We start from the raw sequence: 144,179 nt of genomic DNA, 5'->3' as shown, positions 1-144,179 counted from the left end.
CCTCCTTCTCCACAAGTTTGATAAGCAATCTCTCGAGCCAAGAGTTTATCAAGGACATACAAAGGTAGGACATGAGGGGAAGCAGAACTTCCAAATACCTTGACATAAGTAAACAATTCCTCCCTGAACCATCTCGCGACGGGGAGTATGTCTACCTCTGCTTCAGGAGAGCATCTTGGAGCATCTTTATCATACAACATTCTGTACAAGGGCAACATGATTCCATGAAAAATTTGGTAGAAGTGTGGAGTGAACTTAGAGTCCCACAATTCTTTATGATAGACATGGATGGATAAGGGGTCTCGAGTTGTCCACTTCCAACCCATAATAGGAAACTTAGAAACATAACATATCGCATCCATTACATACGCAGATAGGTAAAAAGGGGGATAAATTCTTTAGCAATAGTTCTTTTGGACCGGTAATTTACAATGGTCATGACTAGGTTATCAAACAATATTTTAGCCCAATCTACAATAGTGGCATTCGTGGCGGCATCCAATAACGGTATCCATTCAAATGAAAATTTGTTAATATCTGGCATTCCAAATAGTCTACAGAGCATGGCAGCAGCAAAGCAATATGGGGAGGTGAGAGAACCAGTACTGTACATACCGTGTTTATCTTTCTTCAGCGGTTCATCCCTCCTCGACCAGTATTTGGTGGTTTCTACCAGATCTTGATTTTCTTTTGAAAATTTCTCCATAAACTGCTTGTTATAAGTTGCTCGTGGCTCCAGTAAATGATACATGAGATTTAAATCCTATGCAGTGAATGAGCCAATAAGTCCTTGACCCTGAGTTTTAAACTGTCTATTTCTGATATCAACGCTGTCTAGTATCCACTTAACCATGTCCGTGTATGGGAGAATTTTGGGTCTGGCTAGTATCTGGTGTAAGAATGAGCAAGCTAGCTCTATGATGGATGCCTCAGAAGAACTATTTGAGCCCACAGTAGCAGTAAATTCCATTACTCTGGGATTCTTCTCTTCAAGCAAATTATACATGCCTTCCCACGTAGCAATTCCTGTGTCTTTGTTACAGGCCGTGTCTGTATACAAGGGCGCCATTTCTTTCTCTTCAGAGCTCGGAGCTTTGCTTTTCTTTCCCATAATATCCTGCGTATTGCTTTGTATCGTTTTATTTTCTCCATTCCTGCAATTTACAAGTGAAGTGAAAATAATGGTAAGGTAGGGTGATGGGAAAGTTTTAAATGCCGAAGACACATCAAATATACCACCTTACGTGAGATGATTTTTCGATAAGTACAAAATCATATTCCATTAATAACTAGCAACTAACTCATTTATTAGCATTAAAGCGCATAACTAGGTGTCAGCTTATGGAAAATACTTTTTTGAATAACGAGCCCGAAAGATCTGCGATGAAGTGATTTTGCGATTTGCTTTGCAATATCGTAGATCGCAATATTGTGGAATCACAACGTCGGAGAATCGTAACATCGCAGAGTTGATCGCTCGTGACATCGCATTATCGCATTGTCGCTGTATCGTGAAATTGCAATATTGCAATATCGCAGATCGTAGGAACGTGATATATGGCAATCTTTGTTATTCTATTTTCTGCGAAATGAGATTTGCGATCGACGTTATCGCATATCAGCAAATTAAAGTGTTTTAAATGTAAGTTGTGCTTGATGTATGTGATGCAATATTTTATTATCGTGTATCACGATCTCACAATTTTGGAATTCGGCTTTGTAAGGTGATATCTCGTCATCCTTTTGCGATGCGATATTTCCTAAGGAAAGATTAAAGCTTACCTTATCATAAAACTTAGATTTTTTAGATTTTACAAGGGAGTTTCCTAAGCTTATGTTGGTAAGCTTTTATTCAAAAAGGAAATTTAAGCAGTAATTGATTTTTAAATTTTTTTAACTAAGGGTCCCCACTTATTTAGTATTAGGAATAACACTTAATAAGAAGGGGGGTTGTTGGTGGCCACAACAAGACCCCAACCAGAAATGGTTTGACTTAACCTACCTAGCTACAAATGACGCTATTGCATACATCATCAAGCACTGGCCAACAGAGTGGCATTCCACATCCGCTGTGGCTGCCAGGGCTACCAAGTCCCCGAGAAAAAGAAAAGGAAGTGGTCAGATAGAAGGTTCAGTTGTTGGCTAAGAAGGGGAAGAAAGAGGTTGAGGAGAAGGCTTGAGTAGAAGCAGAGCGTGCTGCAAAGGAATAGGCATAGCAGGAAGAGCGTGGATCCAACAGAATTCGTAAGTCTCCTTCACCCTAAATGGAGGAAGAAGAGCGGTCAGAGCACGTGGTGAAGATCAGGAAGAGAGCACTCCCTTCTGAGTGAAGCGGTACAAAGAGCAGGAGAAGGAAGGACCACACAAGAAGACAAAATCCACTAAGTCATCTCTAGATCTAATTACCTTGATGGAGGGCGACCTGGATGATATTGGAGATAAGGTGCAAGATATAATAGTAGAACCGTAGTAGCAGTTTGAGCATCAACAAAATCAGGCATTGAGCACCATCTAGGAGGGTCTGCGTGAGCTGCAGATCCAAATGACTAGACTCCAGTCAGGTGCAGGAAAGAGTAGCACTCCATCAACTAGTTTGGTGCCAAAGACCACTCAGGTAGTGGAGATGGTTCGATCAATGGATCTCCATGCAGTTGCACATCCTAATGGAGCTTTGAGCGTGGAGGCAGCTGCTAACAACACTATTATCGGTAATTTGAAAAACATGGGCCTCAACTTGTCGTGCTCCCCAGTGAGTTCCTTCACACACTACAAGCAGGTGTGATCATAGAGATTAAGGTCGGGAGTAGTGTGATGAGCATGATTAACGAGTACAATGTCAACAACGAATAGATTTTCATGGAGAAAATAGTAGCATTAGAAGCATGGTTGAAATTTCAGGCACAAAATGAACAAATTGCATTTGTGGTAGCTGAGGCATGCACAATAGTCCCTGAACTACATATCTCGAAGGAAGTATCGTGGATGCGAAGATCAGGAAGTTGGTTGCAGGTCTGCACAACGTGAAGATGGAAGTGACCAAGGTTCATTTTGAATAGAACCTGAAGATTACAGAGTTAGAATTGAAGTCACAACCTTCAACTCCACCAGAGGTCAGAGAACAACATGAAGGCGCTGTGAAGGATGGAGTTGCGGCAGTGGATGCCATCGTGGTGGATTGCACCGCATGTTTTGAGCAAACCATGGAGGCCATCATGGCTTTGTAGGAATATCCTAATGGGCAGAGGTTAAACATAGAAGCCTGTGAATTGGAGCAACGATATGATGAAGCTAGAGTGATGACACACACCGTCGATATAGCAAAGTGATTGGACAAGCTACATGAGGCAAAACAATTGCTCGAACAGGTGGAGGCAGTGCAAAGGAAAGAGGTAGTCCTCAAGGCAATATTGGGGCCTTAGCTGGACGAGGCCCATGTTATCTCCACCAACATTGAGGAGAAGTTGGTCGACCTATAGAGAATGAAGCAGAAGATTAGGGAAGACAGTGCAGGACTAGCAACAAAGTAGCTAGTGGAGCAGATCAAACAGGCAGCCACGTAGAGCGTGGATGAGGTAGCAGTCGCACAAGTAGAGTTGGGAGGTCTCTGCAGTAAGATCTTTGCGCCAATAGAGTGACTTGGGGGCAAGTCACGATATTTTTGTTGGGGACCTGTTGGGGCAGGGTTCCCTAGGGTCAATTTTGGGGCAAAAGCCAAGTTTTGGGGGAAAAGGCCCAAGTTTTATTGTAAAAAGTGTAAAGTCTCCACAAGTTGTGGTCACAGAGCATGTAGATGGTAAAGTTTCATAAAGGGTTTTACCCTTCTTTTATGTAAGCTGTGTTGGCTTGTATAGATATACCCATGGTCTGTGGACCATGGGATTGTATAAAAAAAGGAGAGTCTTAGAGATTCTAAGAAAATAACGAAGGATGAAGATGAATGTAATGGGTTAGTAGAAGAAAGAGCGAAAAATTCTTAGAGTAGAAGAGAGGCTTTGCAGCTGTGTGTGCAGAGGCCTAGAGTAGAGTCCACAGTTGAGTGCGCAGACCACCTCAACTGAGTGTGCGGGGAGGTCTTGAGTCTACAAGTAGAACTGAATTATTAATAAAGAGATTATTCTAGAAATTCTTGTGTTTATCTATTTCCTTTTGTTATGAATGAATGCACAATTATGTTATGATGAATGATGGGTTTATGAATTAATACTATATTGGTGCTTGATTTTACATGATTTATCTTGTTATATGGACACACGTAATAATAACTGTTTACGCAAAGCATATCTTGTTGCATGTTAAATTTATTGAACACTTAAGATGATTTGGGTAAATACAGGATTAAGGGTAACCACAAAGATGCGTAAGCAGTGGATTCACATGCTTAGGGTCCGCGAAAGATAGTCGTGAACACTCACGGAGGTATAGAATCTGATTAAGGGAAGTTATATCGATAAGCCTTAAGGGCTTATTGATCTATGCGAAGGTAGGTTTGGGGCATAAAATGACATTACACTAATATTTGGGTACAGAAACTTAGTCCAGCTTCCCCCCATACTGCTTCGGGTGAGACTTCAGTCTATGCTCTGCGATTTGATCCTAAAAGGGCCAATAGTGTAGCGATTTGTTTCGAAAAAATAACTTTGAACCTGGGTCAGGACCCACTAAGCCAACATAGGGTAGGATAGGATCTAAATTTTTTTATTCGAGGTAAATGGTTGCAACAAATTCTAGAAGCTTGTGGAAGAGGAAGCTTTCGAAATTTCTCTCTTTTTCTCGAATTTCTAGAACCAACACAAGTGAAAATGGGAGCAACCTGTAGGTGATCAACACAGGCCACAATGGAGCAACCTGTAGATGAACACTGTCCAACAAGAGGCGAGGGTACATTGGTCATAAAACTAGCTCAGATGATTCATTTTTAGGCATAAAATTTGGTAAATGAAAGAGGCATGCTTAGGACTTTGTGCAAGATGATGACAAAGGGGAATAGGATGTTGATTGATCCCATTAAGAGGCCTATTAATTGGGTTAGACAAAATGGCCTATAACACGTAGAATTATAGCTCTCTGTATGGATCTTGTCTCATGCAAAATAGGTCTAACTCTTCCAGAAGTATTGTTCAGTTCATTCATTGTCATGGCTTCTTCACTTAGCTTATGTTAAAGATATAGCCCATACCATTCTCTTCACCGGTAACACACCTACCAAGCCAAGTCATACTAAGTTGTTTCGATTGGATAGAAGGAGTATATAAATTCACAAGTAAAATAAAATGTCAAAGTCTTAGTTTTCATCTCTAGCGTTTCTCTGTTGCCAGGAGGCCTAGAAAGTACCCTGACAGAGTCACTTCAGGAACATAGACATTGCTCTGTTGCCAACGAGTCTAGATAGTACCCTAGCATAGTTTCTTGTTTCACCTCTTTGCACAAGAATCCTTTCTCTTCTTTCACCCTTTATTTCATTTTTCATTTTCTTCTTTTTTATTTGTTCAAAGAACTTTTCATAGGCACTTATTTATTTTATGGGATGGAAGAGGGATCCAGACTTATTAAGAGCATAAGACATTGGCCTTTCAGAAAATTATATTTATATACACCTCTTACATACTTGTTAAGGTTTTCCTCCTATCTTTACTGTACTTGACTTATTTTATCATCTGGATCCCTTCATCTACTAGAATTAGCCAAGATATTTACTTATGTGATGTTAGCAAAATTGCATTCAAAAGAGCATGAAAAACCATATGTACATACTATAAGGAATATGAAAACATAATGAAGATCATCAAATCAAGGACATAAACAAATTGATAATGGATTTCCCCCAGTGTGGGTTACGTCTTAGGGCCCTGGTGTCAAAAGTGGGGAGGCTGCTTCATTAAATGTTGCAAATGATGATGATGTACATGACATAGTCTTTGTCATTACAAAGATGAATACCCTCAACTAGAGTGGCATGTCTCTCCACAATATGTTCTTAGGAACTCTCACTCATATGGGAAATTTCCCTCAACAAGGGTGTCATGTCTCTCCATGAGACGTTCTCCCTATAAGATCTCTCACTCAAATGGGCATCCCTTCAACATGACAAGCTAATAAATTCTCATGATATGTGGCATACAAGTATCCCTCAACATAATGGTAATTAGGGAACTCAGCAACAAAAACACCATCTTAGCAAATTAGAAGAAAAAAATGACACAATTGCATCATATACCTCCACTTTTGGATATGGCCTAAAAATGCAAAGCTCAACTATTGAAATAGACACCACCTCTAAATTTGTGGCACAAAATCATCTCAAACGACTATAAAATTTTCCCCTTTCTGACACCGTCAAATTTTGGACCCTCGGGAATCTTGAAGATTACCCTAAAGATTCCTTCTTGAAGTTGACCGAACAACCCACTACTCGAATGAAAATTCTGAGCACACCACTGTGGTCCCTACAAAATTGTGTGAAAAATGACTATAAAGTTGGCTTTTTTCTATCTCGGTCAAAATCTACCTCTAAGGGAATATTTTAGATTCCACAAGATTCTCCAAAGATTCCTTGTTGCTGCACACCTAAATTTCAGCTACTCAGATGGGCAAACAGACTGCACAATTGGACTCTTGGAAAGAAAATGTGTAAAAAGGACTATCAGCTTGTCAAATTCTAACACTGGCACCTCTGGCCCTCTAAGGGAATCTTTTCAGCATCAAATAATATTCCCTACAAAGATGTCATCTCAAAAAATGTGTCAGCATGGTTCCACCTCTTTGGTGCACTCATGGTTGCGTCTGGCCTTGGCTCAATGCTCATCTGTTTGGTCGACTAATTTAAGTGGCTTATATGTAGTTTTTGTGGGAGAAATAAACAACATAGGGTTGTTAGCCCAATAGTTAAATATGGCAAGTTCATTGGGGATGAACAGGTTTCAAACTTCGTTCACCCAAATTTGGTGTATTTGTTTTGAAAAACCCGCTTTGATAATTAATGCTAGTGGGCAGTTACAACTTACCCCTGACGGTTACATGTAATGTTGGAGGTGTTTAATATAGTTTGTGGTTTGGTGTTTTGTTGTCATATTTTTGTTGGCAGTTAACATTGTCATTGACAGTTGCGGGGTCGCCCTTCGCGGGTTGGCCCACGTGGGTCGGGTCGGCGTGACTCTCACCATATCCACATTACAATACAACTAATATATGATATATAACACAATGTTGACCGGTGGGGTGGGAAGTTCCGGTGGGCCAAAGTTACCTCTTTTTAATTATTTTTTGTTTTATTTAACAACATGGCCATTTTTAATTTTGTTGAAAACAAGGGTCATTGGAATTTTTAACTATTTGACAAATTTACTGATTCCGGTGGCCAAATTCCATGCGTTGGGTCTCTGCCAATTTGTTTCCTCCTCAATCCTGCCACTTGGCCAAGTTTGACCAAAACTTTAACTAGCTATAACTTGACCATATGAACATGGATTTGAGTGATGTTTGCACTGTTGAATTAGGGCAACAAGAACTATTATCTGGACCTAGTTTTCTTTCAATCTAACAAATTTTATTTTTGTGCTATTCTAAAGCTACTTCTGAATTTGAGTGTGTATGAAGCCACCTAGTCCAGTTGACAAGGATTAATTGAAAATAGAAGGCCAATAAGAGTAGGTGGTACTAGTTAAAAGTGAAAGCATCATGATTTCATTGTGACTTTATCCGAAAAGGAATGTATTTTCCATTAGAGTATCATCAACTAAATCAAATGCAAGATTCATATAAAGAGATGGAATAGACAGATAACCAGGCATTGATAGCAGTACAACTTCCTCTTACACCTCATCCTTCTTGTCTGAGAAGCAAAACATGGTCTTGTGTGGAAGCTATCCTATGATTGAAAGAAAACAAATATAAGAAAAGTGGAGCGGAAGGTAAATGAAAGCAAATCCAAGAAAACAAATAAGAAAAGAAAAGAACTACTCTTACTCCTAACCTAATAGTGAATAGGCCAGACTGATGTGAAACGATACATCCATTGTGGCCACCGATGCATTGGTTGGCATATGTTAGCGAGGGAACTCATGTCAAGAAAAATATATAAGCATAAAAACAAACAAAAAAGATAGAAAAATGAAAACCAAAAAGTTTGAAGTTTGGAAGTGCACGTAGAAAAGTAAGAACAAAACGTGCATGAAAGACATTATGTGGGTGCATTGTGGTGTTTGGACACACTATGACCTAAAGACATGCAAGAACAAACTTTCAAACTACAGAAGTGAACGAACATAAAGAAAGAATAATTTTTTTGTTTTGCAACAGTGCTCACCATGTATGACCCCTCCAATGACTGAGTGATAGGACCATGTGATACAGATGGAGGATGTGAAAATCGTAGAACATAATGATTTTCATTGTGTGTGACAGAGTGATGAGGAGCCTTAAAAGATTCAACACTATTCTGATTGGAAGTGGAACTGACCCCAAGACCACGAGACTACGAGAACCTCACATAACCATCAGCTCGGCTTGAGGTGCCTCAAAAGCTTAGGGCAATTCCAATTCACCAGAAGATGGATCATTGAAGACCAATGGCATAGAAAGATCATCAATGGGAAAATCAGAATCATAATCAAATGAATTAATGAAATGATCACAAAAACCACGATCATAAGGTTCAAGATTATAAATAGATGCATCCTCATTTTCATGCCCCTACGTCAGTGATGTCTTCCAACCACACATAGGTAGGGTGCGTAACTGCCGAACTCTTTTCTTTCCCACTACTCAAGTACATAGACTATCCTATTCAACACTTATTCAAATTTCTCAAGTGTTCATAATGCAACAAAAATAATATTACTTAAATTACCTTGTTCAATTATCTTCTTTCATATGCAGTGGAAAAATATCAACATAAACAGAAGTGTACGCACATTTACATGGGAGGGAAAACTCCCTAACAAGTTTTCCCAATAATATATAAATCTGTGAATTCTCCTTAAAAATACAATGTTTTACAATGGTCGTGCAACCTTCCAATTCGGCCTACACACTTCACCAATTTTTGTAGTAGTTGTGCACAACCTACCCATACATTGTTGCATAATACTCAAATTACAGTGGCCCTGTCCGCATAGTTTATCTGTATTGTAGTGTTCCCACTCGTCATGTTTGTTGTAGCATCCTCCACCTGTTGCACCAGTCTGCCACACTACAGAATAACTCTCTTGCATGGCGGTCGCACTACCCTGTAACCCCAATTTTCATTCATACAAACTGTCATTCAATTGTCCACCTGCTGTTACCATCAGTGTGAGCACGTGGCCTGCTGCACTGCCTGTGGTCCATGCCCTGACCGAGCCCAACTCACCCTTGATCCTATCCTAAATGCTTCTATATCAAATTCCTGACTTGACCTATGTCTCTTTTACCCGACTCGGCCTACGGTCGTATACCTTCTCCAACTCCTAAACTCTATCTCCTTCGCATTGTTTTGTACCTTATTGGATGGTTCGATGCATGTCCCAAGTAAATGGCACCCATCGTATATATAAACACACTCTACCATCTCCATGAACCAACGTGTCGTTTGGTCAACCCATGGGTCAGCCCACTAATATGCAGTCAACCTATCCTCCCTCTCACACACGTCCATTCATAATTTTTATAATCGAGCCAACCTTCCATCTGCATGCACCTCTTTTCCAACAAACCTAAATCTGCAAAGTTTCCCACCCGATGACTCGTTTACCCAAGCGCCTAACCCATCAGTCCACCTGAATGCTATTCCCAATATACATCAATTGCTCCTCCACTATGTGCACTCACTCATCAGTCACATTTAACTTGTTGTTATACAAGTGTGTACCTTTAACAAAGGGTGGGGTCACACTTAAATGAACGTCTTCCACCCAAGTTGCCTTTAACCAAATGCCTCCACCCGAGTCACCTTTAAATGAATGCGGGTGCCCATCACACATCATGGGCACACCCATACTATGAATTTTGTTTTTTTTCTCTCTTGGGTGTTCCCAACTCAAAGTCCTGACATCCTCCCCACACTAAAAAAAAATTCCATCCTCGATAACACCCATCATCTCGGAAAACTCCATCACCAAGACCAAAATTTCATGAAGTGTCACCAACATCTAACGTCTATGCTGCCAAAATCCTTGTTGCCATCACAAAAACCTCCACCAAGGCTCATTAATCCATGTATGGGTAATTCTCCTCAATACATGGTTATCAACCATATCTGTTGCAATCCCCTCATGTTTTCCCATCTATGGAAGGTTGATCCATCCAACTCAGCTACATGTTATCACTGCAACATATATCGTGTCAACCCACCATGTATTGTCATCATGTGAATATCTTCCATGATACTCCATCTTAGAACAACACATCTTGGTAAAACCTCGACATATCTTTGACATAGCTCGGTGCACTGCATGCCCCCATGGCCCAAACTAGTCAGGTGACCAATCCCATTGTCACGTCCAATCCATGAGAATTATCCTCCTCATGCCACCGTTGGTAATTTCTCTATTATCCTATCACATCATCAACTCGATCAAGAATCTATCCCATATCTATCTAATTCTAAGTAAGCCATATCTAGGTCCATGAAGTAGTCTTCATCCCATTTTCAATATTTTGTCTATCAACGCTATCATCCATGTGTTTCCCCTAGTCATGTACCAAACAACCACATCTATCCAAGCATCATCTCTGCATGAGTGAGAATCCCTTTCTCAAAAGGCCCCTTTTTCATGGTGGTGCAATCACCTCTCTCCACCAAGGTACTACACCCACCCATCTCGAAAGGTCTAGTGCATGACAAGGGTCAGGAAGTTTCCTCCCAGACTCTCATCCACCCATGTGTCAGATTGATGTTGTGTCCTCAAGTAATCGTGCACATCAAAAACCTCCTCTTTTGTACATCCAAGCTTTTCAAGTCTTTCCTTTACGAATTGAAAGTCATATGTGCCCATAGCATACCTACAATAGTCCACAGTATCATCTATATCTACACATTAATACTTCTCTCCATATTTTGTCTTAGAATAACCACTCAAACTTCCTCTCTCATTAGCAACATCATGGTGAAGTCTAACAATAAAAGATACACCTGTCATTTTTGTGATGAGTGGAACTGCCTTTCCACTTCCATCATTTTTTCCTTTATGGCTTGTGCAACAAAGTTGATCATCCTATTCTCCTTTGTTACTTGAGTCACACATCCAAGTCCCCTTTTCTCCACATACTCATGCTTCACATTCGTTTCCTTCTCATAAAAAGTCATTGAAGAAATCCTTGGTTGATATCCCAAGCGACTCTTCCTCATCATCAGCACGATCATGGTTTTCCCTCAAGTTGTGATAAAGAGTATGTCATGGTACACCATAGCATGATCATCCATCTCAATCACCCTCAAATCCAACTTCCCATACGATGGACCCACTCTTACTTGTGTGTTCCTCAAAACACTAGTCACGACCTTCATATTTGAGTTAATAGATTTGAAAGCACTCGACTCCCTTTCCGTTCCAGCCTTCAACTTCAAATATGTTGCTACCTTCTTTCTAAGGAAACTATGTGTAGCTCCCATATCGATCAATGAAACAAACTTCTTCCCACATGAGGTCACTTGCACAAAACTCAACCTCAAGGTATCTCCATCCTCCATAGGCTTCATCTTGTGTCCTATCTCAGCAACCTTCTTCAACAATTCCACCTCATAGTTGTCTTTCAACTTATGCCTTGACCTAACTATCCTCTTAAGGTATGCAACTCCCCCTTTCGGTTCACTCGATCAATTCAAACTTGGTCTAACTTGAGTTCCATCAAGCTTCTCCTTATTCGCATGTTTCTTAATTTCACCTACTTGGCATACATCGATCTCATCCACCCGAAGTGCTCCCACATATTTCAAATCATCCTTCATTGCATGATATTAAGCTCTAAGTTTTTCAATTTACTCAATCTCAGCTTCCTCTATAACAATGGGTTTATGATCAAGAAAGTACCTCTTGGTCTCTTCCTCAAGCTCCTTGACTTTATTCTACAACTTGTCACTTTTATCCCTTAAGTGAAATCGTTCATCCATGAGTTCCTGCTATCTATGGTTTCCCTTTTGTATCTTTTAGTCAAGTTCCTCAAGTTCAATAGAGCTTCCATGAATATTTTTCAAGGCCTTTTGCACATCCACTATTCCATCCCCAATGTGCCCCAAGAGTTCTCACTCTTGTAGAAGGGCTTCATAGTATTGTTTCCTCTTGTCCTTCCAATAATAAGTCATGTCTTCAAGCTTTTAATATCTCTTACATCTACCATCTTCCTTCATTTATCTTGTCCCAAGCTTGCTTCTTTGCCCCTTCTCAACTTCCTAATGTTGCACTGTGACCAACTAAACAATGCTTCAACTTCAATACCAACTACAACCATGGTTATGTATTCATGCTTCAACTTAAAATCAGCTTGACTCACCATGGACTAAGCTCTGATACCACCTATCACTCCCCTACGCCAATCCTATCATCCAACCACACATAGGCAGGGTTCGACACCACCGAACTCTTTCATTTCCCACTACTCAAGTACATAGACTATTCTTACTCAACACTTAGTCAAATTTCTCAAGTGTTCATAATGCAGCAGAAATGACATTACTTCAATTATCTTGTTCAACTACCTTCTTTCATATAAAATGGAATAAAATTTGTCATCAACAAAAGTGTAAGCACATTTACATGGGAGGAGAAACTCCCTAATAAGTCTGCCCAGTAATATATAAATCTACAAATTCTTTTTACAAATACAATGTTTTACAATGACCATGTAGCTTTTCGATTTAGCCTACACACTTCACCAATTTCGTGCATTAGTTGTGCAAATCCTTCCATACACCATTGCATAATACTCAAATTACAACAACCATACTCAAACAGTTTACTCTGATCGCAGTCTTCCCACTCGTCGTTGTTACAGGGAAAAGTGTCTATATAGAACTGCTCTATCCCACTAAGGTGTGACAGCTGCCTTAGAAACAAACAGAGAAAAGCTACTTTCGTTTTTCCTTTATGAATTATAGATAGAGAGGAACAAAAAGACCAACCTCTGTCTTGCGCTAATCTCCTGATTTGATTCCCCTCTTCTTTGATAGTCTTTAGCTGCCTGCTCCCTTGCACGCCCAACTTCACAAAGTACCTGTAAGATCACAGAAGCATAGCACTATACAAAGACATGGATCTATAATCATAAACAACCTAGGATCAGATGTAAATTGACCATACAAATGTAGCAAGCATCAATGACACAAGAGCATGGAGGAAAACTTGAATAACTTTTATTGATAAACAAGAAAGAGCCAAGAGGAGTTACAACCAGTTGTTCTGACCCAACATCAACCTCCCAGCTAAAAAGCCCCTCTTCACCTCAAACAAAGCTTAGATCACCCAACAATCTGATGTTTGTCTCATGAAACCAACAACAATTCCTTACAATATGCAAACTTCCAGCCTCTGGATCTCTGGGATGAGGGATCCATATATAGATATCTGTAATGGAGATGAGTCAGCTCATGATTTGATTAGTGTCTTCCCTCTGATAGTTCTTGCTTCCACTTGGAGATTGATGATCTCTTACTCATCCTTGGTCGAATTCAGTGAGGCAAGTGTCACAGGAGAAGATTTTGGAAGCTTCCATTGCCTCTCCACCTCGCAGAATGACACTGTCATTTGTCATTTCTCGCCCATCGCACCCCATAGAAGGGATTTTTGAAATGCAACGCACCCACATAGTGTATTTAGGTGAGATGCAACGCACTTGGCCAGTGGAGCAGCTTAAATGATCCTGTTTTGACCACTTTTGAGCAGTTTTTCATAGAGAACTTCTGGGAGAAGCTGTAATCTGTTGACCTTGTTCCTTTAGGGGTTAGAACAACACTTTTAGGGACTTAGGAGCCCTTGATTTATGGAAATTTCATGCTTGGGGTTGTAGGGCCCAAAAATGTCTATAACAGTTGCCCCCTAAAGCATGAGGTTGTTAATCTTTTGATGTCAGATGAAATGCTTTATTATGAGGATCCAAAGTTGTTTCAAGCTGGGAGGAGACCTGTAATAAAATACAATACAATACATTATCTTCATAACATTTTCATGATCTAGCTGAGGCGGGCATTCCCATGCTCAGCTTTATAAATTCATTTTCGTGTACATAGGATAGACAATCGTCTGAGTGTAGACTGATGATTCTGATAGAGCCATCATCCTTTTGATTGGATAATTATCTGTGCGGCAATGATGTACATTTGATGTCTTTATTTCCCTGAATATATATCGCAGCCCGGATGGATGAAACTAGATCCGGGGTCTTCAATCTCGTTCGATCTTCACTCGAAGTACAAGTCGATCCATGTGAGAAATGTTCTGAAGTCGAACATGGAAAGACATCGCTTGATTACCAGCCAATGATGTAACTATTAACAAGCGCGAGAGGAATCACCGATAATGATAATTACCCTCAAAGTACTACAGTACAATTCACGTGGTGTGAATAAAGGACTTGGCGTCGAACACCACGCAAAATCTTTTGGTCGAAGGCCATTAATGTAAACCTGTCGCCGGAAGTGAGAAACTTGCCATTGAGGCATGCAAGCTTCAAAGTATTGAATGGGGTGTTCCTAGATAAACTTCTTGGATAATGAGCTGATGTCGACAAGAAGTGATCCATCACAGGAGGGCCTTAATGAATCCCACATCAATGACACAGAACGGGGCAAATGATTTTAATGGAGGTGAAAACAATCTGGTGATATAAGGTTCAGGGTGGCGGTCATGAAAGAATGGAGTATAAATGTATGGTAGTGGGTGAGACACAGGTGAATTCTCTGAATGACTTCTCTTGAAGATATCGGTGACACTGATGTGATGGATTGGTAGCATTAATCCCAAATGTGGATGGTATGATGGGACCATGGTGATGTGACCGGTGAATGAAACAACCCAACCCGACTCAGACATAGAGTGGAAGTGTCATGTTCAAGAGTGACTTGCTACCAACAAAGTTTCTTCAAGTTTTCTTTCCAATTTTCCCCAGTCATTGCTGACCAGTACCTATTTATTTTTGTCAAGCTTGAGGAGGATAACATATGCTTGTTCTATAATTTTCCCTTCGGGAAAACCCATCGCTATGTTTTAACGAGCCTAGCGATAACGAAACTCGTTCTCGTCTATAGACAAGTTTGTCGCTATTACACTTTTAACGAGTTTAACGACAAAGATAACTCGGTCCTTTTCAATTTTAGAGAGTCTGAAAAAGAACGTAAAGGTAACTCCAAAATTCCTTTTTTGTCATCTAATCCCTTAAGTCCGAAAAAGTATAAAACAATACAGAAGGGATGAATTTTCGATACTTTTAACGAGCCGAACAAAACAAGCACTCGATCTTTTTGTGTAATAATCTCTCAGGTCCAAAAAGATTAAAATCTAGAGGAGAGATAGCACTTCCGGTCCCTTTAACGAGCTGGAGAGGCCAATGGCTCGGCAATCTTTTCATATTTTACGAGTTAGTTGAAAAGAGCTTAAAGGAGACTCGTCTTTTGAGGAACGAGTGATAAAATGGGTAGCAACTGATTCCAGGTAAGGTTTGGAATTTTCCAATCACGGTAGTGTTACAAGGATGGTTAGTGAGATCACTCTTCGCAGCTGTTCCTCAAAATGGGTAAAAAATCAAATGGAGGTGAATGATCGGCCAATGCAAAAGTGGAGGTGATGGTGCAAACACGACCAAGGCTTTAATGGCTGAAGTACTACATTCACGATGGTTATTTACCGGTGAATAATTCATTTTCTAATGAGCTTAAATGCGGGGGGAAACATTTGCTCATGCCTTATGTTTATTTTTTAACGAGCTTGAACTATGTGCTAAAAATGCTCGATTGAATGGTCCCTTTTTTTACTTTACCATAAATAGCTTTTTTCTTTCAAAGATTGTACTGTATTTTCAAATGCTTCATCAAACTAGTCAGAAATGAACAATATATGCTTGAAAACAAGTTAGAACACTAATATTTTACTTTGAACTACGTAAAAAGTAATGAAAAAGTGTTTTTATCTCTCATTTTACCATTTCATTTGAACTTTGGTTTATTGGAGCCTTGGAGGTGTTTTCCCCCTTTGATTTTCACCAGCTGATTTCGGGAGATTCTGTGGACGATTCGCGGCGCCGTTTGGACCAGGTAGGAGCTAAACCTGAGCTCTTTCATTTCATGTTTTCCATTTTACATTCTGAGCTTGATTCCTGGTTTTTCTGAGCCTCTGGGGTTTGAAAAACTCGTTCTGCCTTCAGCGCACCCTCTGTGTATCGAAAGGTGCGTTGGATGTTGGCTTCTAAGGCAGTTGTCACACCTTAGTGGGATAGAGCAGTTCTATATAGACACTTTTCCCTGTAACAGTCATGTCCATTGTAGTGTCCTCCAACTGTCTCACTAGTATATCATGTTGTACAACGTTCACACTATTCGACAACTGTAATTTTCATTCGTGTAAACTATCATTCAACTATCCGCTTGCTCTGCTCGTCAGCACAGGCACATAGCATGCTGCAGTGCCTGCATTCCGTGGCCAACCCCAGCTCGACTCGCCCTCGGCCTTGTCCTAAATGAGTTTTTATAAAATTCTTGACCCGAACCATGTCTCTTTTACCCGACTCGGCCTATGGTTGTATACCTTCTCCAACTCCTAAAATCTATCTCCTTCACACTGTTTTGTGCCTTAATGGATGGTTCGATGGATTTTCCAAGTGAATGGCACTTGTCGCATATATATACACTCTCCTTCATCTCCACGAACTGACATGTCGTTTGGTCAACCCATGGGTCGGCCCACCAATATGCATCTAACATGTCCGCCCTTCGACACATGTCTGTTCATAATTTTTATAACCGAGCCAACTTTTCATCTGCACACGCCTCTCACTCTGCTAACCCAACTCGCCCACCCAATGACTCATTCACCCAGGTGCCCAACCTGTCGATCCACTCGAATGCCCTGCTCACTATACATCGGTCACTCCTCCACTACGTGCGCTTGCCCACCCATCACCTTTAACTAGACACTATATAAGTGTGTGCCTTTAACCGAAAATGGGGTCACACTTAACCGAATGTCTTCCACCTCAATCGCCTTTAACTGAACACCTCCACCTAAGTCACCTTTAACCGAAAATGGGCAATCATCACACATCATGGGTGCGCCCGTACTATGACTTCTCTTTTTTACCTCTTTTGGGCATTCCCAACTCGAAGTCCTGGCACCCATGATCTGACAAATCGTAAAGAAGGGATGATGGAAAACAAGAAATTTTACCCTCTATGTTTTTAGAAAGATAATATGAGAGGTTGGAAAGATCTGGAAAACCATATTTGTCCTCTCCACATTTGGATAAGAAATTGAAATTCCACATGTTCTGAGAATGATCAGAAACTAATTCTTCACAATATTTAACAGGGATGACAGGATCGTGGAATATGCCAAGATAATGAGGGAGAGATGCGGAAGGAGAAGAATCGTCCTTCATCATTAATTCTTGTTCAACTATGGGCTCCCACACAAAATCATTGTAAAAGATATTGCAAGTTGGTTGCTAAACACTAATTCTATCCAAAAATTGATTCTCATGAACATCAAAACAAGGATTCAAAAATAGATTGACACAAAAACTCAATCTAGAGGATTAAAGGAACCAAAGGATTGAGGATCAGGAGATAACACTTCATCATAACCATTAGATTCACAGTCCATACCTGTGCTAAAATTCTGATTATGTGGGGTAGGAGAAGCTGGTGATAGATCAGTGGATGAATTCTCAAATTCTCCCACCTCAACTTGCAGAATTAGAGTTGTTTTATGAGACTGGGATGGTGGTTCACTTGGAAAAGAAGCCTCATCCATCACAGATTTAGAAGCTCTAATACCAAGGTATGTTGGGAGAGGTTCGAAAGATTCAAGCTCGTACGTATTTTTTGAAATGTGAAGAAGATATAGGAATATTTCAAATAAGAAAGACCATTCAACGTCATATTATGGAAATTCAAATAAAAAATGAATAAAATGATTGTAAAAATCTTGAACAAATTCATCAAATGCTTTTCACAAATTCAGAATTTTCTTACATAGAGTTTTACGATCATACATATCACAAGCACGAAACATCTCTTTGACAAGGTGTTAGAAATAGTGTATGGATTCATTAGGAAATGTGTTACACCATTCCCATACGCATCCTTTGAATGTGAGAATGAACAACCTACAACCAACATCCTTACAGTGGATATTGTGCTTTGTGAAGAAATAAAGAAAATGGGAAGTGTGATCAAATAGGGTTGTTTCACCCTCGCCATTGAATTTCAAATTTGACAAGTCATCAATAATTCTCACTTGCACGTTCATATTTGTGTGTCTAGAAAAACATGTTGGGGTTATGATTTGGGGAGAAGTCATTAAATGAGTGTAGAAATTCAAAACAAACTTCAAGGGATCAACATGTCATCTGGCCCTCCTTCTAGCACCATACATGTCGATGTTGTTGGACTCACCAACATTCAGGGGAACTCCCTGATATGAAGTCCCAACTGGACCTCACACCATTTGGAGTAGGAGTCCCAATAGTGGGGTGTTAATAATTTTCCTTGGTTGCAAAAATGTGCAGAGTGAAGTACAGTAAATTTGGTGAGAGCAAGTGTGTGACTCTGTGGAAAGTCAAGTGTGATGCATGAAGGTTCCAACACACGAAGGGAAAAGAAGTTTGCCCCTTGGAATCCTCTTACAGTATGCATCTTACAAGGAACACATGATCATAATGACATCACGAGCTAACATGTAGAATAGACCACCTGTTAATGTGACGAATTAAGACAGCAACACACATTCAACAAGATTAATAAAAATGCAAATGAAATAGTTCATAAGCATAACCATAAGTTAAATAACATACATTGAAAATACAACAAGAATAGTCCTACTATATTCACAACATATGCATGAAAGTGTGTCGACTCTGAGTTTTAGTATAAGTGAAAGTTCAATCCATACATACACCATTGATGGACCACTATCCCCAATAGTGGAAAATTAAATTCAAGAACACCTACTCCTCCAAAGAAGTATAATCACTCTATGCTACAGAGAAGCGAAGGCTCTTCACAATACTCCCAATCTCCTTCAAAGCCTAAGCATATCCAAAAGCTTGGCTCCCAAAATCCCTTTACATGAGTTATGAGGATATATTTATTACAAAGGGAGTGACTCTTCACATTCCCCTTTATGACTCTTGGAATCCCCTCATGACTCTTCAACTTCTTTACAAAATGAATCATTAAATTACATCATGACTCTTCACATTCCAATATTGAGACTTGGAATTTCACTTTACAAATAATTACAATAATATTACATTTTACACCCATACCCATATAAGACAAAGTAGGGTAGAGACAAATTGATAGCCTAACAAATACTATGATGCTTGAGTTAGGGGAAACTCTAGCTAAACAACTTCCATTTGATGCTTCTTAGTCACATATTGGTGCCAAGATTGATACTGTGCAATGACATCCCAAAACTACATGATGGTGTCTGGCTGGAAGCGGACTCTAGCCTCCATAGCATCTGAGTACAATGACTTGGAGCCAGTTTTAACTTCTTTCTCAAGCAGGAGCAAAATTATTCTAATCTAAACAGGACCACCAATGCAATTCTGCATGTTTTTTTTATTAATCTTCAAATCCTCCTTGGTGGTAATATGTCTCAGTTGCACCAAGTACTCTTCAATATCCTGCCTGACATGGTGTCTGTGTTTGGATTTGGTGAGAGAGCCAACTGATGGGATCCTGTGTGTTTTCACCATGAAATCCAAATTGTTGTATAACCATACATATGATGTGTTATCAAGAAAACTAGTGTCTATACAGAGCTGCTAGTCCCACTAATGCTGGTAGCTACCTTAGAAACAAACACACTAAAAACTACTTTCGTTTTCCTTTATGAGAAATAGATGAGAGAAGAATAAGGAGACCAACCTCTGTCTTGCGCTTGGTTCCTTGCTCGTTTCCTCTGTCTTCTGATAGGTCTTTGCCACTCGCTTCCTTGTCTACCCAGCTTCAAAGAGTACCTGTAGAATCAAAGCAGCATAACACTATCCAAGAACATAGATCTATTATCATAAACAATACAGGACCAGATGTATATTGACCACACAAATTCATAAATCATCAATATTACAAGAATGTGGAGGAAAACTTGAATAGCTTTATTGATAATCAAGAAAGAGCGAAGAGGATTACAACCAATTGTTCTGACCCAACATCATCCTCTCAGCAAGAAAGCCCTTCTTCACCTCATGAAAAGCTTAGATCACCCAACACTATGATATTGCACCAAGAAACCAACAACACTTCCTTACAAGATACAAAATTCCAGCCTCTGGATCTCTGGGATGAGGGATCCATATATAGATGTCTGTAAGGGAGGTGAGTCAGCTTTTGAGATTTGATTAGTGTCTTCTCTCTGATAGTTCTTGATTCCACTTGGAGATTGATGATCTCTTACTCATCCCTGGTCGAATGCAGAGAGGCAAGTGTCACAGGAGAAGTTTCTGGAAGATTCCATGCTCCTCCACCTTGCGGATTGACCCTGCCATTTGTCCCTTCTCACCCATTGCACCCCATAGAAGGGCTTTTCAACATGCATCGCACCTACTGTGTGTATTCAGGTGGGATGCAACGCACTTTGACTATGGAGTAGGTGAAATGGTCCAGTTTTGACCAGTTCTAAGTAGTTTTTCATGGAGAACTTCTGGGAGATGCTGTAATCAATTGACCTTGTTCTTTTAGGGGTTGGAAGAACACCTTTAGGGACTTATGAGCCCTTAGTTTATGGACATTTATGATTGGGGTTTCAGTGCCCAAAAATGTCTATAACAGTTGCCCCCTAAAGCATGAGGTTGTTAATCTTTTGATGTCGGGTGAAATGCTTTATTATGAGGATCCGAAGTTTTTTCGAGCTGGAAGGCGACCTGTAATAAGATACAATACAATACATTATCTTCATAATATTTTCATGATCTAGCTGAGGCGGGCATTCCCATGCTCAACTTTATAAATTCATTTTCATGTACATAGGACAGACAATCGTCTGAGTCTAGATTGATGATTCTGGTAGAGCCATCATCCCTTAGATTGGATGATTATCTGTGCAGCAATGATGTACATTTGATGTTTTTATTTTCCTGAATATATATCACAGCCCGGATGGATGAAACTAGATCCGGGGTCTTCAATCTTGCTCGATCTTCACACAAAGTACAAGTCGATCCACGTGAGAGATGTTCTGGAGTCGAACATGGAAAGACATCACCTGATTACCAGCCAATGATGTAAGTTGTTAATAGGCGCGAGAGGAATCATGATAATGATGATGAACCTCAAGGTACTGCAGTACAATTCATGTGGTGTGAATAAGGGACCTGACGTCGAACACCACGCAAAATCTTTCGGTCGAAGGCCATTGATGTAAACATGTCGCCGAAAGTGAGAAACTTTCCATTGAGGCATGCAAGCTTCAAAGTATTGAAAGGGTTATTCCTAGATCGACTTCTTGGATAATGAGCTGATGTCGAAAAGAAGCGATCCGTCATAGGAGGGCCTTAGTGAATCCCACATCAATGACACGGAACGGAGAAAATTATTTTAATGGAGGTGAAAACGATCTGGTGATATAAGGTTCAGGGTGGCGGTCATGAAAGAATGGAGTGAAAATGTATTATAGTGGGTGAGACACAGGTGAATTCTCTGAGCGACTTCTCTTGAACATATCGGCGACACTGACATGATGGATTGGTAGCATTAACCCCAAAAGTGGATGGTGTGATGGAACCATGGTGATGTGACCAGTGAATGGAACAACCCAACCCAACTCGGATGCGGAGTGAAAGTGTCATCTTCAAGAGTGACTTGCGACCAACAAAGTTTCTTCAAGTTTTCTTCCCAATTTTTCCCCAGTCATTGCTGACCATTACCTCCTTATTTTTGTCAAGCTTGAGGAGGATAACATATGCTTGTTCTATAATTTGACCTTCGGGCAAACCCATTGCTATGTTTTAACGAGCCTAGCGATAGTGAAACTCGTTCTTGTCTGTTATGGAGAAGTTTGTCGCTATTAGGTTTTAACGAGTTTAAAGACAAAGATAACTCGGTCCTTTTCAATTTTAGAGAGTCTAAAAAGGGATGTAAAGGAAACTCCAAAAATCCTTTTTTCGTCATCTAATCTCTTAAGTCCGAAAAAGTATAAAATAATATAAAAGGGATGAATTTTCGGTAATTTTAACGAGCCGAAAAAAACAAGCACTCGATCTTTTTGTGTAATAATCCCTCAGGTCCAAAAAGATTAAACCTAAAGGAGGGATAACACTTCCGGTCACTTTAACGAGCTGGAGAGGCCAATGGCTCGACAATCTTTTCATATTTTACGAGTCAATTGAAAAGAGCTTAAAGGAGACTCGTTTTTTAGGAACGAGTGATAGATTCGGGTAGCAGCTGATTTCGGGCAAGGCTTGGAATTTTCCAATCACGACAGTGTCACAAGGATGGCTAGCAAGATCACTCTTCGTAGCTGTTCCTCAAAAGGGGTAAACAATCAAGTGGAGGTGAATGATCGGCTAATACAGAGTGGAGGTGATGATGAGAACACGACCAAGGCTTCAACGGCTGAAGTAATACATTCACGATGGTTATTTACCGGAAATTGGTTCATTTTTTAATGAGCTTAAATGCTGGGGGAAACACTTGCTCATTGCTTATGTTTATTTTTTAACGAGCTTGAATTCTGCGTTAAAACTGCTCAATCTTCCAATCGTATAATAAGGACGTCTCATATATAAAAATGGCATTATTTCAAAGCTTTGCCCTACATCCTTTCTTTATGCAAGTTAGAAAACGACCAACCCTATGAGTTTAAAGGGTTAGAGGACCTATAAATTTAAAAATAAATGAATTGTCGCTCTTCGCTTGCACGCAAAACAGTTTGCATGCCCCCAAGTATAGCGAAGTAGAGTTTCCAGGTTACCCCTCAATTTGCAGACAAAACATTTGTTTTATCAGGAAAAGCCTACCTTTTCAGGTTACCCCTCAATTTGCAGACAAAACATTTGTTTTATCGGGAAAGGCCTACCTTAACAGAGGTATCTTATTCCAGTCTAATCCCATCTTCCAAAATGGATGGGTGTGTCAGGCCAGTCATATACTCTCCACTGAAACCTACCCTATACCCAAGGTTTTCCTGTCAAAACAGGCCAGGGTGCATGCCCCCTGGGTTTCAGTCATATCCTCCGAATCACTCGCGCTCATCAGGAGGACTGACTAGGGATTGATGATACATTCCTTGCGTGAAAAGACCATTCAGGGTTGGTATATGACTATTTTCTATGTGTGAACCGGGAAATGAAAGCTGGTCTATGAGCTTGACCACTCTTCCTTCGTGCGGAAAACACATTACTCTAAAGAGTGAGGAGACAATGGCTCCCATGCAATAAATATAGTCTCATCCAAGGATTAGATTATAATCCAGGGATCCTTGGACTACCATTACGTTCATGTGAACGGTTTTCCTTCTCAATGTTATCGACACATCGGGAAGGATCCCTAACGGTCGACTGGTTCCTTTGTCAAAGCCTGTTAGATTTCTCATCTCAGGCAAAAGCGATGGCAAACCAAGCGCTTTCCAAGCAGTTGAGGAAAGGATACTCACAAAAGCCCCTTCATCTATGATGGTATCAGCCATGACCATTCTATATATTTGAGCAATGATTCGGAATGGTACACTAGCGGGTAAACGGGGTCTGCCTAGTAGATTCCAGTCAAAGGAAACAACCAGGTTGCTTGGAGGTGGGACCGAATAGACGATCGGATATGATTCTGACAAACTTCCTTCCTGCAGTAAAGGAACGGGTAGACTACCCCCATGTTCATCGAAGTCTGTGCTTACGAAGAGAATTTGGACAGTGTCATCCTTGTTCTCTTCTGTGACTGTATCATCTGAAGATGGACCTTCTGAAGGCAAGACCGGGTCAACTGCCACCTTGACCTTTTGAATTTCGTCTGGTATGGATTCAAATGGTTTATCTTCAATGATAGACGCTTCGGCCAACCACAAGGGTGTTGTGGGGAAAAGTATCCGATGCGGATGACACTAACCCTTTCTAAAGGTGACAGACTTTAGCAACAACTGAATGACAAAGTTTTCATGTTCATCTTTATGAAAGCACAGAGAGAATAGAAAGAGGATCAACCAACCTGGTGTCTTGCGCTTAGTCGATCCTTGTCCTTCTCGCTTTGTATCCCGTTCCCAGCTCTTTACTCTCCAAGCCGATCCAGCTACACACAGAATCTGCACAACAAAAGGGAGCAAACTACGAGATACAAGCAATCATAATTGAAGCATGGATTAGGTTGCATCAAATATACATGTAAACACAAAAGCATCTATGTAAAACAAGTATATAGAAGAACATGCAAACTTTATTGATAGAAAGTAACAGGGTTCCAGAGGAAGTTACAACCAATGATGTTGGCCCCAATCCAGCAGCACCTCCTCGGCAGCAAGAACTCTCTTCTTCACCTCTAGTAAAACAATCACCCAATAATCCTGGCAGTATACCAACAGCACCTCCTTGCTTATACAAAATTCCAGCCTCCTTAGACCTCATAGAAGAGCTCTATATATAGGAGAGAAGAAGAGAGGATGAGTCAGCTTGAGGCTGGCATAGAGCTGACTAGTGTCCTCTCCCTCTTCAGTTAATCTTCAGTTCTTGAGTCCACTTGGAGATCCTTGGTTACACATGGTGATCAAGTACCTCTTACTCATCACAAGGCGAATCTGATGAACCAAGTGTCAGTTTGGAAGCTTCCTGGCAATTGACACCTTGCAGGAGGACTGTGCCACTTGGCCAATCTCGCCCAGCGTAGGTAGCCTTCATTGTTTTTGACTTCCAGCGCAGGTACAGAGTGGGACAGTTGCAATACAGCGCAGAAGCTCAGTTAAGCAGCTGACATGATCCAAAATAAGCCTGTTCTGAAGTGTTTTCAGGTGGAGAACTGATTGGAAGTGCTGTTGATTGATGACCTTGTTCTTTTAGGGGTAAGAACAACATGTTTAGGGACTGAGGATCCCTGTAATTATCGACATTTCCTGCTCCTTGACGCGAGGCACAAAAATGTCTATAACAAAGGGTGTGTCAGCCGGATTTTCAACTAGTGAGGGACTCGGCAAGAGTTTCTTGTATCCAGGAGGAAGCCGTAACGGTGAAACCGAACGGTCGTCCAAAACTCTTTTAGCTTCGTTTAAGAAGGGACAACGGTGGACGGCATGATCGCCTTCACACAATTTACAAGGAAATTTATATTTTCCTTTCTGTCTAGGGGCTTCACTTTCACTAGTTGACGGTGTATGCTCAACATGATCGTCAGAGGTTGATGACACCGGATTATGCAAACAAGGAAACCAGTCCCTTAAGATCCGAGGGATGTAAGGACAATCTCGATGATAGTGGTCTCCTTTGCAAATGACACATGGTGATTTAGGCCTGGTCGGTGCAGTGTGTGGATTTTCGCTAGACGATGCTTGGTTGCCCTTTTTCGCCTTTGGCTCCTTCTTCTTCTTCTCTTTCTTCTTCTTTTCCTTCTTCTTCTCAGTTACTTGATTTTGGGCTTTACCAGCTTCATCAAGTGAAGAGGGAGGAGGAGAGGAAGAATTGGATGAAGTAGAGGGTTGGGGGGTAACTCTGGTATCGTTTAGTTGCTAACTCGACTGTTCAGGAATCACGACATTCTGAACGACAGAAGTTGAGAAGAGCCATACGGGCAAGCCGATTGTCAATCCCGGAAGAGACAATGTGGCCATATGGGGTGCACTAACATCTCCCTAAGAGGAGAAGGGACTAGGATTTCCTCAAAGGGGAACTCCTTGGTTGGTGGACTCCATTTTTCTCAACCTAAGACCAATGTAGGAAAGGTGATGTTTATTCCATTTAAAATAATTTTTAGACACTTTGACACAACTTGCTTTTTCAGTTTTAAAGAGTTGAGAAAAAACAAAAGATGACTCTAGTCGCCTTCGATTTTAAATGAGACTGAAGTGAAAAGTGCTTAGATGGACCTTTTCCATTAAGGAGTCTGAAAAGGAATGAAAGGGACTGCTCTGGAAATCTAGACAGAGGGGTTACCAAACCAATCACAAAACTGCAGAATACTTTTTATGGTATGGCAGTCAATCTTCCCGAATGCTGTGTTAAGTGCATTGCGATCGATAGGGCGGCAGACACGGCTTCCTATGGATAAAGAATAAAGCCTATTGTGGTCTCCCAAAATATACTCGATGGTACGTGGGAGCACAAGTTCGTACTGGCACTTATCGTCTCAAAGTGGAGGAATCACCCAACCAACAGTGAAAACAACAGTTACCAGGCTTTAAGATGCCAGAATACGTCTCTAGACTAAACTTCTAAATGTTGTGCGTTAGGTTCCAAAGCATTTTTAGATTCATTAAATTTATTTTATGGTTGATCTTGCTTAAGAAATTTTCCTTTCAAGTTAACCGCATGATGTAGATGTACAATTCCTAAAATGCAATCTAAGATGATAAACAGTCATTTAATCTTCTTTTTGCAATGAAAATCCTAGCTACTAAGGAAAGAGAGATGGCATTCTTTCAACAAAGAGCAGAAAGCACACACTATATGCACTGTCCTAAATCAAACCAACAAAGAGTCTAAATGCAAATGCACATGCATGTATTTGTTTTCAGCCTTCTTAATGTGTGAATGATAAAAAGAAAGCTAAGCGCAAATCTGAATTATTTTTCAAAGCGACAATTACTAATCAAGTTTCTTTTCAAAACAAAATGAGGACAATGACGACACTTTGTTATTTTGAATTGAAAACTTGCTTTCGACACTTGAAAAACTACTAATTCAAATCAAATACAAGAGTAACAATGTAATTGACTATCAAGAACAATCAGATTCTCTTCTATGACCGAAAACGACACTTGCGACACTTTCAAATCAAGAAACGACAGTACAATTACGCTACTTCTTTGTAAAGGAGAACTGAAAATGACTCAAAAATACATAAAAACATTTACAGTTCTTTGCACAATGGAGGCGGAATAACAACAAGGAAAGGGGTTTCAACAGAGGTGTACTGACTACAGGCAGTAAAACTCCTGAATAGAGATGAAAAGAGTGAACACGGAAACCAAAATTTAGGAACAAGGCCTTGTCTGATCAACGCACCTGTAACACAGTGAAACTGAAATGCAACGCACCTACTACACTCGGGAAGTGCAATGCATTTGAAGTTCACAGAACAAATAGTGCGCTGGACCAGGGACGAGACTTTGATTGGATTCCGGGTCACAGTTTGCAATTCAGTTCAGGGATTTAGGCCGAGAAAGTGGTAATCAGTAAGTCAATCACATGGGTAGATCTAAGGAGGTTACTAGAGCCACCACGAAGGCAATTAGAGAGCTTGTAAATCAATCGTTTAATTCATAAACAAAACCCGGAGATAGACTGAAGCAACATTGATCTACTTTGCACTTACATAGCAAATGCAGTTCGAAGGCTAGTTGGCTTGACTTCAGGCTCCGTCTGTAAGTTTATAAAGTAAAAAAATGTAGATGAACAAACAATCTATTCGTTCCCCAGTGGAGTCACCATTTTGTTATCGGGAAAACTAGTGTCTATACAGAGCTGCTAGTCCCACTAAGGCTGGTAGCTACCTTAGAAACAAATACACTAAAAACTACTTTCGTTTTCCTTTATGAGAAATAGATGAGAGAAGAATAAGGAGACCAACCTCTGTCTTGTGCTTGGTTCCTTGCTCGTTTCCTCTCTCTTCTGATAGGTCTTTTCCACTCGCTTCCTTGTCTACCCAGCTTCAAAGAGTACCTGTAGAATCAAAGCAGCATAACACTATCCAAGAACATAGATCTATTATCATAAACAATACAGGACCAGATGTATATTGACCACACAAATGCATAAATCATCAATCATACAAGAATGTGGAGGAAAACTTGAATATATTTATTGATAATCAAGAAAGAGTGAAGAGGATTACAACCAATTGTTCTGACCCAGCATCATCCTCTCAGCAAGAAGGCCCTTCTTCACCTCATGAAAAGCTTAGATCACCCAACACTATGATATTGCACCAAGAAACCAACAACACTTCCTTACAAGATACAAAATTCCAGCCTCTGGATCTCTGGGATGAGGGATCCATATATAGATGTCTGCAAGGGAGGTGAGTCAGCTTTTGAGATTTGATTAGTGTCTTCTCTCTGATAATTCTTTATTCCACTTGGAGATTGATGATCTCTTACTCATCCCTGGTCGAATGTAGAGAGGCAAGTGTCACGGGAGAAGTTTCTGGAAGATTCCATGCTCCTCCACCTTGCGGATTGACCCTGCCATTTGTCCCTTCTCTCCCATCGCACCCCATAGAAGGGCTTTTCAACATGCATCGCACCTACTGTGTGTATTCAGGTGGGATGCAATGCACTTTGACTATGGAGCAGGTGAAATGGTCCAGTTTTGACCAGTTCTGAGTAGTTTTTCATGGAGAACTTCTGGGAGATGCTGTAATCAGTTGACCTTGTTCTTTTAGGGGTTGGAACAAAACTTTTAGGGACTTAGGAGCCCTTAGTTTATGGACATTTATGATTGGGGTTGCAGTGGCCAAAAATGTCTATAACATGAGGCCTGAATACTTCCAATGAAAGAGGCAGGTTTCTTTTGTTTTGAATCAATATTCAAACTATTTCTTTCTATAGCTCTTCTTGTGCCTTCATTTTATTTGGAAAGTTAAGTGGTACCCCTTTGTACCACATTGTCCATTCCTGCACGACGATAATGGTAGCTTGTACATTTGTAAGAGTTTTGAAAAATTCTCAGCTCTGCTACTACAAAATATACAAGTGAACAACTGCCTTATTTATGGTTATGAGGTCCCACATTTTATCTCCAAGTGTTGATACTTCACCAAGTATTGCTGCTCTCATTCCCTCCAAGTAGACCTATGTGAAGACTGTGTTATGTGTTGTTGCGTGGAGTTTTTCTATCTCTTGCCTAGTAGCCCGTAAGTCTTGTGCCAATTTCTTATTCTCATCTGTCAAAGACTGAGTGTTTGATCTTGCTGCACCTACAAATGCCAAGTTGGCTTTGGAAATGGCATTTGGATTCTTGTTGGTGTCTACCACTATCACCCTCTCTCTAGTGAATGCAGGTGATGCATGACCATCTAGAAAATTATTTCTCTATTCTTGTACAATTCTCTTTTGGAATTCATCATAAGACAGATTATACAAGTCAATTATCAGATCATCATTAAGAGGAACAACATCCCCTTCTTCACTCGGAGCTAACTGTTAATCAAGGTTGTATTGATGTCAATATGGAATTGGTAGAGATGGAAAATATTCTTGAGATGCCTGGTTCTAGATGATGATTTCATGACTCTTGTTTGACAAGGATGCCATCAATTAATATGTCAAGACACTCATGAAGAAGTCTTAAGAAGTGCCAAGAGCCAAATCCCAATCATGTGCATTATTTTATGATCTAGACCTTAACCCTTGATGACATATGGAGGACTACACTTGATGATGGCACTTGATAAGGTCTTAATAACATGGTTAGAAGCCTAGATGACATGGAAGATCTCATTTTATGGTTGGAAGACTATTTTGGAGTTTTCTTAATGACTCTACACTATAACATATCACTGCACCATTATGTGATGACATGGATGATACACTCATTATTGGACACTATCATGATGACGTGGATGTCCTACTTGATCCTATGATGATAAAGAAGCTAAACAATGGAGAAGACAAACAATGGAGAAGTCAAACAAAGAGAATTCATACTATCCTAATTAACTTCTGCACTAAACAATTTGAGGACAATTTCAAAGAAAAATAAAATTTAAGATCTTGGAGGCAACCTTTCAACGTGGGTCCTAGATCATTTGGAAGAGGAATTTTTCCTCTTTCAAATGAGCCCTTATTTATCCTGACACTCCTAATATTTTGTGAGATATCGAATTTTCAAGTTAAAAGATATTATTCTGATATTGAGCCAACTTACACTTCGACATTTTGTCAGCCTACCTCCAGAAAGTCATGTCCATTTAGTTCAATGTAAAACTCAGATAAAAAGAAGATTTGAAACATTCATTTGATGAAGAATTTCAATGAAGGTATCTTAGAAGATAAGGAAAAGGTATAGGAGGTCGAGGAAAAGAAGAATACAGGACTAAGGAAGAGATTAAGGTCAAGAAGCATTTCTGGAATATTTTTGGGATAATTTACCTCTACAAAAGCCACTTGATTCACCATAGACAGCTATGAATTAGGCTACAAGTGGCCTAATTTAACACCGACCTACTGGAATATTTTGGGCCATCTAAACTAATTCTCAGACTAAGCCAGGTAACCTCAGAATAAGCATGCCTTCAGACCTATAATATGGAACTGCACAAACTTTCAAACAAGTAATAAAGAGCCATCATACCTACAAACCTATGATAAAAGAAGTATTGAAATCGTTTGCTGGAGTTAAAGGTTGGAATGAGGGTTTAAGGTCTTCATTTAGTTGATTTGGATAAGCTACAGGAGCTCACCACAATCAGCTCATCTACTATGGTGCTCAGTCACCTTCAAAACTTTGGATCAGAGGCTCAGTTTTGTCACAGATTTTGAAGGGTCAGACCCTATACCTCACACAACAACGAGATCATCTTTAGACTTTTTTTGCAGTGTTAGACAAGTTTAGTTGGCATAGAACTGGGACTTATACTACCTTTACCAGTGATGGAAGGTTTGGAGGTCTGAGATATATTGGGATACTATCTTTAAGAAGAAAATTATTTGTAAAGCTTAATTGAAGGCACATTTTCATCTTGGTTGAGTTTTCTTGGAAACTCTTTGAAGTCATTTCTTTGGACCAGGAATATTTGAAGAAGTGTGTGTTGACTTGAGGAAGCAAATCTTGGAACACCACTGAGGCCTTTGAGAATAGTTTTGAGATAGTTATTAAATAAATTTTTGAAGAATCCCTTGAAAATATTTTGAAGAAGAGCTTGAAAATATTTTGAAGAGGCTTATAGCAGGTAAAAAACTAGGGTTGCTTATTGACGGCACATTGAAGTTCTATGGAGGTCATTGGAGACTATGATATAATCATGAGGTGATATTGGAGTTCTTGTTTGGGTCTCATGGAAGATAGTGGTGACACCTTCATGATAAGACAAGGTTATCATTGATGAAGTGATGTGAAGACTAAGTGAAGGCATTGCTGAATATTGAGAGGGCTCGGTGAAGAAGAAATTGCGAGCTATGAAGTACAACTAAATATACCATTATGAAGAAAAGCAAGGGTCAGAGCCCAAGAGGTTGGAGCCTTGAAAAAGACAAGGTTGGTGCCTTGGAGGATAGGGTTGGAGCCTAATATGGTGGGTTAGTTGGTCAGTCAAAAAGTACCTCGAGTCAATTATTTTATGTTTAGAAGAAGGTCAAAATCATTAAATTTTCTCACTGTTATGTTTTGACCTATCATTGCTCAAAGGAGTCATCTTTAGTCGGGTTATTTCTTTGGACGGTCATTGGGAAAGAGTGTCTAATGTTTGTTAATATTTTATTGTTGACTCCGGTATTAGGTGATGATAGGTGGGGTAACATGGTCTGAGTGTCAGCTACTAAAGAAAGGATCTCAAAAAGACCCTAATTATTAATGCTTAACCTACACCTTTCCTAAACATTTTATAAATCCTTCCACCTATCTCATTTTTCCCGCATTTCATTCCTTCCCCTCATTCCCTAATGCTACCTTAATATTATTGTTTTACTTTAGGCCTAAAACTTTTATCATCATTATCATCTAAACCACATGTCCCTAGGCCTAAAATATTCCATTCCCTAAACTTCATTACCCACTTTGATTCATTATCATCCTATCTGCCCTAACACACTTTGATTATCAAAGCTACCATAACCAAACATTCTGCCACCTTATAACATTTGAACAACAACTTCCAAGCATGTGAAGTTTGATAAGAAATGTGGGTTGCACATTCATCTTGCTTACATCAGTACCAATATTTCAAATCATTATACAGACCACCAATTTTCTATGTGATTGCTCACAGGTGGTATGTAGAGGATGAAATGAGTGTTTTCTTTCCAAAGCAAGGGTTGCAACATAGTTCAAAATCCGTAAAGAGGCTCAGGGGTTGAAGGTGGGTTTACAAGTTGTAGACCATTTTAGCACAGTGCAGTATTCTTCTTGTACAACGAAATATGTCATCTCAATCTAGTTCTCAGCATAGAGACTGAAACGAAGAAATTGTAGAGGTAGGAAGACAACCATCCTTCCTATGAATTCTTATTCATAATTCTCTTGGTCACATTGTTTAAGAATTTGTCTATCACTGTTAGAAAACGTGTGTTGTGCACACCCTGTCTTGTTATAAAACAATTTCTTACTTGTAAGAGCATTGTTTGACTGCTTAAAGCCTAAATTCTAAATGATGAAAGCTTCCTCAAGATTTGATTTTGAATAAATTTAATGTTTGGAGCCTCTTGTTTGTATTTCATCGCATAATATGTGATGTCACCACCTTAGTGTTACAACTGCCTAAGCGGATTTTTTTATTTTTATTTTTTATTTTTTATTTTTATTTATTTATTTATTTTTTGTTTCTGTCATATGACCCTGCTCTCATTCCTTAGGTTCTGCACATGTATTCACAACTCCAAAGTTAAAATCCATTAGCGAGGTCTAAATATAGGATCACCCCTGCTGCCAGCAGAGAAGGAGGTGACCTCATTTGCTTTGAACCTAGTACTTTGAGTCTGCTCAATTCATCCCCTACCATTAGAGTGGCTTTTGAGAACACAGGATGCATTCCTTTCTTCCAAAAGATTCAGAAAGTAGATCATGATGTCAAACTAGCTAGTATTTTCTCTAAATTTTCAAGACAATAGAGTAAAGCTAGGTGACCTAGAGATCATATTGTCTGAAAAGTTCACAACTGATTCAACCAATCTCCCAACAATAGGGGAGAAATGGTTCAAGGGGCATGAGTTATATATTTTTTCCTACAAGCAATTTGTAAAACCAGACTATATTGACAAGTTTGATTCCACCTTCCCTAGAACTTATCTCCAAGAGAAGTATGTAGACCTTCTAAAGGTAATAAAAAGGTATTTCACTTGTGAATGTAGGTTCAATAGAATATATCAATATCATCTCAGGTTGCTATGGAATTTCATCGAAAGAAAATGCATGAACCTACCTTACTTCTTGCTTAAGAGTCTAGAAAGAATGGCCACAAAAGTATAGATTCAATAGGATAACCATGCTTCAAGTCTATTTCATTTCTCTTTGATCAAAATATTGTTTAAGTATGACGTTGAAAGAAAGAAAATGACTTGGTCTATTTTTCTTGCTAGTATTGACCTCTTGCCACAAACTGGATCCAAGCAAAAACATCCAATGAAGGATAACACTCATCCAGTTATGAAAATGAAAACTGTAAAGAAGGTAGGTGGTAATCCAAGCAAGAAATTTCCAACAAGCTGAGGAAGAAATCTAAGTTGCAAGGAATAGAGGATGACAGGGAAGACAAAGAATAGAGGAACATAAAACATCAGCTAAAGAAGGTAGACTTAAGGTCAAAATTGAAAAAACAGTCCAAGATAAATTTGTGATAAGACCTAGAACAAAGTCTAGAGTTAAGAAAACCCAGGAAGAGACAGCGCCTCAGGAAGTTGTAGAAATATCTAAAGATAAGTAGATAGATGCATAGGTAGATGAAAAAGTGGATGAGGTCAAGGGACCATAAATGGTACAATCAGATTTTGAGGAAGAGATAGCACCATTAGAAACAGATGTTGTACAATACAAGGAAGAAGATCCTAAAATAATAAAGATGAGAGATTCACTATTTAAAAATCAGATGAGGGTAACATTTCTAGAGAAGTAGAATAGAGACATAAAACATGCCATTAAACCAGCAGAGGATAAAATAGAGTTACCCTCAACAAGTGCCAAAGGGAAGAAGAAACATGTTACCTTTGCTGAACAAGCCAGAAATGTGATAGTGAGGTCTGATTAGCCAGTAATCAGGGTGTTGAAATCAAATTTCAAATATGTGCAACAAATGAAAAAAATAGCTAAAGCCTCTGGTACACCCCCATTCAATAAATGGAAAGAACGAGAGGTGTCTAGAGGAGTTAGAAGAGAGCAAAGATGAGGTCAATCAATTTAGGTAAAAGAACAAGTATAAGAATTCTTTTCAACACATTTTATAAAACTGTGACCATGAGGTCAAAGAGGCATCTAAAGCTCTTGACAGGAGTAAGAATTTTGTCAAGTGGTCACAACCAGTGAGGATACAGTGCAGAAATTTGTATGTAAGGAATTTAGTCCTGAATGCATAACTGAGAACTATGAGACAGGATTTAGAGGAGGCACATAAATTGTTGAAGAGGTATCAGGGGCTGTTGTCATATCTCCACTCTTGAAAATGCCTAAGTTTGGTCCTAAATTCAAAACATAACTTGCTCTATCACTAGCTATGAAGCAACAAGACCTCATCACTCCAAATCCTAAATCCAAGACTCCTAGCAACAAGGTTTCTAGCAGCAAATTACCAAACAAGACGAAAAGAAAATGATCAATTTTTCCTTTTAATTCTCAAATTTTGTTTAGTTTCCTGGTATATTAATGTTTTAAGGTTGATATGATCAACATAATAGTGTCGTAACAATTTTTAGAAATAATGAAGAATATTTAGGAAATAGTTGCATTAATTTTGCTACGCAGGCGCTGCACACTCTCTATGCAACCCATGGTCTGACTATTGCACGTACACAATATGATGGCTAGGTGTCAAGTTTTGAAGATGCTGGCATGGCATACATATGGTTTCCATCTCACCCCTCTAGCTACTTTCCACGTGTGATTTCTAGAAGAATGAAGATTTGGGCATTGTGCACCTGCTACACGGGCTTTTCAACAGACACAAAACTAGATTTTAGACTTTTTCTATTTCAACCAATATTTTCAATTCGAAGACTTTTTTAAAGATGATTTGTATTTAATTAAGTTGTTTTTTCTTTCAAGAAGACAAAATTATGCTTTATACTTTATGTTTGGATGAAAATCATGGAAAAAACAACAGTTTATTATTTTCCTAGTTTTGAATCGATCTTTGAAGGGTCAAAGATACAGTGAACTTGAAAGGATTTTCCTCCATGTTTTTACTATATATTTAGATCAATGTAGACAAAAATGGTTGTTTCTAGTCGAGTGATGTGTTAGTACTAAATTTTCATAGATTTCATGTTTGCGTGATCAATCAATGATACATGTTGCTTATGTATTGAGGGTCATTGATCTTACTATCCAAGGATTCTTACAATATGGTGCATGGGTTTTGTTTTTTTACTATTAGTTGCTTTATTTATTCTTTTTGTTATGAGTATTTGATCTCATTTGATTCAGAATTCAATGTATCTTCTCTTTTTCAGTTTCCTTCACATTTCAAACTCAAATGAAATGTTATATGCTCGTACATGTTATCTTCCATGTTGAGTTTTTCTTTAGCTGAGGAAGAATTTTTTTGTATCAGTTTACCTTATCTCTACTACAACCAACCTTTTTATCCCAAAGTCATGCTTACAAGCCCTTAAAATAGTTATCGATTTGTTTGCATAAGTAAAAGAAATTAAAGGCTAAACTGATCAGGAATTACCACCGATCAGGTCATTCACACTTTGACCAAATATTTTCAAAATCCCTTAGTCAGAACTAGTCTCTGTTTTAAATTTGTGCTTCAAGTCTTTACATTTAAGAGTGAGGGAGCCCCCTCTACCTAGAAAAGACTAGTTTCTAGCCCAAAGTGGTTTTTGGTTACCTTTTTAGCCCTTTCCTCAGCCTAAAGGTTTTTTACGGAGTGATAACATATTGGCGTCGTTGTCGAGGATTCAAAATATAAAATTATCCTGGGAAGTTTCATGTCAAAAATGTACATCATAGGCTAAGTTGTAAATATTATTTTGATTGTTAGAAAATGTTTTTTGCATGCATCCTTGTTTGAGAAGATCTAGCTTCTAGGAGGTTCACAAGGAAGAACCCTAACCCAAACCCTCTTGTATTGGTTTCTGATCCTAAAAAGCTTCTCAAGAATGAGAGAGTGGTTCTGGTAGGTTAAGCTAGCTATCATCCTATTAAGAAATCTGCTTCTTCACCCCAAGTTTCTTCTAAAATATTATTTTCTAGGACTAGGTCTTGTTCTAGTATCCCTGAAATTATAGCAGTTTCAAATAATTTGAGTTCTTGTGTATCATCCTAAAGAAATGAGTTTAGTTAGAATATCATCCAACAGTTCAGTAAACTCAGAGTCTAATTCAAAAAATTCAAAAAACTACTGAAAACACAGTCCTCTCTCAGAGCAATATCCATTTTTCATCTATTGCCACTATTGGCTCTGTTTTGACTCCAGTTGAACAACCTTCATCCTCAGTTTCAACTTTCATTCATCCAGTTCTTCCATCTTCTACTGTTGTTGTTACACCATCGGTTAGTCACCAAAACTACTCAAATAGTAGCTATGGAAGCAAGGTATGCTACTTTGGTGTTTCATGCTCAATTTCATGATTTACCTCTCAATTATGGGTAGAGGCTTCCGAAATATGATGGCACAAGAGAAATTACTGCTAAGTAGCATGTAGACAAGGTCAGTGATTTTGTGGACTTGGAGGAAGTAGATTTTTCTACAAGGTTCAACAAGCTGTAAAATTGAATTCCTATAGAGATTAAGCCTCTTCCTGTGTTGGCCTTATTGCATTATCTAGATGCTTTTGACCCTAAAATGGCTTATCATCTCACAGAAAGAAATTCGGCAACATTGGCGGACATGAAAATAATGCAGTCAATGTGGAGGCTAATCTATTAGCAAAAAATTCCAAGTTGAAGTTCGAGAAAAGAGTCATCATTAAGGAGGATCCTGCAACTTACTTAGATGCTAAATTCAAAACATCGGTTAAGACAATGGAGAAGATGAAGGAGAAGATATCCCTAGATAACCAGACAACAATTTGGGAGACCTGGATTGGTCCACAAATCAGAAATCCTAGTTTCCCAAGTCAACCACAATTGCCTAATAAACCATGGGAGAAGAAAGGCCCAAAACAATCACAGCAGCAAATAAGACCACCGTTCCAACAAAATTTTTCTTAACATCAAATGAGGAAGATGAGAAAACTCCCGAAGATCGGATTTTATTTTTTGGTGATGGGCAGTAGGAGGCGTATTTGACCAAGGAGGATCAAGAATATGAATAGTTTGAAAATTTTGAAGCAGAAGAGGAAGAACTATTGTTGTCCTAATCCCAAAAGGATGCATTGATGATTGAATCAGAGTATAGAAAGGGTTTTCAAAATGCTATAATGCAAGTGAAGCAACAATATAATATGAGAAATAGGATTGTGGGAGGTAATGCAACAAAGAAGGATACACCAATTAGCAGAGCAGCAAGAAAATAAGTCCCTACCAGTGTTGTTAAAAATATCCTCCCAAGTACAAGTGCTAAGAAAAAAGACATTCCTAGTACAAAGTGCTCAAATGAAGGAGCCTCTTGTTACTATTTTGCAGTGGAAAGACATCATGCCCAAAGATAAAGAAGTTGCAGAAAAGAAAGATGTTGTTCAGAAGGAGATAGAAAAGGTAAAAATTCTATTCAATCTTGACGCTGAAGCTGCTAAGTTGAAGATTTATATCCCTCTTGTTGAATTAGTGAGAAATGATCAATATAGATCTCATATTTTAAAGGCACTTAAAGTACATAAAACCTCTAATACAATAAATATAGCAGATGATCATCCAGCTATCATATTTGGGCCGAAAATTGAGGATAAAGCGTAGGATGGTGATGTTCCTCCCTTTTGTGTTAGTTTGAATATACATGAACAAATCCTAAAAAATGTTATGTTGGACTCTGTGGCATCACATAATTTGATGCCTAAGGTGATCATGGAGAGATTTGGATTAGACATTACACGACCATATAAGGACCTACTGTTACAAGGAAAAGTGTCTATTTAGAACTGCTCTATCCCACTAAGGTGTGACAGCTGCCTTAGAAACAAATAGAAAAAACTACTTTTGTATTTCCTTTATGAACTATAGATAGAGAGGAATAGAAAGAACCAACCTGTGTCTTGCGCTAATCCTTTGATCCAATCCCTCTCTTCTTTGATAGCCTCCAGTTACCTGCTCCCTTACTTGCCCAACTTCACAAAGTACCTGTAAGATCACAGAAGAAGAACATTATACAAAGACATGGATCTATATTCATAAACAACTTAGGATCAGATTTAAGTTAACCATACAAATGTAACAAGCATCAATGATACAAAAGCATGGAGGAAAACTCAAATAACTTTTATTGATAAACAAGAAAAGATCCAAGAGGAGTTACAACCAGTGGTTCCTGACCCAACATCAACCTCCCAGCAAAGAAGCCCCTCTTCACCTCAAACAAAGCATAGATCACCCAACAATCTGATGTTTGTCTCAAAAAACCAACAGCAATTCCTTACAATATGCAAAATTCCAGCCCCCCGGATCTCTGGGATGAGGGATCCATATATAGATATCTGTAAGGAGGATGAGTCAGCTTGTGATTTGATTAGTTTCTTCTCTCTGTTAGTTCTTGCTTCCACTTGGAGACTGAAGACCTCTTACTCATCCTTGGTCGAATTCAGTGAGGCAAGTGTCACAGGAGAAGATTCTGGAAGCTTCCATTGTCTCTCCACCTCGCGGAATGACACTGCCATTTGTCATTTCTCGCCCATCGCACCCCACAGAAGGGACTTTTGAAATGCAACGCACCCTCACAGTGTATTTAGGTGCAATGCAACGCACCTAGCCAGTGGAGCAGCTGAAATGATCCTGTTTTGACCTATTCTGAGCAGTTTTTGGTGGAGAACTTCTAGGAGAAGCTGTAATCTATTGACCTTGTTCCTTTAGAGGTTAGAACAACACTTTTAGGGACTTAGGAGCCCTTGGTTTATGGAAATTTCATGCTTAGAGTTGTAGGGCACAAAAATGTCTATAACAGTTGCCCCCTAAAGTATGAGGCCGTTAACCTTTTGGTGTTGGGTAAAATGCTTTATTATGAGGATCCGAAGTTCTTTCAATGCTGGGAGGAGACCTGTAATAAGATACAATACAATACATTATCTTCATACTATTTTCATGATCTAGATGAGGCGGGCATTCCCATGCTCAGCTTTATAAATTCATTTTCATGTACATAGGACAGACAATCATCTGAGTGTAGATTGATGATTCTGGTAGAGCCATCATCCTTTTGAGTGGATGATTATCTGTGCAGCAATGATGTACATTTAATGTATTTATTTCCCTGAATATATATCGCAGCCCGGATGGATGAAACTAGATCCGGGGTCTTCAATCTCGTCTGATCTTCACTCGAAGTACAAGTCGATCCATGTGAGAAATGTTTTGAAGTCGAACATGGAAAGACATCGCTTGATTACCAGTCAATAATGTAAACTGTTAACAAGCGCGAGAGGAATCACCGATAATGATAATGATCCTCAAGGTACTGCAGTACAATTCACATGGTGTGAATAAAGGACTTGGCGTCGAACACCACGCAAAATATTTCGGTCGAAGGCCATTGATGTAAACCTGTCGCCGGAATTGAGAAACTTGCCATTGAGGCATGCAAGATTCAAAGTACTGAATGGGGTGTTCCTAGATCAACTTCTTGGATAATGAGCTGATGTCGACAAGAAGTGATCCGTCACAGGAGGGCCTTAATGAATCCCACATCAATGACACAGAACGGAGAAAATGATTTTAATGGAGGTGAAAACGATCTGGCGATATAAGGTTCAGGGTGGCAGTCATGAAAGAATGGAGTATAATGTATGGTAGTGGGTGAGACACACGTGAATTCTCTGAATGACTTCTCTTGAACATATCGGCGACACTACTGTGATGGATTGGTAGCATTAACCCCAAATGTGGATGGTATGGCGTGACCATGGTGATGTGACTGGTGAGTGAAACAACCCAACCCGACTCGGACACGGAGTGGAAGTGTCATGTTCAAGAGCGACTTGCTACCAACAAAATTTCTTTGAGTTTTCTTCCCAATTTTTCCCCAGTCATTGCTGACCAGTACCCCTTTATTTTTGTCAAGCTTGAGGAGCATAACATATGCTTGTTCTATAATTTTCCCTTCGGGCAAACCCATCACTATGTTTTAACGAGCCTAGCGATAGTGAAACTCGTTCTCGTCTATAGACAAGTTTGTCGCTATTAATCTTTTTAACGAGTTTAACGACAAAGATAACTCGGTCCTTTTCAATTTTAGAGAGTCTGAAAAGGAACGTAAAGTAAACTCCAAAATTCCTTTTTCGTCATCTAATCCCTTAAGTCCGAAAAAGTATAAAACACTACAGAAGGGATGAATTTTCGATACTTTTAACGAGCCGAACAAAACAGGCGCTCGATATTTTTGTGTAATAATCCCTCAGGTCCAAAAAGATTAAAATATAGAGGAGGGATAGCACTTTTTGTCCCTTTAATGAGTTGGAAAGGCCAAGGACTCGACAATCTTTTCATATTTTACGAGTCAATTGAAAAGAGCTTAAAGGAGACTTGTCTTTTGAGGAACGAGTGATAAAACGGGTAGCAGCTGATTCCAGGCAAGGTTTGGAATTTTCCAATCAAGGCAGTGTCACAAGGATGGCTAGTGAAATCACTCTTCGCAGATGTTCCTCAAAATGGGTAAACAATCAAATGGAGGTGAATGATCGGCCAATGAAAAAGTGGAGGTGATGGTGCAAACACGACCAAGGCTTTAATGGCTGAAGTACTACATTCACGATGGTTATTTACCGGGGAATAGTTCATTTTTTAATGAGCTTAAACGCGGGTGGAAACATTTGCTCATGTCTTATGTTTATTTTTTAACGAGCTTGAACTATGTGCTAAAACTGCTCGATTGAATGGTCCCTTTTTGATTTTACCATAAATAGCTTAGTTCTTTCAAAGATTGTACTGTATTTTCAACTTCTTCATCAAACTAGTCAGAAATGAACAATATATGCTTGAAAACGAGTTAGAACACTAATATTTTACTTTGAACTACGTAAAAAGTAATGAAAAAGTGTTTTTACCTCTCATTTTACCATTTCATTTGAACTTTGGTTTGTTGGAGCTTTGGAGGTGCTTTTCCCCCTTGATTTTCATCAGCTGATTTCGGGAGACTCTGTGGACGATTCTCGGCGCCGTCTGGACCAGGTAGGAGTTAAACCTGAGCTCTTTCATTTCATGGTTTCCATTTTGCATTCTGAGCTCGATTCCTAGTTTTTCTGAGCCCCTGGGGTTTGAAAAACTCGTTCTGCCTTCAGCGCACCCTCTGTGTATCTAAAGGTGCGTTGAATGTTGGCCATTGTGAAGGCCATCTGACATGCAACGCACCCAGAGTACTGCTGCAGGTGCGATGGGCGCAAAGAAGGAATTCTGTGCACAATTTTTGATGGAAATTTTACCTGTTTCTTGCCAAAATCAGGATCTAACTCTTCTCTTGTTTGTTTTCCAAAGATCTTTGGAGCAAGATGACCATTACATGGCGAGAACATGAGCATGAAGAAGAGGACATGCTTGCCCTACATGATCCAGTTACAGTAAACGCACTGCGGAACTGTGGCTTGCTGAAGTTTTTCCGCATTTCTAGAATGAGACAACAGATCAACTTACTGCAGTATTTGCTCGATGCTTGGGATCCTACCAACCAGGTTTTCTAGATCAGGGGAAAATCTATCCCCTTGACTGTAGTAGACATCTATTTCTTGAACGGCTTGTCGAGGCGGGGTGCCCCCATCTCTTTATCAGGTTCTGCCCGAGGAGGTGACTCAGTGAGAGATTATGTTCGCCGGTACTGCAGAGAAGGATCTCAGCCGAGTAAAGAAGGCAAGATCATCATCCGTGATGTTACTGACAGGTCCCTCAGGACTATTCTATTTACTTTTGGTAGGATGGCTGGTGGTGCGGCTCTTCATGTAGCCAACCGATCTTATATGCAGTATGCCTTGGAATGCCTCCAACCGAAGGTATTCAACTGGTGTGATGCAGTACTTCTTGTGATGAAAGAACAGTTGACCAAGATAAAGAGCAGGAGGTTGAAGAACTTTGGGTATGGTTCTATTTTGACCGCCTTTGCCTTGGAGAAGATACTACTGATGCAGCCGCAGTACATTGCACTCGATTTACCTTCTCCTACTGAACCACGTATGCAGAGATGGGTTGACCACATGTCTAGGCATGCTGGCCAGTCTCAGATTTCATTTTCTGATACCTTCTTCAAGTGGTTTGATCGTCAAGAGATGGTTTATTCCGAGTATCCATATGCTGGCATGGACTTCCGGGGTGATCCAGATTTGGTACTGCCGGATGGTGAACAGTGGGCCGCCATTGGTAAAATCTCTGACCATATTCCTGTTTATTGTTTTTGCTTATAATGTCCTTGTGCTTTACTCTATCAAGACTTTAATCAAACTCATGTGTACATGCAGATGTTGGTCCTGTTCGTCCAGCAGTTCGCCCGAGAGTACCAGCTGCTGCCCCAGCAAGAGAGACCGTTGGAAGGGCTATCCTTCGTGACCTCGATGTGGTTGAGACTCTCGCAGCATTACAGGAGCAGGTTGAGGGCCTCACTCTTGGTATTCCAGATGTGAGGACTGAAGAGCTACCCTTGAGGCTACAGCGGCATACTACTGGTGTGCCAAGATGATGGACTCGTCTCTTGCACATGATTGCACAGGCTATGACTTGCTATCACGAGCATCATTAGACTAGGGTGCCCCCTAGCATTTTGAGTTTTTTGGTCATTTGACCAATTTTGTCTTGGTTACACAACATTATGTGTAAACCATAAACAGTTATATATATTTTTGATTTTCGGAGTTTTATTTTGGTTAAGTTACATGATCCAAATGCAAACATTGATGGTATGTTTCTTTTTATAAATGTTGAAAATGTCTATCTAACACATAATTTGCTAATGAGTCAGTTAATGTGTTTAAGTTTCTGGAAATATGTTGATATTGAATAGAATCAAATTGTCTTTCCAAAATCTTAACCCTTAGGGATATGCGATAAATAGCTGGATTTCGGACAGAATAGATACCAGTCAGTTGTAGTATTACGAGTTGTGAGTCTAGCCAGACAATTAGTCGGTGTATACCATGTGTGATGGCATCAAAGAGAATTTCTATCAACGCGCTATATTCAGCGATGTTATTTGTTGATCGACCAATACATACCCCTCTGAAACTTACTAACTCGCCGCTTGGATCAAAAATAACCCAGGCTGCGGAAGATAGGTCCCGCGAACTATGACTCGCTCTGTCGGCATATCCAACACATGACTCCAATAGGTTTGACATCTGCAACAAATGTAAAAAGTGGGTTACTTGACCAAAATAAATACTTTAGCGAAAACAAAAACATAACAAAAGCATGCAGGTTACCATTACGCATAGTAACGATTGAGGTACAACCCATTACGAGGCTGTGCTAGTGGAATTCCATCATAATCCATTAACTCGTAGGCTCCTTTTTCTAACACTCGTTTAACAATATAGGGGCCCATCCATAAAGACTTAAATTTACCTGCTCCCAATTTATCGGTTTCTTGGTCGTAAAGCAAGACCAAGTCACCTTCTGAGAAGACACGGGGTTTTACATTTTTGTCGAACTGCGCCTTGACTCATTTCTTGTGGGCTTCGTTAGCCAAAGCGGCGTCACGATGGGTTTCATCCAATTGGATTAATTCCAAGAAACGAGCCTCTTCTTCTGAAGTTCCGGGGAGGAGATCAATTGCGAGTTTGAGAGACGAGATTTCACACTGGATTGGTAAGACTGCTTCCAGGCCATATACCAGTTGGAAAGGTGTGAACCCGGTTGCATTCCTTACCGATGTTCGGTAAGCCCACAAAGTTGAGTACAGGATTAGGTGCCATCTTCTTTTGTGAACTCCAATCATCCTTTGCAACATGCGTTTTAGGACCTTGCTGATTTCTTCAACTTGTCCGTTGGCTTGCGGATAATATGGAGTAGAGCTGTCATGAGACAACCCTAGTTTGGCAGCTAATTCGACCATCATGTGATTGCGAAAATGTGATCCATGATCTGTGACTATAGCCTGTGGTACGCCGAATCTGGCGACTACATGATTGAAAAAGAAGAGGGCAGCTGTTTCACCAGTATTATCTAATGTAGGCATCGCCTCGGCCCATTTGGTAAAATAGTCAACTGCGACTATGATATACCCATGCCCCCTGGTCGAGGTGGGTTTACATGTCATGAAATCGATGCCCCATTTGGCGAATGGCCCAACAGCAACTATTGGTTGTAAAGGTGCGGGTGGTCTTCTGGTTTTGCTATCGAAAATTTGACAAGCATGGCAACTTCTGACTGCGGTTATGCAATCTTTGAACATTGTTGGCCAGAAGTATCCTGCTCGTAAGATTTTTTGCGCTGTAGCATATCCAGATTGATGCCCCCCACACGCGCCTGAATGACAATCATTTAGGACTTTTTCGGACTCCTCATGGGTGAGGCACCTTATGAGAACTGTATCGATACCGCGACGGTAAAGTGTATCACCGACGATCATGTAGTCTTTTTCTTGGTATCGAATACGTTTTTGTTCAGAGTGGGAGGTGTTGGGCCTATATTTTTGTGTTTGGAGATAAATGATTATATCCCCATACCACTCATTGCTTGTAGATATCAGAAACAAATTTTCGTCCACGATTGTTTCTTCGGATGTTTCATCGTTGGACGACGATGGGAGATCGCACAATAATTCTGCGAAAACTAGAGCTTTCTTCGATTTGGATTTTACAAATTCCAGATCAAAATCTTGTAGGATTGCTATCCATTTTGAGTATTTTCCCCCCAGCAACTATCGCGACAATATATAAGTCATGGGGTTGCAATCTGACAGAATGGTAGTTTTCCGAAAGAGGACATAGTGTCGAAATCTCTGTATCGCTTGAACAGTTGCAAGTGCTAGCTTTTCAACGTAGGAATATCTGCTTTCTGTATCATTTAAGTTTTTACTTAAATAATATATAGGATGTTCAATTCCATCGACTTCTTGAACTAAAACCATTGCGATGGTCGTATCTGCTGCAGCCAGATACAGGTTAAAGTCTTTTTGATAATCAGGAGCGTACATGAATGATGCTTTCATTAGGGATTCTTTTAAAGCATCAAAGGAAGCTTGCACAACCTGATCCCAAACAAAGGGTACTTCCTTTTTCAAAAGACGTGTATAACCTTTAGCAAGTTCAACGTAATTTGGAATGAACCTCCTCAGAAAGTTTGCTTTCCCTTGGAGTTTCTGAATCTGAAGCAAATTCAAAGGTGGAGGAAAATTTATGATTGCCTGGACCTTACATGGGTCGAGACGAATCCCATCCTTGGAGACTACAAAGCCAAGTAAATGACCAAAACTGACGCAAAATACACATTTGTGTGGATTGAGTCGTATCTTGTAGTGTCGGCAACGTAGAAATATCGCTCTTAAATGCTGCGGATGATCAGTCCACTTTCGCGAATGAGCCGGAAGGTCGTCGAGGTACGGTTGAATGATTTTTTTGATGTCATGGAAGGCATAATTCATTTCCCTCTGAAACGTCGCCCCTGCGTTCTTTAAACCAAAGGGTAATTTTCGATATGCGAATGTGCCCCACGGACAAATAAATGCAGTCTTTGACTAGTCCTGTGGGTGGATATTTATTTGATTATACCCAGAGAATCCATCCATGAATGAAAAGATTTTGCATATGGCGCATTCATCAATTATCTGGTCAATGAAGGGTGTAGGGTAGTTGTCTTTTGGACAAGCTTGATTTACATCCGTATAATCGACGCACACTCTAATTGTTCCATGTTTTTTCATAACAGGGACGATATTCGATACCCAATCGGTTAGAGGAACCGGGTAGATGAAACCAGCATGGAGAAGTTTTTCAACTTCTGCCTTAATGGCAGCGAATTTCTTGGGGTGCACCTGCCTTAGCCGTTGTCGTACTGGTTTGACATCTGGATACATCTTAATTTCATGTTCAACGATACTCGAGTCAATGCCTGACATTTCACTGTATGACCAAGCAAAGACATCTCTAAATTCGCGAAAAATAGTGTTATATATTTCCAGTTCTGAAGGAGAACAACATTTGCCAACATAAATATTCTCTACAACATCTGTTTTGGTCGAGATATTTATGGCTATAGTCTCTTCAATGTTGGACAAGTTTTGCTCGGAATCCACCGTGTTTACAGTATTTGATAGGAAATCAAAGACTGAAGGATGATAAAGGTCATCTTAAGTATCTTCTCCATAATCCGGAAGAAGGGAACGATGGTGGGAATCATTCCATGGTGCTCCTTCAATTACCATTGATTGGACAATTCCTTCATCGTGACATGCACTTGCGACCAAGGATTTGAAGGGGTACCATATTCTCTAGACCTATCTATCCAAACGCTTGATGAGCGTTGATTTGGGTTCGCCTCCCATGCTAGGAACATTGATTGCTACAATATTTCCATTGGGCTTGGGGGAAAAACCATTGCATGATCCATGTCGATATCGTTTTCTGAGATCTTTGTAGAAGATATCATATTGCAGGTTCCTATCAACGCTACTTCCGCCAAGTTGATTGGAGGTGGAAGGGTGAAAGTTCCCATTAGTATAGGATCTTTTAATAGGCCTACTTCGATATTTTGAAGCGAATGAGGGCTTCCATGGATCATGGGAATGCTTCCTGTAACTTGAGAACCATTGGGGAGGAAGTTTTGTTGATCGACGATTGTAATCCCTCCTTGAAAGGGAAATTCAATCTTCCTGAAATAGGTCGACACAACAGCCGCCATAGCATATATCCATGGCCTTCCTAGTAGGATGTTGTAATCAAGACTGCCATCGATTACCTCAATATCTATTTCTATCGTTTTCCCTCCTAGTTCAACTTTCAAGTTACTTAGAATACCATATGGGGTATATGTCCTTCCGTCGAATGCTTTTAATGTTGTCGAAGATCGCGACAAGGTTGGAGATCCTAGAGTTTTCCAGCAACTCATCGACATAATGCATGTAGATGCTCCCTCATTAATAATTATTCGATGAACAATTTTGTTGAGGGCTTTCACTTGAACAAGGAAAGCTAGTTGAGCTGGTAATTGAGGATCGTATCCTTTATGATCGAAGGATACAAGATTGGAATCCTTTGGGTCTATCCCACCAATGGCTTATAATAAAGCCTGCCTTTGGGATTGGCAATTCTGTAGTACTTCAAGAGTCGACATAGCGGATGGCGATTGTGCCAAATCTTCCACTATATTATAATGCTGTGCCACTCTAGTGCGGGGATTAAATGTTGACTTGTGTACTACTCCCTTTGTTGGTTTTATTGTCAATTTAGGAATGATGGGTGGCGCAACTTCCGTCGAAGTTGTTGTTGTCGAACTACTAGGTTGATCTTTATCCTTGTTGTTCGACAGCTGTGGATTCCCATAATCTTTGTTCCTTGTCGATATCAAAGCATCATTTTGCTGTTTTGAAACCGACAACATTAGCACTTGAGACGGGGAAGCATTTTCACTTTCAACCAGATTTGTTCCTGGATTTGGAAACGGATCGGTTAACACTGCGGAGGTTTTCGAATTCTTGAAGAATTTTTTAACCTCAGCTCTGTGTGGAAAACTTGCGGTCCAATGATCCTCATCGCATATGAGACATGGATTTTTTGGTTTCCTATCTCCAGGAGGGTTTGAAGAAGATTTTTCAGGTGATGATTCCTCCTGTTTCTTCTTCTTCCCTTTGCCTTTCTTCTTGCTTCCTGGTTGTTTGGTTTCTTTGCCTTTATCTGTCGATACGACATTTACTTCCGAAGCAAGAAGCTCATCCTTTGCATTTTGACTTGAAATCTTACGGGCCTTTTTGGATGTAGCCTTTGTCGATTTCGTGTCTATTGTGCCAATCACGCCATCTCCGGCATGAGAGTCATTGTTCAATTTAGGAGGAGGAGGAATTGATAATTCCGATCTAGGGGCGTCAGGTATTTTATCGTAGAGCGTGCCGGGCTGAGTGTAAATCAAGTCCAGATATTGCACACGAGCGATAAATTTCTCTTCCGTTACGACTCCCCCCTTTGCCACATCTTCCGTGATGGAAGGCAGTAATGACTTGATAAACCATTCAGCTAAGAGCTGATCGGGGACGTACGTTTTTACCATCCTACGACGACGTCGCCACTCATGTATATGATCAGATATGTGAGTGGCCGTTGTCTGTTTGAAGTTGGTAAGAAGTTCTGTTCCCATTTCGTACCTTATTGGTAACTGAAAATGGGTTAAAAAGGTTGTGGCTAAGGTACTGAAGTTGTCGAACGAAGCTCTAGGCAATTCGATGTACCATTTTGCCGCCGGACCCGTTAACGTCCTCTGAAAGAGGCGAAGTCTTATCGAATCATCATTTAAGGTGTTTGATGAACACCATAGATGAAAGGTCATCACGTGATTTGATGGATCTTCACCCAGATTTCCATTAAATTTAGGAATATCTGATGGAAGTTTATGCAGAATCGCTGGCCACCAAGGGGCGTAAGCGATTGGATCGTTTTTTAACCAATTTAAATCAGGTAACTCTAAAGTTGCCACAAAGGGTAACTGCTGATTCAGGTTAGGTGAAGCATACCCAGGATAAGATGGAATTGCCTGAGCAGTTGGTCTTTGCATATCGGCATAATGCATCTAATGCTGGTGTGTTTGGTAAGGTTGGTGGACATGACCATTGTAAAATGGTTGATTTTGACCGTTTTGAATGTACGGCTGCCCACTATTAGCAAAGATTTGTTGCTTAGAACCTTGGTATACTTGTTGGAATTGCGGTTGTTTGTATTGTACTAGCCATGGTTGTGAAGCCATGTGCTGTTGACCGATACTAACAGTTTGACCAAGATGAGGGGTAATTGTACCCGTCTGAACCTGCGTCATTCCACCAGTCGGCGACTGTGGTTGAGTCGTAGGGTCAAGGGGCTGTTGCATTACAACCTGAGAAACCTGAGGTTGGCATACAACAGGCAGCGCTTGAACTTGCGACACCATCACAATAGCTGGCGTAGTCGGTATGTTTGACATAGGTAAGCATTGTTGCATTGAGTATACAACTCTTGGTTGTTGAGGTAGTATTGGTACCCAACCGCTTGAGGTAATTCCAGTATAACCTGAATATTGTTGTGAACTCCCGTATGGATATCCTCCCGGAGGGGATAATGAAAGGGTATACTGCCCCCCATACGGTGGTAATCCAAAACTCAAGGGAATTGTCTGCCCTTGGGGGCCGGACTGCCCAAATTGACCTCCAAATGGATCAATTTGTTGAGACTCAACATAAGAGTTTCCGGATATTATTCCGGATGAACAAACAGGAACAGACCATACTGTCGAAGTAGCCCCTGAGTGGGCTCCTTCTAGCGGTTGAGAGATAGTTGGGACAGATGGTATACCGGCGAACATTGTCGGAGTGATAGCAAGGAGTTCTAACGTCGCTGTGTCAGACGACACAGTCCTAGATGTTGACGGTTGTTCAAACATTTGTAGTATATCCAAAATATTACCTAGCAGTTCTACAGGAGCTTCCACTGGTGGTAGACTAACTTCTGATGAAGAAGGATATAGAGTGATCCTGACTCCAAATTGCGTTGGAGTAGTTATTGGAGGATCTTCTACAATTTCTTCTATGGAAATCAGACCAGGTGGAAGGGGAAGAAGGTCAGGTCCGTAGAATATTTCTGGTGCCGAAGAGGGTATGGAATCGGCAGCGACAGATGTTTGAAGAGTAAGACTCTCCGAACCAGTTGTAGATGGAACTGGTTCGGTAACACAAGTGTTTACTCTCAGACTAGGATCAATATCACTGTCCCTCTGTGGCTGTTGAATTTCTTCTGTAGAGGCAGGGATTCCAGAAATGTTTGGAGTAACCGGAGTCTCTGATGTCGTTGGAACACTTGTTCTAACTTTAATAGGAGATTTGGAACCGGTTAAACGAGTTCGCTTTGTCCGTACTAGCTTCGATTCCGGAGACAAAGACGGTTGACTCGTAAGCCTCCGCGAACGACAGGGTTTCAATTGAATTTCTTCCACGATTGTAGATTACTCAATCAACTAAAATAAAGGGGAAGTATGTTTTTGAATTAAATGAATTTTAGACGCTTTGACACAACTTGTTTTTTCAGTTTTTAAGAGTCGAGAAAAAACAAAAGATGACTCTAGTCTCCTTCGATTTTTAATGAGCTTGAAGTGACAAGTGCTCAGATGGACCTTTTCCATTAAGGAGTCTAAAAAGGAACGAAAGGGACTGCTCTGGAAGTCTAGGTAGAGGGAGTACCAAACCAATCGCAAAACTACAGAATACTTTTTACGGTACGGCAGTCAATCTTCCTGAATGCTGTGTTTAGTGCATTGCGATCGATAGGGCGGCAGACACAGCTTCCTATGGATAAAGGATTTAAGCCTATAGGGGTCTCCCAACATATACTCGACGGTACGTGGGAGCACAAGTCCGTACTAGCACTTATCGTCTCAAAGTGGAGGAATCACCCAACCAACAGTGAGAACAACAGTTACCAGGCTTTACGACGCCAGAATACGTCTCTAGCCTAGACCTCTAAATGTTGTGCGTTAAGTTCCAAAGCGTTGTTAGATTCATTGAATTTATTTTAAGTTGATCTTGTTTATGAAGTTTGCCTTTTGGTTTCACCACGAGATGTAGATGTAATTACTAAAATGCAATCTAAAGATGATAAACAAAATTTTTATCTCTTTTATGCAATGAAAATCCTAGCTACTAGGGAAAAGAAAGACAGAATCTTTTCACAAAGTAAATGCACTTTCCTAAATCAAGCCAAACAGACTGTCTATATGCAAATGCACATGCATGTATTTCTTTTCGACTTTCTTAGTATATGGATGCTAAAAAGAAAGTTGATGCACAAATCTGAATTTCTTTTCAAGCGACAAACATAAACAAGCTTCTTTTCGAAATCAAAAATAGAGATGATTACGACACCTTACGATTTTGAAATGAATACTCGTTTTTGACACTAGAAAATCACAAATTCAGACCAAAAGAAATAGTAACAGGATAATCAACCATCAACAGCAATCAAGCTCTTTCCTACCATTGAAATCGACACTTACGACAGATTCAAATCAAAGGACGACAGTATGATTACACTACTTTTTCTAAGGAGAACTGTAAATGACTCAATAAACACACAAAAACATCTATAGTTCTTTTGTACAAAGGAGGCGGAATAACAGCAAGGAAAAGGGGTTTCAAACAGACATATACTGATAACAGGCAGCAAAATTCAAGAATAGAACTGGAAAGAATGAACCACAGAAGCCACAACTGCACAGAGCTAGTCTGATCAGCACACCTGTAACATAGAGAATCTGAAATGCAGCGCAGGTTGTCCACTCGGGATGTGCATTGAAATTCAGAATCTCTTAACAGTACCTGCGCTAGGCCAGAAACGAGACTCTGTTCGGGTTCCGGGTCATAGTTTGCAGTTCAGTTCTTGGTTTTTGGCCGAGTAAAAAGCAATCAGTAATTCAACAATCAGGGGTAGATCTAAGGAGGATCTAAGAGCTATCACAAGGGAAATCAGATAGTTTGTGAATCAGTTGTTTAAATCATAAACAGATCCAGTGAGTGGATTGAAGCAGCAGTTGTCTACTTTGCATTTGTTATGGCAAATGCAGTTCGAATGCCACTTATAAGTTTATGAAACAAACAAACAAAGAATGATAAACAAACAAACTAATTAGCTCCCCAGTGGAGTCGCCATTTTGTTACAGGGAAAAGTGTCTATTTAGAACTGCTCTATCCCACTAAGGTGTGACAGCTGCCTTAGAAACAAACAGAGAAAAACTAGTTTTGTATTTCCTTTATGAACTATAGATAGAGAGGAATAGAAAGAACCAACCTGTGTCTTGCGCTAATCCTTTGATCCAATCCCTATCTTCTTTGATAGTCTCCAGCTACCTGCTCCCTTACTTGCCCAGCTTTAGAAAGTACCTGTAAGATCACAGAAGAAGAACACTATACAAAGACATGGATCTATATTCATAAACAACTTAGGATCAGATTTAAGTTAACCATACAAATGTAACAAGCATCAATGATACAAAAGCATGGAGGAAAACTCAAATAACTTATATTGATAAACAAGAAAAGATCCAGGAGGAGTTACAACCAGTGGTTCCTGACCCAACATCAACCTCCCAGCAAAGAAGCCCCTCTTCACCTCAAACAAAGCATAGATCACCCAACAATCTGATGTTTGTCTCAAAAAACCAACAGCAATTCCTTACAATATGCAAAATTTCAGCCCCCCGGATCTCTGGGATGAGGGATCCATATATAGATATCTGTAAGGAGGATGAGTCAGCTTATGATTTGATTGGTGTCTTCTCTCTGTCAGTTCTTGCTTCCACTTGGAGACTGAAGGCCTCTTACTCATCCTTGGTCGAATTCAGTGAGGCAAGTGTCACAGGAGAATATTCTTGAATCTTCCATTGTCTCTCCACCTCGCGGAATGACACTGCCATTTGTCATTTCTCGCCCATCGCACCCCACAGAAGGGAATTTTGAAATGCAACGCACCCTCACAGTGTATTTAGGTGCAATGCAACGCACCTAGCCAGTGGAGCAGCTGAAATGATCCTGTTTTGACCTATTCTGAGCAGTTTCTGGTGGAGAACTTCTGGGAGAAGCTGTAATCTGTTGACCTTGTTCCTTTAGGGGTTATAACAACACTTTTAGGGACTTAGGAGCGCTTGGTTTATGGACATTTGATGCTTGGAGTTGTAGGGCACAAAAATGTCTATAACACCTACATTCATTTGATTCCAGTAAGGTGAAATGTCTAGGATTAATTAAAGACTTAGCAATATCCTTGACTCAGATTCCTTCTAAATGCATGGTGATGGACATCGTGGTTGCAGACATACCTCCCAGGTATGGTATGTTTTTGTCTAGATCTTGGATGGAAAAACTGAATGGAGCGTTACAAACTAACATGCCATTTATTACAATTCTTGTTTGTGGAGGACAGATGATAATGTTATCCAGAGATCCACTCATGTAGTATATGATCAGGAGTAAGGATAAGCTTGTTAATCATCCAATCTATGGTTTCCATTATGATGTAGATTCATTTGTTTTGTTTAATTCAATTTGTCTTGTTGATGAATACTTTGTTTTAGAGTTTGAAAAATAAGAGAACGACACTCAAGAGAAAGAAATTTCGCATGAGGATTCATGACAAGACATCCAAAGTAAATTAGATGTCAAAAAGAAGCAATCCATAGAAATAAAATTTGATGTTTTGAGTGAAGATAAAGAGACAACTATAAGTTGTAAAACACATTTCTGAAGTAGACAACCTTAAAAAAGAAGGGCAGGAAAACAATGAAAAAGAGAGACATATCAGCGAGTCTTCTCTCAAAAAAATTGCAAATTCAAAAATTGAAACAGATGACAAAGTGGGGAAGAAAAATCAAGTTTGGACCTGCATTTTGATGGGGAATCAAGTACAGAAGGACCTGGAGCAGGGGTGTGGATTATTAGTCCATAAATTGGCAATTCAAATTTGTGTTCATATAAACTAGAGTTTAATTGTACCAAGAATATGGTGGAATATGAAGCTCTTATTTTGGGTTTGAGGAATTTGAAGAAATCAGGGGCTAAAAGAATTGTTGTTTCTAGTGATTCTAAGTTGGTGGTTAGACAAGTTAAAGGTGAATACTAGACCAAGAATTCTCACATGCGAGCTTATCATAATGTCATACTTGATTATTTACAGAATTTTGTTGAATACAGTTTTTCAGTGGCCCCGAGGAAAGACATTGTTGTTGCGGATTGTTGGGATGGGGTACCTTGGGTCAGTTTTGGGGAAAAAACCCAAGTTTTGATGTAAAAAGATGTAAAGTCTTCGTGAATTGTGAACGTGGAGCACGTAGTTAGTTAAGAGTAAAAAAGGGTTTTCACCCTCATTTATGTAAAATTAATTCATTTTTGGAAGATTTACCCATGGTCCGTGAACCATGGGATTGTATAAATAGGTGTGTCTTAGAGAGTCTAAGGTAGATATATGTCTCGATCTATGGGTATGATGAAAGGATTCTAGAGAGTTAGAGCAGGGAAGTAAGTCTTAGAAGGGGAAACGGCTTTGTAGCTGAGTGCGCAAAGGTCTAGAGTAGTGTCCATAGTTGAGTGCGCAAAGGTCTAGAGTAGTGTCCACAGCTGAGTGTGCAGACCCCTGCAACTTAGTGCACATTGAAGTTTTTGAGTCTGTAAACTTATATTGAAGATCAATTAAGAAGGTTCTTGCAGAAATTTATGTGTTTTATCTTTGTACTTATGTTATTTATGATTGTGATACATGTTGTAATGAATAATGTCTTTATGAAATAATGATGTATTGATGCGCAAATTTATTGGATCCGTCTTATTAACTGAACGCAATTAATGTCAAGTGATTACATGAAGATCATAACACTTTCTGTTAGGCTTATTGAACACTTGGGTATATCTGAGCACATATTGATCTAAGAGTAATCTAAGGTGCACGTAAGTAGCTAATTCGTCTGTTCAGGGTCCGCAAAAGCTAGTTGTGGACCTTCGCGAAGGTCTAAAGGTCATTCAAAGGGAATCGTAGTACCAAGCCCTAAGGGCTTATAGCTTTGCATGGAGGCAAATCTAGAGCATAAAAAGACATCACACTGATCTCTGGATATGGAAACTTGGTTCCAGCATCCCCTCATACTGCTTTGGGTGAGACTTCAGTCCATGCTATACGGATTGTTGCCGAAAGGGTCAGTACTGTAGGGTTTTGATTGGTGCAACTAACTCTGAACCTGGGTCAAAACCCATTAATCCAACAAATGGCCTTGTTGCCAGGAACGGGATCTGCATAAAGATATGTGTGATGTTGCATCACTGGAATCTGACTAAAAAGGAAATTAAGAAGTGGTTGGATAGGAAGATCCATGAATTCGCGGTGCAAGAGAACATAAATCCACACCTGACAAAAGAGTAGTGGCTGGACAGATATTTGTACACATAAATACACAAAAATTTCTTCTGCACCTTCCTGATTGAGCTATACAATTGGATAAATAAATTGGTAGACAGACAAGGAAGGTGGAGGCTTAACTATCCAATAGTGTGGACTCCAAAGCTAGTACAGAGGTTGGAAGCCTCTGAAGATAAGATCATGTGCACTATTGACCATTGGCTTGATTGGGTTATAGGAGGCTTTGTTACAGAGTTCACGGTGGACACCTCAATTACTTACAGTGAAGTAGAGCGATGCTTCTTCAAGGGACCACGAGGGACAGACACCACAACAATTGTTCTGTGATTTCTGCAAATCGGTGGGCCACGATGAGCGCCACTACCGTAGCTACAAATTAATGATGGAGAGGATGCCTATGTATCGAATGTAAGAATAAACTCAACCTCCAGATCAGGGTGTTGGGGGAGCGCCCAGAGGATATCAAGGGCGTGGATGAGGCTGAGGAGGAGGAGGACCTTGTAGAGGTCATGGACAGGTCATTTTCTATAATTGCAAAACACCAAGGCACTTCACACTATTGCACTCAGTTTGACCACATACTAGAAGAATGCCCTGTGTTAATAGCTAAGATGTAGGAGAAGAAGGCGTAGCCTCAGCAGCCTACCCAAAACTTGTAGATGATGAGGGTTGAGCCCCGCGAGGAAGATCCAAATGTTAATGTCGTCTTGAGAAGAGGAATAACGAATGGTGATGACAATAGCAAACAACCTGAGAAAAGTGGGTGGGTCCGCAAGGCCCTAGAAAAGGAGATTGGTTTTGATCTGGAGCTCACAAAGGAAATGTTTATGGAGGTGAAGAAAAGATTCGTTGAGGCCTCTACCTCAGCAAGTTAGGACAAACTGCCAGAAACCGGTGCACCTATGGTGGTTGACTCCTCTATGCTTACCACCTTCTTAGGGACTTGTATGAAACTACTGCATGATAGAAAGGGCGTGAAAGGGCTACAAGATTTGATAAATAAGTGTGATGGTAAGGAAAATGCTCCTGAAGGACACCATGTAGCTAGAAATATTGGTAAACATAAGACAAGAACCAGGTGTGAGATGAGGCTCATCGCGCAAATAGGAGACTATGAGATGGACCAGGTTATTTTGGATCTGGGGTCTGATGCGAAAGTTTTTCCTAAACAGATGTGGGAGAGAATGGGGAGACCTACACTGAAGTGGTCCTCGATTCAATTGAGGATGGCGAACCAACAAAATATTATCCCTACGGGACAATTACATGGAGTCACTATAGATATAGAAGGTGCGAGCACACTGGATAATTTTTAAGTGATAGAAATTGTTGATGACAACAATCCATACCCCACGCTCCTTGGAATTGATTGGGTTATTGATATGAATGGGGTAATCAATTTGAAGAAGTGGACAATGTTGTTTGAAAGGAAATCACTCCGCATTGTAGTACCATTGGACCCTGCAGAAGGACCGCGCTATACTGAACTGGTCCGCGACTATGAAGAAAGTGATGATGATTTGGATTAGATATACAAAATAACAATGCAAGATCAATACTGGATTAATCCACTAGTTGATGGACGAATTTTATGGTACCACGAAAGCTCCTGTAACTCAGGCTCAGATGAAGAACTGGAGCATTGGAAAAATAGGTTGCATGAAGTATCTACGCTACGTTGTAACATGATGACTAAATCACTGCGTTGTGTGTCATCGGAGGTAAGAAATTTACCTTATTACGATGGTTTAATTGATGTAGATAAGTTTTTGGATGATTTTGAAAGAGAAGTCCTGGAGGATCATCACTTTCAAGTACTGGATTTGGCACTGTGCACTACGCACACATGATGGTGGGATGCACACAAGGACAAATTTGATGAATGGCACGATTATAGGAGGATTAAGAGGTTGCGATTTGGTCATCCTAAAGTGCGGTCAACCAAGAAATATGATGAGAGAAATGATCCATGTGATCATTTGGCAAAGTGGACTAAAGTCTATAGAACAAAGCCGCAGCCAGAGTGGGTGCACTTATTCTGTCACACTCCGGATATAATCCCCATGGATTGCTACCAGGAAACAGAACTCCTCCATGGCACCGCAGAGTGGGATATTTAAGGGAAGTATTTTTTATTACTTTTAGTTTTGAATATGGGTTTGAAAGCATTAATGAAGCGCTGCAGGAGGTTAAGGAAACAATCTTCAGAATTCCGCATGATCCTTTGGAATTGGTTCAACCAAATTGGAGCACCTAGCTACACCATGTGCTAGAATGCTATAATATGACTGTTGAAGGGGAGGATGAGGATCCAAGAAATATCAATATCCCAGAAGTGGAAGTCCACTATGAGGTCGAAGGTCCCCAGACATAGAACCTAGATATCGCCATGTCACTGAATACTAGGCAAGTAAACATTGGTACTGAAGTGGAGCCTAAATTTGCAAAGATTGGGGATTATTGGGATGATGCCACAGTGGATAAGGTTGTTGAATTGCTCCACGAATATTAGGATTTGTTTCCTACAAAATATTCAGACCTGAACAACATCATAGGCTACTTGGATGTGATGAAAATATATTTGAAATTGGATGTGAAGCCTATTAAGTAGAGGCCATATCGCCTTAATCCCAAATACAAGGAAAAGGTTCGCTTAGAATTGGATAAGATGTTAGAAGTAGGAGAAAATTATTCGTCTATTGGAAAGGAACCAATATACTTTTAACATCAATTCGCAATCGAAAAAAAAAAGATTAAAAATTGGATTGAACATTTCTTCGATGTTAAAGTAATAGATATGAACAACTATTGCCTCCCTAAAAAAGGAGGAAAGAGAGGGTCAATGATAGGACATCCAATACGTTGTAAACGTATGACTATTACACTTAGAACCAGTGATTCTATTCCTCTCTTTTCATAACAATAGGATTTCAAATTTGAAACTAAATGGCCATCTGTTCATATAGAATTTTAACTCCGGATACACACAATAGATCAGGCATCATCAAACCAGTTGAATAATATGACTGGGTGAGCCCAATGTTAGTCTAAGAAAAGAAACAAAAGGGAGAAATATGGATTTGTGTAGATATTAGGAAGCTTAATGATGCCTGTGTCTATGATCCTTTTCCGACACCATTTACTGATGAGGTACTGGATAATGTTGGAGGACATCAGGCCTACTCATTCACTGATGGATTCTCTAGATAGCATCAGATTAATATCACGCCATAAGACAGGAGTAAAACAACCTTCACGACAGAATGGGGGTGTTTCCATTATACTGTGATGTCATTTGGACTAAAAAATACACTGGATATATTCTCTCGCGTAGCCATCGCGGAGTTCAAAGAATTTATTCACAAATTCTTGGAGGTATATTTTGATGACTGGATGGTGTTTGGGTTAGTAAAGCACCATGTAGTCAGTCTACGCCTAATGTTGGATATGTGCCGAAGGTATCAGATCGCATTAAACCTAAAAAAGTACTTATTCTACATCCCTTTTGGAATTTTTCTAGGTCATGTGGTGTTTAAGCAAGGACTAATGGTAGACCCTGAGAAGATCATGGTAATAGTCAATTTGGAGGCCCCAAGGAGTGTCAAATATTTGTGTGCAACACCAGGCCATACTAGGTATTATCGAAAATTCATCAAGACTTATGCTCATATTATCACGCCTATGGAGAAGCTATTAAAGGACACTGCATTCTATTGGGATGAAGAATGTCAATGAAATCTTGATGTATTAAAAGAAAAGATGGTCATTGCACCGATATTGGTCTTCCTATATTAGAAGAAGGAATTCCACGTGCACGTTGATGTCTTGTGTATTGCATTGGGAGTAGTGTTGACATAGGTTAGTGAAGGAGAGATGGATCGCCCTATAGAATTTGCGAGTAGAAATTTGTCAAAGGCTGAGATGAACTACTCAATGATAGAGCACGAAGGATTGGGTATGGTGTACGTGACCCAAAAAATCAGACACTATCTATTGGGCAGACATTTCATGATGTACACACACCACTCCACCTTGAAGTACCTAGTCAATAAGCCCGTGTTGGGGGGGAGATATGCAGATGGCCACTGTTATTTCAGGAATATGACTTTGAGGTGATTGTGAAACCAAGTAGGTTGAATGCAGGACCTGACCATCTATCGCGGATTGAAACAGGTGAGGAGCCTACTAATTTGGAGGAAGGGTTTCTCGATGCGTAGCTCTTCACAGTGCGCATAGCAGATAACCATTTTGCAGATATTATCCACTTTTTGACTACAAGAATGGCTCTAGAAGGATACACCAGTCAGTAGAAGAAAGAGTTAGTAGTGAGTGCGGCAGATTTCTCTGTAATTGTAGGACATTTATATAAGATGGGTTTAGACGAGATACTTCGACGGTATGTACCCGATTTTGAAAAAACTAACATCCTCACTAAAGATCATGGGGGAGCTGCGAGAGGACACTATGTAGGAAAGACAACGTCTATTATCACTTAAAGAAGAAATTTCTAAAATGTTCACATCAAGTTTGATTGTGAGGATTAGGTGTTAGTTCGAGTTTAGTGTTTCCATGTTTGCTTTAGTATCTAAGTCTTAGTGCCTTAAGAGTCTTGATAGGATGGTTAAATAAAGGTCAATAGTCTGTTCTCATTCACCATTGGTCCCATAACTTACATAGACTCTCTGTATCATGCTCTTTGTAAAGGTTCTTAAGTGTTATGAAATGCTTTAGCTGTTTTTGTAGCGCAGCGCAGTTTAGGTGATTTCGTAGCGCATAACCCAGATTTTACACTGGTTGCGCTATGAAATCGAAGATTCGTGCAATCCGTAGCAAATATTTCTTAACTGTCATATCTGTCAAGTTCAGTTATGGTTGCATCATCCACTTTCAGCTTATACACTTCACCTATCATATCCAACCGCTTATCTTCATCATTACAGCCGTTAGGTACCTTGGTACACTCAAATTGCAAGTTTCAAGAAGAGCCAGACATTCACAGTCATAATTATGATTATATTCATTGCATGAGGAAAAAATATGCAAGCGTTCAATTTGAATTCATTGTACATCAAGTGAGGCAGTTATCAAGCGAGGAAGGGATCGAAGATTGAGCAGTGCCAGTATTTCAAACCTTCATCACGTTGAAGTCTCATGGAAGGATCTACATAAAGAAAAGAGAACAAGTCAGGTAGATGTTTGAGGAACGAACCTAAAGGTGTAGACATTATCTTGAAGAACAGAGAAGTTTAACATGCATTCAAGCAGGTTGGATGTTGGAATTTTTGCGAGAAACTCCAAGGACGTCATGCACAAATCACCAAGGAATTTGCCTTGAATTTCACAGGACTAAATTCAAAGGTTGGGATGCTTGAATTTCAATCTCACCAGAGGTAATATTCACAGTTACTGAGATTCCAAGGGGACAAGAAAATTGGTTTAAAATTTTCAAATTTGATATGACCCCCTGCAAAGAATTTATAAAGCCGGAGTTCATTGACTCAGATTTAAACATGTTTGTGCCTAGAAATTATGTCAAGGACTCATATGCCAATTTGCTTACCTGCATACACAGGTACCTTACCTATGAAGGGAGATATAATAAGGTATATTCATATCATTTTAAGCTTCTGCCGCATTTCACAGGAAAGATATCTCTTGATTTACCCTTCTACTTATTTCGTAGCCTAAGCAAAATGTGTGACAAGGTGCAGCTAAGGAAAGAAGCATGTGAGACCTCATTGTTTCACCACGACTTAGTTAAGTTGATCGTTCTGCATGAACTCCAGAGAGTAGGTAGGGATTGGCCCATGTTTATGCTTATGCATGGCTTTAAAAATGAAACCGGTCTTAGCCCAAGGGCTGTGAAAAATTCTCCACCAACAACTGGTCATCATACAGAAACAAGATCCAAGAGATTCACAAAATTCAAAGCTAGGAAGCAAGTAAGGGAGCCCGCTAGATCAATGGTTATCCAAGACACACCCCAGCGGTCCCTGAAAAAGAAAACTCAGATCGAAGAAGGTAGACGTGAATCATCCGCAGGAGAAGTAGTCCAGAGAAGAATGACCAAGAGTCAATTAGCTAAGGAAAAAGGAATGAAGGTGGTTGCTGAGGAAAACCCTGTTTCAAAGGGAAACTTGAATGACTTACTGCTAGCCATTGATATTGAAGAATCTCCCCTGGTTCAAGCAGATTTGATAGAATTAGGTAAAGACAAGACTAAAAGAAAAAAAGCCTTGAAAAAGCTCAAGTTTGATGATCAAGTTTCTCAATTTGTCTTTAAGCCAAGAATACCCATGATGAGGAATTTCAAACAGATACATGAGATGCTGCTAGAAACAGGTGAAATAGAGGAGATCGTAAAAAATCATGACAGACCTGTGACTTCGTTACAATCATCATCACAGCTGCATAAAGAAGATAGAGGAAAGGAAATCATCCCGCAAGAGGAATATAGTGTTGAAGAATTGAAAAATAAGTTGAGGTTAGCAAATCTTGAAATTGCTAGATTGAAGAAAGCCTCTAGGAAGCATGCAATCAGGGAAGCTCATTTTGACAGAATGCAAGCTCTGTGGGAAGACAAAATAGTCCAAATACCCGAGTTGGTTGACTGTAATGTACAATATTATATCTGGTCAGTCCCTGCAATAAAGGAAGCAATGTTCATCAGAAGAGTTAATATGAAACTTAGAGCTGGGAACAGGATTATGAATAGACAAATTGAAGAGTTGAAGCTACAGCTAAGACAGTAGGAAAGATCTCCTTAAGGAAACCACACAACAAGTAAGGTTATATTCAAAATTTTGATGATTTACCTTGTTACAGTTTCTTGAAGAATGATACATATCTACTCAGTTTTGATAGCTTCAGGGCAGTTGAAAGGGATATGTCAAGATAAAAGAGGCTCCAGTCAGTCATATTTTGGTGTTAAACTATGTTTTGTGATTACACAGTAGTTTCGTAGCGCGCTACGAAACTGCTGAAAAGAACGCATAATGCACAGCAGTTTCGTAGTGCACTACGAAACTGCTGTAGCTCCATTATTAAAGCTCAGTCTACCAATTTTGAAAGACCAAGGGGAATTTTTTGAAAGGAAATTTTCAGAGAAAGACTCATATTGTGCCATTGTAGAAGATTATGTTTTTATGAATGCAGACTTTGGCTTTACTTCTCAGGATTCAGAAAGAGTTCAATGGTGCAATGATGGCTTGTTTATGTTTGTCCTTATCTCCTTATTTGTAGTAGTATGAATGTATGATACTTAGAATTCATTGGTTATGCTCTAACTTCCTTCATACATTTGTAGACTATGTTTTCCTTTATGCTACTGATGTACCCTTCATATGTTGAATTCTAGATGCCCTGAATTCCATGTAAAGCTAATTTTATTGTCATACTGAAGCATTTCTTGACTCCATAAGCCCAATGGATGCTTACTGATCATGTTCAACCATTCATATTTCTTCACTTGTTTAATAGAGTTAGCCATCTAATTCATTATAAAAAATCTTTAATCTTGTGAGAGAGCCCTCTCAGGTTGGGGATGCTAAGCCTCAACCAAAAGTTGGTTTGAAATAGTTACTCAAGGTCTACCTGATGAGCAGCCTATCAGGGGTTGGATTTTGTGATAATGTTTTGGTGCGTCTGCCAAGAGCCCGAAGATTATTCATTCTCGAAAACAAAATACTGAACTTCTGAAGGTAGCAGGAGCTCAGAAGACTTTTCGAGGCTGCAATCTACCTTGGTGACTCCATACATTTTTAAAAGCTTAAAAGGTGGCTTTGAGAGGGAGATATACATGGAGCAATCCTGACCCATATCCACCTACTGCTGTGGACAATCCAAACATCATTTCAAGGAACAAACAAAGATTTACTGAAACACCAGGTACTCCATCTTTTTCAAAACCTTTGCTCTCTGAATTTTCAAGAAGTCTTGAGGACAAAATTGTTGATGATAAGATTCATGAGGTGTTGTTGAGGTCTGAAAACGAAGAACTCATTGGAATTATTTTATATTTACAAAAAAGAGGAATTGATACTTCATCTTTAGTGTCACAAAAAGATAAGGAGGAATTTTGGGAGGTTGTTACTTTTGAATTATTGTTAGAAGAGGAAGATTTAAATAAACTCAAAGAACTTGATCCTTTTGAATTCTTACTCAAATCTAAAACTGGTCTACCCCTTCCAAATTGGAGTACATTTATCAGTGGTTTGCAGAGTCCAAATAGTCCTTTTCGTATCAACACCTTATCCTCTGCCTCTGCTGGTCCTAGTAGTTCTCAGACACCAGGAAATCCACCTCATAATCAGTTCTGGTTCCTCTATCCCTTCAGTACCTGTCATCACTGCTCCTCCATTAATCATGGCCCTACCTGCTAGGTATGCTCCACTAGCCCTCCCTGCTGTTTTACATGACCTTCCTAGCAAATATGCTGCTAGAATTCCAACGTGGGGTGGGGATGAAGAAATCACAACAGAAGAACATGTAGACAAATTCAATGATTTTGTTGACAGAGAGGAAGTGGATGATGAGGATGTGAAGCTAAGATTGTTTGCACAAACCTTCATTGGAGAAGTTAGAAAATGGTTTAAAGTTCTTACAGCTAGAAGCATTCACAGTTGGGCAGAGTTTGAAGATAGTTTTCTAAGGAAGTGGGGAAACAGAACTAATCTTGTCCAAGCTCTTACTGAATACAATAATCTTAGAAGAGCACCTGATGAAACTGTACAAAAATTCTCCAAGAGGTTTAATAAAGTATATAATTCCATCCCAGCCCATTTGAAACCTCCTCAGGCCTTGGCACAACTGAGATATGCTGAATCATTTGATTCTGATTTCTCTCTGTTACTCAGAGAAAGAGACTCTGATACTCTTGATGACATGCAAAACGATGCAATCAAAGTAGAGGTGAACATGGTCGTTTCTAAGAATTCAAAGATGGGAAAATCCAAACTGAAAGAAGAAGAGAAGCCTTCCACTTCAGCTCCAGAAGATAAGTTTGACTCAATGATGAAGACCATCGAGAAGCTGATGGATCGGTTGGCTCTTGGGAATACCTCTGCTCCTCCAGCACAGCAGGAACCTCAATTTAGAAATCCTCAGTTCAGAAGACCTCAAAATCAACAAAGGCCAAGAGAAAATAGGAATCAACAGCCTGATCCTCCAGTAAGACCTCCTTTCCATCAAAATTTGGTTAACGAGGAAGATGAACCTGAAATTCCTGAAGAGTCCATCCATTGTCTTGATGAAGAAGTGCCAGGGATTTTCTTGACTAAGGAAGAACATGATGAGTCCAGTATGACCAAACAAGGAGAGGAACCTTCAGACTATTTAAAAGGCTATCAGCATGCTATCTTTGAGATGCAAAAGCAGTACAATCTCAGGAATATAAATGTTCCCATTACAGCAAGCAAAGCATAGCCCAAGAAGGATGCATCAAACGTTGTTGAAGACAAGAAAGACAGCTCAAAGGTTGCTGAAGGTAAAAATGATTCTCCACATGGCAAAAAGGATATTCAAGCTCCATCCCCTACTAAAGAAATTGAGAAAACTATTTATGTTTTTAACCTTGAGAATGAGATTGCAAAAATCAAAATATCAGTCCCCTTTAGTGAAATCCTCAAGGTAGACAAATACAGAAGTAAGATTGTTGAAATTCTCAATTCACAACCAGGAGTAGCTGATATCTTAAATGTGCAAGAAGATAATCCTATTATTTACTTGGGTCCAAGACTTGAAGATGAACAAAATGAAGAGTTTTCTCCTTTCTACATAAGCATAAGCATTCTTGATATGACCTTACATAATGCTATGTTAGATTCAGGGGCACCTCATAATCTTATGCCCAAGGTAATGATGGAAAGATTGGGATTACAGGTAACTAGACCATATAAGGATTTATTTTCCTTTGATTCAAAAAGAGTTCAATGCATTGGTTTGATTAAAGATGTTGTTGTGGGGCTCACACAAATTCCAACAATGACAATTTTTATGGACATTGTTGTGGCCGACATTCCACCTAAGTTTGGGATGCTTCTTTCAAGATCGTAGGAAGCAAATATCAAAGGCGTGATGCAGATGGACCTTACCTATGCTACTATCCCTGTTTTTGGTGAGCAAAGGAGGTTGTATCGGGAGACCAGAATGGCTTATATGGTAAGAAACAAAGACAAACATCAAAATTTTCCTATTTATTCATTTGATACAGGTCTCGGACTAGTCATTCTTTTCAATGAATCAGTTGGAGATGAATCAGAAGAGAGGCTTTCAAAAAATCAATGTCAAGGAGATTAGCAAGGAGATGAAAAAGACACAACAGGCTGGTGGTCATTATACTTTGATGGATCAACAGGAAGAGAAGGGGCAGGAGCTGGGATTTGGATCACAAGTCCTGATAATGAAAGTAAGTTTCTCTCTTACAAGCTAAATTTTGATTGCACTAATAATATGGCCGAGTACGAATATCTAATTTTGGGCTTAGAAGCTTTGTTAAAGTTGAAGGCTAGAAACATTGCTGTTTGTGGAGATTTTGAATTGGTAATTAAACAAGTGGAAGGTGCTTATCAAACCAAGGATGTAAAGATGAGGGCATATAGAAACTTAGTGTTGGATATGTTGGAAAAGTTTCAGGCGTTTTCTTTTACTATCAAAACCAGATACCAAAACTCTATTGCAGACTCTCTTGCTGTTTCTGCCAGTCTTTTTATTACTCCTATGCATTCTTCTTAAAAGTATGAAGTGGAGGTTCGTCATCGACCAGTTATACCAGATAACATCACTAATTGGCAGGTCTTTGAGGATGATCAGTAGGTAAAGAATTTCAATGAGTTAAAGGAATAATTTGAGAGCACTCAAATGGATCAGCAAAATATGTTTGTGGAATCAAAGGAGAAGTCTGAAGTCTTACAATTAAAAACAACTTAATTCCAAAGGGTCTCATTCCCCTTGAGAAATTGTTTGATCAAAATGATGTGTTCAAAGCTCCAAAATTACAAGCTGATGAGGAGGAAGCTGCAATTTAGGGGATTCAATTGTACCTAATATGGTTAAGATTTCAAAATTTCTTTAAGCTGATATGAAGGCTAAATATGTTGAGATGATGAGAAGGTTCATTGATGTTTTTGCATGGAGCTATGCTGATTTGAAACAATATGGTTCTTCAATTATACAACATACCATTCCTATTAAGGAGAATGAAAAACCTTTCAAGCAGAAATTAAGAAGAATTAATCCTCTCTTTATGCCATTGATTGAAAAGGAAGTGAAAAGACTTTTTGATGCTAAGATTATTGTTCCAATCAGATTCTCAAATTGGCTTGCTAATTTGGTCCCAGTTAGAAAAAGAGTGGTGATATCAGGCTTTGTATAGACTTAAAAAATTTGAATAAAGCCTCATTGAAAGATAATTATCCTCTTCCCAAGATGGATTTAATTCTACAAAACATTGTTGGTTCACAAAGGATGTCTATGCTTGATGGTTTCTCAGGGTACAATCAGATTCTTGTGCATCCAGATGATCAAGAGAAGATAGCCTTCACAACACCATGGGGAACATTCATGTACACCAAGATGCCTTTCGGTCTCATGAATGCAGGGGCCACTTTTCAAAGAGCAATGGATATTGCTTTTGCTGAGGAAAAGGACAAATCAGTGGTGGTCTATCTTGATGACATCACAGTTTTTTCAAAGAGAGAAGAAGATCATTTGAAGCACCTTGAAAGAATTTTTCTGAAATGTAGAAGGTTTGGTATTTCTCTTAATCCCACTAAAAATATTTTTGCTTGAACATCAGGAAAACTTCTTGGTCATATCATTTCTGAAGAAGGAATTAGGATTGATCCTAATAGAGTTAGTGCAATTCAAAAGTCAGATTTGCCAAGAAGTAGGAAAGAGATTCAATCCTTTCTTGGAAAAGTTAACTTTTTTAGATGCTTCATTCCTAACTTTGCTAAAGTTGTCAAGAATATAACAAAGATGTTGAAAAAGGGAGTAGACTTTAAGTGGACAGCTGAAGCAAAGAAATCTTTTGAGGAGATCAAGAAGGCACTCACACAAGCACCAGTACTTATCAACCCAGATTTTACCAAGGAATTCCTTATTTTTACATTTGCTTCTGAGGATACAATTGCTGGAGTTTTGTTGCAAAAGGGAAATCAAGGTACTGAACAACCTATTTCTTTCTTTAGTAAGACATTAGCAAATTCTGAACTAAAGTACAACATCCTAGAGGAGCAAGCTTACGCCTTGGTGAAAGCTATAAAGGATTTGAGAATCTATGTTTTGCATTCTCACATTGTTGCTTGTGTTCCAAATGTTGTTATAAAGGATATTCTAACACAGGCTGATCCAGATGGAAAAAGAGGTAAGTGGATAGCAAAATTGTTAGAGTATGACATTGAGATCAAACCCACCAAATTGGTAAGGGGTCAAGGATTAGCCAAGCTCCTAACACAGTCAAATTTGGAATGTCTTGACATTAATTTGAGTATAGAGATCTTAGAAATTTCTGAAAATGAAGAGGAGTTGGTCCAAATAAATGAAAAATTCTTGGTTTCAGAATGGTACAGGGATGTAGCATTTGTTCTGCAACATAATAAAGCCCCTGCTAATCTTTCAAAGTCCAAACCTCAATTTGTCAAGCTGAAATCCTTAAGATATTTTTTGTATGACCAAAATTTGTTTTGGAAAGATGAAGGAGGAATATTGTTAAATTGTCTCCTTGAAGAAGAAGCTGATAAAGTAATCGATGAATTTCATAAAGGAGATTGTGGGGGACATCACTATTGGAAAGCTACTGAAAACAAGGTCCTAAGGGCTGGATATTTTTGGCCAACTATGTTCAGAGACATCTATAAAAAGGTAGCTACATGTCATGAATGTCAAATATTTGAAGGAAAGAGGAAGCTTGTGCCTTTGCCTCTAGTTCCTATATATGTTGAAGCACCCTTCCAGCAATGGGGATCAGATTTTATAGGAGAAATTCATCCTCCTTCATCAAGTCAGCATCACTGGATTCTCATAGCCACTGATTACTTTACCAAATGGATTGAAGCGGTTCCAACAAGGCAAGCAAATGATTCAGTAATTATCTCTTTCCTAGAAAATAATATATTATCGAGATTTGGTTGCCCAATGAAGATTATAACTGACAATGCTCAAGCTTTTAAGTCCAAGAAAATGATCAATTTTTGTCACCAATACCACATTACTCTTGGGCATTCTACTGCTTATTATCCGCAAGGAAATGGCCTTGCTGAATCATCAAACAAAAGCATTGTAAGGATCATTAAGAAGCTGCTACAGGAAAACAAGAAAGCTTGGCATTTGAAATTGAAGTATGCTTTGTGGGCTGATAGGATTTGTACGAAGAGATCCATTGGAACATCACCATATGAGTTAGTATATGGTGCTGAAGCCATATTTCCAACATCACTTGGAGTACCTGTAATGAAGCTAATTCAAGGATTAGAGGAGGAACCAAACGCTATGCAAAGGAGAATCAATCAGTTAATAGCCTTACATGAGAAAAGAAATGAGGTGTATGACAGTCATCAACAAAGTCAGAACAGAATCAAAAGAACATTTGATAAGAAGATTAAGGAAGTTACTTTTCAGATCCATGACAGAGTGTTGAAATAGGAAGCTCGAATTGAAGAGAAAGGTAAGCACGGTAAATTTGAAAATTTGTGGAAAGGCCCATATCAAATCGCTGCTTTTCATGGAAACAACACTTACATTTTCCAAGAAATTGATGGAGAACCATATGCTGGAGGACCTGTTAATGGAAGGTTCCTAAAGCATTATCATTGATTGAAATACTATAAGTTTTCCACAACATTTTATATAACCATTTTTGTCAGTTTTTCTTTTTTTTATAAATAATGACAAGCTGAAATAGAAGGCTTAAGCCCGAGGTGAAGGCCCAAGAAGCTGTAAAGGGATGCTTGTCAATCTATGTTTTTCATAAAATGGATAAAGCACTGGACCTGCGAGTTCTTAGTGTACTACAGGAGCACACTATCCCAAGTGGAGCCACTGTTATCACTTAAAGAAGCAATTTCTAAAATGTTCACATCAAGTTTGATTGTGAGGATTAGGTGTTAGTCCGAGTTCAGTGTTTCCATGTTTGCTTTAGTATCTAAGTCTTAGTGCCTTAAGAGTCTTGATAGGATGGTTAAATAAAGGTCAATAGTTCGTTCTCATTCACCATTGGTCCCATAACTTACATAGACTCTCTGTATCAAGCTCGTTGTAAAGGTTCTTAAGTGTTATGAAATGCTTTAGCTATTTTCATAGCGCAACGCAGTTTAGGTGATTTCGTAGTGCATAACCCAGATTTTACAATGGCTGTGCTACGAAATCAGAGAGTCGTGCAATCCGTAGCAAATATTTCTTAACTGTCATATCTGTCAAGTTCAGTTATGGTTGCATCATCCACTGTCAGCTTATACACTTCACCTATCATATCCAACTGCTTATCTTCATCATTACAACCGTTAGGTACCTTGGTACACTCGGATTGCAAGTTTCAAGAAGAGCCAGACATTCACAATCATAATTATGATTGTATTCATTGCATGAGGAACAAATCTACAAGCGTTCAATTTGAATTCATTGTACATCAAGCGAGGCAGGGATTGAAGATTGAGTAGTGCCAGTATTTCAAACCTTCATCACGCTGAAGTCTCATGGAAGGATCTACAGAAAGAAAAGAGCACAGGTCAGGTAGATGTTTGAGGAACGAACCTGAAGGTGTAGACATTATCTTGAAGAATAGAGAAGTTGAGCATGCATTCAAGCAGGTTGGATGTTGGAATTTTTTTGAGAAACTCCATGGAGGTCATGCAAAAATCACCAAGGAATTTGCCTTGAATTTCACAGGACTGAATTCAAAGGTTGGGATGCTTGAATTGCAAATCTCACCAGAGGTAATATCCATAGTTACTGAGATTCCAAGGGGACAAGAAATTTGGTTTAAAAATTTCAAATTTGATATGACCCCCTGCAAAGAATTTCTAAAGCCGAAGTTCATTGACTCAGATTTAAACAAGTCTGTGCCTAGAAATTATGTCAAGGACTCATATGCCAATTTGCTTACCTACATACAACAGTACCTTACCTGTGAAGGGAGATATAATAAGGTATATTCATATCATTTTAAGCTTCTGCTACATTCCACAAGAAAGATATCTCTTGATTTACCCTTCTACTTATTTCATAGCCTAAGCAAAATGTGTGACAAGGTGCAGCTAAGGAAAGAAGCCTGTGAGACCTCATTGTTTCACCATGGCTTAGTTAAGTTGATCGTTCTGCATGAAATCTAGAGAGTAGGTAGGGATTGGCCCACGTTTATGTTTATGTATGGCTTTAAAAATGAAACTGGTCTCAGCCCCCAAGCTGTGAAAAATTCTCCACCAACAACTGGTCATCATACAAAAACAAGATCCAAGAGATTCACAAAATTCAAAGCTAGGAAACAAGTGAGGGAGCCCACCGATCAATGGTTATCCAAGACACACCCCAGCAGTCCCTGAAAAAGAAAACTCAAATCAAAGAAGGTAGACGTGAATCATCCGCAGGAGAAGTAGTCCAGAGAAGAATGACCAGGAGTCAATGAGCTAAGGAAAAAGGAAAGAAGGTGGTTGTTGAGGAAAACCCTGTTTCAAAGGGAAACTTGAATGACTTACTGCAAGCCATTGATATTGAAGAATCTCCCCTGGTTCAAGTAGATTTGATAGAATTAGGTAAAGAGAAGACTAAAAGAACCAAAGCCTCGAAAAAGCTCAAGTTTGATGATCAAGTTGCTCAATTTGTCTTTAAGCCAAGAAGACCCATGACGAGGAATTTCAAACAGATACAGGAGATGCTGCCAGAAACAGGTGAAACAGAGGAGATCGTAAAAACTCATGATAGACCAGTGACTTCGTTACAATCATCATCACAGCTGCATAAAGAATATAGAGGAAAGGAAATCATCCCGCAAGAGGAATATAGTGTTGAAGAATTGAAAAATAAGTTGAGGTTAGCAAATCTTGAAATTACTAGATTGAAGAAAGCCTCTAGGAAGCATGCAATTAGGGAAGCTCATTTTGACAAAATGCAAGCTCTGTGGGAAGACAAAACAGTCCAAATACCCGAGGTGTTCGTCTGTAATGCACAATATTATACCTGGTCAGTCCCTACAATAAAGGAAGCATGTTCATCAGAAGAGTTAATATGAAACTTAGATCTGGGAATAGGGTTATGAAGAGACAAATTGAAGAGTTGAAGCTGCAGCTAAGCCAGTGGGAAAGATCTTCTTAAGGAAACCACACAGCAAGTAAGGTTATATTCAAAATTTTGATGATTTACCTTGTTATAGTTTCTTGAAAAATGATACATCTCTACTCATTTTTGATAGCTTCAGGGTAGTTGAAAGGGATATGTCAAGATAAAAGAGGCTCCAGTTAGTCAGATTTTGGTGTTAAACTGTGTTTTGTGATTACACAGTAGTTTCGTAGCACGCTACGAAACTGCTGAAAAGAACGCATAATGCACAACAGTTTCGTAGCGCGATACGAAACTGCTGTAGCTGCATAATTAAAGCTCAGTCGACCAATTTTGAGAGACCAAGGGGAAATTTTTGAAAGGAAATTTTCAGAGAAAGACTCATATTGTGCCATTGTAGAAGATTATGTTTTTATGAATGCAGACTTTGGCTTTACTTCTCAGGATTCAGAAAGAGTTCAATGGTGCAATGGTGGCTTGTTTATGTTTGTCCTTATCTCCTTATTTGCAGTAGTACGAATGTATGATACTTAGAATTCATTGGTTATGCTCTAACTTCCTTCATACATTTGTAGACTATGTTTTCCTTTATGCTACTGATGTACCCTTCCTATGTTGAATTCTAGATGCCCTGACTTCCATGTAAAGCTAATTTTATTGTCATATTGAAGCATTTCTTGAATCCATAAGCCCAATGGATGCTTATTGATCATGTTCAAATATTCATATTTCTTCACTTGTTTGATAGAGTTAGCCATCTAATTCATTATAAAAAATCTTTAATCTTGTGAGAGAGCCCTCTCAAGTTGGGGAGGCTAAGCCTCAGCCAAAAGTTGGTTTGAAATAGTTACTCAAGGTCTACCTAATGAGCAGCCTATCAGGGGTTGGATTTTGTGATAACAACGTCATAGAAGATTTTGTGCACTGGGTTGTGGTGGCCTACGTTGAATAAAGATTCTAAAGAATATTGTAGGACATGCGAGGCATGTCAGAGAATGGGCAAACCATCGCAGAGGGATGAGTTGCCTTTAAATCCTTAGGTGTCATTACAACCATTCGAGAAATGGGCAATTGACTTTGTAAGACTAATTCAGCCCCCATGTAAGAAGACAAGTGCGCACTATATCATCACCACAACAGAGTACATAACCAGATGGGTGGAGGCATAGCCTATGAAGGATTGTACATGAGCCGAAACAACTAAATTCTTGTTTGAGTACGTGTTAACTAGGTTTGGCTACCCAGAAGTATTGATGAGTGATCGTGGTATGCACTCCCTCAATGAAACGATCAACGCACTGACAGAAGAGTTCCAGGTGTATCATCAGAAGAGTACATCATATCATCCTCAAGCTAATGGAATAGTTGAGGCCTTTAACAAGATCTTGGAGAATGCACTGACAAATATTTGCAACACAAAACAGAATGATTGGGACATACATGTACCTGCAGTGTTATGGGTGTATAGGACTAGCAAAAAGCTAACAGGTCAGATACCTTTTCGATTGGTCTATGGTGTAGAAGTTGTAATGCCTATGGAATATATTGTGCCTAGTCTGCGCATAACAACTTTCACAGGGATGGCAGACTGTGGAGCCTTGGAAGAGCTACTTGCATAGCTAGTAGAGCTCGAAGAAGACATATTCTTTTCTGGATTCCATTAGCAAGTCCAGAAGGAATGTGAAAAATCTTGGCACGATTGGCACATCAAGTTGTGCACATTCAGGGTAAATGATTTGGTATTATTATATGATAGTAAGTTCGCTAAGTTTCCAAGATGCATCAGTTGGCACCATATGTCATCAAAGGAATCACATATGGGGGCGCAGTTCAGCTCGCAAAGCTAAATGGAGAACCTTTTCTGGGAAAAGTGAATGGAAGCTGATTGAAGCTGTATGCAGGAGATCCGACTCAATGACTATATGATAGAAGAACAGTTTTAGTGCTCCCAGCAGCTGCAAGGGAGTGTGGGATGATAAATGACACTTCCCCATTTGCAAAATTGTGTGATAGGGGGGCTGCATGAAAAATGGTGATTTCACAGTACTAGAAGCCGCACGAAGGGAGTTGCGCTATGGAGGGAGATACTGAGCAACATAGCCAGAAAGTGATCATTAGAGTCACTTCTCATGATTTGATAGCCCGTAGATGGTTAAGAGGAGTAGGTGGGTGGCATTTAAGGCTGAAATCTTTGGATATCAGCCTCCAAATCAGCATTAATGGATGAATTTTGGGGGGAATGGTCAGATTTGAATTCAAATTGCCCTATAAATTATGTGTGCTAGTCCAATAGAGAACACTTTGCACCCTTAGAGTTTTTGAGATGTGCTATCTGTTGTGTATGAATCATAAGTTCTTTGAATATTTGGTCACAAGCCCTGCATTCAATCAACTGCCGGAGTTAACCCAGAAATTCATTTGTGACACCATGTCACGACCCACTGAGACTACAAGCACTGGAGGAACTATTACCTCTGAAGGTGCTGCTCTAGAGGTCGTGAGCATGGAGGATCTGATTCCTGTGCCTACGATGCTGAGGTTGCCTAGGCTGAAGCCTACACTTGTGCGAGAGACCCAAAAGCCGAAGAAAGACAAGCATAAGATGTCAGTGCTAGTGTGCAAGTCGCCTAGGAAGCATTCTGCTGCCCAGACATAGAAGAAGGACAAGCAACCTAAGAAGGTTGTAGATTTGGAGGTTGAAGAGGGAGCTGAAGATATAGATGTTGAGGGCATAGGGCCCATCACCAAGTTTCTGGAATATATCCGTCCATGTAAAGGGAAGGTGAAGGTTTCCAAGGACTTAGACACTGAGAAATTCATCATTCTCATTCCCCTATTTCCAGAGAAGATAACCTTCGAAGGTCCACGCCTGGAGCAGGTTTCCCTTTTAAAGATGGAATATTGGGACATGGATGACCATGAGAGGCTCCCCTACCTCATGACAGATAATTATATGAGACGATTGTATTACAAAGACTCAGGTGTCACTAAGTTGGAGTCAGTTGAATGGATCCGCAGAGTAGAGAAATCTGGGTTGTTGAACCTGGTGTGGGTGCCCCACTACCACTGCCCTAACATTAATACTACTTGTATACAGTAGTTGCTTACTCTAGTGCATGATGGGTACTTGTGGCTTAGCACACCTATCCCCATCACGGATATGCTCATCCACAGGATCATGCACCTACCACATGAGGGTTTGAATCCGGCCAAGGAGTTTGGTGGAAAGACAAGTGAGCAAGACTTGGTGGAAAGGTTGAAAAATCAATTCGAGCTTATCAAGAAATTGCATGGCTATTCCATCACATCCATCAATGATCCCGCGATAAATATTTCCACCCAAATACTCATTGACAAGATTATGAGGAAGTGTCATGCGGACAAGGTTCCGGTGCTTATGATCTTGTTAGCTTCACAATGCGCGGAGGGCGTGCAGTTTAAATGGTTGTGGTACTTGTGTCGTGATTTCCTTGCAAATTGTCACAAGGCCCAATATGAGAGCAAGAACTTCCACTATGCATGGTTTTTTCTCTCCATTTTGCAGGTTGCATGGGATCTCCCAGAGAACAACCAGTTTCCTCCATTACAGGCAATATTACCAGAGGTCACACAATTTGCCACAAAGGACCCCACGCGGGTCACAGAAATGAAGATTTTCTGGGTATTGATGGAGGAAAGCTTCCACATGCCCATCAACCTGCACCCAAGGTTATCCCCAACCTTGTATGGATAGTTGTTTGATATGCTGAGTTAAAGGCAGACTTCCACTGCATTTACATATGGACACGGAAGGACCTGTAGTAGAAGTGATTCAATCTACCGTATCTTGTCATTGATGATGCCATACTTGAAGTGATCAAGAGCTAGCTAGCAGATTGGCATACTCCGTCTGACTTGGCCACAGTTACCAAAAAAGGCATAGGGATCTCAGTAGAGAAAAATCAGAAGGATGCAGTGAAGCAAGCGGCACAAAAATTGGCCGCACAGTGAAATAAGGAGGCTAGAGAGAAGGCCCGAATGGAAAAGGAGTGTGCTGTAAAGGAGTAGGCTGAACGAGAATATCGCGACTCTGAACAAAGCGATAATCCCCTTTACCTGAAATCGAGGAGGAAGAGCATTTGGTACAGGGCGATGGAGGCAATGAGGGGAATAACACCCCATATTGGGTAAGTAAGTGTAGAGAAAAAAAGCAAGAGGGGTCCCAAAAGAAGACAAAGGTGACTAAACCACAATTGGATCCCATTACACTAACGGAGGGCGATCTTGACAAGATCGAGGACAAAGTGTGCGACACTACAACCGAACTGTTGCAGCAATTCGAGCAACAATACATGTAGTCATTGGGTAATGTTTAGAAGGATCTAAGTGAACTGTAGATCTAGACCAGCAAAATACAAGTGGGTGCAGGTCAGGTGAGCGCCGCAAAGACGAGTCTGGCATCGAGGACAAGCTAGGTTGTCGAGCTGGTTAGGACAGTGGACCTCAAGATAGTTACGTTGCTAGAAGGGTCCCTGAGCGTGGAATCAGTCGATGACAAGATCATCATTAGCACCATAAAGAACATCTGCCTCAATATTGTAGTTCTCCCTAATGAGTTTCTTCATGCGCTGCAGGCAAGAGTGACAACGGAATTAAGAGTGCGAGAGCTGTGTGCTCTCAGTTTAATAAGCAAGTATTGGGTGAAAAATGAAAAATCTTCAACGAGAAGATGTAGGCCCTGAAAGAAGAGATACAATCTATGCACAGAGTGCTCAGTTGGCACCCGTGGTTGCAGAGGCATGCAGATCAATGTCGAAGTTGCACATACCTGAGAATGCACAACTATAGGCCAAGAAATGGAAGCTAGATGTGGGCGTCCACAATGCAAAGACAGAGGTGGCAAGAGTTCAATTTGAACTCAATATGAAAATCATGAAGCTAGAACTCAATTCATAGCCTTCGACTCCACCCAAGTTCAAGGAACAACGTGGAGCTACCATCAAGGAAGGGATAGCTACTATGGACGTCGCGATCGTTAACTGCATAGCTTTGTTTGAACAGGCCATGGAAGTGATGGTGACCCTGTACGAAGATCCAAACCTACAGATATTGAGTACAGAGATTCGCGAGCTCCAAAAGCAGTACGATGAGGTTAGGGCGACGACATGGTCCTTTTCTATAGCACAACACCTCGCCAAGTTGTAGGGGGGGAAACGACTCCTCACTCGAGTGGAAGCATCACAGAGAAAAGTTGGGATGGGGTCCCCTGGGTCAGTTTTGGGGCAAAAGCCCAAGTTTTGATGTAAAAATATGTAAATTCTCCACGAATTATGGATGCAAAGAACATAGCTTATTAAGAGTCAAAAATGGTTTTTACCCTCATTTTTGTAAACTTGAGTTGGTTTTGAAAGATCTACCCATGGTCTGTAGACCATGGGATTGTATAAATAAGTGTGTCTTAAAGAGTCTAAGGTAGATCTATGTCTTTGCCAATGGGTACGACAGAAGGAGTCTATAGAGTTAGCGTAGGGAAGTAAGTCTTAGAAGGGGAAAAGGCTCTGCAGCTAAGTGCACAGAGGCCTAGAGTAGTGTCCGCAGATGAGTATGCGGACCCTTGTAGCTAAGTGTGCAGGGAATTTTTTGAGTCTTTAAACTTATACTGAAGATCAATAAAGAAGGTTTTTGTAAAATTCCTATGTTTTATCTCTGTACTTCTGTTATTTATGATTGTGATATATGATGTAATGAATAATCTCTATGAAATAATGATGTATTGATGTGCGAATTTACTAGATCCGTCTTATTAACTGAATGCAATTAATGTTAAGTGATTACGCGAAGATCATAACACTTTCTATTAGGTTTATTGAACACTTGGGTAGATCTAAGCACATACTGATATAATATTAATCTAAGGTGCACGTAAGTAGCTAATTCATCTGTTCAGGGTCCGCAAAAGCCAGTTGTAGACCTTCGCGAAGGTCTAAAGGCCATTAGAAGGGAATTTCATTACCAAGCCCTAAGGGCTTATAGATATGCGTGGAAGAAAATCTAGAGCATAAAAAGACATAACACTGATCTCTGGATGCGTAAAATTGGTTCCAACATCCCCCCATACGGCTTTGGGTTAGACTCTAGTCCGCGCTACATGGATTCATACTGAAAGGGCCAATAGTGTAGGATTTTATTTGGCGCAACTAACTCTAAACCTGGGTCAGGACCCATTATGCCAACATGGTTGCATTGGCTACTTCAGCCTCTGATTTTGACATCCCCAGTAATGTTAAAGGAAATTACAGGGTAGAGATAAGACATAGACCCACTGTTCCTGATAACAATGGTCATTAGCAAGTGTTTGAAAATGAAAAGTAGGTATTAAATTTCTTGCTGATGAAAGAAGATTTTGCTAGAATGAGATGGTAAAGGGATAGTGAGTGGGGTGATGAAAATAAGGAAAGTTTCATAAATCATATGAAGGAGAAATTGGATCAGCAAGGTTCTAAACTAAAGATATTGCAACTTAAAGACAACATTCTTCCAAGAGGTCTGGTATCTTTAGAAGAGTTGTTTGACCAAAATGATGTGGCCAAAAGACTGAAACTAGCACCAATTGGAGAAGGAATTGAAGAATGCAATATAGGTATAGAAAAACATCCCAAGATGATAAAGTTGTCCAAAACCTTGAGCCCTGATATGAATAGAAAATATTTAGAATTGTTTACTGAATTCTCCGATGTTTTTTCTTGGGGGTATGAAGACCTGAAGGTGTATGACAAAGAGATCATTCAGCACATAATAGCGATCATAAAAAACCATTCAAGCAGAAGTTGTGGAGGGCCAATTCGGTATTGGTGCCCTTAATCAAAAAATAAGTAAGGAAACTTTTTGATGTTGGTATTATAGTTCCCCTCCGTTTTTCGAATTGGTTGTCCAATTTGGTACCAGTCAGAAAGAAAACAAGTGAGATTAGATTGTGTGTGGATTTTAGGAACTTAAATAGGATGTCCCTCAAGGACAACTATCCGCTGCCAAAAATGGACCTTCTTCTCCATAAAGTAGTGGGTGCCAGAAGAATGTCACTGTTGGATGGATTCTCTGGGTATAACCAGATTTTGGTTCACCTAGAGACCAAGACAAAATTGCCTTTACAACTCCCTAGGGTACTTTTAAGTATGCCAAGATTCCATTCGGTTTGACGAATGTGGGGGAAACATTTCATCGGGCGATGGAATATATTAGGTGGGGCGAACCTACCTATGGTTTTATGGATGGTTTTCACACATGGTTTTGGGCGCGATGATTTTCGGTCCATGGTATTGGATGCTTCGGCATGTATATATATGTATTATAACTTTGAAAGCAAAATAATGAAAAATCAATCTGCTTGTCCCGATTTTGGGATCCAAGGGAAAATCTTTGTGTATATGTGTTTTACGCGTTATGCTCTTGCATTTTTTATTTTCTATGTTTTATAATTCGTATGCAGGTAATTTATGTACGGGGTTAAAACCTACATTTGGTGTCAGAGTTGTTTTGGCTTCAAGGGGACACCTTTATTGCTGAGGGATTTTGCTCGGGCCTGTGGTAGACCCTGTTCAGTGGGAGATCTGTGAGATCGATTTTGGTGGTGAAAGAAGATGGAGAGCAGTGGAAACATAGAGATTGAGAAATTTAATGGTCAAAGTTTTGAGTTGTGGAAACTCAAGATGGAGGATTTGTTGGTAGATAAAGATCAGTGGATCGTGGTAGAACTAGGTACTAAACCAATGGGAGTGTCCTTTGGAATGGAAGAAGTTGGATCGGAAGGTAAAGAGAACAATACGATTGTGTGTCTCAGATTCAGTATTGTTGAATGAATCAGTAGAAGCTACAACTAAGGCTTTGTGGGTCAAGTTAGGGACTTTGTACCAATCTGAGTCTCTGGTGAATAAATTGTTCCTACAGAAAAAGGAATATAACCTAAGGATGAAAGATGGAGACTCAGTGATAGAGCATCTGAACGCATTTAATATTGTGGTAAGTTAGTTATTATCTATTGATATTAAAGTTTCAGATGAAGATAAGTGCATCAATTTGTTGTGTTCTCTACCAGATTCGTGGGATAGTCTGGTTATTGCAATAGGTAGCAATGCCACTGCCTTGCAGCTTGATGAGATAGTCTCATCCTTGCTGACGGAGGAGATGAGATGGAAAAATATGGAGAGCCAGAATGGTGATGCCTTGTCTATATGAGGATGGTCCCAAAATAGAAACAAAAATAAGTCATCGAGTGGGAGATCTAAATCTAGAGGGAGATCTAAATCTCCAAGAAAACTTGTAAAGGTCTGTTGGAAATGCGGAAAGGAAGGGAATTACAAAAGGGATTGTAAATATAAAGCTCCTGAAAAAGGAAAGGGATCTGATGATGCTCCTTCTGTAGAGGTGAAAACTACCTCAGATGAAGGTGGGGGTGTATACTTGGCTTCTTCAAGTACACATGTAGATCAAGATGCATGGTTGATTGACTCGGGTGCATCCTTTCACTTCACTCTCCATAGAGAGTGGTTTTGCGAGTATGAGAAATATGATGGTGGTGATGTCTTCTTAGGGTATGATAGGAAGGCTAGAATTGTTGGTTGCAGAAAAGTAAAGTTGAAGTTTCAAGGTGGAAGGGTTAGAACACTTTCAAGTGTTCTCCATATTCCTTCATTGGCTAGAAATATGATTTCTGTAAGCAAGTTGGATGATGCAAGTGTAAAAACAATGTTCGATAAAGATACCTGCAAGATGGTTCGGGGAGCACTGGTATTAATGCGTGGAGTTCGAATTGGAACTTTGTATAAGTTGCAAGGTAGCACTGTTATTGATGGGTGCAACAGTTCTGTGGTTCTTGAAAGTGAAGCAAAAAATATAGTGGTCTCTGGAGAAAATACCATGCTATGGCATCAAAGGCTTAGACATATTGGAGATAAGGGCCTTCAAATACTTCATGGTAAAGGTATGACTAATAGCTCTCTAGATTTTGATTTCTATGAAAATTGTGTATATGGGAAGCAGAATCGAGTGAGTTTCCCCTCTGGTGATAAGATGGTGAAACAGATATTAGAGCTTGTGCACAGTGATGTGTTTGGACCTGTGAAGGTTCCATCACTGGGTATGTCTATGTACTACTTATCATTTATATATGACTTCTCAAGGAATACATGGATATATTTCGTCAAGAAGAAATCTGAAGTCTTTGACAGGTTTAAAGAATTTAAGGCTCTGGTGGAAAACCAAATAAAGAAGAAGATAAAGGTGTTGAGGACAGATAGTGGAGGAGAGTTTTACAGCAAGGAACTTGAAGAATTTTGTAAGAAGTGTGGTATAGCAAAACAAAAGACTACTCCATACACACCTAACAAAAATGGAGTTGCAGAAAGAATGAACAAGATGTTGATGGAAAGGGCAAGAAGCATGCTTAGTGGTGCCGGGTTAGGACAGGAATTCTGCGCAGAGGCGGTGGAGATAGCATGTTACCCAATCAACAGATCAACTTCATCAGCATTGGAGGCTAAGAATCCACAAGAGGTATGGACTAGTAAGAATCCCACTCTTTCACATCTGAGGGAATTTGGATGTGATGCATATGTACATGTTCCAAAGGAGAAAAGAACAAAGTTGGATAGTAAATCTGAAAAGTGCATCCTTATTGGGTATAAGGATGGTTTAAAGGGTTATAAGATTTGGAAACCAGTGTTTAGCTGATTTAGTGTGTCCTAAATTGCTACATTAATTATCAATTTGAGAGTCGTAGACTGATGAAGTGTGGCGCACTATATGTGCAAGACAACCTCTTTCTTACCTTTTTGTTGTTTTCAATTTTTATTTTGTTTTGGGGGTTTTCATCTTCGTTTATCTTCTAATCTAAATGGAAATCCTATTCCTGAGTTTTAAGAATACTCTAGAAGGCAAGTATGGATATAGATTTTAAGGAAATTATGTCCTCTATAATGATTTCCAGAACTTAACACTTCAGAGGGTCTTAGAACATACTAATGATGAAATTAACACTTGAACAAAAATGTACTGCTATTCAAATCAAGAAAATAATGAACTACTGATCATGAAACCATTATCTCTGCTACTGTCTAAATACAGAAAAATGAATTAAGCTACTACACTCAAATAAATCAAAAATTTCAATCTATTAAAAGTAAAATCAATTCACATCATTCATAGTCCAATACCTCGCCAGGTAGTCTAAGCTATGGCTTTCGAAGATAATGTCAATGATATGAGCAAGTTGATGTCTAATTGTAGAAAAGTAAAACTAAAATCAAGTCACATAATTCATAATCTGATTCCTCGCCAGGTAGTCTAAGCTATGGCTTTCAGAGATAATCGTCAATGATATGAGCAAGTTGATGTCTAATTGTAGAAAAGTAAAACTAAAATCAAATCACATCATTCATAATCCAATTCCTCGCCAGGTAGTCTAAGATATGGCTTTCAGAGATAATCGTCAATGATATGAGCAAGTTGATATTTAAACTAACCAACAAAGCAAGTGAACAAAACTAAAATCAACAAAACATAAGTGGAATTAAAAAAAACTAAGAAAAGCAAAGTCAGCAGAGAGGCTAATCCCATGTCACTAGTTATTACAAAAATTATATAAAATTTCCGGGCCTACTCTATCCTAAACCATACACACACTGATCAGTGTTAACAACAATATACAAAGCTTGTAAAATCATAAATAGAAATGAAATGTTAGTATCATAACAGATGAAATATATACACAGGTGGATAACTATGAAACATGTGCAATGGAAATAAGGAAACAGTGCATAAAAACTGTACAGCAATAAGGAAACAAAACCTCAGCGTGTAGGGGCCCTCTGCATGGCCTCGGTCAATAAGCTATCACTCCAAAATTATGCACACGTAGTCATATAAAAACAAAGTCTTCTTTGTAATTCAAAACAGAAGAATAATCCTCTCATTATCATAGTGGGGCTAGTGTCACGACACAATAAACTTAATAGCCAAATTACATTAACAAAAGACTAAACTATGCATTTGGAAACGTGTTATTTATAACAAAATATTCATAACTATTTTCCTGTGAAACTACGTGAACAGAGGACATGTAAAAGACAGCATCCATGGATTTAGCATAATGGTTGCCGAGATTATTCAATCTATCAAAAGTGGCTGTTAGATTCGCATCATGGGGCAGTCTACAGCTGTCAACATAACCCCAAGGATCTAGGAACGACCACGAATCCTTCACGTTCTTGAAGACAGAGTCTTGTTGCTGTAGGATTCCTCTGTTTGACCACCATTGACCATAACTTTCCTTGATGAGTCTGGCTGAACCAATAGGACCTGATCCATGTTCAGGTCATTCCTAATCTACCCATGTGTCCTATTTTGCCTAATGACACCTGCAACATGGAGTTTAACAAAAACAGCTGTGGAAAGTTGAATCAACTGTGGAAAGTGACTGCATTCCGCAGCTAATGAGAAAAGTCTATGTCAAACAGAAAACACAAAAATATAGTTAGAAAACCACTTAAATGCTCTTTTAGAATCAATATGCAATGATCTCTGATAGCTTATGGAGCACTGGTGAGGGGAAAAAGTCTGGGAAAATGTGTAGGAGAGTTGTAATTTCAAAGCTCAACATACCCCCACTGTGAAGGTGTTGCATGTCCCCATGCAATCAAAACTTTGATCATCCTCCTTTCAGTTCATGTGTTCTGAGACCTCTGCCAATACATCCAGCCTTCTTTTCTTCTTTCTTGGGACCACTGTCATCCTTGGATTCCTCATTAGACACCTAAATTTGAGGTTGATGAGAGCCCTGCTCAACCTCCTGTTATTTTTCTTTAATTTTCTATTTTTCTTCTGCCATAGCCCAAGATGAAACATGGTGTTGTTGTGAATAATCTTATCTAAACTGCCCTGTTCTTTCAATGTTTCATTCTCTTTTGATGTGTCTATTTAAGACCTCCAGCTCAAAAACTTCCTGTTTTAGTGATTGGATTTGAGCTTCTCGAGCTGTATTAGGCTGGGTAGATGAAGTGCCTTAGTCTATGGTTGTTTTCTCCTAGGTCTCAATATAATTGTAAATTTCTTGCTAGACTGGATCTATCTCAGGTGTAGTCTTCCTTGGGCTGTCCCCAAAATCTGGTTGAGAAGGACTGATCTCAAACTCTGGCCGAGAAGGACTATTTTCAAAATTTGGCTGAGGAATTGCTGAGGGTTGTTCCAATGTTTCTCCTCCTAAATCAATAAATTGGGGCCCTTTCATTTGTACTTTCCTCAATTTTCCTTTAAGTTTGGAGCTCCTCCTTAAGTTTTGAGAACTAGTGTCTTCTTTCTCCATATTCTGTTTTTCTTTCCCTTTTCTCTTTGCTGCAGCTGACTGTTCTTGAAGGTAAACTAGTATTTCAGACAGTATTTGGTGGTCCTCTTCTGAGGAAGGTTCTGGGGTTTGATAGACAGCCTCAATCCTTCTTTTCCCTTTTTATTTTCTTGGCTTCTTACCCTCAGTTCTTTCCTTCCTACTTTCAGACAATTTTGTTGGCATTATGACTCAGGTTTGGCGCTATGGTACAGGTGTTGTCCTTGATGGCAACTCACTCAAGTGGTAATTCACTGTTCAAGCTCTCAAAATAATAGGAAATGAGATACCCGCAGGTGAGCCTAACAAAAGCTGCGGACCCGCAGGTGCCCCGAACAAGAAGTGCAGACATACCCGCAGGTTCTCCGAACAAAAGGTGCGGACGCCAAATTCTCTCACTCCAATGTAGAAAAGCACGCACACATGGGAATTTTTATGATTGATTCATGGTATTTAGTCTGACATTTTTGATCCTATGGTTTTGGTCCGTGGTATTGCTTTCAAAAGAGTTGAACCCAAGTATTGAGTACTTGGTATTATTTCTCAATGGTTTTGGTCCATGGTTTGAGAAAGGCCTAGACTATAAAAAGGGAAGGAGATCATTTGGCCCAGACACTTGTGAATATTGAATATCTTAAGACCTGAAATTTTGGTGATCGATTTATGAAGATAGATCTGAATCAAGGAAAAAACCGTGAATTATAAGACGGATCTACTGATAAGTCGAGGTCTCTTTGGCACATGTTCAGATCTGTGAATTCGACAGACTGGGGTACAATTGAGGAATGGTAAAGTGTTTATATCCGGAGTTCCGTAGGCGAGATACAGCTCAGGTGCGAAGGTGCACAGTCCAGTAGACGGCGCAGGTGCATAGGTCCGTAGTCGGTAGACGGCGCAGGTGCGGAGCTCCGCAGTCTAGTAGACGGATCAGGTGCGGAGGTGCGTAGTCCAGTAGACGGATCAGGTGCGAAGGTGTGTAGTCCAGTAGATGGATCAGGTGCGGAGGTGCGCAGTCCAGTAGACAGATCAGGTGCAGAGGTGTGCTGTCGAGTAGACAGATCAGGTGTGGAGCTGCGTAGGCTAGACACATCAGAAGTGTGAATATTCGTAGGTTTCTATTGGTGAAGTTGCGAACCTTTCTTGAAATATTTATTGGCTGCCTTTTGTCTATTGCTGCAGAGTTTTGGGTTTAGATTACTGGTATTGCTTGTCTGGTTACCACATTCTGAGACGCTATTGGTTGATTCATTAGTTGATTGTAAAAGGAGCTTGGTTGATTCACATGTACTTAATGATTATTTGATGTTCATGGATCCAGTCTGCAAATTGATGAAATGTGGTCCCTGGAAGAAAAGAAGTAGGTCAGCACCTACGTAATAGTAGCTCAGCTAGTACAAGAGCTAAGGGGGTTGTAGCTCCCTTCCAGGAGAGTCTGGAAAATGAGAGAGGGTTGTAGCTCTCTGTAGGTTGCAGCCTGTGTACTGGTAAAGGACTGCACCAGTACAGAATCATTGTAAGAGAAGTTTCTAATTGAAAGAAGATAAAGACACATTGTAGCAGGTGGTTTTCACCCACATTGGATTTCCACCTTATATCTGGTGTTCTTTGGTGTGACTGTTTGTTTTTCTTGTTCCTGTTCATTATTATATGGTACTGACATTCAAATTAGTAGTCAACATTTGAAGAGTAAATTAAATTATAAATCTAGAGGGTATAGTGAAAAGAATTTGATAATATTGATTCACCCCCCCCCCCCCCCCCAAGTATTATTTCCAACAATTGGTTTCCGAGCAGGTCCTTCTGAGGAAGCTTGATTGCTTGAAGGAAGATCCATCATCATGAGCAACTACGAGAGAGAAGCATCGATCAGGCCACCAATGTTTTATGGGACCAACTTCGTCTATTGGAAGGTAAGAGTCACAACATATCTTCAATCTCTTGGTACAGAAGTTTGGGATATCATAGATACAGGGTACACTTTTTCATCCACAACTCCTACAGATTCGGCTGGTAAGAAGAAATATGAAACAAATGCAAAGGCTATCAATAATCTATTGGGATGTCTATCTCAATCAAAATTCGTCAAAGTTATCCAGTATAAATCTGCAAAAGAAATATGGGACAAGATTGTTCTGAGCTATGAAGGAGATGAACAGGTAAAACGAGAAAAACTTCAAACCCTCAGAATTCAGTATGAAAATCTCAGAATGCACAATGATGAAAGTGTGGCTAACTATTTCCTTCATGTAGATGAGATTGTTAATTGTATGAAAAACTTGGGTGAAGAAGTAAAAGAGGTTGTTGTGGTTGAAAAGGTTCTAAGATCTTTGTCGCCTAGGTCTGAATCTAAAGTTTCTGCAATAGAAGAAAAAGAGAATCTATGAAACCTTACCATGTCACAACTGCACGAAATTCTGACTGCTTATGAAACGAGGAAAGGAGGACCATCAGACACAAGAGAAGCTACATTCAAGGCTTCAGGCAAAGGAGATTACTATGAGTCAGGACATCTATCAGAATAAGACGAAGAATCAAATTTTGTCAAGAACCTTCAATGGGATGCTGGAAGATTCAAGGGTAAGTTACCTTTCAAATGCTTTGCTTGTGGAAGAGTGGGTCACTATGCTACAAAGTTTCCTCATAAAGATAAGCTTGATAAAGGTAAGGAACACGTCAGATGGAACAAGAAACAGAATGTAAATAAGAAAAGCTATTACACTCATGAAGACAGTGATGGACTTTCAAATAGTGATGAAGATGAACAAGGTAACAATTATAGACTTTTAATGGACTTTGAATATGATGATTTCATGGATGCTATAGATGAAGAAGGTCTGTATGAAGAGATTTCTAAACTCAAAATCTGTTTAGAAGAGAAAAATATGATTATTGGTACTCTGCAATTCCAACTGGCTGAAAAAGAAAAACTTCATGAAAAATTAGAATGTGAAATTGTTGGTCTTAGAAAAGAGATTGAGAAAAAAAAGCTCTTAATCTTAGATTTGTTAAAGGATCTGAAACTCTAGATGAGATTATCAATGTGCAGTGTTCTCCACTAATCAAGATAGATCTGGGATATAATGAAGAAGCATCTCAAGCGCAGCAACCATCCACCTCCAAAAGTTATCTTGATGCAGCAAGGAGGAGTGAGCAAAGGTCAAATAGAAATCAGGGACAATTTACCTCAAGAATGAACAAAGACTACTAGGTAAATCAGGGGCAATCCACCTTAAGGATGAACAGAAGCTACAACCAGCCACAGGTAAAATCTTCCAAATTTTCCTCAAGAATGGATGTCAATAGAAACTACAATCGGTTGGTTGGGAGATTCGATAATCGCAGGAGTTTATTCAATGGCCAATGTTTTTCTTGTCATAACTTTGGTCACAAAGTAGCTCAATGTGTTGCCTATAAGACAATCATGACTAGAGAAGCTCAAAAACAGAGGAGTATGACTGGGATCATGAAAAGAACCTACAATAACTTTTCTACTCTTGAAAATGAAATAGAATGCTCTATTTGTAACAACTTCGATCATGAAGATTCTAGATGCAGGGGCAGATTTCGGCAGAAAACTCAGAAGGAGCAAGCCTCAAGTGTCAAAACATGGAGAATGAAGGAACCACAACCAGAGAGATGTGGTATAGCTTTATATGCGGAAGGGCAAGAAAATCAATGGTACATCGACAGTGGTTATTCGAAACACATGACGGGTGATAAGGAAAAACTTCAGTCATATAGTGCCTTAGAGAAGGAGAAGAAGGTCTCTTTTGGAAATGACACCCCTGCACTCATAAAAGGTAAAGGTTCTGTTCAGTTGAAAGAAAAGGTCAAAGTTGGAAATGTTATGTATGTTGATGGGTTAAAGCATAATTTATTGAGTGTCAGTCAGATGTGTGATCAAGGAACGGAGGTAATATTTCGATCAAATGGATGTAGTGTTTGTGATCTCGATATAGGAAAAACAGTGATCAAAGGCATAAGGACTCCAAATAATTTATACATATTCAAAGAAGGACAACATCAATGCTATCTAAGCAAGAATGATGAACACTGGTTATGGCACAGAAGATTGGGGCATCTTAGCTTCTCACAGATAAGGAAAGCATGTAAATACCAGGCAGTTCGTGGTCTTCTAGACATCAGAATTCTAGACAATACAATTTGCAAATCATGTCAGTTTGGTAAGAAAACCAAAACTAACTTCCCTAAGTGTTGTGGGGAAAAATGCCTATTTAGGACGATCCTATCCACCTAAGGTGTGACAGCACCTTAGCAACAAACGAATACAGCTATCATGACTTCTTCCTTTATGAAATATGAAAGAGAGGAGATCGGCAGACTTACCGTTATCTTCCGGTTGTCCCTCGAACTAGATCCTCTTCTCTTTGTGTGTCCACAGCTACTTGCCTCCTCGCTCGATCAAGAGAACAGCTACTTGAATCCCACGAGATCACAAGAGAACAACTACCTGTGACAAGAGAGCAACTACTTGCAACAAGAGAAGAACACAATACAAAGGCAAATATACATATTTATAAATGATTCAAGATTAGAAGTAAATCAAATATACTAATGCAATTACACAAAATACACCAGCATATAGGAAAGAGTCAAGATAGCTTTATTGAAAGTAACAGTGTTCAGGAAGAGATACAACCCATAGGGCTCCAACCCAGCATCTCCTTCCCAACAGAATGGACTTCCTTCTTCAGCTCCTTTCAAAGCATAACACACCCAATATTTCTAGCCACAAACCAACAACAATTCTTTGCAAATACTAAATTCCAGCCTCCTTAGACCTCATGGGAGAGATCTATATATAGGAGTTTTGGAGAAAGGATGAGTCAGCTTGAGGCTGGAATGAAGCTGACTAGTGTCCTCTCCCACTTCAGTTCTTGAGTCCACTTGGAGGTTCTTGCTTCCACTTGGAGATTTGGAACCTCTTACTCATCACCAGTCGAATTCCCTGATCCAAGTGTCATTTTGGAAGCTTCCTGGGCATTGACACCTTGAGGAATGACTCTGCCACATGTCCAAACTCGCCCAGCGCAGGTAGCCTTCTTTGCAGTTGACATTCAATGCAGATAGACAGTGGAGCAGTTGACATTTAGCGCAGATGCTCAGTGGAGCAGTTGACATGATCCAGAATTGCCTTGTTTTTGAGTGTTTTCAGGTGGAGAACTTTTGTTAAGTGCTGTGGTTTGCTGGCCTTGTTCCTCTAGGGGTAGGAACAACATGTTTAGGGACTTTGGATCCCTTGATTATTGACATTTCATGCTCAGTGATGCAAGGCACAAAAATGTCTATAGAAGTTGCCCCCTAAAGTATGAGGCCGTTTATCAGGTGAAATGCTTTATCCAGGAGGGTCCGAAGTTCATCCATCTGATGGGAGGAGACCTGTAATAAAATACAATACAATACATTACGATTCATTCTGCTTTCATGATCTAGCTGAGGCGGGCATTCCCATGCTCAGCTTTATAAATTCATTTTTGTACATAGAACAGACGATCGTCTGATGGTAGACTGATAATTTTGGTGAAAATTATCATCCTTTGAGTAGGATGATCATCTGCTGCAATGATGTACATGTCAAATGTCTTTATTTTTCCCGAATATATATTGCAGCCCGGATGGATGAAACTAGATCCGGGGTCCTCAAACTCGTTCGATCTTCACTCTAAGTACAAGTCGATCCATGTGAGAATTGCGCTGAAGTCGAACATGGAAAGACATCGCTTGATTACCGGCCAATGATGTAAACCGCTAACAAGCACGAGAGGAATCACCGATAATGATAATGACCCTCAAGGTACTACAGTACAATTCACGTGGTGTGAATAAAGGACTTGGCGTCGAACACCACGCAAAATCTTCTGGTCGAAGGTCATTGATGTATACCTGTCATCGGAAGTGAGAAGCTTGCCATTTAGGCATGCAAGCTTCAAAGTACTGAAGGGGTTGTTCCTAGATCAACTCCTTTGATAATGAGCTGATGTCGACAAGGAGCGATCCGTCAAAGGAGGGCCTTAATGAATCCGACATCAGTGACACGGAGCGGAGCTAATGATTTTAATGGAGGTGAAAACAATCTGTGACATATGATTCAGGGTGGCGGTCATGAATGGATGAAGGATAATGTATGGCAGTGGATGGGACCCGGTTGACTCTTTCTGAACGACTTCTCTTGAACATATGGCGACACTGATGCGATGGATCGGTAGCATTACCCCAAATATGGATGGTATGGCAAGACCATGGTGATGTGACCGGTGAATGAAACAACCCAACCCGAATGTGATACGGAGGAAAAGTGTCATGTTTAAGAGCGACCTGCTACCATCAAAGTTTTCTTGATCTTTCCCAATTTTTCCCCAGTCATTGCTGACCAGTACCTCTTTATTTTTGTCAAGCTTGAGGAGGATAACATATTCTTGTTCTATAACCTGCCCTTCGGGCAAGCCCATCGCTATGTTTTAACGAGCTTAGCGATAGTGAAACTTGTTCTCGTCTAAAGACAAGTTTGTCGCTATTTAATCATTTTAACGAGTCTAACGACAAGGAAAACTCGGTCCTTTTCATTTTTAGAGAGTCTGAAAAGGTACATAAAGTCAACTCCAAAATTCATTTTCGTCATCTAATCCCTTAAGTCCGAAAAAGTATAAAACAATACAGAAGGGATGAGTTTTCGATATCTTTAATGAGCCGAACAAAACAAGCGCTCGATCTTTTTGTGCAATAATCCCTCAGGTCCAAAAAGATTAAAATCTAGAAGAGGGATAGCTCTTCCGGTCCTTTAACGAGCTGGAAGGCCAAAACTCGGCAATCTTTTCATATTTTACGAGTCAGTTGAAAAGAGCTTAAAGAAGACTCGTCTTTTGAGGAACGAGTGATAAACAGGGATAGCAACTGATTCCAGGTACAGGTTGGAATTTTCCAATCATGGCAGTGTCACAAGGATGGCTAGGTGAAATCACTCTTCGCAGCTGTTCCTCAAAATGGGTAAACAATCATATGGAGGTGAACGATCGGCCAAATGAAAGTGGAGGTGGCAGGTGCAAACACGACCAAGGCTTTTATGGCTGATAAATTTACGATCACAGCGGTTATTTACCGGGATAGGTTCATTTTTTAGTTAAAAATGAGCTTAAACTCTGGAGGAAACATTGCTCACTGCTTATATTTATTTTTTAACGAGCATGAAGACCGTGTTAAAACTACTCGGATCTTGTGTTTATTTTTTAACGAGCATGAACTTTATGCTAAAACTGCTCGATTACCCAGTCTTAAGATAAGAGTGTCTCATGGAAGATCCCATTTTTTATAGAGCTTGTGCCTTACCAAAGCTATGCTCACTCTCCTTTCTTTATGCAAGTTAGGAAACGGCTAACCCAAAAAACAGATAAATAACTGCTCTTTGCTTGCACTCCAAAAGGTTTGCATGCCCCCAGGTATAAAACAGAGTTTCAAGGTTACCTCTACTTACCCTCCGCCAAAACATTTGTTTTAATCGAGAGAGGCTTACCTCTTTCAGGTTACCCAAAGATTGTCTCGTTACTCTTTCAAACAAGACACTTCCTCGGCAATGTCTACCGAAATAGACAAGGGTGAATGACTCTGGCGCCAAACACGTAACTTTGACAAAAGAATCCTATTCTAGAACAACCCCTCTTCCATCCATGGACGGGGTACGGACTAGTCATATTCTCCCGCAGAAACCTACCCTATACCCAAAGTTTCCCTACCGAAGCAGGCCAGGATGCATGCCCCCTGGGTTCCGGCCATATCCTCCCGGATTACTCGCGCTCATCAAGAGGACGGACCGTGGGTTGAGACACTTCTTGCATGAATAGACCATTTAGGGATGGTAAATGACTATTTGCGATGTGTGATCCGGGAAACGAAAGTTGGTCCACGAGTTTGACCATTCTTCCTTCATGCGGAAAACACATTACTCTAAAGAGTGAGGAGACTACAACTCCCATGCAATATATATAGTCTCGTCCAAGGAGTAGGTTATAATCCAAGGGTCCTTGAACGACCATCACGTTCATTTGAATGGTCTTCCCTTTCAATGTTATAGGCACATTGGGGAGGATCCCTAAAGGTCGACTGGTTCCTTTATCAAAACCTGATAGATTTCTCATCTCAGGTAAGAGTGCTGGCGAACCAAGCGCTCTCCAAGCAATAGAGGAAAGGATACTCACAGATGCCCCCTCATCAATGATAGTGCCAGCCATTACCATTCTGTATATTTGACAAATAATTCTGAATGGCACACTGGCTGGCAACCGGGGTCTGCCTAGTTGGTTCCAATCAAAGGACACAACTAGGTTGCTTGGTGGTGGGACCGAATATACAGCCGGATAGCGCTCTGATGAACTTCCTTCCTGCGACAAAGGAATGGTGGCATTGCGCCCTTGATCATCAGAGTCAGTGCTGATGAAGAGAACTTGGACGGTGTCGTCTGCATTCTCCTCTGTGATGGTGTCATTCGAAGATGGAGCCTCTGAAGGCAAAACTGGGTCAACTGCCGTATCAACCTTTTGACTTTCGTCAGGCATGGATTCAGACGGTTCTTCTTCAATGACAGGTGCTTCGGCTGACCATCTAAGTGGCTCAGTCGGATTCTCAACTAGTGAGGGACTTGGCAGGAGTCTTTGATATCCAGGAGGAAGATTCGCTCGTAAAATTGGGCGATTTTCCAAAACTCTTTTTGCCTCGTCTAAGAAGGGACAACAGTGGATGGCGTGATTGCCTTCACACAGTCTGCAGGGAAATTTAACTTTCCCATTCTGTCCTGGAGCTTCACTCCCACTAGTTGACGGTGAGCAGTCGACATAGCTATCAGAGGTCGATGCTCCCGAATTGTGCAAACAGGTGGACCAATCTCCTAGTATTCGTGGGATACAGGGACAATCTCTATGGAAGTGGTCCCTCCTGCATATGATGCATGGCGATTTAGACCTTACAAGTGCGGTGTGTGGATTTTTGTTAGATGACGTTTGTTTGCCCCCAGTCGCCTTAAGCTCCTTCTTCTTCTTTTCTTTCTTCTTCTTCTCCTTCTTCTCCTTAGGAACCCGATTTTTTGATCGACCAGTTTCGTCAAGCGAAGAGGAAGGAGGGGAGGAAGATGAAGTGTAAGGCTGGGAGGCAAATCTTGTCTGATCTAACTGTTGACTCGACTGTTCAGGAGTGGTGGTATTCTGAACGACATTGGTCGAAAAGAGCCAAACTGGTAGGCCAATTGTCAATCCTGGAAGCGACAATGTGGCCATGTGGGGTGCACCAACATCTCCCCAAGAGGAGAAGGGACTAGGATTTCCACCCAAGGGAACTCCTTGGTTGGTGTGCTCCATCTTTTCAACCTAAAGATCAATGCAGGATTAAAGGGTGATTGTTCCGTTTAAAATAAATTGTTAACGACGCTTTTAGACACAACTTGCTTTTTCAGTTTTAAAGAGTCGAGAAAAAGCTAAAGATGACTCTAGTCTCCTTCGATGTTTTAACGAGCCCGAAGTGACAAATGCTCGGATGGACTTTTTCTGTTATAGAGTCTGAAAAAGGCCAAAATAAACTGCTCTGGAGATCTAGGCAGAGGGTGTGCCAAACCTTTCGCAAAACCACAAAATACTTTTTACGGTACGGGTGGTCGATCTTCGTGAATGCTGTGTTCACTGCATTGCGATCAGTAGGGCGGCCGACACGACTTCCTAAGGATAAAAGATATATACCTATAGGGGTCTCCCAATATATACGCAACGGTACGTGGGAGCACAATCCGTATTAGCGCCACCGACTCTCAGGAGGAATCACCCACCTTCTTCAAGATCGACAGTCACTATGTTTAACGACGCCGGAACACGTCTCTAGCCTAGACCTCTATGTTGTGCGTTATGTTACAAAGCGTTGTTAGATTCATTCAGTTTATTTTAGGTTGATCTTTTTAAAGTTTGCCTTTCAAGGTTCACCACAAGATGTATGATACAAATTCCTAAATGCAGTCTAAGATGATAAGAAAGCTTTTCAATCTTTCAACTTTGAAAATCCTAGCTACTAAGGGAAAAGAGAGCGACTATCTTTTCTCAAAGAGCAATCAGCACACACTAATGCACTTTCCCTAAATCCAACATGCAAACTTATCAAATGCAAAATGCACAATGCAGGTGTTTGTTTTCACTTTCTTAGTATGAATGCCTACAAAGAAAGCTTTTTGCACAACTTTGAATTCGCTTTTAAAATGATCAAAATAAACAAGTTCAATTTCTTCGAAATCAACAAGGGTAGAAGAGATTACAATCACTTTGCGATTTTTGAAATAAAGACTCGTTTTGATACTTTTGAAAAAGAACAAATTCAAACCAATAAGAAAAAGTAAAACTATAATCAATCTGAACAAACAGCCAATGAACTCTCTTCTAAGATCACTATCAATCAGATCTGAATCAAAGGCTATAGAAAGACTACTTTACTCATGCAAAGGAAAACTGTGAATGACACCACAAACACATAAAAACATTCACAATCTTTTTGTACAAAAATTTGGGCGGAATTCAGGCAAAGAAAAGGGTTATCAGACCAGCACCTATACTTGGTTAAAGGCTACAAAAACAGAGATCAAAACAGGGCAAAAAAGGACAAAGAACCCCAGCTGCACAAGGCCACATTGGTTCAGCGCAGGTCCAACACTGTCAGTTTGACATTCAGCGCAGGTAGCCCCTTCGGGACCTGCGTTGAAATGCAGATTGCCTTCACAGTGCCTGCGCTGAAGAGAGAAACTCTCGTTTCTCTGGGTTTCTGGGTCACAAAATGCTCAAAAATCAATTGTTTTAGGCCAAATCAGAAACACAAGCAAGGTATAAATAGAGGGATGCTTTGATAGGGTACTAAAGACTATCACAAGGATCAATCAAATCATTTGTGGATCTAGTTTAAATCATAGACAAGTCCAACATACTGGATCAAAGCAGCAACTTTTACTTTGCATCCGGGAAAGATGCAGTTCAAGAGTTGCTGTCAAGTCTATGAAGTAAACAAATGAGGGAAACACAAATGAAATGAATAAACAAGTTCTCCCCAGCGGAGTCGCCAATTTGTTGTGGGGAAAAATGCCTATTTAGGACGATCCTATCCACCTAAGGTGTGACAGTGCCTTAGCAACAAACGAATACAGCTATCATGACTTCTTCCTTTATGAAATATGAAAGAGAGGAGATCAGCAGACTTACCATTATCTTCTGGTTGTCCCTCGAACTAGATCCTCTTCTCTTTGTGTGTCCACAGCTACTTGCCTCCTCGCTCGATCAAGAGAACAACTACTTGAATCCCACAAGATCACAAGAGAACAACTACCTGTGACAAGAGAGCAACTACTTGCAACAAGAGAAGAACACAATACAAAGGCAAATATACATATTCATAAATGATTCAGGATTAGAAGTAAATCAAATATACTAATACAATTACACAAAATACACCAGCATATAGGAAAGAATCAAGATAGCTTTATTGAAAGTAACAGTGTTCAGGAAGAGATACAACCCATAGGGCTCCAACCCAGCATCTCCTTCCCAGCAGAATGGACTTCCTTCTTCAGCTCCTTTCAAAGCATAACACACCCAATATTTCTAGCCACAAACCAACAACAATTCTTTGCAAATACTAAATTCCAGCCTCCTTAGACCTCATGGGAGAGATCTATATATAGGAGTTTTGGAGAAAGGATGAGTCAGCTTGAGGCTGGCATGAAGCTGGCTAGTGTCCTCTCCCACTTCAGTTCTTGAGTCCACTTGGAGGTTCTTGCTTCCACTTGGAGATTTGGAACCTCTTACTCATCACCAGTCGAATTCCCTGATCCAAGTGTCATTTTGGAAGCTTCCTGGGCATTGACACCTTGAGGAATGACTCTGCCACATGTCCAAACTCGCCCAACGCAGATAGCCTTCTTTGCAGTTGACATTCAACGCAGGTAGACAGTGGAGCAGTTGACATTTAGCGCAGATGCTCAGTGGAGCAGTTGACATGATCCAGAATTGCCTTGTTTTTGAGTGTTTTCAGGTGGAGAACTTTTGTTAAGTGCTGTGGTTTGCTGGCCTTGTTCCTCTAGGGGTAGGAACAACATGTTTAGGGACTTTGGATCCCTTGATTATTGACATTTCATGCTCAGTGATGCAAGGCACAAAAATGTCTATAACACTAAGAAGGAAGGATTATCTAGAAGGCCACTTGAACTTGTCCATACTGATGTATGTGGCCCATCTAGGAAAAGGTCACCTCGAGGAGAAGAATATTTCATATTATTCATTGACGACTTTTCTAGGATGTGTTGGATAGGACTTATGAAGCACAAAGACGAAGCCTTTGAAAAGTTCAAATCATTCAAAGCCTTGGTGGAAAACGAATTAGATCACAAAATCAAATGCCTCAGGTCTGATAGAGGTGGGGAGTTTACCTCGAATGAATTTTTCGACTTTTGTGAAGAAGATGGAATAAGAAGGGAATTATCTACAGCTAGGACTCCTCAGCAAAATGGAGTAGTGGAAAGGATGAACAGAACGGTTCAACAAATGGCTCATGCTATGCTTGATGAGTCTGGAACTCTCGTAACCTTCTAGGGTGAAGCCGCATTTGCTGTAGTTGTTATTCTCAACAAAACAAATATTCGGGTGAACAACACTCAAACTCCTCATGAGCTCTGGTATGGTGAGACTCCTTCGGTAAAATATTTCAAAATTTTTGGAAGCAAATGCTATATTAAAAATAATGATGAAAATCTTGGCAAGTTTGAACCTAGAGCAGATGAAGGAATTCTCCTTGGTTATTCTCCTCACAGCAAAGCATACAAATGTTACAATAAAAGGCTTGGAAGAATTGTCGACGGAATTGATGTAGTGGTGGATGAAAAAGAAAACTCTCCTAGGCAGGTAAGATATGAAGACTTCGAAGATGATGAGGACTATCCATCAACATCAAATCAGATTCATGATGAAGAAGAAACCCATGAGGCACCAAAGGAATAGATAAGGATAGAAGAAAAGACTCCATCTAGGTATGTTCAAAAGAATCATCCAGAATCTCAAATTTTGGGGCAAAAGGAGGCAGGCATACAAACAAGAAGAACAATTGTAGAAGCTTCAATCTATATGGAATTACTCTCCTCCACTGAACCACAAAATGTAAGAGAGGCATGCAAAGATGAACGCTGGGTCAAGGCAATGGATGAAGAATTTGAGCAGATCGAAAAGAACAAAACTTGGGAGTTGGTTCCTAGACCAAAAGATAAGAATGTCATAGGGACAAAATGGATCTTCAAAAACAAGTTGAATGAAAATGGGGTAGTAATTAGAAACAAGGCCAGACTTGTTTGTAAAGGTTATGCTCAACAAGAAGGAATAGACTTTGAAGAAACTTTTTCTCACGTTTCTAGACTTGAGGCCATCAGAATGTTCCTTGCTCTCTCTAGCTTTCAGAAGTTCAAAGTATTTCAAATGGATGTGAAATCAACCTTTCTGAATGGAGACTTAGAAGAAGTGTACATTAAGCAACCAGATGGTTTCATCCTTGGGAATGATCCAAATCTTGTATGCAGACTAAAAAAGGCTCTCTATGGTCTTAAATAGGCTCCAAGGGCTTGGTACTATCACTTGGACAAATACCTTCATCAACAAGGTTTTTCAAAAGGATCGGCAGATAGCAATCTTTATATAAACATTGAAAATGACAAATTGCTAATACTTTTTGTGTATGTAGATGATATTATCTTTGACAGTAATAAAGAAGCTATGAGTCAAAACTTTGCCTTGGTGATGCAGAAAGAATTCGAAATGTCATTTCTTGGAGAGCTGACATATTTTCTTGGTCTACAAATCCAACAAAATAAAGGCGGTATCTTTTTATCTCAAACCAAGTACCTCAAGCAGATCTTAAAGAAATATGGCATGGAAGATTTGAAACCAGTATGTACCCCTATGATTACAGGATGCAGCCTTAGTGAAAATGATGAATCAGCAGCAGTGCATCAACCAACCTATAGATCCATGATTGGAAGTCTGCTTTATTTGACAGGTACCCGACCAGACATCATGCATGCAGTGGGTATAGTTGGAAGATTTCAGGCAAATCCAAAGGAAACTCATCTTCATGCAGTTAAGAGAATCTTCAAGTACCTTCAAGGAACTCAAAACTATGGCTTATGGTATCCTAGAGATACAGATCTCACACTTCATGTTTATACAGATGCAGATTGGGCCAGAAGCATGGATGACAGAAAAAGCACTAGTGTTGGTGCATTCTTCATGGGTTCTAAATTAGTATCTTGGTTTAGCAAGAAAAAGAGTTCAATAGCATTATCTACAGCTGAAGCAGAGTATGTGGCTGTTGCATCTTGTTGCACACAACTTCTTTGGATGATGCAAACTTTGCAGGATTTTCAAATCACTTGTAATCCACCTATCTCCATCCTATGTGGTAATACAAGTGCTATCAGCATTTCAAAGAACCCAATCATGCACTCAAAGACCAAGCATATACCTATCAAATATCATTTTCTTCGAGAACAAGTGCTTGAACAAAAGGTCAAGTTGGAACATGTTCCCTCTAAGGAACAAGTTGCTGATATACTCACCAAACCGCTGCCCAGGGAGACCTTTGAATACCTTAGGCAAAAGCTGGGGGTAGTTGATGCATCATCTTGTTTTTGAATCTTTTTTGTTAGAGATTGTTGGTTGTACGCGAGTTTCATATGGAGTATACGCGTACATTCGCTGGTTTATGGATTGGTCAAAGACCAAATGGCACAGGTTCAGGGGGAGCATATTCTCTTCTAATAATGCATTGTTGGCATTATTATAAAAGATCTTGGAGGAGCAAGTACAGAAGGAGAACATGGATGCGGATCTGAATATTGCTGCTAATGTTTTGTCTCTATGTCTTATATTTCTTTTGTCAAGGTCATGTAACGGCCTATGTCTGGGATGAATGATATAATGTACTTGGTTGTCATATGTAAATTTCTAATGTAACCCCACTTGGTTGGGAGGATGATACCCACTTGGTTGGGTGATGAATGTATGTATAGAGTCTTTTGGTGATAGGAAGATCATTTATGGTGTATGGTGGATTATGGTTCTTCTTGAAGAAAATTTCTTTTGCAGTTCTGGCCTACAGTCAGGGGGAGCACGATCAACACAACAGAGTAGAGTTTTCAGCATGCTCTCAAGGGCAACATAACCCTTTCCCCTTGATGACAAAGGGGGAGAATGACTTTGAGGATCTTGGGGTTGCCATCAAGTCCAAAGGGGGAGATTATTGGCATTATGACTCAGGTTTGGCACTATGGCACAGGTGTTGTCCTTGATGGCAACTCACTCAAGTGGAAATTCACTGTTCAGGCTCTCAAAATAATAGGAAATGAGATACTCGTAGGTGAGCCTAACCAAAGCTACGGACCCACAGGTGCCCCAAACAAGAAGTGCGGACATACCCGCAGGTTCTCCGAACAAAAGGTGTGGACGTCAAATTCACTCACTCCAATGCAGAAAAGCGTGTGCACGTGGGAATTTTTATGATTGATTCATAGTATTTAGTCCAAAATTTTTGATCCTATGGTTTTGGTCCGTGGTATTGCTTTCAAAAGAGTTGAACCCAAGTATTGAGTCCTTGGTATTGTTTCTCAATGGTTTTGGTCCATGGTTTGAGAAAGGCCTAGACTATAAAAAGGTAAGGAGATCATTTGGCCCAGACACTTGTGAATATTGAATATATTAAGACCTGAAATTTTGGTGATCGGTTTGTGAAGCTAGATCTAAATCAAGGAGAAAACCGTGAATTATAAGACGGATCTACTGATAAGTCGAGGTCTCTTTGGCGCATGTTCAGATCTGTGAATTCGACATACTGGGGTACAATTGAGGACTAGTAAAGTGTTTATATCCGAAGGTCCATAGAAAAGATACAACTCAGGTGCGAAGGTGTGCAATCTAGTAGATGGCGCAGGTGCGGAGGTCCGTAGTCCAGTAGACGACGCATGTGCGGAGGTCCACAGTCTAGTAGACGGATCAGGTGCAGAGGTGTGCAGTCTAGTAGACAGATCAGGTGCGGAGGTGTGCAGTCCAGTAGACGGATCGGGTGCGGAGGTACACTATCGAGTAGACAGATCAGGTGTGGAGCTGCACAGGCTAGACACAACAGAAGTACAGATATTCGCAGGTTTCTATTGGTGAAGTTGTGGACCTTTCTTGAAATATTTATTGGCTGCCTTTTATCTATTGTTGCAAAGTTCTGGGTTTAGATTACTGGTATTGCTTGTCTGGTTACTGCATTTTGAGAGGCTATTAGTTGATTCATTAGTTGATTGTAAAAGGAGATTGGTTGATTCACATGTACTTGATGATTATTTGATGTTCATGGATCCAGTCTGAAAATTGATGAAACATGGTCCCTGGAAGAAAAGAAGTAGGTCAGCACCTACGTACTAGTAGCTTAGTTAGTACAAGAGCTAAGGGGGTTGTAGCTCCCTTCCAGGAGAGTCTGGAAAAAGAGAGAGGGTTGTAGCTCTCTGAATGTTGCAACCTGCATACTAGTAAAGGACTACACCAATACAAAATCATTGTAAAAGAAGTTTCTAATTGAAAGAAGATAGAGACACATTGCAGCAGGTGGTTTTCACCCACATTGGGTTTCCACCTTATATATGGTGTTCTTTGGTGTAACTATCTGTTTTTCTTGTTCCTGTTCATTATTATATGGTACTGACATTCAAATTAATGATCAACATCTGAAGAATAAATTAAATTATAAATCAAAAGGGTATAGTGAAAAGAATTTGATAATACTGATTCACCCCCCCCCCCCAAGTATTATTTCCAACAATTTTTTCTTCCCTACTAGTTTTTCTTTTGATGTTAGTAGGAGTATCCTGAATTCTATCACTTGTTTTCTTTCTTCTGCTTCTCCTTGATGAGTTGCTTTCAAGGGTTTCTTGTGGATATTGAAAGAAATTTCTAACTAAAAACTGCTCCCAGGTGTCCTTCTTTTCCTTTAATTGTCTTTCAATCAAAATTTTCACAAGGTCGTGATGATACAAGTGGGGTTCTACGTCCCCCAGATTCTTTTGGATGGTGATGGACATTTTCTTCAGGCTATTTAACAAGAAGTAGGGCAAATTAATAGTTTGGTTTTCTAGAAAATTCATCAGAAATCGGGTGTGGTACATGTACATTGACTCGAATCGTCCCTCACAGGTAATGAATTTCTGTATTATCGATAATAGACTAGCCCACTTTCTTCTAAAGCAGAGACAAGGATTCCACGGTTAAAGATGGTTACATCCATACCTAGATTTCGTAGGATAACCCTCCATGCTCTCTCGTCAAAGCTTTTATTTTTGAACCACCGTTCTCCCTCCTGTGGGAGTTCGGTTGCAACTGCTATGGATTCCTCTGTGATTGAGAATTTAAGGTCTCCAACCTCCGCTTCCATGCCATCAAAAGACCTCGCAAAAGTCTTTGTAACTTCCTTGTTGTAGCCTCTAAATTTCTGAATAAATTGTAGCCACCAGGCCTTCCTTAACATGCTTTCCAATTGTGGATACCCTTCCATAGATTTGGACCCTTCCGGTTTTTCTCTCAACAAAGGACCCATTCCTTCCCCTGCTTTAAAATATGTCTGCATGAATGATAGATTGACAGAGGTGAGATGGTTGTGCTTGCAGGGGATGTAGAAGGACTGTGGAGAAAAACCAGTAGTCGTAAATGAAGGGACAGAGAATAGGTAGCGAGAATGAGTTCACAAAACAAGGGCTTATGTGAGCACACCAACAATACAAATGCAACTTCGATGGGCAGTATGGAAATAGAGTGAACCCGAAAATGTTTTGAACTAGACAACTACAGAAGAGACATTAGCATGCTCACAAAAAGGCTGTGGAATTTGTGTGGTAGGAAAGAGATGTGACCAAATCGATCACGTCCTCATAATTACCCGGTTTAACAGATGGAGTGTCAAAGTACGATTAAACACGAGTTAAGTCTGGAGATGGATCATGAAGCCATTAGAAATTAATGCAAGGTTTATGGTGGAATTATGGAAAGGTTATGGAGCGGTTATGGAAGCTATCAAGGCGAATCATTACATATAATGGAGCTGGTGGTTTCATGACTATGTAAAATGTGTTTTAAAACGCTATTTGAAACGAAATTTTCTCATACCTTGGAACTTACCACTTCCGTCCACTGACCTTTGATTGGCTGCTTATTGTATGCTCCTAAGTGCTTTATATGTTCGGAATATCTTCCTTTTTCCATACCTTTATTTGATTTTCATGATCATTTAACTAACATCTAACTGTAAGTGTTGAAAAACAGAGTGATGGTTACGAAATTAACTTTTGGCTGCGGAAACTGGGTTCAGCTGCGGAAACTGACACAGTGATCATATGACTGAATGGAGATGGATAAATAATGGCTGAGTGAATGAAAACGGTCATGAAAGGAATTTTATTGGCATAATGAGATGATGAAATGAAATGAAATGAAGTGAAGTGAAATGAAGTGAAATAAAGTGAAGTGAGATGTCATGAAACTATGAATACAATGAGAGAAGATTTTTTTTTTTCGAAAATATAGGGCATCAGGAGTTTCTAATTTTTGCCCTGTATTTTCTGTATAAGACTACCAATCAGTGATTGGTTTTTAGGCTTATACACTTTTTTTTTTTTTTTTTTAAACAGAAAATAACAAAGGCTAGGCTGGTGGAGAAGAAGGATTCTTCTTCACCAGCCTTATTGCAGAACTATCTTGAAAGATTTTGACAAATTCCTCTTTTGAGAGTGGCTTATGATAGATTTTTAATCTTTGGCCATTCAAAATAAGAGGAGTTTGATGTTCATCAATGGTTTTTTTTCTTACCGCTCCATTGCTAAATATTTTGTCAATATCATATGGCCCAAGCCAATGAGTCTGAAATTTTCCTTTAAAATCTTTAAACTTGGAATCAAATAGCAATGCCCAATCTCCTTCTTGAAACTTTTTCTCCTTGATTTATTTGTCATGCCACTTAGCTCTTTGATATTGAACTAGATCAGTTCTTAGGATTTCCTCTTGTCTGAGCTCATCTAGCTCATTCAACTGCTCCATTCTATGCTTTTGGGCTTCTGATAGATCCATTCCCAACTGAACTACCATCTTGAAGGTTTTGACTTGGAACTCAATGGGGAGCATGAATTCTTTCCCATAAACAAGTTCATAGGGAGAATGTCCTGTTGTATTTCTCCATGTAGTTCTGTAGGCCCACAAGGCTTCAGGAAGCCTTTTTTCCCAATCTCTTCTGTGTAGATGAACAATCTTGGTGATGATTCCTTCAATAACTTTGTTTCTAGACTCCACTTGACCATTTGCTTGCGGATGGTAAGGAGTATATTTTCTATTCTTGACTTTGTATTCTTCCATCAGCTTCTCCACCAGGTTGGATGTGAATTGACTTCCCTGATCTGTCACAATTTCTCTTGGAACACCAAAGCGAGTAAAAATATCCTCATAAAGAAAAATAACAACTGAATTCTCAGTAGCAGAAAATAATGCTTTGGCTTCTACCCATTTAGTGACATAATCAATACATACCAATATATACTTTCTTTGTTTAGATGATGGGTTAATAGGTCCAATGAAATATAAAGCCCATTTTACAAAGGGTTCGATGAGTACCTATGGCTACAATGGCATTTCATTTGAAAGGGTAGGTTTCCCTACTCTTTGGCAGCTGTCACATCTTTTGACATATTGTTTTGCATCTTTGAAGAGGGATGGCCAATAATATCGTAAAGATAGGATCTTATAGGCTGTCCTTTTGTCAGAAAAGTGTCCACCGCATGGTTCATCATGACATGCTTTGAGGATATCAGGCATTTCATCTTCCCTAACACATCTTCTGATCACAAGATCTGGCCCTGTTTTAAACAATTCGTTAGAAATCCATGAATATTTTGAACTCTCCTAAATAATATTTCTTCTTTCACCAGGGAATAAATGTGGAGGTATTTTCCCTATAACCAAATAGTTAGCTATATCTGCATACCAAGGGGCCTTAGTAGTTACTGCAAATAAATATTCATAAGGAAACTTATCCTCTACAGGAGAATATTCTTTAGTATTCTGAATCCTAGACAAGAAATTAGCTACTGTATTTTGTTTCCCTGGTCTATCCAACACAGTAATATTGAATTCCTGTAAAAGTAGGAGCCACCTTGTAACTCTGCCATTAGTAATAGGTTTGTTCATTAGATATCTAATTGCAGAATGATCAGTATGAATAAAAGTTCCATAGCCTGTTATATAATGTCTGAACTTATTGGTTGCATGAACAACAACTAAGAACTCTTTTTCAGTCACAGTATAGTTCAACTCAGTGGAAGTTAAATTTTTACTGGTATAGTAAATGGCATAAGGAACTAAATCTTTTTGACCCAACACAGCTCCTAAAGCTGTATCTAAAGCATCTGTAGAAATATGGAAAGGAAGTTTCCAATTTGGTCCTCTCAAGATAGGTGCTTCAGATATTCTTGTTTTCAAAGTTTCAAATGCTGATTGACAATCAAGATCCCGTTTGAATTCACAGTCTTTTGTAAGAAGTTTGAAGAGTGGAGATGCTATTTTAGTGAAGTTTTCTATAAATCTTCTATAATATCGAGCAAATCCTAGAAAACTTCTAACATCTTTTTGACAATTTGGAATTGGCAATTTGGAGATGACTTCAACTTTTGATCTATCAATTTTAATCCCATCCACTGAAAAATGATGTCCTAAAACAATACCTTTAGTAAACATCATAAAGCATTTTTCATGGCTTAATGAAAGGTTTGTCTCTTTACATATTATAAGGACTTTTTCCAAATTTTCTAATGCCTCTTCAAACGAATCACCATAAACTGTAAAATCATCCATATAAACGTCTATGCAATCCTGGATTAGATTATAAAAAATTCCTAGCACTACTCTTTGGAATGTTGCAGGTGCATTACATAATCCAAAAGGAAGCACTCTATAAGAAAAAGTTCCCCATGGACAGGTAAATGTGGTCTTATCCTGATCCTCAGGTGCTACCTGGATTTGATTATAACCACTAAAACCATCCAGAAATGAAAAGTACTTTTTGCCTGCTAATGTATCTAATACTTGATTGATAAAGGGCAAAGGAAAGTGATCCTTCAAAGTTGCTTTGTTCAATTCCCTGTAATCAATGCATACCCTCCATTTACCATTCTTTTTGGGTACTGTAACCAAAGGAGAAACCCATCGGCTATTTGAAATTGGATAAATGAAGTTTACATTAAGTAGTTTTGGAGCTCTTCTTTCACTATCTCCCTAAGATTTGGATTCATCCTTCTGTGAGGTTGTCTGATTGGTCTATTGTTTTCCTCGATATAGATATGATGGATGCAAGTCTTAGGGTCAATACCTTTCTTATCAGTATACTCCCATGCAAATGCAGTAGAATTCTTTTGCAAGATTTTGGTTAGCTCTTCCTGTTGCTATTTTTCCAAATTTTTGTTCATATTCAATGTTTTACCTGGAAGAATTTCAATGGTAGAACTACCGAACTCTTCCATAGAGTAAAGAGACATTTGTCTTGATGATAAATACTCAATATCAGAATCTAACTAAAATTGTGTGTGGTCATATTATGAAGGTGTTTCAAAATTTTCTAATGTGTTCAGAATTTGACTATCTTCACTAATTTCAGAAATGGTGAAGATAGGTTGCATACTGTCCTCATCATCGACCCATTCATTGTCTCCTACTTCTGTAATTGCTTGCGTTGGAGGATACAAATTGATTTTTTTTGTCGAACTACCATCAGAAATGTACATATCTCCAGATCTACAACTAATGAAAGCATCAATTGTGGCTATCCAAGGTCTTCCTAAGATGAGTGGGTGCCCTCCTAAATTACTCATGGGAGTCAAAATCATGAAATCTATTGGATATTCCCAAGAATCTAAGGAGACTGAAATATCTTCTAATACACCATCTGGTTTGATTATTGATCTATCTGCAAGTTGCAGTAAGGTGGGAGTAAAAAGAAGATTAGGAAGTTTAAGTTGCTCCATAGTTTGTCTAATCATAATGTTGATAGCATCCCCTAATTCAATCAAAGTATTTGGAATTTCTATCCCATTTATATGTGTCTTGACAATTGGATTACCTGGATCTACATATTTCAGCATGGTAATTTTTCCCATCATGATATCTACAATTTTTCCTACTAGGCGGATTCTTCTTGTATCTCTTGGTTTCCTTCCTAGTCTTTTGAGACTCAACTCCTTTATTGTTTTCGCTAAAATAGGAATCTCGCTAATGGCTTGTAGCAAGGGAATCTTGATATAGACATTCTTTAATTCATCTAGAAAATCATAGTCAGGCAACAAGATTTGTTTTTCCACCTCTTTGTCAATTTGTAATCTTTCAGGGAAAGGAGGTGTGGATGAAGATGCAGGTTTCTCAACTACAAGAGTTGTGGTGGTTGACTCTTTTTCTTTTTCTTTTTGAATGTTTGGGTTTTGAAGAGATGCTTCCTCAGAACCTTTATTGGCTTTATGAGAATCCTCCTCAGAGGTATCTTGCTTTTGAACATCTATAGAAGGTTTTTCTAAAACTCTACCAGACCTGAGTTATACATCATTGAGAGGAACAATCATATAGGTAGGAAATTGTTGTCCTTCTACCATGTAAGCATTCTAAGGATTTTTGTTATTGGGATTTGGCAATGGCTGGGTTGGTAGTTGATTTGTCTTTTGTTGAAATGGAAGCAAGAGTTAAGAATTTGGATTTTGTTGAGAAGGTTGTCGTTGCGGAAATGGTAATGAAAGTTGTGGATTTTGTTGATTTTGAAAAGATGGAGGATATTGATAAAATTGAGCAAATCTCCCATAAGGATTTTGCATCCCTTGTGCCCATGATTGGTATGGATTTTGAGATTGGGGCCAAGGTTGTTGCCAATAATTCCAATTTGGTGGGAGCTGAAAGTTCATAGGATTGTTAAATCCTTGATTTTGTGGCCCCTGCCATGGTCCTCGTGAAACAAAACAAAGGGACTCTACTGAATTTGGATCTTCTTGAAAGATAAATTTGAGCCCAGGAATTGAAGGACAATCCTTGGTCTCATGGCTTTCTGAGAAAATCACATATGTCTCTACAACTTTTGCATCTAAGGGACATTCCCTTAAAGCATGTTTCTTTCTACGTTTTGGACAAAAGATGGCTAAGGCTTCAGCTCCTACTTTTTGTTTGTTTTGTATTTTAAGGGTGTCTAGTTGTTCACTAAGGCTCCCTATAATATATCAGTTTTGAACTCATCAAGCAGATTCCCAATCTCTCCCCTACTTATTGATCTAGTTGCAGATTTGTTTTCTCTAAGAAGAGAAGGATCTCTAGGCCCTTCTCCAGTTTTAGATTTTCCCCTTGAGAGATGGACACATAGTTCTACTATGTCATGGAGTGGAAGTTGAGAAATATCTCCCTTCCCCATCATGTTTAAAATATCTATCCATTCATCTCTAATGGCTTTCAATAGAAGGGATTTCAAGGTTTCTTCATCTAAATTACTCATTTTTGCTCTCTTTAAGTTGTATTGAAATCTTTCAAGTAAATCCTCCAAGTTTTCATCTTCTTTTTGCATCATCTTGAATACCTCATCCTTATGATTGGTGGGCATATAATAATCCAAGTATCTATGCAAAAATGTTTGTTTCATATCATTCCAAGTCCTAATAGATTGAGTGACTAATCCCATGAACCATTTCAAAGAAGCTCCTTTCAATGTTGAAGGAAACAGTTTGATTTTTTTAGAGTCTTCCATATAGTCATAGGTTCGGCACAAGACTTCAAACCCAAATAGAAATGTTTTAGGATCCTCACTTCGCAACCCATAAAAGTTTGGGAGGACAGATGGTGAAATTTTTTTCATTGTTGTATGGGTTTCCTCATCTGCTATAGGGAATCCAAATGAGTTGTCTCCATCCCTATTTCCCCCATTGTTACCTCTACCTCCTCCATTGTTTCCTCCTCCTCTATCTCTACCTCTACCCCCTCCTCCAAATCCATTCACTACTTCCTCTATCATGATAGTTTCCTCAAAGTTCTCAGAGTCCTCTGGTTCTTCTATTAATGGCGAACGAGGAATAATTTCTCCCTCCTCTTCTTCAGGTGATTCTACTTCTTTGATTACAATATGTTCCCTTGTAGAAGTGAAGAAAGGTTCTTCTCCTAGGTCAGATTTGATGGATAGTGTGGGAGAGTCTCCTAATTCAGCTGCTGCCCTTTGAATTCCAGGAATCCTAAGGCTGGGAGTGTGAGTCGGAGATGATGGAGGTGTACCTTGTCTATGCCTTGAAGTAGCTGGAGTTGTGAAAATCAAACTTTTGGCCCTAGCTATAAACCTTCCCCTAGAATCTCTTGCTCTATGCATGTCATTTTTTATTTTTTATTTTTTCAAGTCGGGCTAATAATTCTCTTTCTGATCTTCTAGGTCACACTAGGTGTAAGAAGAGAGCATAATCAAGAAATTATTGAACTAACAACTCTCTTTTCTGATCCTCCAGATCACACTAGGTGCAAGAGGAGAGCATACTTCAAGAAGTTATCAATTTTTCCCTTTTTTTTTTTTTTTAAGAGATTGGCTACCTAGTTACACTTCCCCAGAAATGGCGCCAAAATGTTTAGCCAATTTAGTGTGTCCTAAATTGCTACATTAATTATCAATCCGGGAGTCATAGACTGATGAAGTGTGGCGCACTGTATGTGAAAGACAACCTCTTTCTTACCTTTTTGTCATTTTCAATTTTTATTTTGTTTTGGGGGTTTTTATCTTTGTTTATCTTCTAATCTAAATGGAAATCCTATTCCTGAGTTTTAAGAATACTCTAGAAGGCAAGTATGGATATAGATTTTAAGGCAATTATGTCCTCTATAATGATTTCCAGAACTTAACACTTCAGAGGGTCTTAGAACATACTAATGATGAAATTAATACTTGAACAAAAATGTACTGCTATTCAAATCAAGCAAATAACGAACTACTAATTATGAAACCATTATCTTTGCTACTGTCTAAATACAGAAAAATCAATTAAGCTACTGTACTCAAGTAAATAAAAAATTGCAATCTATTAAAAGTAAAATCAATTCACATCATTCATAGTCCAATACCTCTCCAGGTAGTCTAAGCTATGGCTTTCGAAGATAATTTCAATGATATGAGCAAGTTGATGTCTAATTGCAGAAAAGTAAAACTAAAATCAAGTCACATCATTCATAATCCGATTCCTCGCCAGGTAGTCTAAGTTATGGCTTTCAGAGATAATCGTCAATGATATGAGCAAGTTGATGTCTAATTGCAGAAAAGTAAAACTAAAATCAAATCACATCATTCATAATCCAATTCCTCACCAGGTAGTCTAAGCTATGGATTTCGGAGATAATCGTCAATGATCTGAGCAAGTTGATATTTAAACTAACCAACAAAGCAAGTGAACAAGACTGAAATCAACAAAACAGAAGTGGAATTAGAAAAAAAACTAAGAAAAGCAAAGTCAGCAGAGAGGCTAATCCCATGTCACTAGTTATTGCGAAAATTATATGAAAATGCCCGGGCCTACTCTATCCTGAAACATACACACACTGATCAGTGTTAATAGCAATATATAAAGCTTGTAAAATCATAAATAGAAATGAAATGTTATTATCATAACATATGAAATATATACACAGGTGGATAACTATGAAACATGTGCAATGGAAATAAGGAAACAGTGCATAAAAACTGTACAGCAATAAGGAAACAAAATCTCAGCGTGTAGGGGCCCTCTTCACAGCCTCAGTCAACAGGCTATCACTCCAAAATTATGCGCACGCAGTCATATAAAAACAGAGTCTTCTTTATAATTCAAAACAGAGGAATAATCCTCTCGTTATCACAATGGGGCTAGTGTCACGGCACAGTAAACTTAACAACCAAATTACATTAACAAAATACTAAACTATGCATTTGGAAATGTGTTATTTATAACAAAATCTTCATAATTGTTTTCCTGTGAAACTACATGAACAAAGGACACGTAAAAGACAGCGTCCATGGATTTAGCATAATGGTTTCCGAGATTATTCAATCTATCAAAAGTGGCTATTGGATTTGCATCATGGGGCAGTCTACAACTGTCAACATGACCCCAAGGATCTAGGAACGGCGACTAATCCTTCATGTGCTTGAAGACGGAGTCCTGTTGCTGTAGGATTCCTCTGTTTGACCACCGCTTGACCACCATTGACCACAACTTTCCTTGATGAATCCAGCTGAACCAATAGGACCTGATCCATGTCCAGGTCATTCTTGATCTACCCACGTGTCCCGTTTTGCTTGATGACACCTGCAACCTGGAGTTTAACAAAAACAGCTGCGGAAAGTTGAATCAGCTGTGGAAAGTGGTTGCATTCTGCAGCTAATGAGCAAAATCTAATTCAAACAACAAACACAAAAACATAGTTAGAAAACCACTTAAATGCTCTTTTAGAATCAATATGCAATGACCTCTGATAGCTTATGGAGTACTGGTGAGGGGAAAAAGTCTGGGAAAATGTGTAGGAGAGGTGTAATTTCAAAGCTCAACACCCAGTAACAAGGAAGGTTGTGTACAACCGAGATGTGGTGTTCAAAGAGTTGAAAGATACAATTATTAAACATGAAGTCCCATCAAAAGAACATGAAAAGATAGAGTTTGAGATAGAGGAAGAATCAAACTCTACAGCAGAAGAGGAATCATAAGATGAAGATCCACAAACTCCGAGTGTAAGAAGATTAGTTCGAGAAAGAAGGCAGCCAGAAAGGTATAGTCCATCTGCTTTCTATTCAAATTTTTCTTTATCTATTACTGATGATGATCCCAGAACTATGAAGGAAGCAATAGATTCATAGGATGGAAAACTATGGAAAGAGGCCATGGTTGATGAAATGACATCTTTACACAAAAATAAGGCTTGGGATTTGGTGGATTTGCCAGCTAAAAGGAAACCCGTTGGCAGCAAATAGGTGTTAAAGAAGAAGAAAAATGCAGAAGGAAAGGTGGAGAAATACAAAGCTCAGTTGGTAGAAAAAAGATATTCCTAGGTGCGGGGAATTGATTTTGGTGATATTTTTCTCCTGTTGCCAAGGTAGCTTCTATTAGATTACTTTTATCTATTGCTGCTACTTTTGATTTTGAGGTAGAACAGATGGATGTGAAGACAAAATTTCTTCACAAGGATCTGGAAGAAGAGATATACATGAAGCAACATGAAGGCTTTGCGGTGAAGGGTAAGAAATAATTGGTATGAAAGTTAAAAAATTCTATGTATGGGTTAAAACATTCACCAAGGATGTGGTATCAGATATTTGATACATTTATACGAGGACTTGGCTTCACCAGAAGAAAAACAGATCACTGTGTGTATTTTAAATTAATTGGTTACTGTGTTATATATCTAGTCTTGTATGTGGATGATATGTTTCTGGTTGGAAATGACAAAGAAATTATCTAGGATTTGAAGACCCAATTGTCCTCCAAATTTGACAAGAAATATCTTGGTGTTGCAAACTATATTTTGGGCATGGAAATTAAAAGAGATCAGGAAAAGAAGAAGCTCTGGTTAAACCAGAGGAAGTATGTTGAAACAATATTGCAAAGGTTTAATATGCAGGATAGTAAATCAGTGAAGGTTCCTATTCCTGTAGGTGTAAAGTTATCTGTTGAACAGTGTCTCGAGACATTAGAAGAGGAAGAGGACATGTCTTGTGTTCCATATGCAAGTGCAGTCGGTAGATTGATGTATGCAATGGTTTGTACTAGACCATACATTGCACATGTAGTAGGAGTATTGAGTAGGTTTATGTCAAAACCAGGGAAGGAGAATTGGGCAACAGTGAAGCGGGTTTTTGGGTATTTGTGTGGCACTAGTGATTATGTTTTGTGCTACCAAGGAAGACCAGTATTGGATAGAGTTTTGGATATTCATGGCTTTGCTGATGCAGAATGGGCTGGAGATCTGGATCAGAGAAGATCTACAAGTGGGTATGTGTTTAAACTATTTGGAGGTGCAGTCAGTTGGATGAGTAAGAAACAATCTGTAGTGGCATTATCAACTCTAGAGGTAGAATACATGGCAGGCACTCATGCAAGCAAGGAAGCAGTTTGGTTGCAAAGATTGTGTTCAAGTATGGGGTTTATAAGGGATCTATTAGGACAGACTGTGACAACCAAAGTACAATTTTCTTGGCAAAGAACCCTGCTTACCATTCAAAGACAAAGCACATTGATGTTCAATATCACTTTGTGAGGGATATGATAGAAGAAAAAAAGGTGTTGCTGGTAAAGGTAGACACTTTGAAGAATACTGCAGATGCATTGAAAAAATCTGTGAGCTCTGAGAAGTTGTGTTGGTGTAGAGAAACAATGGCCATTGTAGGGTTGGATAAATGACTAAGCTCTCTTGTGGTCCCCTGTGGAAAGAAAACAATAGGTGGGAGAATGTTGGGTTGTGTTATATTCTTTCCATGACTAGTCCCCCTAGTTAATCGGCAGGTTAGAGGGAGCGGAGCCCCCCTTTCATTGCATCGATTGCATAGCAAGGGGGCTCATAGGGGGTTTGAAGGGGGCAGACAGCCCCCCTCTATGGGGTTTGGGGCAGCGCCCTGGGGAAAAATGTTTTGGACCCTATATTAGGTGGGGCGAACCTACCTATGGTTTTGTGCATGGTTTTCGCACATGGTTTTGGGCGTGATCATTTTCGGTCCATGGTATTGGATGATTCGGCATGTATATATATGTATTGTAAAATTGAAAGGAAAATAATGAAAAATCAATCTGGTAGTCCCAATTTTGGGATCTAGGTGAAAATATTTGTGTATTTGTGTTATGCTCTCACAGTTTTAGAATTTGTATGCAGGTAATTTATGTACGGGGTTAAAACCTACAAGTAGGAACATCCAATGAAGGAGAGCACTCATCTAGTTATGAAAATGAAAACTGTAAAGAAGGAAGGTGCTAAGCCAAGAAAGAAATTTACAAGCAACCTGAGCAAGAAAACTAAGTTGCAAGTCATAAAACATAACATGGCATACAAAGAAATAGAGGAGCAGGAAACATCATCTAGACAAGCCAAAATTAAGGTCAAAATTAAAGAAACAATCCAAGATGAATTTGTGATAAGACCTAGAACAAGGTCTAGATTTAAGAATACCCAAGAAGAGGCAGCCCCTCAAGCTGTTGTATAAATCTCTGAAGATAAGCAGACAAATGCACAGGTAGATGAAAAAGTGGATGAGGTCATGGGACTAAAAATGGTACAATCATATTTTGAGGAAGAGATAACACCATTAGAAACAAATGTTGTAATGTACAAGGAAGAGGATCCTAAAATAATAAAGATGAGAGAGTCACTCTTTAAAAATCAGATGAGGATAAAATTTTTGGAGAAGGATAATAGAGACATAAAACAAGCCATTAAATGAGTAGAGGAAAAAATAGAGTCACCCTCAACAATTGCCAAAGGGAAGAAGAAACATGTTACCTTTGTTGAACAAGCCAGAAATGTGGTAGTGAGGTCTGATGAGCTAGCAGTCATGGTGTTTAAATCAAAGTTCAAATATGTGCAACAAATGAAACAAATATCTAAATCCCCTGGTACACCCCAATTCAATCAATGGAAAGAATATGAGAGGTTCCTAGATGAGTTATAAGATAGCAAAGACCATATCAATCAATTCAGGCCACAAAACCAAGAGTATAAGAATTATGTTCAACACATTTTAGAAAACTATGACCATGAGATCAAAGAGGCATCCAAAACTCTTAACAGGAGTAAGAATTTTTCAAGTGGTCACAGCCAATCATGATACAGTGCATAAATGTGTATGTAAGGAATTTAGTCATGAATTCATAGTTGAGAACTATGAGACATGATTTAGAGGAGGCCCATAAATTGTTGAAGAGGTATGCGGGGGCTGATGTCATACCTCCACTCATGAAAATGCCTAATATTGATCCTAAATCCAAAACATCACCTACTCTATCACCACCTGTGAAGCAACAAGCCCTCATCACTCTAGATCCTAAGTCCAAGACTCCTAGCAGCAAGGTTTCTAGCAGCAAATTTCAAGCAAGAATAAAAGAAAATGATCAAGTTTTCCTTTCAATTCTCAAATTTTGTTTAATTTTCTGGTATATAAATATGTTAAGGGGTATATGATCACATAATAGTGTCATGACAACGTTCAAAATCAATGAATAACATTCAAGAAATAGTTGTAACAATTTTGCTACGCAGGTGTTGTGCACTCACTACGCAACCCATGGTCTGACCATTTCACGTACATAGTATGATGGCCAGTTGTCAGGTTTTGAAGGTGTTCGCATGGAGTACATATGGTGTCCAACTCACCCCTCTATATTCTTGCCACATGTGAGTTCTATAAGTATGAATATTTGGGTGTTGTGTAGGATTTTCAACAGACACAAAACCAGCTTTTAGACTTTTTCTATTTTAGTCAGTTTTTTCAGTTCGAAGACTTTTTTAAAGATGATTTGTATTTAATTAAGTTGTTTTTTTCTTTCAAGACAAAAGTATGCTTTATAATTTATGTTTGGATGAAAATCATGGAAAAAATAGTAGTTTACTATTTTCCTAGTTTTGAATCGACCTTTTGAAGGATCGAAGATACAGTGAACTTGAAAGGATTTTCCTCCATGTTTTTACTATATATTCAAATCAATGAAGACAAAAATGGTTGTTGTTGGTCGAGTGATGTGTTAGTACTAAATTTTCAGAGATTTCATGTTTGTGTGATTAATCAATAATACATGTTTCTTATGTATTGAGGGGCATCGATCTTACTATCCAAGGATTATTACAATATGGTGCATGAGTTTTGTTTTGTTTAATGTCAGTTGCCTATTTCTTCTTTGTGTTATGAGTATCTAATCTCAGTTGATTCAGAATTCATTGTATTTACTCTTTTTCAGTTGTCTTCACATTTCAAACTCAAATGAAATGTTATATGCTCGTACATGTTATCTTCTATGTTCAGTTTTTCTTTCTCTGAGGAAGAATTTGTTTGTTTTAGTTTATCTTATCTATACTACAAACAACCTTTGTATCCCATAGTCATGCTTACAAGACCTTGAAATATTTATCGATTTACTTGCATAAGTAAAAGAAATTAAAGCCTAAATTGATCATGAATTACCACCTATGAGGTCATTTACACTTCAACCAAAGATTTTCAATTTTTTATAGTCATAACTGGTCTCTGTTTTAAATATGTGCTTCAAGTATTTACATTTAAGAGTGGGGGAGCCCCCTCCGACTAGAAAAGACTAGTTTCTAACCCAATGTGGTTTTTGGTTACCTTTGTAACCATTTCCTCAACTTGAAGGGTTTTTACGGAGTGATAACATAGCCCTATAGGATCGGAGTCCTCAAGAAACTAGGTCGGAGCTTGAACCAGATATAGGGTTAGTGCCTCAAAATTGACAAGGCTAGAGCCTTAGAAGTCCAAGTTGGTGCTTAGCAAATATAGGTTGGAGCCTCGAAGATTGAATATCAGTGTCTTCATCTAGTGTTGGAGCCCTACATGTATTGTACTTTATTTATTGTAAATAATATATTAATTAGAACATTTATTCTTATTTTTCATTTTGTGTTCTAAATATAAGTGATCTAACTAGTAAAAGTAACAATTGAAAAGAAATAGTGATTCACCACCCCCACCTCTTAGTATTTCCAACAATTGGAACTAGAGTTAGTACCTTCTCAAAAGCCTAATAGCTTGAAGGTTGATCCTTAGAACACAAATCAAAAACCCAAGGAAGAAAGCCTCCAATCCTCCTAAAGATGTCTCTTCCTCAGTCGTGAAAATTGAAGACAATCAAATTGGGAAGGTTCCATTATTCAATGGAAACATTTATGTATGGAAGGAAAGAATGAGAAATTTCTTAATGGCTCAAGGCGTTGAAGTACGGGAATCAATTATTACCGATAACATGATGAACGAAGAATCCAAGGAGTACAATGTAAAAGCAATGAAGGAAATCTTGAATGGGCTATCAAATTCTATAAATGCCAATTTAGAAAAATGTTTGTCAGCAAAGGGTATATGGGAAAAACTTCATGACCTTCACTCAAAAGGAGCATTGACCATAACCACTAGTCAGGAAGATGATGGAAAGCAAGAAGTAAATCTAGAACTCATCAAGTAAGCTGAAAATAAGAATGATGACATCAAGGCCAAAGAATACCTAGAAGAAGAAGAAAGAAAATAAGAATTTGAATAAGATATTTTGACTAAACTTATATCTACCATGGAAGAGATTAACAATTTGAAAAATGAAAATGAGGAACTTAAGAAATAAGCGTAATATGGTGACCAACACAATACAAGGAAGGAAGTTGACCTTTTCAAGATTCAAGTACTAGAAAGAGATGAGGATATCACCAAAATTAAGGAGGAATTTCATCAAAACAAAAGAAAGCATCATGAAGAAGGCATATCCATGACAAATCAATTAGATAAGGAAAAGATAAGGGAAGAAAATTTCTCAAGCCACCTCGAACAAAGACTCAAGAGCTTGAACAAACTTGAAGTAGAGATTGGTCAATACAAGGAAGAGGTATCCTAGCTTAGATCCCAACTATAAGAAGCAAGGAAACAATCACAAGGAGCTGAGAAGGTGATGGAAGTTTTGGCATTCATAGAGGAAAAGTTGATGAAGTAGAAAAGGAGAGAAACACCATGATATGCCAACTAGAAGAAAAGGATGATGACAACACCAAGTTAAGATCAGAAATCACTTCTCTTAAGGCCCAATCATGTGATGCAACCAAGATGAAGGAAGAAATGGAGATCATTCTATCAAAGAAGGATGAATGCTGCAAGAAAATGAAGGAAGAAATTTTATTTCTTAAAAATGAATTTGACTTCCTAAATAAGAACTTGAAAAGTTCTCAAACCCTAGATGACATCCTAAGTAATCAAAGGTCTCCCCTCGATAAATCAGGTATTGGCTATGCAGGTGAATCCTCAAGCAAGAATGATAATTCATCAAACAACAAGGATGTGAGGAAGCCAGGAAGAAATGTCGATGCTCCCAGTTCCATCAAAGGCAAGGAGAAGGGTCAAGACAACAAAGGAATAAATCATATTCCAAGGAGACATGCAGATGGTGTCAAGGATACAAAAGGTAATGAATATCATCAAATAATCCCAAGGAAAAAAGACTTCAAAAGTACATCATGGAAATCTTCATCTCCCAAGTATCAAAGCATATTTCTTGGTTATTTATATTCTTGTATAAACTTTGGGAACATGGAAAAATATTATAGGGCATATCACAAAGACAAATATAATGGTCCCCGTCAATCTCCTAGAAGAAATTTTGCAAGAAGAAGTCATGGTTTCTTATTCATGAACAATATGGAGTGCTTCAATTTCCATAACATTGGACATATGGAACGTGACTGTAACTTGACTTGGGTCCCTCAACAAGCTAAAACTATGTCAACCAAGCCAAAGAAGAAAGTTACACAAGTATGGAGAAGGAAGAAAATTAGATCTGGAAGTCCCTTGATCACTCCAACCAATAATACATGTTGATTTGATGAAGTCATCCTTGATATTCCAAGTATTTGATGGTGAGACTTTGCCAAAAAGGAGACCATGCATATAGTTAGGGGGAGTTTGTGATTATTGATCATTCTTGGAGAAGCTATCAGTAAATGGGCCCTATGAAATCCTTGATGAGTCATACATGGACAATCATCCTTTGATAGATAATCTCTCGGGAGCAACTCCATTGAATAATATGTCCCTTTCTCATCCGGTGGACTATTGTTTAGGATCTCTTCTTTTTTATCACTAAGAAAGTAAACTTTCTTCAGGTAGAGGATTTTATGCAGATAGGGGGAGTTGGTTCATCCATGAAGAAATGAAACTTGGACCATATTTCGAGATAAAAGAGCACCATGAAAAGGGGAGTAACATACATATGAAGAACTAATATTGATGAAGAAAATATGATGAAAAGAAGCAACCTAATTGGGGGAGTACTTGGGCACCCCATTTTCCATTGGTGTCAAAGGGGGAGAGAATGTTGGAAGGTAAATAATATTGCCATCAATAACAAAGGGGGAGATTGTTAATCAAGGTTGTCATTGATGTAAATATGGCATTGGCCAAGATGGCAAATATTCTTGAGATGCCTAGTTCCAGATGATGATGTCAAGACTCTTGTTTGACAAGGATGCCATCAATTAATATGTCAATCCACTAATGAAGAAGTCTTAAGAAGTGCCAAGTGCCAAATGCCAATCATGTCCCTTATTTTATGATCTAGACCTTAACCCTTGATGACATATGGAGGACTACACTTGATTAATGACCAAACTTGATGATGACACTTGATGAGGTCTTGATAACATGGTTGGAAGACTAGATGATGACATGAAAGATCTCATTTGATGATTGGAAGACTATTTTGGAGTTCTCCTAATGATGTTGCACTATAACATATCACTGCACCATTATGTGATGACATGGATGATACACTCATTGTTAGACACTATCAAGATGAAATGGATGTCCTACATGATCCTATGATGATAAAGAAGCTAAACAATGGAGAAGACAAAAAATTGAGAAGCCAAACAAAGAGAAGTCATATTGTCCTAGTTAGCTTTTGCACTAAACAATTTGAGGACAATTTCAAATAAAAATAAAATTGAAGATCTTGGAGGTAAACTTTCAACATGGGACCTAGACCATTTGAAAGAGTACTTTTTCCTATTTCCAATGAGCCATTATCTATCCCGAAACTCCCAAATTTTTGTGAGATATCGAATTTTCAAATTAAAAAATATATTTCTAATATTGAGCCAACTTACACTTAGACATTCATGTCAGCCTACCTCCAAAAAGACGTTTTCATTTAGTTCAACAACAAAATCATATAAAAAGAAGATTTGAAACATTCATTTGACCAAGAATTTTCGGTGAAGGTATCTCAGAAGAGAAGTAAAAGGCACGGAGGCCAAGGAAAAGAAGAATACAGTACTAAGGAAGAGATTAAGGTCAAGAAGAATTTCTAGAATATTTTTGGGATAATTGACCTCTGCATCTGCCACTTAATTCACCACAGAAATATATGAAATATGCTATAAGAAGCCTAACTTAACGTGGATCCTCTAGATTATTTTGGACCATCAAACTAAGCCACTAAACCTTAGACTAAGCATGCCTCCAGACCTATAATATGGAATTGCACAGAATTTTAGACAATTAATAAAAGAGCCATCATACCTGCAAACCTGTGATAAAAGAAGTATTGAAATCATTTGTTGGAGTTAAAGGTTGGAATGAGGATTTAAGGTCTACATTTAGTTGATTCAGATAAGCTACAGGAGCTCACCATAGTCAGCTCATCTACTATGGTGCTCGGTCACCTTCAGAACTTCAGATCAGAGGATCATATTTATCACAGATTTTGAAGGGTCAAACCCTATACCTCACACAACAACGAGATCATCTTCAGAATTTTGTTTGGAGTGTTATACAATTTTTGTTGGCATAGAACTAGGACTTCTACTACCTTGACCAGTGATGAAAGGTGTGGAGGTCTGAGATATATTGGATACTATATTGAAGAATAAAATTATCTGTAAATATTAATTGAATGCACAGTTACATCTTGGGTGAGCTTGCTTGGAAACTCTTTGAAGTCATTTCTTTGGACCCGGAATATTTGAAGAAGTGTGTGTTGACTTGAGGCAAAAAACCTTGGAACGCCACTAAGGCCATTGAGAATAGTTTTGAGACAGTTATTGAAGACATTGTTGAAGACTCCTTTGAAAATATTTTGAAGAAGTCCTTGAAAATATTTTGAAGAGGGTTAGTGTGGGTACAAAACTATGGTGCTCATTGAAGACACATTGAATATTTGTGGAGATCATTGGAGACTATGATATCATCATGAGGTGATCTTGGAGATCTTGTTTGGGTATCATGAAAAGTAGTGGCGACACCTTCATGATAAGACAAGGTTATCATTGATGAAGTGACGTGTAGAGTAAGTGAAGCATTGTTGAAGATTTCCAGGGCTTGGTGAAGAAGACATTGGGAGTCATGAAGTACAACTAAATATACCTTGACGAAGTAAAGCAAGGGTTGGAGCCCAAGAGGTTGGAGCCTCAAAAAAGACAAGGTCGATGAAGAAGATATTGTTGCAAGTGCGTTTTGTAATATCATGGAGAAATCGATTAGTGTTTTGGCCTCGCACATTTTTTTGGCACTGCATACCTATCTGGCTATGGGAAATCGTTGTGCTGAAATGAGAAGATTTCATGTAAGAGGTAAAAATAGCTTATGCCATAGAATGTTATTTTCTCCTTTATTCATTGTAGAAGATTTCACTTAGGATCCATGGTACATGTTGATGATTTGGTTTCGTACATGACACTTTATAGTTTATGGTAGTAGCTTGATAAAGGATTTTCATTGGATATGCATTTGCTTTGGATTTGGAATCTATAAATTAGAAATTGCTAGTATTGTTGATGCTACCTATAGTTCTACGTGAGCTGATAGTGATTATTTATATGGGTTATTACAATTCGTTTTTAAAATTGTGTATGGTTCATGTCAAGTAGAGAAATGTAAGGCTAAGTGCCAATAAAAATATAGTTTGAGAGTCCATATTTAGAAGATTGTTTGGTGGTCATGGAAATGGTTATTCAAACATGTAAGCATGCTTTAGTGCTAATAATTTCTTGGTTGGTATGAAGAGTTTCATGATGTAAATTATGGTCCATAGAGTCATTGATATGATTCGATGAATATGAAGCTCTATAAAAGTGTACTCTTTTCTTGTATTAGAGTGAGTCATTGATTGCTTCAACCATATAAGATAAGTATGAAGCCTTTGTTATAGAAATTTTTGTGCCTTACGACTCCAAGCATGAAATGTCCATAAACCAAGGGCTCCTAAGTCCCTAAAAGTGTTGTTCTAACCCCTAAAGGAACAAGGTCAACAGATTACATCTTCTCCCAGAAGTTCTCCACCAGAAACTGCTCAGAATAAGTCAAAACAGGATCATTTCAGCTGCCCCACTGGCTAGGTGCGTTGCATTGCACCTAAATACACTGTGAGCGTACGTTGCATTTCAAAAGTCCCTTCTGTGGGGTGCGATGGGCGAGAAATGACAAATGGCAGTGTCATTCCGCGAGGTGGAGAGACAATGGAAGCTTCCAGAATCTTCTCCTATGACACTTGCCTCACTGAATTCGACCAAGGATGAGTAAGAGGCCTTCAGTCTCCAAGTGGAAGCAAGAACTGACAGAGAGAAGACACTAATAAAATCACAAGCTGACTCATCCTCCTTACACATATCTATATATGGATCCCTCATCTCAGAGATCCAGAGGTTGGAATTTTGCATATTGTAAGGAATTGCTGTTGGTTTTTTTGAGACAAAAATCAGAGTATTAGGTGATCTATGCTTTGTTTGAGGTGAAGAGGGGCTTCTTTGCTGGGAGGTTGATGCTGGGTCAGGAACCATCGGTTGTAACTCCTCTTGGAACTTTTCTTGTTTATCAATAAAAACTATTTGAGTTTTTCCTCCATGCTTTTGTATCATTGATGCTTGTTACATTTGTATGGTTAACTTAAATCTGATCCTAAGTTGTTTATGAATATAGATCCATGTCTTTGTATAGTGTTCTTCTTCTTCTGTGATCTTACAGGTACTTGGCGAAGCTGGGCAAGTAAGGGAGCAGGTAGCTGGAGATTGTCAAAGAAGAGAGGGATTGGATCAAAGGATTAGCGCAAGACACAGGTTGGTTCTTTCTATTCCTCTCTATCTATAGTTCATAAAGGAAATACAAAAGTAGTTTTCTCTTTTTGTTTCTAAGGCAACTGTCACACCTTAGTGGGATAGAGCAGTTCTAAATAGACACTTTCCCTGTAACAAAATGGCGACTCCGTTGGGGAATGTCTAATTAGTTTGTTTGTGTATCTCTTTGTTGTTTGTTTCATAAACTTATAAGTAGCATTCGAACTGCATTTGCCATAACAAATGCAAAGTAGACATCTGCTGCTTCAATCCATTCACTGGATCTGTTTATGATTTGAACAGCTAATTCACAAACTATCTGATTGCCCTTGTGATAGCTCTTAGATCCTCCTTAGATCTACCCCTGATTGTGCATTACTGATTGCTTTTACTCGGCCAAAAACCAAAGACTGAACTGCAAACTGTGACCCGGAACCCGAACAGATTCTCGTTTTTGGCCCAACGCAGGTACTGTTAAGAGATCCTGAATTTTAGCGCACTTCCCGAAAGGGCAACCAATGCTGCATTTCAGTTTCTCTGTGTTACAGGTGCGCTGATCAGACTAGCCCTGTGCAGCTGTGGTTCTTGTGTTTCATTCTTTCCAGTTCTATCTCTGAATTTTGCTGCCTGTGATCAGTATATGCCTGTTTAGAACCCCTTTTCCTTGTTGTTATTCCACCTCCTTTGTACAAAAGAACTGTAGATGTTTTTTGTGTGTTTTTTGAGTCGTTTACAGTTTTCCATTGCAAAAGTAGAATAGTCGTACTGTTGTCCTTTGATTTGGATCTGTCGCAAGTGTCGATTTCGATCAGAGGAGAAAGTTTGATTGTTGTTGATGGTCGATTATACTGTTACTATTGCTTTGGTTTGAATTTGTGATTTTCTAGTGTCAAGAACAAGTGTTCATTTCAAAATCGCAAGGTGTCGTAATCATCTCTGTTTTTTATTTCGAAAAAGAGCTTGTTTATATTTGTCGCTTGAAAAAATTCAGATTTGTACATCAACTTTCTTTTTAGCATCAATACTAAGAAAGTCGAAAACAAATACATGCATGTGCATTTGCATATTGAAAGTCTGTTTGGCTTGATTTAGGAAAGTGCATTTAAGTGTGCTCTTTGCTCTTTGTGAAAAGATTGTGTCTTTCTTTTCCTCTAGTAGCTAGGATTTTCATTGCACAACAGAGATAAAAGTTTGTTTATCATCTTTAGATTGCATTTTAGGAATTACATCTACATCTCGTGGTGAACCCAAAAGGAAAACTTCATAAGCAAGATCAACTTAAAATAAATTCAATGAATCTAACAACGCTTTGGAACTTAACGCACAACATTTAGAGGTCTAGGCTAGAGACGTATTACGGTGTCGTAAAGCCTGGTAATTGTTGTCCTCACTGATGGTTGGGTGATTCCTCCACTTTGAGACGATAAGTGCCAGTACGGACTTGTGCTCCCACGTACCGTCGAGTATATTTTGGGAGACCCCTATAGGCTTAAATCCTTTATCCTTAGGAAGTCGTGTCTACCGCCCTATCGATCGCAATGCACTGAACACAGCATTCGGGAAGATTGACTGCCATACCGTAAAAAGTATTCTGCAGTTTTGCGATTGGTTTGGTACTCCCTCTACCTAGATCTCCAGAGTAGTCCCTTTCGTTCCTTTTCAGACTCCTTAACAGAAAAGGTCCATCTGAGTACTTGTCACTTCAGGCTCATTAAAAATCGAAGGAGACTAGAGTCATCTTTTGTTTTTTCTCTACTCTTAAAAACTGAAAAAACAAGTTGTGTCAAAGCGTCTAAAATTTATTTTAAACGGAATATTCTACCCTTTCCTACGTTGATCTTGGGTTGAGAAAATGGAGTCTACCAACCAAGGAATTCCCCTTGGAGGAAATCCTAGTCCCTTCTCCTCTTGGGGAGATGTTGGTGCACCCCATATGGCCACATTGTCGCTTCCAGGACTGACAATTGGTTTGCCTGTATGGCTCTTCTCGACCTCTGTCGTTCAGAACACCACTATTCCTGAACAATCGAATCAGCAATTAGACGAATCCAGAGTAGCCCACCAACCTTCTACTTCCTCTAATTCTTCCTCTCCTCCTTCCTCTTCGCTTGATGGGGCTGGTAAAGCCAAAAGTCAAGTTCCTAAGGAGAAGAAAGAGAAGAAGAAGAAAGAGAAGAAGAAGAAGGAGTCAAAAGCGAATGGGGGCAAACGAGTGTCGTCTAACGAAAATCCACACACTGCACCGACCAGGCCTAAATCGCCATGTGTCATTTTCAAGGGAGACCACCTTCACAGAGATTGTCCTTGCATCCTTCGGATCTTAAGGGACTGGTCTCCTCGTTTGCACAACCTGGTGTCGTCAACCTCTGATGATCATGTTGAAAACACACCGTCGACTAGTGAAAGTGAAGCCCCAAGACAAAAAGGAAAATATAGATTTCCTTGTAAACTGTGTGAAGGCGATCATGCCGTTCACCGTTGTCCCTTCTTAGACGAAGCTAAAAGAGTTTTGGATGATCGTCCGGTTTCACCGTTACGACTTCCTCCTGGATATAAAAAACTCTTGCGGAGTCCGTCACTAGTCGAAAATTCAGCTGACCCGCTCAGGTGGTCGGCCGAAGCATCTATCATTGAAGATGAACAATCTGAATCCATACCAGAAAAAAGTCAAAAGGTCGAGGCGACAGTTGACCCGGTCTTGCCTTCAGAGGTTCCATCTTCAGATGATATAATCACTGAAGAGAACAAGGATGACATCATCCAAATTCTTTTCATAAGCACAGACTCCAACGAACATGGGGGCAATTTACCCGTTCCTTTACCGCAGGAAGGAAGTTCGTCAGAGTCGTACCGAGCCGTCTATTCGGTCCCACCTCCAAGCAACCTAGTTGTCTCCTTCGACTAGAATCAACTAGGTAGACCCCTTTTACCAGCTAGTGTACCATTCCGAATTATTGTTCAAATATATAGAATGGTTATGGCTGGTACCATCATAGATGAGGGGGCTTCTGTGAGTATCCTTTCCTCAACTGCTTGGAAAGCGCTTGGTTCACCACCGCTTTTGCCTGAGATGAGAAATCTGACAGGCTTTGATAAAGGAACCCGTCGACCGTTAGGGATCCTTCCCAATGTGCCCATAACATTGAGAGGGAAAACCATTCACATGAATGTAATGGTAGTTCAAGGACCCCTCGATTACAATCTACTCCTTGGACGAGACTATATTTATTGCATGGGAGCAATTGTCTCCTCACTCTTTAGAGTAATGTGTTTTCCGCACGAAGGAAGAGTGGTCAAGCTCATGGACCAGCTTTCATTCCCCAGATCATACAGAGAAAATAGTCATATACCATCCCTGAATGGTCTTTTCACGCAAGAAATGTCTCAATCTCCAATCCGTCCTCTCGATGAGCATGAGTGATTCGGAGGGATATGACTGAAACCCAGGGGGCATGCACCCTGGTCTGCTTCGGTAGGAAAAATTCGGGTATAGGGTAGGTTTCCGCGGGAGAATATGACTAGTCTATACCCCCGTCCGTGATTGGAAGAGGGGGTTATTCTAGAACAATATTCTCTTGTCAAAGTTATGTGAGGTGGCGAGCGCCGCCGCTCACCTTTGTTTATCTCGGTAGACATCGCCAGAGAAGTGTTTTGTTTGTGCTGTGAATAGAGCAATCTTTGGGTAGCCTGAAAGAGGTATACCCTTCGTGATAAAACAAATGTTTTGTCAGCTCGAATAGAGGGTGACCTTGAAACTCTATTTTATACCTGGGGGCATGCAAACCTTTTGGAGTGCAAGCAAAGAGTGATCGTTTATCTATTTTTTGGATTGGTCGTTTCCTAACTTGCATAAAGAAAGGATGTGGGGCAAAACTCTAAAAGTTGTCGTTTTTATATGAGACATTCTTATCATACGACTGGATTAATCGAGCAGTTTTAGCACATAGTTCAAGCTCGTTAAAAAACAAACATAAGACATGAGCAAATGTTTCCACCCGCGATTAAGCTCGTTAAAAAATGAACTATTCCCCGGTAAATAACCACCGTGAATGTAGTACTTCAGCCATTAAAGCCTTGGTCGTGTTTGCACCGTCACCTCCACTTTTTCATTGGTCGATCATTCACCTCCATTTGATTGTTTACCCATTTTGAGGAACAGCTGCGAAGAGTGATTTCACTAGCCATCCTTGTGACACTGTCGTGATTGGAAAATTCCAAACCTTACCTGGAATCAGCTGCTACCTGTTTTATCACTCGTTCCTCAAAAGACGAGTCTTCTTTAAGCTCTTTTCAACTGACTTGTAAAATATGAAAAGATTGCCGAGTCCTTGGCCTTCCAGCTCGTTAAAGGGACAGGAAGTGCTATCCCTCATCTAGATTTTAATCTTTTTGGACCTGAGGGATTATTACACAAAAAGATCGAGCGCTTGTTTTGTTCGGCTCGTTAAAACTATCGAAAATTCATCCCTTCTGTATTGTTTTATACTTTTTCGGACTTAAGGGATTAGATGACGAAAAAGGAATTTTGGAGTTACCTTTATGTGCTTTTTCAGACTCTCTAAAAATGAAAAGGACCGAGTTATCTTTGTCGTTAAACTCGTTAAAAAGATTAATAGCGACAAACTTGTCTTTAGACGAGAACGAGTTTCACTATCGCTAGGCTCGTTAAAACATAGTGATGGGTTTGCCCGAAGGGAAAATTATAGAACAGGCATATGTTATCCTCCTCAAGCTTGAAAAAAATAAAGAGGTACTGGTCAGCAATGACTGGGGAAAAATTGGGAAGAAAACTCAAAGAATCTTTATTGGTAGCAAGTCGCTCTTGAACATGACACCTCCACTCCGTGTCCGAGTCGGGTTGGGTTGTTTCATTCACCGGTCACATCGCCATGGTCACGCCACACCATCCACATTTGGGGTTAATGCTACCAATCCATCACATCAATGTCGCCGATATGTTCAAGAGAAGTCATCCAGAGAAGTCACCTGTGTCCCACCCACTACCATACATTATACTCCATTCCTTCACGAACACCACCCTGAACATTATATCATCAGATCGTTTTCGCCTCCATCAAAATCATTTTCTCCGTTCCGTGTCATTGATGTGGGATTCATTAAGGCCCTCCTGTGATGGATCACTTCTTGTCGACATCAGCTCATTATCCAAGAAGTTGATCTAGGAACACCCCATTCAGTACTTTGAAGCTTGCATGCCTCAAGGGCAATTTTCTCACTTCCGGCGACAGGTTTACATCAATGACCTTCGACCGAAAGAATTTGCGTGGTGTTCGGCGCCAAGTCCTTTATTCACACCACGTGGGTTGTACTGCAGTACCTTGAGGATCATTATCATTATCGGTGATTCCTCTCGCACTTGTTAATAATTTACATCATTGACTGGTAATCAAGCGATGTCATTCCATGTTCGACTTCAAAACATTTCTCACATGGATCGACTTGTACTTCGAGTAAAGATCGGACGAGATTGAAGACCCCGGATCTAGTTTCATCCATCCGGGCTGCGATATATATTCAGGGAAATAAAGACATCAAATGTACAGCATTGCGGCAAAGATAATCATCCTACCAAAAGGATGATGGCTCTATCAGAATCATCAGTCTACCCTCAGACGATTGTCTGTCCTATGTACATGAAAATGAATTTATAAAGCTGAGCATGGGAATACCCACCTCAGCTAGATCATGAAAATAGTATGAAGATAATGTATTGTATTGTATCCTATTACAGGTCTCCTCCCAGCATTGAAAGAACTTCGGATCCTCATAATAAAGCATTTCACCCGACACCAAAAGGTTAACGACCTCATACTTTAGGGGGAAACTGTTATAGACATTTTTGTGCCTTACGACTCCAAGCATGAAATGTCCATAAACCAAGGGCTCCTAAGTCCATAAAAGTGTTGTTCTAACCCCTAAAGGAACAAGGTCAACAGATTACAGCTTCTCCTAGAAGTTCTCCACCAGAAACTTCTCAGAATAAGTCAAAACAGGATCATTTCAACTGCTCCACTGGCTAGGTGCGTTGTATTGCACCTAAATACACTGTGAGGGTGCGTTGCATTTCAAAATTCCCTTCTGTGGGGTACGATGGGTGAGAAATGACAAATGGCAGTGTCATTCCGTGAGGTGGAGAGACAATGGAAGCTTCCAGAATCTTCTCCTATGACACTTGCCTCACTGAATTCGACCAAGGATGAGTAAGAGGCCTTTAGTCTCCAAGTGGAAGCAAGAACTGACAAAGAGAAGACACTAATCAAATCACAAGCTGACTCATCCTCCTTACACATATCTATATATGGATCCCTCATCTCAGAGATCCAGAGGCTGGAATTTTGCATATTGTAAGGAATTGTTGTTGGTTTTTTTGAGACAAACATCAGAGTATTGGGTGATCTATGCTTTGTTTGAGGTGAAGAGGGGCTTCTTTGCTGGGAGGTTGATGCTGGGTCAGGAACCACCGGTTGTAAATCCTCCTGGATATTTTCTTGTTTATCAATAAAAACTATTTGAGTTTTTCCTCCATGCTTTTGTATCATTGATGCTTGTTACATTTGTATGGTTAACTTAAATCTGATCCTAAGTTGTTTATGAATATAGATCCATGTCTTTGTATAGTGTTCTTCTTCTTCTGTGATCTTGCAGGTACTTGGTGAAGCTAGGCAAGTAAGGGAGCAGGTAGCTGGAGACTGTCAAAGAAGAGAGGGATTGGATCAAAGGATTAGCGCAAGACACAGGTTGGTTCTTTCTATTCCTCTCTATCTATAGTTCATAAAGGAAATACAAAAGTAGTTTTCTCTATTTGTTTCTAAGGCAGCTGTCACACCTTAGTGGGATAGAGCAGTTCTAAATAGACACTTTTCCCTGTAACAGCCTTGCATTTTATGATCAATTACTTGGTTAAGAGTCAATCTTCTGATCCATGAGGTGCAACTTTTAGCAAGACTTTCAGTGTATGATGATGACGAAGATAATGCTCGAGGGGAGAATGTCTTTGTTGTGTTTGTTGATCAGATCTCTTTGTTGTTGAGGGAGTGTGTTGTTACCTTGCCCTTGTCTTCATGTATGTGTTGCCACTATGTATTTGGTGTTGGAAATATGTATTGATTAGAGGATGTTGATGCTTCTCATTAGGGAATGTTGTTGTCGCTAATGGTCTTATGTATGTTGCTTTGGCTTGAGAGTGATGACGATGTACATGGAGCTAATCATTGAGCTTGCTACTGCTAGGATACATCTATTCATGAAGAGTTTGTTGTTGTTGAGTTGAGTGTGTTGTTGTTGCTTCAGGACATAGTGATTTATGGATGTTGTTTCTTCTTATCATGCTTGTAGATCATATCCAACTAGTGTTCACAGGGATTTATTGTGATTGGTAAGTAGAGTGCTTAATGAGTTTATCCCTTTATCATTAATGTCAAAGGGAGAGACATTTAGGATACCAGTTATTCAGATGGCATTTAGATGGTTCATATGGGGTTGTCATCAATACCAAAGGGGGATATTGTTGGCATTTGATGGTTGGCATTGATGTCAACTTTGGCATCTATTACAAATGATTATGTTGTAGGTGGCTTGAGCATGTATAAGTGTGATAGATTTGCTAACAACTTGGCTTATGAAGGATTTTCTTATGTGTAGATATTATAATTATGTTGTTATGGCAGATGTTTGGCTTGTTAGTTGCAAGGTATGTCAATAGTGCTTTGATTGTTGAGCAGGTGATAGAAGAGTTGTGGAGCAAGTTAGAAGAGGTCTGGGCTGAGAAGGTTTTCAATTTTATCTATTATCTTCCACAACCGCATGGATCCAGTCCTATGTGTGTGGTTGTATGCCTCTAACCACATGGATTCAATCTTAGGGTTGCAATTGCAATTGATATTTTCATGTTTTTTGGGTGTGGTTGAATGATTAGTTATGAGTAAACATTACCATGGTATTGGCATGTATGTGGAGAAAGTTGGCACATAGTATTGGTGTTACCTTGGTACAAGTGGTATTGGTATTAGTATTACCATGGTACAAGTTCCCTTGGTATTAGTATTACCATGGAACATGTGCCCTTGTTATTGTTATTACCATGGTATTTTCCTGTGGTATTGGTTTGGAGCTTTATGAGGATAGTTTTCCATGTACTTGTGTGTGTGTGTGTATTGATTTGTTGATTTGATGGTGTAAGAGTGTGATACAGTGTTTTATATGGCATATTGTATATTTGTACTTGTGTTGATTTGGGTGCTTTATCATGTTTTATTTTCATATTAGAGTGGTGGTTGGGTTGCTCATGTTGAGCACATTTAAGAACCCAGTCTGAAACATTTTGAAATGTGGTTCACATGGAGGATTTGGAGGTGTAGATACTTCATGCTTGCGTAAATTAGTAGACAGTGATTAGAGGAGGAGAATCTTAATTCAATGATATTTGGATAGTCCAATGGATGTTGGGTGAGGCTTGTTGGTTGTGGTGGCTTCTAGTGGATGATTATCTGCGGAGTCATGTGAGTAGGAACTTCTCAGTTGATGGATGTTATCACATTGTTGTAGGAGTTGAGTCTTCCAGCTAGTGGGTGCTAGCTACTCCATATATAAATTTGTTTACATATTAATAGAATATTTGAGTAGTAGCAGTAGCGGGTGGTGTTTTTCCCCAGAGATGGTTTTCCACCATAAAATATTTGTGTTCTCTTGTGTGCATGTTTGATGTTGTTCATGGTGTTTTTATATGTTGATTTCATATGTTAGCTAATGGGTTACTGATTCCTGGTTGTTTTGATAAAAAAGTTTAAATTTTTAATAAACCCTAACACTACTAACTCCCCCCCCCCACTCAATAGTAAGTTCATTTCCTTCATAGTATCATGGAATGACGGATGCCAAATGGGCTAGTGTCATCGATGATGACGATGATGGATACTTCTTAGTGGTGGCAGTACCTCACTTTCTAAGAGGGAGTGTTTAGATTTATAGCTTGAGAGGTACTTCAACTTCTAGGCTAGAGGGTTTTGGAGGAATGGGCTCCACAAAATTAGTTTGTGGGCTTAGAACCCAAGGTTGGAGTTTTGTACCCAAAGGAGTTGGGCCAAAACCATGTTGAATTTTGTTGATTTGGCTCATGGAGATGAAAGTTGAAACTTAGAGTAGGAAGGGGTAACTTCAAGCACCAATATCGGAGGTCTACAATGAAAGATATAATTTTTTGTTTATATGTGTGGGGTAAAATGACAAAAAAAACAAGCCGGCCTTGTGTTAGAGGTACCCTTTCAAGGGTTGTTCATTGCAACCACAAGAAAGTATAAATATAAGGGAATGTAGACCTCAAAAAAATGTCTAAGAGCAATGAAATCATAAGGAAGCACATCTAGACCTAGATGCAGATCAAAAGTAGACCTCAACGAAGGAAAAAGGAGCTTGGGTTGGCATATTTTCATATATGTTTGAGGGTAGAGTAGATCTAAGTAGTATTTTGACTTAGAAAAGGTGTTTTATGGGTTATTTCGGTGTAATTTTATGTGTGGAAAAACATCCAAAAGGCGTCTCAGATCTATACAGTTGGTTGGAGAAGGGGTTGAGCCCTATACCTCAGGTTGGAAAGGGTATGAAGTCCTAAACAAGGGTTGGAACCAATCTAAAACAACAACATTTGGGAGTAGCAACCTAAGGAAGGTAGATTTCAGTTGTAGGAGGCTTGTCGGAGTAATAGGTTAGGGTTGACGTGGATTGTAGTGTACCCTAATCAGATCATAGAACTAAGAACATGTGTACATCAACTCTTAAATGAGAAAAAAGATATGTTGTATGTGTTTCATGTTGGATTCTTGTTAGAGGATAGGTCCAAATTGGACATATTTGGTTGGGTGTCTCAAGGTTGTTGGAATGCAGCAAGGAGGTGCTCAAAGGAGCCCTAAGTGTAGTGTAGGGAAGGACACCTAGACTGCTAGAAGAGGTAGATTTGTGGGAGGCTCAATGACTGATATTTGAAGGATGAAATAAGGAAGTCAATAGGAATCATTTAAATTCCCAACTTCATTGAAGAGAAGGATATCTTGCTTTCATAGGTGGCATTCCTATCACCTGAAGTTTGTGTTCATTGGAGCAGTGCAGGAAGACATTAGAGGGAAGAAGTCGTAAAGGAGTTGAGGATCTTTAGTGCACAGTTGAGATTTTTTCATAGACAGAGTTGTGAACATCTCAGTGGAGTCTCTATTTTTTGATGTGTTGAATGACTAATAATAAACTAGAGAGTAGTTAAAGAAGTCAAGTTTGGTGACTTGAAGGAGCAGGACCATTGATAGAGGCAGAGCTATAGATTGGGAGAAAAAGCACTAGAAGTTTTGTTCAAGGTACAATCAAGGAAGTTGTGAGGATCTCTATATCAGTGATACGATCAGTGTATCTTGTTATTGTATTCTTGTATCAATGGATGTATCACAGCCATTTTCCCTAGTATGGGATCCCTAAAATATTGTATTAGAGTTTGTTAATATAATGAAGTTGGGTTGTTGAAAATTGTAAAAAGTTGTCTATATTTTGTGCACTAGTAGATTTATTGTTGTATTTTGTTTCATTGTGAAAAGTAATTAGTTGTGGTAATTGGATTGGTAGTGTCATTGATTCTAACACCCTAATCTACATTCCAATATTGTGGAAAAACAACATGATATCAAAGCTACTTTCAAGGGCCAATGAATCAAAGTGTGCATAGTGAAGCATCTCATAGGGAGATGAGATTGTCTATATCGTGGAGGAGAGGCTCTAGTTGAAGACATGGAGATTGGTTCTTGACTGGCATGGTAGCAATATTGGTTGGGAGTTCTAGAGGATTGGTGGTGAACTTGATGAACAATAGTTTGTTGTATGGAAAGTTTCTGATCATGGACTTACTTTGACTTTCCATGGATCATTTTGACATCTCAAGGATTTCTCAGGCATGGACGAGATTGGTATGATCAAGGTTGCTTCATGTGATGCACTGCATGATGGCAGGCTAGTTTCTTCATTGGATCGTGATGTTGCATATCTAAGATTAGAAGGATGTGCACAAGTTGTGTTTAATCCAAGAGGATGAGTGCTTGTATGACTAGGTTGCAATAATGATGGCCCATGTTCGGCCATAGCTCAGACTGAATCTTGGGCTTTTATATTAGGATGAGATTCTTCTAACAATGATAACTATTTGTGAAAAAAAATTACTTTTATTATTAGCAAAATATTCTCTTATTATTATTAGTGTGTGTTCTCTTACTTCATCAAAAAGTTACCAGAAATAAAAGAGACAAGAACACAAGATGTTGGCTCTCAGCCAAGGAAAAACCTCTCTCTCCTAGAGAGGAAAACCCTTCTACAATTTTCTCTTATTGAAGCTTAGATTGACAAATTCCAAACCCTAAACCCTTTACTTCAATATGCCTCCAAGACCTTGTCACTTCTCTTCTAGGCTCCTTATGTTGATCTTCCTTTTTTCACTGCTTTGCACCAGAACCAAGGAAACTCAATCCCTAGTCTAATAGACCTTTACAATAAGTTTCTTTCCATCCTTCCTTATATTTAGACTCGACCTTTCAGAGATTCCTTTTCGGTCCTTATTTTTACATACTTGATACACATAATCGAGGTCTCTTTCTTGCTGTGGAAACCCTCCTTCACACTATGTATAATTTCGGTCTCTTCCTAAAATATATGAGATCAAGACAAAGACTATTATTGTCTCTCTTTTGTACGCCTTGCAGTCCCTTACTTCCTGCTATATGGTCCTTCTTCTTCGTACTTATTTTGGCACTAGATAGTAGTTCTTTTATATCATTGTGCTCTCCTGAAGTAACCTTCATCCTACCTCAGAGATGCAAGGTAGGCATAGACCCAAAATAGAGAGCCCCTATTATTGTGCTATACTCCCTTTGTTCTTCCCTGAAATTGCCTCTTCCTTATGCACCAGAAGGATGACCTTTTCTCACACTTCAATCTCAGAAATTGACCGAATTGATCTCTACAAATGAGGTCGTAGTTCCTCCTTTTTATAGGGAATGTCTCCCTCTTCTAGGCCGACTTGACTTCTGTGGGTAGGCTAACTTCATCAAGGGGTATATTCAATCATAATTGAGCCAAATTCTATGGAGCTTCTTGACAACATCTTGGAGCATACGATTACTTCAATAAATTGTTCCTTTCAAGTGTAACAACACTTCACATACATGACTCTAAATTATATATTTATGACAAGATGACAAATCACTAAAGACATAAAGAAGAATTCTTTGACCTTTAAAAACTCCTTTCTCATGAAACTCATGAGGCAAGCATTACAATATACACTTTATTATCTTTGTCTCTTCGTTACATACATTTATAATTATTTAGTCAATATGAAAACTGAACCTAGTTACACTTTCTTCAAAAAGTTGAACCAGTGGAGATTGTGTAGACTCAAATGGAGTCTAGATTCAAAGGGAGTAGCCATATGAAATTTTTAAGGTCTTCAGGTTCTGATGAGATATGGTATAGGCACTACTGAGATAGCTTAGTTCATTCTACAGAGTATGTTGCAATGATGGATGTTAGATTGGCTAATGTAACTAGTGATGATGATGGTGGAGACTTCCTAATGACATCCCTCGCTAAGAGGGAGTGTAGATATTTGTAGCTTGGGAGGTACTCCAAACCCTAGGCTAGAGGGTTTTGGAGAAATGGGCTCCACAAAAGTGGTTTGTGGGCTTAGAACCCAAGGTGGGGGGTTTTTACCCAAAGGATTTGGGCCAAAACCATGTTGACTTTTGTTGATTTGACTCTTGGAGATGAAAGAGGAACCTTAGAGGAGCAACGAGAAACTCAAGCACCAAGATCATAGGTCTACGATGAAAGATATGAATTTTTGTTTATAAGTTTGGGCTAAAATGACACAAAATGCATGTCGCCCTTTTGTTAGAGGTTCCCTTTCAAGGGTTGTTCATTGCACCCACAATAAGGTATAAATATAAGGGAATCTAGACCTCAGACAAACATCCAAGAGAAATGAAATCATAAGGAAGCACATTTAGACTTAACCACAGATCAGGATCAAACCTCAGTGAAGGTAAAAGGAGATTGGTTGGCATATTTGTCTAAGGGTTGAGTAGATCTAAGTAGCAGGCCAAGTTGGTGAAGGTGTTTCTTGGGTAGTTTTGGTGTAATTTTGTCTATGTGCAGCCCTCCAAAACGAGCCACAGATCTATACAATTGGTTGGAGAAAGGGTTTATCCCTATACCTTAGGTTGGAGGGGGTCGTAAGGCATAAAAAAGGGTTGGAAGCCATCTACAACAACATTGTATGGGAGTAGAAACCTAAGGGAGGCAACAGGAATTGTAGGAGGCTTGTTGGAGTAATAGGTTAGGGTTGACGTAGACTGCAATGTTCCATAACTAGATCATAGACCTAATAGCAAGTGTACATTAGCTCAGAAATGAGAAAAAGGTATGTTGTGATGTGTTTCATGTTGGTTTTTTACTATAGGATAGGTCCATATTGGATATATTTGGTTGGGTGTGAGGTTCTCAAAGGATCCCTAAGTGTAGTGTAGGGAAGGACACTTGGACAACTAGGAGATGTAGATTTGCAGGAGGCTTAGTGACTAGTCTTTGAAGGACAAAAGAAGGAATTCAAAGGGAGTTGTTTAACTAGTTTAGGTTCATTGAAGAGAAGGAAATCTTGCAGTGATAGGTGGTATCCCTTCTGCCTAAATTTTTTCTTCATGGGAGCAGTGTAGGAAGACATTAGAGGGAAGAAGTCTCAAAGAAGATGAGGAGCAGTAGTGGGCAGTTGACAGTTGTTCATAATGGGAGTTGTGAAAAAATCAATAGGAGTCTCTATGTCTTAATGAATTTAAGGACTAACAATCATCTAGAGAGTGGTTGAAGAAGTCGATTTCAATGACCTAAAGGAGTAAGATCATTAATAGAGATAGGAGCTACAGATTGGGAGCAGAAGGACCAACAGTTGTGTTCAAGGCATGATCAAGGCAATTTTGAAGAGATCTATATCAGATAAACATTCAGTGTATCTTTTTCTTGTATTCTTGTATAAGAGGATGTATGAGGGGCATTATCCCTAGTATGGGATCTCTAGACAATTGTATTACAATTTGTTAATATAACGAAGTTAGGTTGTTGAAAATTGTAAAACATTGTCTATATTTTGTGCACTAGTAGATTTGTTGTTGTATTTTATTCCTCTATGCAAAGTAGTTGATTGTGGTATTTAGATTGGTAGTGTCAGTGATTCTAATACCCTAAACTAGATTCTTGTACCATGGAAAAGCAACATAAGTGACCAAGTCGGCCCTCCATGAGTCAAGTCATCCTACCCATGAGATACATCCTTTTGCATGGTTAGAAGGCTATAAATAAGCCCATTCAATACCCTCGAAGGACACACTTATGATCATCTTATGTATCTTTGTTTTGTGCAAAGAATACAAGGAGATAAAGGATGAAGACTAGAAGGAAGATGCTTGCTCACTCTAGCAATCAATGTGCTTTAATTTGGTATGAGCTTTCTCAAGTACACTTATTTGTGATACAATGTGAAGTTACTAACATAGAGTGAAAATTTTTGAGGCATAGGTTTTTTGGCATCATATGAGTTTGATGTTAAGATAGAGGACAAGTTTTGGCCCCTCTTGAGACCTTGTTTCTATGCCATATCTTTTTGGTATAGTGTGTGTTTTGAGGCAGATTTGTAGGACATTTTTGTCTCTCTTAGATACCTTGTTGCACCGATCTTTGTTGACAGAATTGTGGATGGTTGGATCAGTCCTTGATGATTGGCCATCTTGTTGGATAATTGAATTTGATGTATCTCTTGTTGCATTGATTCTCTAAGGAAAACGTTGGTTGAGTTTCCCCATGGGGGTTTTCATACGCTAAATCTCATGTGTTCTTGTTTCATTGTCTCTTTATGATCCTATTGTCTTAAATTTTGTATGACTAATGTCTTATGCGTAATTATTGAATGATGGAATGTTGAATAAGAATATGAAAAGATCAAAATCATCAAAAATAATTATCATAGTAGAATACTATTGTAAAATCAACACCAATTACAACAACATTGAACAAACTCAACAATTATGCAATATGGCCATCGTCTTCTTTATCAGCCACGGTTTTTCATCAAGTATTGTCTCACTGTATCATCATCAAAGAAATTGTACTCATGAAAATTCAGTCCCTCGAGTTCTTTTCTCAAACACAACTCAATGTGCCTTTCATCTACCCTATGACCAGATTTTAATTATCTCAAACTCAGTTTACCAAACCAAACCCCTGTCATATATGATCATGATTTTTCTAACAAACTATGGCTTTGAGTATGAATCCTAATACTAGTTATGAGTGAAAATGATATCAAAAAAACTTTGTGTGCGGATCATATACAACCAAAGGTTGCTCCAAAAAGGCAAAGAAACCAAACATATAATTTAGCCATTAAATTATTCCAATACGAACAGGATCAACAATTTATCCACCTTTTGACATAATCTATGCCAGAAAAAACAGATATTTAAATTTGCACTAAACCTTCAGTCGCATACCAAAACAATTTTGGTCAAGAAAGAGAATGGGATTATATACAATAGCCCACTAGATTAGACAAGTGATTGCTAAATCAAATCAATAAAGGAAACTTCATATTGGCAGGTCCACTAGATCAAAGCAAGTATACATATCATTAATGATTACATGCACAATGTAGACTCAGGGTTTTCATCGCATCTTCATTTGATTGGTTAGATCTAGAGTATCACCACATATTTTGATATGCAATTCCAATCTTGCTAAAGATACTTTGTTGCTTGGATCAAGCCTTATTCTAACCTCAGATTTTAGAAGGTCGGATGTTGTTTCTCATTTGATGCCTTAGGACCACGGATGGGGGAAATATATATAGAGTTATGAGGGAGCACAATAGTTGGGCCTACATGTCTCAGTGCATTCATGACTTGTGATTACATTATTTTCCTTGCAAGTTTTTTGTGGAGCATTCATTTCTTGCATTGTTTCTATTATGCCCTAAGTCATGTTGACAAATAGATTTTGATCCTTCAATGCCTAATTTGACCCACATTTTTATTATTATACACGATCTCTTTTTCCTCTACATTGTCAATCATCCATTTAGTCTCCTTTGTAGGTTTTACCATCTGGCAGAGACCATTTTTCCTATTGGAATATTGACTATTGACAAGTTGTTGATCTAATGATTTTGAAGTCTTTTTTTATTGTTTTGATCAGAAAATTTGGTGCCATTTTGTTAATCTCAAACTTAAGCTAGACAAGATAAGATAACATAAGATAAGATAATTATATTTATTTCCAACTAATGACCACAAAGTAGGTCAAAGGCACTGATTACAATGATATCTATAAAATGCAGGAGAACCAAACAGTCTCCTATAAAAAAATACAATGCATGAATCTAAAAGGGACAATGCAGGAACATAAAAGATACAATGTATGGAATGCCCTGATGAAGAGGATCATACCCATCTATCCTGATATTTGAGACTCACTGAAGAGCACTAAAAAATATTCCACAAAGTTTGTGGCCTGATAAGGGGTTGGTGGGAGGTGAGGACTGTCCACTAACTCGTTGTCTAGGGGAGTTAGTGCACTACTGAAGTTTGGAGGACCTACTCCATCTCCCAGGGACCGATCTGAGACGGTTTAGCTACTGAGGTCTAATGTGACGGGGTGAGGTCTCACGGATCCTCATTGGTCTAGAGTTTGGATATGAAATGGTATTAATCATTCTCTTTGTGCCCTTACCTAAAGGTAGTACCCTGAAAAATGTCGTGATCCTCTGTGTGGGGTCTGGTCTAATGGGAGGCTGAAGAATATACGCTCAGAACCTAAGAGCCTCCTTCATATATAGGGCCAAACATCTCTAATCGGGATACCTGGAAAAGTCTATGAGGTTCTGAGAGTCTCTGAACAAGAAATGGAACCTTCCTCTGATCTTGTAGTAGGTAGGGCATCCAAAAATGAAGTGCACCTCAATCTCTACTTCTTTTAAATGACATACCTAACAGATTCTATTTGGTCTATCAATCTGGTGGTTCGTCTCTACCCGAAGTCTATGAGAACCTACTCTGAATGGGCCTAGAGGAATGCGAAGAGCATGAACCCAGTGGTGAAATGTATACTGGGGTCTAATAATGAGCCTATCTCTCAACTCCAAGAAGTGCTCAGTGTAGAAGGCCATCTTTGCGCACAACCCTCCCGGAGGATTGGCCCAGGTGACCTGGATGAACTTGTTGTAGGTGTCCTTCCTGATGATCTTGTTCAAATATTTTCTAGTAGGTAGAAGGTGACCAGGAGCATCCAAGGAATATCGGAAAGGAGGGAGATGATCCAACTAAATGCCCACTGACTCTAAGAGATATGAAACTCCTGTAAACCAACATTTATCGCAACTCGAGTGAGTAGAAAGAGCAATATCATTAGAAGAGTAATATGCCAAGTAAGGGTAATGATCCCTACTCTTTATCGAGTCTACAAATCCCCAGACATGATGCAAGAATGGCACCAAACTGAAGATTTTCTTAAGCCGAAAGGGTTGAAATCCAAACTCTTGCAAGGATGATGTGCTGAGGTATTCTCTATTCGCATCTAATTATGTGATGGAGGAGAAGAGTCTAGACTCTCTCAACGGAAGCCCAATCTGACTCAAGTAAAGACAGTCCCAAAATATCTGATCCATATAGAACAGTGGGATGAATCAAGGTTTCCATGAGGCTCATCTTAGACAAGATGTCCTAGAAGTGATGTGAAAAGAACTGCCTCTCAAGAAGGGCTAAGGATCCATATCCTTTTTTGATCCAAGGCTGAAGAGTTGGTCAAAAACTGAAGCAGGGTTCTGCGAATTGCACCCCCAAGTACGTATACATTCTGGTGATCTCAATCTCCTCCCCTCTGAATAGGAAGTGAAGGTCCAAAGTTTTCTTCACCCCATTGAAGATCATAACCTTGGTTTTACCCACGTTGACCATCAACTGTCAATGATCACAAAAAAAAGCTAAGGCATCCAACTTCCTCTGTAATCCTTCTGGATATGAGGAGAGGAGGACCAAGTTGTCTACAAAGAGTAGAATAGATATCATGACCTAGTGAAGAAGGCAGACACTAGTTTCCTGGATATGATCATGTAGAAAAGCCTCCAACTCATCAATATAGATCCCAAACAGGGTAGGGGATAATGGACAACCATTTTTAACCCCAACAGTACTTCGAATGAAATCAAACATCCCATGAACCATGCAAAGATGACCAAGGACAGACTCATATAGGTGCGTAATAGTTGTCAATAGGGTCATCGAGATGACAATATCTCTAAGTCTCTGGAGTAAGGCTTCCCTCAAAACAGAGTCAAAATCTTTCCAAAAATCTATGAAACAATAGTAGACTTTCGAAGAGTGATGTCATGCCTCCTCAATCATGGCATGAAGGGTGAAGATGTGGTCAATGGTCTGATGATTTGGTCGAAAACCTACTTGTCCCCTAGCTCTGAGTTGTCTCTAATTAAGGTCAGTGGAGATCTTCCTATGTGGAACAATATCATACAACTTCAAGAACGTGTGGCCCACCATGATTGTTCTCTAGTTATTAGGATTTGAGCTGGAGCCTGATTTGTGGATTGGATTTGAGTTGGAGCTAGAATTATTTTTATGCATAGGACTATTGTCAATTTCAGGGGACAATGAATTTTGTAGTGGTATACCTTTAGAAGAGTATGATATTTTATTGTCCTAATTTTCTCTAATTAGAAGGTAGAATATTTAGACTAGAAGTTATACTTGAAGAAAGGTGTGATTTTGAACTCCTAGACAATATTGAGATGAAATTCTTATAAAAGTATTTGATAACTTCTTCAATGGTGATTCTTGGGGAGATGCGTATAACCTATTTCATGGAGAACAAAACCTGGACATTTATCCAACCACCCATGAGACATGCAACCTATCAAGGGTTAATTTCAATTCATTAACTATGCATTCACCCTTTGACATTAATGACAACTTTCTTCCAAAAATCTCACCCTTTGTCATTGATTTCAACAACTAAGCTCCCCATGTCATAATGCTTCCTCTTCCATCCTCTTACCTTGAGAACACTTAGGTTGAAGATTGGTAAACTCGAATGGATTAAGAGGTAGTGTTGGAGCATTTTACACTTTTGAAATGAGAATTGGACCCTTCTTACACAATACTCATATTGATACCCGATATAGCAAAATCTAGCACCTTAATGAATGCCTCACTAGGTGAACTACAAAATGTGCAACAATGGGAGTGTCAACATTGTCACCTCAAAAACCACTCCCCTCATTTTAGTGATGATAGAATCTAACACAATGAAGGATTCCCTAATATATATTAGGGATCAATCGTCAAATAATCTAATCAAAATAAGCTAATTCCCCCCTATGAATTCTATAATTATTTACCACCAAAGAATGGGATTATATACAATCGCTCATTGGATCAGAAAAGTGATTGCCAAATTAGATCAGTAAAGGAAACTTCATATTGGCATGTCCACTAGATCAAAGCAAGTATACATATCATTAATGATTGCATGCACAATGTAGACTCATGGTTTTCATCGCATCTTCATTCGATTGGTTGGATCTAGAGTATCACCACATAGTTTGATATGCAATTCCAATCTTGCTAAAGATACTTTGTTGCTTGGATCAAGCCTTATTCTAACCTCGAATTTTAGAAGGTTGAATGTTGTTTCTCATTCGATGCCTTAGGACCATGAATGGGAGTAATATATATAGAGTTATGAGGGAGCACAATAGTTGGGCCTACTTGTCACAGTGTGTTCATGACTTGTGATTACATTATTTTCCTTGCAAGTTTTTTGTGGAGCATTCATTTCTTTCATTGTTGCTATTATGCCCTAAGTCATGTTGACAAACATATTTTGATCCTTCAACACTTTATTTGACTTATTTTGGCTTGTGTCATGTCGATGTAAATATTCCACATTTTTATTGGTATACACGATGTCTTTTTCCTCTACGTTATCAATCATCCATTTAGTCTCCTTTGCAGTTTTTACCATCTGGCAGAGACCATTTTTCCTTTTGGAATATTGACTATTGACAAGTTGTTGATATAATTATTTTGAAGACCTTTTTTATTGTTTTGATCAGAAATTTTGGTGGCATTTTTTAAGCTCAAACTTAAGCTAGACAAGAGAAGATAATTATATTTATGTCCAACTAATGACCACAAAGTAGGTCAAAGGGACTGTTGAGTACAATGATATCCATAAAATGCGGGAGAACCAAACAGCCTCCTATAAAGAAAAATACAATGCATGAATATAAAAGGGACAATGTGGGAACATAAAAGATACAATGTATGGAATGCCCTGATGGAGAAGATCATACCCATATCTCCTAATATCTGATACTCACTAAAGAGAAGTAAAAAAAATCCACAAATTTTGTGGCCTGATGAGGGGTCAGTGGGAGATGTGAACTGTCCACTAACTCGTTGTCTGGGGGAGTTTGTACACTACTGAGGTCTAGAGGACCTACTCCATCTCCCAGGGACTGACCTGAGACGGTTTAGCTACTAAGGTCTCATGTGGTGGGGTGAGGTCTCACGAATCCACATTGGTCTAGAGTTTGGATATGAAACGGTGTCAATCATTCTCTTTGTGCCCTTGTCTGAAGGTAGTACCCTGAAAATGTCGTGATCCTCTGTGTGGGGTCTGGTCTGATGGGAGGCTGAAGAATATATGCTCAAAACCTAAGAGCCTCCTTCATATATAGGGCCAAACATCTCTAATCGGGATACTTGGAAAAGTCTATGAGGGTCTGAGAGTCTTTGAACAAAAAATGGAACCTTCTTCTAATCTCATAATAGGAAGGGCATCCAAAAATGAAGTGCACCTCAGTCTCTACTTCTTGTAAATGACATACCTAATAGATTCTATTTGGTCTATCAATATGGTGGTTCATCTCTACCCAAAGTCTATGAGAACCTACTCTGAACTAGCCTAGAGGAACGTGAAGAGCATGCATCCAATGGTGAAACGTATACTAGGGTTGAATAATGAGCCTGTCTCTCAACTCCAAGAAGTGCTCAGTGTAGAAGGCCATCTTTGTGCACAACCCTCCCGGAGGATTGATCCAGGTGACCTAAACGAACTGCCTACAGGTTTCCTCCCTGATGATCTTGTTCAAATATTTTCTAGTAGGTAGAAGGTGACTAGGAGCATCCAAGGAATATCAGAAAGGAGGGAGATGATCCAACTGAATGCCCACTGACTCTAAGAGATCTGAAACTCTTGTAAACCAACATTTATCCCAACTCGAGGGAGTAGAAAGAGCAATATTATTAGAAGAGCAATATGCCAAGTAAGGGTGACGAACCCTACTCTTTATCGAGTTTGCAAATCCCTAGACATGATGCAAGAATGACACTAAACTGAAGATTGTCTTAAGCCGCAAGGGTTGAGCTCCAAACTCTTGCAAGGATGATGTGCTAAGGTATTCTCTGTTCGCATTTAATGATGTGATGGAGGAGAAGAGTCTAGACTCTCTCAACTGAAGCCCAATTTGACTCAAGTAAATATGGTCCCCAAATCTTGAGCCATATAGAACAATGGGATGAATCAAGGTGTCCATGATGCTCATATTAGACAGGATGACCTAGAAGTGATGTCGAAAGAACTGTCTCTCAAGAAGGGCTAAGGATCCATATCCTTTTTTAATCCGAGGCTGAATATTTGGTCGCAAACTAAAGCGAGGTCCTGAGAATTGCACCCCCAAGTATGTATATGTTCTGGTGATCTGAAGCTCCTCCCCTTTGAATAGGAAGTGAAGGTTCGAAGTTTTCTTCACCCCATTGAAGATCATAACCTTGGTTTTACCCAGGTTGACCGTTAACTATCAAAGATCACAAAAAAGAGCTAAGGCATCCAACTTCCTCTGTAATCTTTCTGGAGATGAGGAGAGGAGCATCACGTCATCTGCAAAGAGTAGAATAGATATCATGACCTAGTGAAGAAGGCAGACACTAGTGTCCTGGATATGCTCATGTAGAAAAGCTTCCAACTCATCAATATAGATCCCAAACAGGGTAGAGGACAATGGACAACCATGTTTAACCCTAATAGTACTTTGAATGAAATCAGACATCCCATGAACCATGCGAAGATGACCAAGGACGGACTCATATAGGCGCGTAATAGTTGTCAATAGGGTCATCAAGATGTCAATATATCTAAGTCTCTGGAGTAAGGCTTCCCTCGAAACAG

This window comes from Pinus tabuliformis, chromosome 8 (assembly GCF_031772625.1).
Source record: "Pinus tabuliformis cultivar Carrire ecotype Pingquan chromosome 8, CPIR1, whole genome shotgun sequence".
Classification (NCBI taxonomy): Eukaryota; Viridiplantae; Streptophyta; class Pinopsida; order Pinales; family Pinaceae; genus Pinus; species Pinus tabuliformis.
This window is presented reverse-complemented; position numbering follows the sequence as displayed.